The sequence below is a fragment of the Bos grunniens genome, chromosome 20 (genome assembly GCF_055505025.1).
Source record: "Bos grunniens cultivar Pamir isolate PY7600 chromosome 20, Bosgru_T2T1.0, whole genome shotgun sequence".
NCBI classification, from domain to species: domain Eukaryota; kingdom Metazoa; phylum Chordata; class Mammalia; order Artiodactyla; family Bovidae; genus Bos; species Bos grunniens.
In genome coordinates, this window is record NC_141184.1 from 47,152,530 (window position 1) to 47,277,921 (window position 125,392).

A 125,392-nucleotide genomic window follows, 5' to 3' on the forward strand; every position below is an offset into this window, starting at 1 on the left:
CATGTATAGGAAAGAGGATGACATTTAGTTTTGGATCTGCTGTATTCTGGAGAGTCTTACTTTTTCTAAGGGAGCTTACATTGTAGAAAGTGACGGAGATTCGAATATGCAAATCCAAAGTATTCCACTTTGGCATAGGGATTATTTTGAGGTACAGGCAATTGAGAAATGACAGGCACCGGATAAGCTCTACCTTCTCCCTTTCTGTCTGAACTTAGGGCATGGATTTCCCTTTGTGAAGTTGTTCTCCTTTCTCTCTTCTGTACCAGGAAGAAGAGATCCCTCATCACTGGAGACAGCATAGACAACTTGAATCTGCATATACAAACTTTACTGAAATAACCTTCATCTTCACTTAGTTCCCCCTATATAGATTGTCCAGATTTACAGCCCACAGAAGCCCAAACCCCTCTACTTTGTCTTGTCACATCTCTTTAATTTATTGCTCTTGGACATCATGGTATGTAAGCTCTCATGTCCAATAACTTTACTGGGTGTTTTCACTTCCTCTTTATAAAGCCTTCCCATGCTGCATACATATATTAATTAATATCAAACAAAATTTTTATGCTTTTTCTCCTGCTAATCCATCTTTTGTCAACTTTATTTGCTGGGCCCCACGTACTAAGCATAAGAGGATAGAGGAAAAAGTTTTTTCCCTTTCTCTCCAAAAGGAAAAGGACAGGGGAAAAAAAAAAAAAGTAGCTGCTTAGGCTAATATAGATGGGGAAACAGTGGAAACAGTGTCAGACTTTATTTTTGGGGGCTCCAAAATCACTGCAGATGGTGACTGCAGCCATCAAATTAAAAGACGCTTACTCCTTGGAAGAAAAGTTATGACCAACCTAGATAGCATATTCAAAAGCAGAGACATTACTTTGCCAACAAAGGTCCGTCTAGTCAAGGCTATGGTTTCTCCAGTGGTCATGTATGGATGTGAGAGTTGGACTATGAAGAAAGCTGAGTGCCGAAGAATTGATGCTTTTGAACTGTGGTGTTGGAGAAGACTCTTGAGAGTCCCTTGGACTGCAAGGAGATCCAACCAGTCCATTCTGAAGGAGATCAGCCCTGGGTGTTCTTTGGAAGGAATGATGCTAAAGCTGAAACTCCAGTACTTTGGCCACCTCATGCGAAGAGTTGACTCATTGGAAAAGACTCTGATGCTGGGAGGGATTGGGGGCAGGAGGAGAAGGGGACAACAGAGGATGAGATGGCTGGATGGCATCACTGACTCGATGGACATGAGTCTGAGTGAACTCCAGGAGTTGGTGATAGACAGGGAGGCCTGGCGTGCTGCGATTCATGGGGTCGCAAAGAGTCAGACATGACTGAGCAACTGAACTGAACTGAACTGAAATAGTTATCTGATCACTAATACTAAAGAACTCATTTAAGAAAAAGTACATATATTGTGAGACAGCTAAAAATATATTTACTTCAACTCTACATCTTATCAGAAACTTTGCTCCTATTAGGTAATAGGTAACCAATGCTAATTGTTAAATCTGAACTAAGTAACAAAGGTTTTGGAAAACAGGTTTGCTATAGACTGAAGCTTGTGTCCTTCCCTCATCCCACCAGTTTCATATATTAAATTCTAACAATCAATATGATGATGTTGGAGGTGGTATCTTTGGGAGGTGATTAAGTCATAAGGGTGGAACCTTCCTGCCCTTATAAAAGGTCCCAGAGATTTCCCTTCCCCATCTGTCATGTGAGGTTACAGCAAGAAGACAGCCATCTATAAACTAGGAAATGGGCTCATCAGGTACCAAATCTGCCGGTGTCTTGACCCTGGGCTTCCCAGACTCCAGACCTGTGAGAAGTAAATGCCTGTTGTTTTTAAGGCACTATAACTGTTTTGTTATAGCAGCCTGAGCAGACTAAAATATAGATGCATTGCAGTATCTTCAGATCCAGCTAAGGCTGTTAGAACTGTGAGGTCCTCATTCAAGCAGAGCTAAGGGGTGGATGTGGTCTGCTGTGGGCAGACCTCACAAAGATAACTGAGGCCCCAGATCCTAGAAAGTTTTACTGGCTCATCATCCTCTGTGTTGCCTGGTCTCAGCTTGGCTTCTCCATGGGAAGTAGACTTCTGGTTCTCTCTTCTGACTCTCTCTGTTCCCTCTTCTCTAGCCTAACCAAAAAGCCAGAACCAGGTTCATTCTATGGAGTTTAGAATATTTAGGAAGCTTTTGGTACCCCATATTCTCTCTACCCACTTCTTGATATCTACAACTCTTTTATAACAAGGAATACATTCTTTAAATTCAAAACTGGGGATGTCTGTAAAGATCTGGCTAAAACTTCTTACTCAGAGGCTGAAATTTCTTACTCAGCCAACGATTCTCAAAGTATGGTCTCCCGATCAGCAGTACCAGCATCGCTTGGGTACTTGTAAGTAATGCAGGCTTTTGCCATTCCTCCTCCTAGAACTCCTGAATTAGAAACTCTGGAGGCGAGGCCCAGCATGCTAAAATGTTAGCACAACTGAACAATCAAACGAATGACTAAGAACAGAGCTTCCCACACCTTCTGACTCCAACTTAACTGGTGGTGAAGCTGACAGACGAAACAGAAGAGCCTTGGAGCCTGGAAGAGGAGGTGTAAAAGGCACAGAACTTGAGTCCCATGGTGTTCAGGGGGAACCACAGGAAGCTTAAAGGTGCATCCTGTCCTCCGTGGCTGCCCCATGGAACAATGTAGAAGTCAGTACTGCCCCTTGGCAGTATGCTAAATACTTGTTGACTGATTGACTAAGCACTGATGACCTACTGTGTGCCAGGTTCAAGAGAAAACAATGAATAAGTGTGATCCCTGCCCACTCAGAGCTTAGAGTCTAGTGGAAAAGCAAATAAGTAAACAGTTACTCATGTTGTAATTTCTATGAAAGTGTGTTAAGTGCAATGGAAGCTGATGAAGTACTCTTACCGAGGACATGGGGTGTGAGGAAAGTTCTGGAGACCTAAAGCATGAATAGGAGTATGTCAGGGGAAAGCAGTGGTGCTTAGGTTTTAACATTCATTGAATTTTCCTTTTAATAAAGGAGCTGTGTTTCCAGATAACTTTTGAGCTCTATTGTTCCACTCAGAACATTAAAAAAAGCCCAATATGTTGCCTAACTTGTCAACAAGTGAAATATAATGTCCATAACAAAATATATCAGCTTCTGACTTATTCAGGACTTTTGAGGCCATCAGTTTGGCTAGATAACCTTTCATCAGGGAAATCACACTACAAATTTAGATCTGAAATTGTATAGGGAATATCACTCACCAAAGTTACAAAATGTGATGAAATACTACAGAATCTCTTTGCATACAAATTACAAATCACTGTTGCTTGTTTGATCAGTGTTTCAAGAAATAAATGATTGTATCTTTAATTTGTTAAAGGGGATTTTTGTTGAGTGACTTTTGGACATTTACTGAGCGTCTACTACTTGCCAAATGACGAAGGGAGTTGGTAGTTATATAAAAACAGTATTATCAGTAAGGATGAGGCCCAGTGTGTAGCTTAGACACTTAAGCTTCCTTTTAGTTCTCTTCCTATGGCTCTTTTCATGGTTCTTCCAAAGAGAGATTTTCCCCTCAGTGGACATCCTCAGTCAACAGAACACCTTGCTCTGAATCTTTGGGTCTTGTATCTATCAGATGCAACACCCATTTCTAAAGGCCTTTGCTGTACAATGTTGATGATCTCCAAATGAAACATTTATAACTACTTTGTTTGTATCCATCTTTTATATTTCCATTACTATATTACATATTTATTTTTAAATTGCATGTGGGGAGATTTTCTCTACACATTTCAGTATGTATAGTAGGGCTCAACTTCACTAGAAGACAAAAGGAAATCACCTGTCTGTCATTGAGTATTTTTGTAGAATCACTTTGAAAGTTACAGATACAAATGCAGATATCTGTGTTGTTTCACAAATCATGACCAACTTGATAAAACTCAAACAAAACAATGGATGACAGTTTCTCAGTTCACGTGGTAGTTACATTCTGGGAAATCTGAGTAAATATTAAAGCCACATACAAATGCCTTCTTTCTTTCTTTTTTTGAATGTAAAGGAAAACATAAGTCTTTCACCAAGATAATTATAAACGGGTTTTTCAGCAACAGAAACATTCTCAGGACATTTCAAGTTCCTCTGGGGTTAGTATCTGTTGCATGGGACTATCTCTTAACTACAGGCAGGCTAGCATCCTTGGGCCATGACCCACAATGAAAGACTCCCCAGAGTTTCCAAAATGCTTTCCAGGAGACAATGTAAGTCACCTTCCCCACACACCTTGAGAATTGTTGTTCTAAAATCTAGAATCTATTTGAATGTTATGCTCCCCTTTCTCAACCCAGGCTTGCAGCTAGCTGGGAAAATAGAAAACATCTGAAACTCATTTCACACAGATGTCTTTGACTGCCAACTTTACATCTAGCTTTCTTCCAGGGATAATTTACCTTCTGTTGGAATAAATGCCTGGTCCAAGAGAGAAAAATTGTGTTCTGAAATGGAGCAGCAATTTTTGTCATAGGAATTTTGCCAGCAGAACCTGCCAAGTGGCCTCTTACCATTTGGTCTACCTACTGGGCAGGACACGCAAGGGCCAGAAGGTGGGGTTTTGCACCCTTAAACCAAGACTAGGGGTGTAGGCCTGACCATCTGGGCAGCAGCAGGAGCCTCAGAAAGTTGCTGGCTTCTGGGAGGAAGACCTGAGCCCATGCAGGCTCCCAGAAAGCAAAGCTGTAAACTGTCCCTAAATCTGTGCTCACTATTGGGCCCAGCAGGGCCAGCACACTCAGGTCAGGATAGCTCAGGGAGGAATTAATATGGGGATTGTTTACAAAGGTGTGGACAGGGTGAGGGAACCCCTGGGGCCGGCGGGGAGAGCCCAGGACTCTAAGGACTATTAGTAACCCTCGGCCTGAAGGGGCAATGGAAGGAGGAGCTCCTGAAGCCTGGAAGGAAAAGGTTGCTTGGGGCAGCTGCTTTGAAGACTAGAGTCCTCTGTGGAAGTGTGCAGTCTGTCTAGATGAGCCTACATGGAGGGAGTTGGGGAAATCTCCTTCCTCCCTCTGGTCACATCCGAGGATGATGGACCCATTTGAAAGCCCAAGGGCAAGGGAGCCTGTTGTAGTTCATGGAGGTCCACCTCCTGAGCAGCGAGGGGGTGGAGGGTTGACTTGGAGAGCCAATAGCCAGAGATGTGTTGTGCTGGCCATTTGCTAACTTCTTTGATGGATCTGTTAGAATGTTGCTGCTGCTGCTAAGTCGGTTCAGTCGTGTCCGACTCTGTGTGACCCCATAGACGGCAGCCCACCAGGCTCCCCCGTCCCTGGGATTCTCCAGGCAAGAACACTGGAGTAGGTTGCCATTTCCTTAGAATGCTAGTATATTGTGAATTGATACTCTTAATCTTTCTGCTTAAAGGTGAATATATTTGTTGTTGTTTAGTAGCTAAGCTGTGTCTGACTCTTGCTATCTCACGGACTATAGCCCTCCAGGCTCCTCTGTCCATGGGATTTCTCAATTAAGAATATTGGAGTAGGTTGCCACTACTTTCTCCAGGGGATCTTCCCAACCCAGGAATCAAATCCACGTCTCTTGTGTCTTCTGCATCGGCAGGCAGATTCTTTACCACTGAAGGGCTTCCCTGGTGGCTCAGCTGGTAAAGAATCTGCCTGCAATGCGGGAGACCTGGGTTCTATCCCTGGGTTGGGAAGATCCCCTGGAGAAGGGAAAGGCTACCCACTCCAGTATTCAGGCCTGGAGAATTCTATGGACAGTCCATGGGGTCACAAAGAGTAGGACACAACTGAGCTTTCATCAGGGAAGCCCACTAAAGGTGGATGTGTTAATCCCCCTCTCAGATTCACAGACATGGCCACAGACTGAACTGCCTAGTGTACAATTACTTTCAGTAAAGAAAATGGAGAAAATTGTGCTTAAGATTACGGTCGAGAAGACAAGAAGCGGAGTTGGCTACACCCTGGTTCCCACCAATATTTGGCAACTTGGTGTAGAAGAAAGATCACAGACTTTGGAATCAGATCTGGACTGACAGTTGGCTCTGTGTGGCCAGCAGAAAGTAAACTTGGCCAAATGCTTCACTTCTGAAGTGTTTTCACTTAGTCTCTTTTTCTGTATAATGCAGATAAAGTGTTAATGAAATCTATCTTACATTGTTATGCAGATTAATAAACATGTGAATGAGAAATGGAATGCATATAAAGCACTTGCAGGTCGTGGGTACCTGAACAACCCTAGACCAGTGGTTCTCAAAGTCTGTATTCAGGTCAGTTGTACCAGCATCACCTGGGGACTTGTAAAGAAATGCAAATTGTTCGGGAGCAGAGCCCAGCAATCTGAAGGTGAGCATGAGAACTATTGTGCTAGACCTGCTCTGAGCTGATAAAGAAGAGGCAGGGCAGGTTTTGCTAGATGTGTTGCACAAGGGACTCCCGAAACTGTTGTCTGAGCCCCTGGGATTGAGCCCTGCAGAGAAACCTATGGTGAGTGTCTCCATTTTTTGCCCTCCAGTCCTTGGGGAAGATCGATGGTTGGAGGAACCCATCTGTCTTTCCTCCACTCTGTCTGCTTCCTTTTCCTCACTCTGATTGTGTGCTTTTTCGTACTCTTAGATTTCCAAAACCATGGAAAGTTGCTTCTGTTTGACTTTTTATGTGATAAGCTGATCTGGGAGAAAGGAAAAATGTCGTTTTCTTTCTGTGACTGGGTCAGTCTAATTCTGAGGTCTAGTGAAGCTCACTGTGGCCACATATCTAAGCCACCTCTGCTATTCCACTTCTAACCACAATAATGTTAATATCTTGATCTCTGCTTAACTTTTGCATGGCAAAAATTGGTTCTGGGAAGGAAGAAAATGAGTTTTTTAAAAAAATAATTATACCCTGTGATAGCCTCCAAAATCATAACATCAGGTATTCACACCCTCCCACGTAATTCCAACGTGTCAGATGTGATGATATGTAGCATCCAACATTAGTTTATAAGTAAGCCAGAAGGAAAAACACCAATACAGTATACTAACGCATATATATGGAATTTAGAAAGATGGTAACAATAACCCTGTGTACGAGACAGCAAAAGAGACACTAATGTATAGAACAGTCTTATGGACTCTGTGGGAGAGGGAGAGGGTGGGAAGATTTGGGAGAATGGCATTGAAACATGTAAAATATCATGTATGAAATGAGATGCCAGTCCAGGTTCGATGCACGATACTGGATGCTTGGGGCTAGTGCACTGGGACGACCCAGAGGGATGGTATGGGGAGGGAGGAGGGAGGAGGGTTCAGGATGGGGAACACATGTATACCTGTGGTGGATTCATTTTGATATTTGGCAAAACTAATACAATTATGTAAAGTTTAAAAATAAAATTAAATTAAAAAAATAAAAAAGACTCTCTCCTAGATCACTGACTTTGTGGGTAGACAGCTGTCATGTGGTGAGTAGTCCCAGGGAGAAGCCCATGTGACAAATAGCCACACGAGTGAGCCCCGAAGCAGGAACTTCAGCCCCACTTAAGCCTTCAGAAGACCATAGCCCTGGCTGACAATTTGACTGCAGCCTAATGAGAGACCCTGGGCCAGAATAATGCAGCTAAGCTGCTTCTGGATTCCTGGTCTTCAGAAATTTTGTAGAATAATAAACATTTGCTGCTTTCAGCTGTTAAATTTTGTGAGTATTTTGTTATACTGTAATAGATAACTACATAGATTTTAGTACCTGGAAGTGAAATGCTACTGTAACAAACACCTAAAATTTAGGCATGGCTTAGAATCTGGGCCTTGGACAGGAGCTGAAAGGAGTTTAAAGAATGTATTGGTGAAAGCCTAAAGAGCCTTGAACAGACTGTTAGCAGAATTTTGAGCAGACTCCTCGTTGGGGTTGAAAAGAAAGGGAGGAAAAGCTTGCTGAATTCTGGAGGGCAGTGGATCCTTATCACAGTGGCAGAAAATTTAGCAACTTCATTGTCTTTATCAATGTGGGAGGCAGAAAATGTATCTAATGAACAGGGAGCTGTAACTCAGGAGATATCTAGCCAGAATGTTGACAGTTCACCTGGTTTCTTTTAGCTTTTTATAATAAAATTTAAGAGGAGAGAGATAGGCTAACAGAAGAGCAATTAAGCAAAAAGAGCCAGGACTCACCAGTTGTAAAGATGCCAGCCTTTACGAGCAGCAAACAATGTTAAAATTAAGGAAGGTCTTCAGAGCAAAGGTCAAACCCAGGGCACCATCGTGATTTAAAGATGAAGCTGAAGGTGTGACTATAAAATCCTTTGTTATGATCTCAGAAAGATCGCAAGTGGCACCTCAGAACTGTAGGTTAGTCATGTAAAAGGCTTTCTGAAGTTTTTTAGGGCACGGCTCCCAGATCCTCTCAAATAATAGAGCATCAGGGAGTGGCTACTGCTGTAGTATTCTTGCCTGGAGAACTTCAGTATTCTTGCCTGGAGAACTCCATGGACAGAGGAGCCTGGGGGGCTACAGTCCATGGGGTCACAAAGGGTTGGATATGACTGAGCGACTAACAAATCCCCACACCCCCCCACACACATTGAGTAGCTTAACAGCATTGCTCCGCAGCAGAATCACAAGATGGAAAAAGGGATTATCTCATAGAGATCTCTGAGTATGGCTTTTGTCTAATGCATTGACCTGATAAAATTTCCAGGAGATGTACCATTTTTTAAAGAATTATATCAGCAGAAACATTGACAACTAGAACTAAAAGGAACAGAAAGAGCATAAAATGAAAAGAGGCTTTTCCCCCTCCACCCCCCATTCTACTGCAGGTTTGGAAAATTATTCAGCTGCATACATGTACCAACTTTCATGAAAAAGAATGGATGGTTTGGAAAGTATAAGGAAGAACCACAGAGAATCGTTCCTGGAGAGTCGGACATGACTTAGAGACTGAACAACAACAACAAAAGGAACAGGACTGAGTCCTAAAAAGCTTCCAGGATTTGCCTGGCTAGACGTCAGAGAAGGTGTGGGGACTCCTGCGTGCCTCCCATTTCCTTATGCTTCTAATAGTGATGCCTGTGGTGTTTATCCCATGCCTGTTCACCATTGTGTGTTGGCTGTGAGAAGGGCAAATGACTTATCTCTTTAATTCACAGGTTTTTAGATTAAGAGAAATGATACTCAAGGAACTGAACATTAAGAAATATACCTGAGGAGCCTCACGTGAAGCTGGATCTGATTTAGATGTCATGCTTCTGAACTTTGAGTTAATGCTTCAGTGGGATGAGAATGTTAGGAGTCATGGGATGGGATGAGTGTATTATATGTGTGAGGGAAGACATGAGTCTCTGGGACCCAGATGGCAGATGGTCAAGGTGGTCTCCTCCTGGTTTTCAAACCCTTATAGAGCATCCTCCCATACAGTGCCAGGATTCATCTGAGGGAAGCCAGCCACCATATAATGAATAGCCCTACAGAGAATCTCAGGGGATGAGGGACTGAAGCTTGCCAGCAACCACATGAATAAGGGACTTCCTGGCAGTGGTCCAGGGGCCAAGACTCCATGCTCCCAATACAGGGGGGCCCGGGGTTCAATCCCTGGTCAGGGAGCTAGATCGTGCATGCTACAACTAAAGATTTGGCATGTTGCAGCTAAGGCCCAGCACAGACAAATAATTAAATATTTTTTAAAAAACCAACCATATATAAGCTTGAGCATATTCTCTAGCTCTAGTCAAGCTCTTAGAGGTCTTCATCCCTGCACCACCCCACCACCAAAAAAAGTCTTCAGCCCCAGCTGACAGCTTGATTGTAATTTTATGAGTCACAACTAACTCCTGGGTGCCTGGCTCTATAAACTGTGTGAAGACAATACATGTTGTCTTCGGTTCCTAAATTTGGGGGTCATTTTTAATGTAGCAATAGATAATTGAGACACATCTCCAATGCATTCAGTGTGCTTAAACACCAATAAGATCTCACAAAACAGCAATTTTTACATTTGCTTGGATAATTAGTGTGTATATTTTCAGAACAAGTCCTTCATGTATGAAAGAACAGAAAGGGCTGTTTTTTTTCCTTCAGTAGAACCCCTCTGACAGAAGTAAAAACTTGAACCTGGCAGTATTCCTAGCAGATATTTGCACTCTTATTTTGTACAAATCTAAACAGACAAAATCAACTGGAACATTTTCTTTAATTTAGAAACAGTACCAGTTGAGGGTTTTATTATAATTATTTTGGCCACACCACACAGCTTGCAGGATTTTAGTTTCACTACCAGGGATTGAACCTGGGGCCTCAGCAGTGAGAGTCCTGAGTCCTAACCACTGGGCCACTAGGGAATTTCCCCAGTTGAGTTTTTCTTTTTCTTTGGAAGGTTTAATTATTATTATTATTATTTTTATTGAAATGAATCCACCACAGGTATACATGTGTTCCCCATCCTGAACCCTCCTCCCTCTTCCCTCCCATACCATCCCTCTGGGTCATCCCAGTTGAGTTTTTAATGAAGCACTTCAGTTGGGCTGGCTTTAATTTTAGCAATATGAATGTTCTTAGAATTTACCCAAAACTCTAAGCTATAAACTCAATTATCTTTTGTTTTTGTTCTTTTTTTTCTTTTGAAAGAAAAGCCTAGGAAGTTGGTGGAAATTTTATTCTGTTAGGGTTTAATTTTTGTGAAGTTATCTTTAAACACCCAAATGAGCTCTAGACGTTGAGGATAGAAAGTGTCACTCATAACTTCTATTTGCCCATGTTTTATCAATTGTGCTAAGCTCTTATGTGAATTTTGACACTGTATTTTGCCAGTTACTCTTATAGAGACTGGTGGAAAAACCAACGAATTTTTAAATGATCTGACTGTAGCAAAGAACCTGCCTGCCAATACTGGAGATATAAGAGGCATGGGTTCGATCCCTAGGTCTGGAAGATCCCCTGGAGGAGGGTATGACAACCCACTCCAGTATTCTTGCCTGGAGAATCCCATGGACAGAGGAACCTGGCGGTCTACAGTCCATAGGGTCTCAAAGAGTCGGATACAACTGAAGCATCTTAGCACGCACTCCATAAAGCATATGCACATTCATCATAATTCATCATCTGTCTTTCACATTCTCTTTTCTACCTAGAACTAATTTGTCTAATCAACTGGACATCTTTTGAAAAACAAGCCGTTTCTATGTTTTAAAGCCTTCTCTTCTAGAACGTGTAAGAGCTTGCTCTCAAACTTCTTGAAAACGAGACACCCTCTCTGAGGATAAAAGTCTGGAAGCACTTAATGAGAAACAATTGGAGAGCTGTCTATTCTGTTAGTGCATTCCATGGGAATGTTACACTGTCTGGAAAGAAAGCTCTGCGTGGGTAGCAGTCACTTCTACATGGACAACACCAACAACACCGAATGGCACTTCATTTATTAACACTAAATATCTAGATGATCAACTGCTTTGGAAAAATAAGGACAGTGAGATAGGTTGATATAAACCTAAATAACAAAGATCTTAGTTGGCCAAAAACTTTCCACTCTCATAATTCATATGTATTAATGTGAAACAAAAGCCCCTAAGGGCCAAACTTTCACAATAAAACTATGAATCCTTCCAGGATATAGTCCTGCAATTCAAATATACAATACAGGATTGTTAACTAGAGTTATATACCATACTGTACCTGGGTTCGATCCCTGGGTCGGGAAGATCCTCTGGAGAAGGAAATGGCAACCCACTCCAGTATTCTTGCCTGGAGAATCCCATGGACAGAGGAGCCTGGCGGGCTACAGTCCATGGGGTTGCAAGAGTTGGACACGACTTGGCATCTAAACCACCACCACGTTACACGCTCAGATTTATTTGCAACTGGAAGTTTATACCGTTTGACCATCTCCTCCCATTTCCCCCATCCTCTGTGGTTTCTTCCTGAATATTTTCAGGTATTTTTTATATTAAAAAATATGGTAATATGTGACATCCCTGGGCATGAATAAACACTTCGCTGTTTCTTAGAATTTAAGCCTCCTCCTGACTTTAAAATATATATATATATTTATTTATTTGGCTGCACTGGGTCTTAGCTGCGGCACATGGGATCTTTTAGCTGTGGTATGCACTCTAAACGGCATCATGTGGGATCTAGTTCCCTGACCAGGGATCAAACCCAGACCCCCTAAATGGGAGCATGGAGTCTTAGCCACTGGACCACCAGAGAAGTCCCTCTAGTTTTCTTTTCTTTCTTCGACTTTCTTCACTCATTTCTCTTTTTCTCTTCCTGGACTGCATCATCATCCCTCAGTGGGATCTGTATGGGATGCACTCTGGGTGATGCTGGGTCAGGAGGGACTAAGCAGGAAGGGAGACATCATTAAACAGGCTGGCCCTTCCCTAGGCTCATAGAAGGGAAGGACAGAGTATGAATCTGAGAAGTCTCCCTGGGTTCCCCTGAGTGGGAACCCAAGGGCTGAGCCCCTTGAGTCTTAGGAAAGCTGCCACGAGGAGAGACCAGAGCTCTGTTTTCAGTTTTGCACTGTGCTTTTAAACTTTCCTTGACTCTGACCAAGTGTATATGGATGGCCATATTGGATATTGACAAAGGGCTCTTAGGGTTTCTGATCAGGTTCCTTCTAGAGCATTTTCCTCTGGCAAAAGACTTTTTTGTGGAAAGGATTTCCTTTGGGAAAGCTTTTGCAGCCAGAAGCAATGAAGAGGGCACAAGGTGAGGAGATGGATACTGAGACCCTGGTCGCTGGACTCTGAAGTTACAGTTCCTCTGAGGAGCTACTTCAGGTCCTGGTTTATCACAGAGCAGCAATGGGGATGCTGGGGAAAGCCCCAGGACTGATTTTCAACATACCAGATACTAACTCAAATTACCATCGGGAGCAGCAGGAACTTGGGGCTCTCTGAACTTGGCTCAGCTTGTCTGTAACAGTCAGGACAATGGTGCAGGGTGTGGCTCCGTTTGGGGTTTAACCTGCAGACCAGAGGAAGGAACCATGAAAGGCTGCTTATGTTCCTGTGGTTTGGCAGAGCTGGCGGCTAGGCCATTGGATAAATCACTGGGTGTTTGTTTCGGAATCTCTGCAGTCTGGCTGGCCTGGTTACTTTTGAGCTGCCTGGACGAGAGGTGGTAGGTAGACAATCAAAGCTTGTACTTGGATAATAACAGCCACTATGTTTTCAGTGCCTGCCATGTGTTCAATGACACATTAGGTGCTTTACGCACACAACCTTTGTAACCTTATTGCTAATGGCATTCTCATTTGTGAAAATGAAAAGCCAGGCAGTCCAGAGAAATTTAGTGGTTTGTTCAACATCAGGTTTCTAATAGGGTCAACATTTTAACTTTGGTGTACAGGCATGCCTCAGCAACGCTGAAGGTTGGTTCCAGACCACTGCAATCAAGTGAATTTCATGATAAAGTGAGTCACCGTGAAATTTTGGTTTCTCAGTGCATATAAAAATTATGTTTACACTATACTACAATCTATTAAGTGTGTGATAACATTATTTCTATAAAACAATGTTCACATCTTAATTTTAAAATATTTAATTGATGAAAAATGCAAACCATCAGTTGACTCTTCAGAGGATTGTCATCTTTTTGTTTGGTGAAGGGTCTTGCCTCGATGTTGAAGGCTGCCGACTGAGCAGGGTGGATTTGCTGAAGGCTGGAGCGGCTGTGGCAATTTCTTACAATATTAATAATATGACAGTGACGTTTGCTGTACCAGTTGACTCTCGCACAAACAATTTCTCTGTGACCTGCAATAGTATTTGATGGGATTTTACCCTCAGAAGACCTTCTTTCAGTATCGGAGTCAATCTCTCAAGCCTTGTTGCTGGTTTATCCACTAAGTTTCTGTAATATTTGGAATCCTTTGTAGTTATTTCAACAATCTTCACAGCATCTGCACCAAGAATAGATTCCATCTCAAAAAATTCATTTTCTTTGCTCATTTATAAGAAGAAACTCCTCATCTGTTAAAGTTTGATCATGAGATTGCAGCACTTCAATCAAATCTTCGGGCTCTGCTTCTCTGCTATTTCCACCACGTTGGCAGGGGCTTCCTCCAATGAAGTCTTGAACCCCTCAAAGTCATTCATGAGTGTTAGAATCAACTTCTCCAAAATCCTGTTAATGTTAATATTTTGACACCTTCCCATGAATTACAAATGTTCTTAATGGCATATAGAATTGTGAATACTTTCCAGAAGGTTTTCAATTTACTTTGCTGAGACCCATCAGAGGCATCACTACATCTGTAAGCTAGAACCTTACAAAATGTATTTCTTACATACTAAGAGTTGAAAGTCCAAATGACTCCTTGATCCATGGGCTGCAGAATGGATGCTGTGTTATCAGGCATGAAAACACATTACTCGCATTGTACTTTTCCATCAGAGGTCTTGGGTGACAAGGTACATTGTCAGTGAGCAGTCACATTTTGAAAGGAATCTTTTTTTCTGAGCAGTGGGTCTCAGCAGAGGGCTTAAAATATTCAGTAAACCATATTATAAATAAATGAGTGTCATCCAGGCTTTGTCATTCCCTTCTATTCACAGAGCACAGAAATAATAGATTTAGCACAGTTCTTAAGGGCCGTAGGATTGTTAGAATGGTAAGTGAGCACTGCTGTGCTTCCCTGGTGGCTCAGTGGTAAAGAATCCACCTGCCAATGCAGGAGACGCAGGTTCAATCCCTGGGTCAGAAAGATCCCCTGGAGGACGGCATGGCAACCCACTCCAGTATTCCTGCCTGGAGAATCCCATGGACAGAGAAGCCTGGTGGATTACAGTCCATGGGGTCGCAAAAGAGTCGGACACAACTTAGTGTCTAAACAACAACAGCAATGAGTGAGCATTGGCTTCAGCTTAAAGCCACTGGCTGCATTAGCCCTGACTAAAGAGTCAGTCTATCCTCTCAAGGTTTGAAGCCAGATGTTGACTTCACTTTTCTGGCTATGGTATCTTCTTCCAATATAAGGTTGCTTTGTCTACACTGAAAATCTGTTGCTTATTATAGAACACCTTCATTAACGATCTTAGCTAGATCTTCTGGATAACTAGCTGTGGCTTCTGCATCAGCACTTGCTATTTCATCTTGCACTTCTGTTATGCCGATGGCTTCTTTCCTTCAGTTTCATGAACCAACCTTTGCTACCTTTAGACTTTTCTTCTGCAGCCTCCTCACCTCTCTCAGACTTCATAGAATTGAAGAGAGTTAGGGGCTTGCTCTGGATTAGGCTTTGGCTAAAGGGAATATTATGAATGGTTTGATCTTCTCTCCAAGCAACTAAAACTTTCTCCACATCAGCAATAGGGCTATTTTCCTTTCTTATCATTCATGTGTTCACTGGGCAGACTTTCAATTCCCTTCAAGAACTTTTCTTCTGCATTCACAGCTTTGCTAACTGTTTGGCATAAGAGGCCTAGTTTTTGACCCATCTTGGCTTTCAACATGCCTTCCTCAATAAGATTAACCATTTCTAACTTTTGATTTAAAGTGACTCTTCTTTTACTTGAACACTTAGAGGACACTGTAGAATTATTAATTGGCCTAATTTCAATATCATTGTGTCTCAGGGTATAGGGAGGCCCAAGTAGAGGGAGGGAGATGAGGGAATGGCTGGTTGGTGGAACAGACAGAACACACACAATGTTTATTGGTTAAATTTTATCTTAGATGGGTGGGACTCATGGTGCCCCAAACAATCCCAGTAGTAACATCAGAGATCACTGATGGAAGAACACCACAGTAAGCATAATAATAGTGAAAAAGTTTGAAATATTGTGATAATTACCAAAAAGTGACATTAAGTGAGCAAATGCTGTTGGAAAAAATGGCACCAACAGACTTGCTCAATGCAGGTTTACTGCAAACCTTCAGTTTATAAAAATCGCAATGTCTGTGAAGCACAATAAAGTAAGGTATGCCTGAACAGTTATTTTTGCTATAATGCATATGCATTCCTAAATAAACCTCACAGCTGTCAAAAGACCGAGCCAAAAATAGAGTTTAGGGAAAAAATGGAGTTGGTGCTAGAAAATTTTATAATTAGAAACTCAAAAACCCAATAGCTACACAAGCAGAAATGTGAGCATATCCAAATCTCAATGTTTGTACCTGATATCACAGACAGTCCTTTGAAGCCTTACATTTTGGAGCTCAGGCTTCTTCCTAGGGATGCATGACCTTGGGGCCCTCGCTGCCAGTAGAGAACACTTGCGTCAACATCAGTGATCTGTTTCAGGGTTTTAATATAGAGGAATGCATCCCTGGAGCATCTTCAGCTATACTCACTGCTTCATCAGATAGTTTAATATCATAGAAAACTTAGCAGTTTGAGAAACCACTAATTTATTGAAGGTCCTCACTGTATAGACATACAGGTTTTTACTAAAGTCTTTCTATATTTCTAAGACTTTCTCCCTAAATGTAAGAAAGCTTACCCTAATTGCCTCAATCTGTATATTGGCAAAAATCACATATTCACCAAAGTAACTTCTGCATCACATTCTTTACTCCTCAAATTGCCAGTCAATTAGGAGGTATGTTGCATCAAGGAAACAAATACTGTTTCAGGCTGAAAATTCCTGCTTCAAAGCCCCTGAGATTTCTTCCCTGTTCTAGAGAGGCCTCATCGGCCTTGAGGGACATTTACACTGGCTGAAGCATTTCTAACTAAGGACTACTTTTTTTTCTCCTCATACAATTTTCATATCTTGATCAGATCATACCTAACAAAATTAACAGTGGTTTATTCATTTCACTTAATACTCAGCCCATGTTAAAATTTTTTGATGGTCTCAAATGTTTATAGCTGGTTTGTCCAAATTAGAATCCGAAGTCCAAACACTGCACTTGGTTGTTTATTGACTATATTTTTAATTTTATACCTTCTACCCATTTTTAATATAATTCGTTGAAGAAACCCGTTCTCTTATTACAGCATAGCCCACATTTTGAATTTAGCTGATTGCTTTCTCCATATTTATCACTGGTAAACTGGTTGTTTCTCCCCAGGTGTCACAGTGGTAAAGAATCCACCTGCCAAAGCAGGAGATGCAAGAGACTCAGGTTTGATCCCTTGGTAGGGAAAATCCCCTGCAGGAGGACCTGGTAATCGCTCCAATATTCTTGCCTGGAAAATTCCATGGACAGGAGAGCCTGGTGGGCTATAGTTCATGGAGTCACAGAGAGTCGGACACGACTGAGCATGAAAACAGGCAAACAGGTTGTTAGACCCTGAGATTTGGTTTAGTTTCAGGTTCAGTTTTGCTGGTAAGAATGCAGCATAAACCGAACTTTATGGTTCCTATGGCCTCGTGTGTTGAAGCACAATGTTAGTGATGCCAAGGCTGATCAGTGTAATACGAGGTGTCATCTGGATCCCTCCATTATAAAGTCTCCAGCAACTTACAGCACTTCATGATTTATCAACCACTGATCACTCCCTAGATCCACTGTTTCACTGAGATTGAAAAATGGCAAATTTCTATCATTCCTTCTCTTTTTATTAGCTAGAATTCTTTTTGTGAAGAACTGGACCTCATCAACTCTTGGTGGTTTAGTCACTAAGTCCTGTCTGACTCTTCTGCAACTGAAGCCTGCCAGGCTCCTCCGTTCATGGGACTTCCCAGGCAAGAATGCTGGAGTGGGCTGTCCCAGGGGATCTTCCTGACCAAGGGATCCAACCTGTGTCTCCTGCACTGCAGGTGGATTCTTTACCAACTGAGCCACCAGGAAGCCCTCATCTCTTGGATGGGCTGAAACACAGGTCATTCAGGAAAAGTGAAGTCTTGATTCTATCCTTTTATCAATTTTGAGAGCAAAGAGCTGGTAACCCAGATGACTAGAACCAGTGAGTCTTTCTGTGAATGTCATTGTAAACTACTAAATTTTTATATAATGACTTTTTAATCACTGATGTTCTTTTTCGCTCAAATTGTCTCAACTTTGCAGCAGGAGCCTTTTCAGTTTAGTGTTTGTGTGCCTTTGATAAGGCCCCTTCAGAGTCGGAATGTTTCTTTGTTTTCTGGCACAAAATCATATCTGACCCATTTTGTAAATGTCCTGATGTGGACTTGAAATCCACTATTTTCTAAAGGAGCTTCTTTTAGTGGAGAATGGTATCTAAAGATCATATTCTGGTCATTAAAGGCGATATTACTCTTGAACAAGAGCTGGATGCAACTGGATAAATTTTCCAACTATACTGATAAAACTTTTGTAATTCCTTCAAGAGAAAATAGCTTTATTGCCAATCTAAACTCAGTAGTCTTGGCTCCATTTTCTGTATGAAACAAAATTTTTCCTGCTTCTTTGATAATACGAGTCTTAGGAATACAGCTAGGTTGAGCCAGACTGATAGGGAAGTGATAGGAAGTACTAGGAAACTACCTTAAGTTCCAAATGCTCAACTATGAAATTTTGGACTCAAGTTATGCTTCAAATTTTCTTTTTATTTTTGAATATTAACACATTTAAAGAGTAAACATTTGTTCCTTTCTTGGTTGGAACATTAATATATTTTCCATTTTATAGATTATTTTAGCTTCATAGATATTAACTATTTTGATTTTGTTCTTGGTTCAGAAATCTGTTCTTTTTATTTGTGGCAGTCATTTGCAATTCTTCAAATTAGCATGTGAAAAAAATCCAACTCCAACTTTATTAGTAACCAAATGATATGCAAATTAAAACAAGTGCATTTTTCTTACAACAAATTAGCAAAGCCTTAAAAAAATTATTCTTCATTCCAGGAAGATTTACAGTCTCACTTTTTAGACCTGTGCTATTCTTATGATCCCAGAATTTGGTTCTTTTCTTTGTAGGGTGTCTTCTACCTCCTTCTTTTCCAACGCATCACAGCTCCCCTCCCCCAAGCCCTCTCTTCTGACCTGACAGGCTTGAACTATAATCTAAATAGAATTCATGGTTCCACTAGTTCTTTCTGTAAAGGGCCAGATAGTAAATATTTTAGCCTTTGTGGGCTAAGCTGCAAAATAATTGAGACTTATGTAACCATTTAAAATGTAACCATTAAAGAAGTAAAAACCATTTGTATCTTGCAGGGCTGTATAAGAACAGGTGGCCGGCCAGACTTCGCCCTCAGGCTGCAGTTTGCCAACACTGGCTTAGATCCTCCTGTAAGAAAGGAGTAATGCCCAGTCCTGAGGAGTATTATCCAACAACCTTGAGCAGTTAGCTTCCACCTTTGTTGTTGTTGTTTAATTGCTGTGTCATGTCTGACTCTTTGCAACCCCATAGACTATAGCCTGCCAGGCTCCTCTGTCCATGGGATTCTCCAGGCAAGAAAACCAGAGTGGGTTGCTATTTCCTCCTCCAGGGGATCTTCCTGACCCAGGGATTGAACCTGAATCTCTTGCACTGACAGATGGATTCTTTATCACCTCAACTTGAGCCCTGATGACAGTATGTTTGGTGGCCTCCAGGCAGTAACTGAGCAAGGTGTAGCGTCTCACTGACAGCCAGCAAGGAAAAGGGACCTGAGTTCTCTAGCTGCAGGGAACTGAACTAGACCAGCAACCTGAATGAGCTCAGAAGTGGCTGCTTCCCCGGAGCCTGCAGGGAAGAGCCCAGCAGCCACGTGGTCTCACGAGATCTTGAGCAGCCAGCCAGTCGAACTCACCCAAGCTCTTAAATAAAGAAATAGGAGATAATTACCGGGTGTTATTTTCAACCACTAAGTTTGTGGTAATTTGTCATATAGCAATAGCAAATGAATACACTGGGAATTGGTGTTTGCAGGGGACAGTCTCTATAACCTAGAGCGGACTTGAGGGTGGGGTAGGGTGTGAAACCAAGAATGGAGCTGAGAGCAAAGAAGCCAATGACCCAACAGACCACACAGTTTTGTTCATACATCCTTAAAGGCTTTGGCATATATGGATCACTCTGTTTCCTCAGTGATGATGAAGAGCTCATCAACTAGCAAGAGAGGCTTCATTTATGATGACCATATGATGTTAGAAAATTCAGCTAATTTTTGTGAGTCTTACTGGAGAAGGATTTTAATAATTGATGAGGGTCATGTCAGCCTTTTCTTGATACTGGCTCTCTCCTTCTGTTTTGATGTTTGTGATTGAGGAACAGTTACTAAGAGGTGGGGGCTGCAGAAAAAAGCCCAGGACCATACAGACGAACAGCAGTGAGTATTCCTGACAGGAAGCTTGGTAACCAGCTGCTGCTACCTGCAGCAAGGACCTGTGGCAGCACAGGGAGTGATGGGAACAGCCAGAGGTCACTCAGATAACAAAAGACCAGCTCCCAAACGGTGGCTTATAAAAATCCAAACAGAACCTAGAAGTCTCACTGCCTAAGCTTTTAAAATTCCATTGTTTCATCCAGACAGAAGCACTTAGAGGAGCAAAATGGCTTATTTCAGTATACGTGTAGAGAAAGCAATGTCACAATAGAGCAAAGCTTTAAGATCCTGTGATCAAAGATTTGTGAAACTGATGGCTAACACAGAGGAGGATAATAGCCATTTAGAATGCATCTTGAGTGCTCCTATGAGAGGTGCAATCTAATTGTGGTGTAATTGCCAGCTACTGATATTGGTTTTTATTCCTACCGTTTGTGCTATATGAAGTCTCTGTCTGTTGGTGCTAGAACTGTATAGATGACCAGGGCTGGGGTAGGAAACTCTGAGGCAATCATTGAAAGCAAGAAGGCAGATGGAATTGAACATATTGTGTATCAGAAAGTTTAAGCATTTAGTTTCTCTGATAACCAGTTCAAGCCTAATTGTACAGAATTCTGAGACCTCGTTAATGAAATACAGTATAATGTTTATACTATTAGCAGTAATAGTATCATATTGATTATCTGATTTTAGAGTAAATAATTGAAGGGAAAACACTTAGGGTTTACTCTGCTTTATTGTAGCAACTGTTGTCAGGAAAAAGAAAAAGTCTTTTTTTCATTAATCTCTTATTTATGGAAGAATATTGCTATTGAATGTAGAAGTGATGATGGGAATAGAAAAGAATAAGTTTGCAGGATATAATGAAATAATTGATGCAGGCTAGAATCAATAATGAATGCTAAAACTATTAGCAGAAGGACTGAATTGATAGAGAGCTAGGTATTCACTTGGTACAAAAGGACCACCTTATAGATGATTTGCTAATAGCAATTGGGGTGGAGTGCTTTTTACAATAGACAAGTATGGCTATTATCACTTGGTAGTTGAACTTACTATCCAATTTTCCCACAATTAATGAGGTCTCAAGGCTCTGATAATGCCTTATAAATGATATGTTATCACCTGCATTCTAATTAACAGTGTTTAAATGGAAGTTGAATCTGAAGGCTTGATTAGATTCAAGTTAAAGGAATACACAGAGGAGAACAAATTAAGTGACACTACGAGGAAACAACTGGATACATTCAGAATGTGGGACGTGAAGAAAACTGGTCCACTCTCTTTTTAGAAAGTCAATGGCAAGAAAAAAGGAAGGAGCTGCTAGATTAAGAAAATAAAGAGGCATAACCAAGTTCAGTGCAAGATCTTTCATTGGATTTTGGTTTAAAATAATCTTTAAAAACACTTTAAACTAATGGTGACATTTGATTATGGATTATTCCAACGTCAAACAGGGTCCTTGCAGGAAACAAATCACAAACTCAAAGAACTTACTAATGAAGCACTTAATGACAAGACTATTGAGAGGTGTGGTCAGGGCTAAAGGAATCAAAAGGATGCCGAGCTACCCAGGGTTAACAGGGAAGCTATTGCCAGCTACTTTTAGACCTTAATAAGCAAGTGTGGGTGAGTTCCAAGAGCCCAGTCACAGGTGGAGCTAGGGCAGGGGATGATGCGTCACAGAAAATTCAGTAGTAGGTAGTCAATGCCAGACCAGCAACCTGGCAGTGTGGAGCAGAGAAAAGGTATCCCAGCTTATCTCTGCACCATCATCTTCTATTAGTGCTTCTGTTAGCCTCTGGTATCTGTGGGCAACTCCCATTGGCTGAACCCAGTTGGGAGCCTGGCTGTGAAAGTCTGTACAAGTCAGCTTCTTGGGGCTAAGAGCACAGACAGTGGATAATGTGCCTGTAGGTGAGGATCAAAGGGACAATAAGGCACAGCTGGGGAGTAGAGTAGAACATTCTTGTTAATTGTTAGATGATAATAATGCTGGGGTTATATATGAGAATGCCCTGAGTTTGGGGTGTTTTTTTTTGGTTTAGTTTAGTTTTTTGAAAAGTATTAAGGGAAGAAATGTGATGATGATATATTTACTTTGAACTGGTTCAACAAGATAGATAAATAGATACTTGAAGCAAATATGGAAACAAGCTCATAGGATTTTCTTCTTTATTGCTACCAGCTTTGTGCTCTCAAGCTCCAATTGTGTCAAGCCTGAAAAGAAACAGTCCTTTCTCTCTATTCCCATACCCGGTATCTGACATATGGTGGATGCCAAAAATTGAATTTCGACCCAGACGTCTCTTTCTCAATGATAATCATATTTCCTGGCTATCCTATATGTATTTCTATTATAAATGCACATATCACAATGATACATTTTGTCTTTCCTACAGTAGGGCAAGTTCCTTGATAGCAAGGGTTTTGTTTTATTCATCCTTGAGCACCTATTGTATGCCTTATGATCTCCTCTAAAATATGATATGATTTGGTCCTATCACTCACAGAAGAAATGCTGTAAGAGGGGACAAGGTTGAAAGAACAGAAAAAGTCGGAACAGAAGTTACATCAGGTGATAGAGCCTTGATATGGATTGAAAGTATGTTTCCCCACCAAATTCACACACTAAAGCCCTAATCTCCAACATGATGCTGTTTGGCTGCTGCGGCTGCTGCTAAATCGCTTCAGTTGTATCCGACTCTGTGTGACCCCATAGACGGCAGCCCACCAGACTCCCCCGTCCCTGGGATTCTCCAGGCAACAACACTGGAGTGGGTTGTCATTTCCTTCTCCAATGCATGAAAGTGAAAAGTGAAAGCGAAGTTGCTCAGTCGTGTCCGACTCTTAGAGACCCCATGGACTGCAGCCCACCAGGCTCCTCCGTCCATGGGATTTTCCAGGCACGAGTACTGGAGTGGGGTGCCATTGCCTTCTCCGGATGTGCAGGTGCCAGCCGGCAAAGTCGATCAGGTCCCGAGAACGTGCACGGCAGGGCTGAGAACGGAAACTAAAGCAAGAGACTACAACAAAAATGGGGTCGAGAGGTTCAGACACGTCTCCACGAAGGGACGCAGTCTGACACCAACTTTATTCAGCATCTTATATTTATACAGAGGAGCATGAGAAAGACAAGACAGTTGACATTTTTTCTTGGTTGACCTATACATCTTACAGTCACAAGAAATCTTGAGAGCATGGGAATGGCACCCTGTTATTATTTCTTACACCAGATAACATTTCCCTGTGCGTGAGAAGTTTGCACAGAACTCCAGGTGTCTGCAGTAAATAAGCGCCTAATCTCTGGGGTGGCGGGACAGAGAGCTATGTTTGCAAGCAAACCCTCAAGGACTGAGGCAGCTCCCAGAGCTTGTGTCCTTCGGACAAAGGACTCCGTTCTCACGGGCAGCTCCCCGCACGGATGCTGTTTGGAAGTGGAGGTAATTAGGTCATGGGGTGGAGCCCTCATGAAGGAATCAGGGCCCTGTGAGAAGAGACATGAGAGAGATGATCTTTCTTGACCATACAAGGACAGAGCAAGAAGGCGACAATGTGTGGACCAGAAAGAGGATTTTTACCAGATGTACAATCTACCAGCACTTGACCGTGGATCTCCCAGTCTCGAGAACAGTGAGAAATACATGTCTGCTGTCCGAGCCACCCAGTGTGCGATATTTTCTTATCGTGGCCTGAGCTGATTAGGACACACCTGACTTACTGTCAAACATGACTGCCACATATGATCAGTTAATCTACATCAAAGGAGGCAAGAATAGACAATGGAGAAAAAAAGTCTCTTCAATAAGTGGTGTTGAAAAACTGGACAACTACATGTAGCAGAATGAAATTAGAACATTCTCTAACACCATATACTTAAATAAACTCAAAGTAGATTAAAGACCTAAATGTAAAACTGGATACTATAAAAACTCCTATAGGAAAACATAGGCAGAACACTCTGACATATATTGCAGAAATATTTTTTTTTATCCATCTCCTAAAGTAAATGAATAAAAGCAAAAATAAACAAACGGGACCTATTTAAATTTTAAAACTCTGGCACAGCAAAAGAAACCATTGCAAAACAATTAGACAACCTACTGAATGGAAAGGTTATTTGCAAACGATATGAGTGATAAAGGATTACTATTCAGCATATACAAACAGCTCATACAACTCCACCCCAAAAAAGCAAACAACCCATTTAAAAATGAACAGAAGATCTGAATAGACATTTTCCCAAAGAAGAGATACAGATTTCATGGCCAACAGCACATGAAAAGATGTTCAGTGTTACTCATCGTCAGGGAAATGCAAACCTAAACTACAGTGAGCTATTGCCTCACACCTGTCAGAATGGCTATTAGAAAAAATGTCTGTAAGAACATGGAGAAAAAGGAACCCACATATACTGTTGGTAGGAATGTAAATTAGCACAGTCATTGTGGAAAGCAGTATGAAGCATTTTTTCCTCAAAAAAAAAAAAAAGGAAAATAGAACTATTACATGACCCAGCAATTCCACCCCTGGGTGTATATCTAAGAAAAACCACTAATTCAAAAAGATACATGCACCCCAAACTTCATAGAAATGTTATTTGCAATTGGCAAGATATGGAAGCAACCTAAGTGTCCACCAACAGATAAATGGATAAATAAGACATGGGGGGTGTGTGTGTGTGGAATACTACTCAGTCATAAAAAAGAACCTGGCCATTTGCAGCAGCATGAATGGACTTGGAGGGTGTTATGCTCCCAAGTGAAATGTCAGACAAAGACAAATACTGTACGATATCACTTATGTATTACACAGTATGATATATACATAAAATACAACAAGCTAGCAACTAGAACAAAAAAGAAGCAGACTCACAGATACAGAGCACAAACTAGCAGTTATCAGTGGAGAAAGGGAAGAGGGACAGGGCACTATGGGGGTGGTGGGGTAGAGTACAAACTATTCGATATAAAGTAAACTACAGGGATATACTGTATAATATGAGGAATACAGCTAATATTTTATAATAACTATAATTGGAGTATAATCTTTTAAAATTGTGAATCACTATATTTTACATTTATAATATGTAATATTGTACAGCAACTATAATTTTTTAAAAGTTTAAAACAATAACTTTCATAAAGGAGAGAGAAATCCAAAGGACAGAGCTTCAGAGGGAGAGAGGATGAAGGACAAAGCTTGATTAAATGGATGATTCTCAGTGAAGTTCAGTCTAGGGTTGTAGGCTGTGGGAAGGCAAATAACAGCAGGGCCTCCGCTGGAGCTAAAGCCTCCAGGAGATCTGGGATGTCCACTAGTAAGGATGAGCCAGGCAGTGCTCGGTCATCCAGAGCAGTTAGCTCATACGCAGAAGTGAGGCCCAGATGTGAACAGACTTTAGGGTCCAGGAGCCAAAACGAGCAGGTAGAAGAGGCAGAGTGCAGAATCCAGACAGAAAGGCTGACAATGAGATCTGAGATTCTGTACAGGCAGGTTTAAGAGAAAACCAACTATAGACTGATGGAGATTGTCATTTCTGGAAATTCTAGTTAGTGACTCACTCTGAACTCCAACAGCATGATATCACTTGAAAGGTACTTCTGTTATAATTACACACACATTTAATAAGGGCCTAGCTACCCTTTTACACATACTATATAAACTCATACTAATTCCATGAAGGTAGGTATATTATTATGCCTGTGTTTCAGATAAGAAAAATAAGAGGTAAGAATAATTTAGGTTAAGCTGATCCTCTACAGGCTGATCTTACAGAAGAAAGGTATTGGATTACTCCAGATTTCCATGGAAACTGGTCAGGACTGATTGCCTTCACCCATGGGCCATAGGTAAACACAAGTCTTATCCTTTACTCCTTCTTACCAGGAAGAGCTGGTGCCTACCCAACCATGAATGTTGAGGTAATGGATCCTGCCACTGGCTTGTACCCCAGTTCCCTGATCTTGCAGACAGAACAGCTGGTGCTACCCTAATCACCAATGCTGAGCTGGAAGGACAGAGCTGGAGGCAAGAATCTACTCTACCAGACTGCTGCTGTATTCCAGTCCCTGATGACCCAGAGAGGAACCTGGGCTTTCCTAACCATGCAGCTCGAAAGCTCCACAACCCAGGAATAAGCAGAGGGCCCCTCTCCTGAAATCTGAAATGTAGATCCGCCAGATTGCTGTGCGCTGTCCTAGAGGGAGTAACTAGAGACCCACACACGTAGTCGTTTCCCTGTCTTCTAGTGTTTCCCAGTGGATACTGCTTCAGAAGTTTGGCCATTTGTCCCCACCACCCCACCTCTTTTTTTTTTTTTTAAGACAAGCTAAAGCATGGAGAAGAATTTTCTAAAATTACACAGCCACTAGGTGGTAGAACTGAGAATTGAACTCAGGCCGTCCAGTCTACCATGTCTTGTGCATGACTTCCACTGGGTTAGGGATGCTTTTGTATTGTATGTCTCTGCATTTCCCCATGATATGTAGCACAAAGACTTGTGCATACTTTCTCATTAAATACTTGAATGACTGTAACAGCAATATGAAATAATAAAAGAGAGAGAGCACTGGTTTAATAAAAAAATCTCTTGTAAAACTAGGCCAGCAAAGTCTCTACACATAGGATACAAATTTTTTGCATTTAACCACTAACTTGTTTTGAAGTTGAATTCAAATTAATAAATGCTATTGCATCTATCAGTTAAATGAAAGACCCAATAAACAACCAACTCTACTTTCCAATAAAGAGGAAACAATCCTTTAAGGAATCAGAGGTCTTGAGAGAGTGTATGATCAATAGGCTTTTAGAGTCTTAAGAGATGATCAGGCAAGAGAGTAAGATAGAATTGGGATAGCTGGCATAAACTTTCTCACAAATGTGTCTCTCAGTGGATTTAGGAGGAATGATTTGGACAGAAGAAAAGAAGAGAAAATTTGCTTACAGGCATAATGAAAAAAAAAAGCACAAATGCAGAAACGAACGCAGAGGTATTGCAGGCCAGTGAGGCAGGATCATGATCTAGATTAGGGAAACATGTCTGCAAACAGTAAGAGAAATTAGAAAAAACATGATATGATATACTATATGGTTTCAAACATTATCAGTGGGTACTTGAGCTAGAAAGTAATATAATGCTCATAAGTATAATGAAAGAAAGCAATTCTTTGGAAAAATTAATCTGGTAGTGATATATACAGTAGAGGAGCTTGGCCAAGGTGACTGAGTAGGAAGACCTTGAGCTTATCCCTCTCATGTGCACACCAAAACTACAAACTTTTTAAAAGCAACTGGACAGGGAGGCCTGGCTTGCTGCAATTCATGGGGTTGCAAAGAGTCGGACACAACTGAGCGACTGAACTGAACTGATTGATGAGAAAAACAGAATCTACCAGAAAAGATGTTCTACAACTAAAGATATAAAAAAGCAACCACAATGAGATGAGTAGGAGAGGCAAATTCACATGGATCTAGACAAGATCCATGTCTGCAGAGGGAAACTCACAAAAGGGAGAATAATTACAACTGCAGATATTCTCCCAAGGAGCTAGGGGTCTGAGCTGTACATGGGGCCCCCCAGCCTGGGGGTCCTACGAGGGGAATGTGAGCCCTAGGACATTTGACTCTGAAGGCCAGCAGCAGGGCTTATTTTTGGGAGTTGCAGCGGGCTATGGAAAATAGAGGCCTCACTCTGAAAAGATGCGCACAACATCTCGTATGCTCCGGGACTGGGCAGAAACATTAATTTGAAAGGAGCCTGGGTCAGACCTAATTGCTGATCTTGGAGAGCCTTGCCCTGGGGACATAGACACTGGCACCAGCCACTCTGGGGAGCTCCTGCTACCACATGGACATGGGTGCAGGCAGGTGCCATTTGCAATCCTCTCTCTAGCTTACTAACCTCAGGATCCAGCCTTGCCATCACCCACCAACCTGTAGGCACCAGTACTTGGGTAAGTCAAGTAACTAGCCAAGGAGGGACACGGTCATGCCCACTAGCAGGCAGGTTGCCTTAAGTCTCCCTTAGCCCACAGCCATCCCTGGACTTGGCCATGTCCACCAGAGGCCCAGGACACGATCCATACATATACCACACTGGGAAATCCAGGGTGCAGGCAATAGAGCCAGGATCCCCAGGGCCCTGCGGTCAGAAACCCCAAGACCCAGCTCCACCCACCAGTGGGCAGGCACCAGCCCCAGGACCTGCTGGGCCCCAGACCTTCCCACCAGCATGTGGACACCAGCCCTAGGATGACTGCAATCCACAGCCTGCATTGGCAGGGTTCAGCCCACCCACCAGCAGACCAACACTAGCTCTGAGACACCAGGTGCCTGTCAGCCAGCCATCCTGGTACCCAGCCCCACTCGCCAGTGAGCTGACACAAGCTTTAGGACAGGAGAGAGAGTCCAGAAATAAATTCACACACTTAACAATTAATGTACAGAAAAGAAGGCAAAAGTATACAATGCAGAAAAGCCAGTCTCTTCAATAAGTGGAGCTGGGATGATTAGATAGCTATATGTAAAAGAATGAAATTAGGACAATTTCTCATACCATATAGAGAAATAAACTCAAAATGGATTATAAAGACCTAAATGTAAGACTGGATACTGTAAAACTCCTAGAGGAAAACATACACCGAGTACTCTTCAACATAAATCATAGTATATCTTTTTGGATCTGTCTCCTAAGGCAAAGGAAATAAAAGCAAAAATAAACAAATGGGACCTAATTAAACTTAAAATCTTTTTCACAACAAAGGAAATTATCAACAAAACAAATAGACAAACTACTGAATGGGAGGAAATGGGAGGAAGTCTTATCATTTGCAAATGATAAGACTGCTAAGGGGTTAACAAATGTATAAACAACACATACAACTCAATATCAAAAAAATCACAAACAACCTGATTAAACAATGGGCAGAAGAACTGAATAGACATTTTCCTAGAAAAGATATATGGATGGCCAATAAGCAAATAAAAAGATGCTCAATATTGCTAATTACCAGAGAAATGTACATCAAAACCGCAATGAGACATCATCTCACAGCTGTCAGAATGGTCATCATCTAAAACACAATTAAATTTGGTGAAGATGTGGAGAAAAGGGAGACCTTGTATACTGTTGGTGGTAATGTAAATTGGGGGAGCCACTGTGGGAAACACCAGGGAAATTCCTCGAAAAGCTAAAAATAGAACCACTGTGTGACCCAGCAACTCCACTCCTGGGTACCTATCTGAAAAACCCCACTAATTCAAAAAGATACCCACACCGAAACATTCATAGCAGCATTATTTACAGTAGCCAAGATGTGGAAACAACCCAAGCATCCATCAACAACCAATGGACAAAGATGTGGTATATATACAGAATGGAATACTACTCAGCCATAAAAAGAATATAATTTTGCCATTTGCAAAAACATGGATGGACCTGGAAGGTATTATGCTGAATGAAATAAGTCAGACAGAAAGACAAGTACGATATCACTGATCCATGGAATCTAAAAAATAAAATGAATGACTGTAGAAAATACAAGTAGATTTCTAGAGAACAAACTGGTGGTTACCAGTGGGGAGGGTGGGTGGGTGGAGGGGCAAGATACAGGTGAGGGATTACAGATACAGACTGCTGTGTATAACGTAAATAACTCACAAGGATATACTATACAACACCAGGAATACAGCCAATATTTTGTAAAAACTTTAAATGGAGTATAATCTGTAAAAATATAGAATCACTAAGCTGTACACCTTCAATTAATATTTATATTATAAATCAATTACACTTCAGTTAAACATTTTAATCTAATAAAAGGGTTAAAATGAATTGGAAGGAAGACCATTTAGAAGGGTTTTTGTAGACTTCAACTACATGATATTCTGAACTGACACAGATTTCCTCCCAGTACCAAAACTCAGAAGTAGGGGATCAGATAGTAATGGGTGGTGTGCAATGGTGGTAAAAAAGAACAATATGAGAGATGACATGAAGAACAGGATAAGGGAGGATCAGATTTAAGATGCTAAGGTCCTTAAATGTAGCATGTATAGTGGCCTGAAAATACAGTACTAAAAGAATAAAAAGAAAACACATTTTCTAGTCCAGTAGCAGGAATAAAGAAAAGAATACAAGTGGAGGTGAGGAATAGTGCCCTCTGGAACACAACAGGATATGAACCATACTTCCTTATAAGTAATAGAAGTATTAAATACAGGGTGGGATGGACACATCAGTTTCAGAATAGTAGTATATTCTGGAATTTTTTCATACAAGGAGGGAGAGAAGAAAATGGTATTAGGAGAGGGTTGAAAAAGGCTTCATTTCTACCTGTACTATTCTTGGTTTCTTGAAAACATCTGAAGCAAATACCTATATCTCCCTATTAAACCTTAAGAGGAGTACATAGATTCATTTATTAATTACGTGTTGTATAATAAATATTTGAAAAGCTATTGAAGTGAACTTGAATGAACCTGAGGTGAAGGGTCTAGTTTAGCATGGACCAGAGCAGCCTTCTAACCAAACTTACCTTTTGCCCTTCCACCTGTAGCAGAAATCCTCTACATAATATCCGTGAAGCTGAAGCAACAACGAGATAAAAGAGTGCACAAGTCTCAAAGAGATGTACTTTCTCACATTTGTTACTAATGGTTTAAGATTTTTTAAGACAAATAAAGTCATGCTCCGTATCATGAAAGACAGAGGTTTGTTCTGTAATCTGTTTATAGTGCCCTCTAGTGGCACCTCCGCACCTTCTCTAATGCAACAGCTTGCTTTACATGTTGCAAGTTTGTATACGTTTTCCAACATAGCCACAAAACACGCATTGGATTTTGTTTTCTTCTTTTAAATTATTATTAAGCAGATATATGAGTAATTACAGAGTTATTGGCTTTAATGTTATTGTTCATTAATAATGGATAATTATGAAAGAATCATGCTTCTTTTTTGTTGGTTAAATCTATTAAATTTGTATTGGTGAAATGTTAGCAATATAATACTTTAGAAATGTATTTCATGGGAAGTCCCTAGAGAAATGTCAATGCCCTCATTTTCAATAGTATATTTCAACCTTAAGAAAAATACTGAAATAATTTATATGAAATAGTTCTGATGAGGTTTTCTGTATTTATCCGAGTTGTGGTTGTTCTTTGGTGATATTAGTTGATAGCACTATAGGGTTATCAATCATGATTTCAATTATTATTTAAAACTTGGCTGCAACATTGCTTCTTTAATTTGAATCTAGCATCTTCTTGGCCAGTGTTTTTAAAATGCATATCAGACTTACCAAAGAAGTTTTATTAAAATATAGATGCTCAGGACTTACCCCAGACTTACTGTCTTTACTTAATTTTCTTGATATACTCTTCATAGAGTCTTAGAAAATGCTTGGTATGTCATTGGTATATTATGTCTTGGTACCTTGTGTCTCAAGATTATTATATGTAAAAATGAGGTTCATCCATTGTTACAAATCAGATGAAATACGTACTAACCTTGAAAATTGGCTAAATAATGTCCTAATAGACATTTTATCTAAAATGTTTTTTAATTACCTCATTATTTTTATTTTACATGCCACAAAACAACCAAATTTACTTATAAATTGCAATATTCTTATTATAAAACTCTCAAAAGACCTTTTACTTTAAAAATCACCAATAATACATTTACCACAGCTGTTGTAAGTCTTTATCATCTACAAATAGATTATTTTACTCTAATGCTTCTTGAAAGTTCTGTAATCAACTACTGATCAGAGTTTGTGTCTTCAAACAATGACTGTCTCAGAACCCCACAGAAAACGACTGTATCAGGTATGTTAATGATACTTCAAAGAATAGACTTTGGGGTGTAGACTTCTGTTGGCATTGCTCAGTCATGTTTTGGTCTATCACTGAGGACTGAGCTGAGATTTCCTGAACTCTTTAGCTAAGAACAGATGGCATCATAAAACTGCTAACTAGAGATACAACAGAAGACTAAATTACCTGGGATGAATGAACTCCTGAAGCATGATGGTGGTTATATGTTTGGAATATTGTTTTAATGCTATACTTTCTGGATATAAAAGGAAGCCCTTCCATCTTTATCTGTATCCCATAACAGTTTAATAGACTTTTCTTTTATAGAGTGAAATAAAACATTTTAAAATGGTATATTATTTCTTGCTGAACTCCCCTCCCCTCTATTACTTAAATTCAGAAGATATTGTTGAATATCCTTACTTTAAACAGCAATAGACTTATTTTCAAAGGTTCGATGAGAATCCAGCTTTCCAACCTAGATGTCCATCACCAGATGAATGGATAAAGAAATTGTGGTACATATATACAATGGAATATTACTCAGCCATAAAAAGGAACACATTTGAGTCCGTTCTAATGAGGCAGGTGAACCTAGAGCCTATTACAGTGAAGTAAGTCAGAAAGAGAAAGATAAATATCATATATTAACACATGTATACGGAATCTAAAAGATGGTACTGATCAACCTGTTTATAGGGAAGCAATGGAGACACATACATAGAGGCTTATGGACACGGGCAGAGGGTAGTAAGGAGACGGTGGGAGAATGGAGAGAGTAGCATGGAAACATATACACTACCCTATGTGAAAAAGATAACCAAGGGGAATTTGTTGTATGATTCAGGGAGCTCAAACCAGGGCTCTCTGACAACCTAGAGGAGTGGGAAAGTGTGGGAGGTAAGAGGAAGGTTAAAGAGGGAGGGGACGCATGTTTACCTATGGCTGACTCATGTTGTTGTATGACAGAGGCCAATACAATATTGTGAAGCAATTTTCCTTCAATAAAAAATAAGTAAGTTTGGGGGAAAAAAAAACAAACAAACAAAAAGAAAAGAATCTGGCTTCCTTTAACCAGCCCATAACTAGAAAAATTAATTATGCAATCAAAGTCTTGCCTGGAATGTCATATTTGGGAGAGATGCCACTTAATCAGATATGACTAAAGACTTTTGGGGAGCTAAAGTCATCTTCTCCCCAAAAACTGGTCTGTTACCTGGCTTAAAGGACTATCCTTCAGGAGAGTAGGAAAGGTCACTTCTGGGCAGGCCAGGAAGTTTGAGGAATTTGAGGGACCTGAAGAAGAGAGGAATTTGCTCACATTTATAAGTGTTGCCAGTGAAATTTGGAGGAGAGAGATTTTTCAGCTTGGCTAAGAGTCTAACCCAAAGGAAATCAATCTTGAATATTTATTGGAAGGACTGATGATGAAACTGAAAGTCCAATACTTCGGCCACCTGATGCAAAGAACTGACTCTGGAAAAGACCCTGATGCTGGGGAAGACTGAAGGTGGAAGGAGAAGGGGACGACAGAGGATGAGATGGCTGGATGGCATCTCTGACTCGATGGACGTGAGTCTGAGTGAACTCTGGGAGTTGGTGATGGACAGGGAGGCCTGGCGTGCTGCAGTTGATGGAGTCGCAAAGAGTCAGACACGACTGAGTGACTGAACTGAAGAGTCTGACCTCCAGGACATCCTTTTAAAAGCCCATCTAAGACTCTTTAAAGAGTCGGACACGACTGAGCGACTTCATACACACACACAAGACTCTTTATGATACTTTTAGGAAAGCAAACTTAGAAGGTCTGTGTGATAAATTAATATATTGGTTGCTCCTATGTACCAATAAATAATCAGGCAAACCTATATGGCTTTTCTTATTGGTCTAGATGCTATCTGTATTTTCTGCATGTTAATATTCTGATTAAATTTTATGGTTAAATATGCTATTACTAGCTCTAGTTATTTTTTTCTGGTCATGAACAGATTATTAAATTCGATCTAATTCTTTATAAATCACTTACTGGACAATTTCTTGGTTCACTATTTAATATGAACTGAGACAGAAAGAAGAATGCAATCTTTAAATCTTCACCGCTTAATTCATCGCTTCCTTTGGCAGGGGGGCAACGCATAATGCATAAGGGAAGATGGACGGTGGTTAGGGGGTTAATGGAGTCTAGGATATCCAAGAACAAAAGCAGAGAAGGTTCTATTTCAGAAATAGGATACCAGACTCTTGACAGCACGTCACTTTCCTTTTTCTCTTCTGCCACAATTGGAGAAAGGAATATTTCCAATTTTACACTTAATTCTGAGAAAACAGTATTGTTGCTCTGTAGGTATGATTTACCCCTAATAATAATGATTTGAGGTAAAATGATAGGTGGTATTATTGCTGCTACTATAATAGGTGGACATTTAATGATTGAATTGCTATTTAATAAGGTATCTGATTTTTATTAAAAAGTAATTATTGATACATAAAAATAATGATTTGAGGTAAATTTAGATTTTTACATATAAAATTATCTATTATTAATTTCATATTTCTATTACTATTTTCTGTCAAATTCCAAAAAGGAGAATTGGAGAAGAACCAGTGTAACTAAGTTTGACTCTGTTCCCTAGGCCTCACAGCATACTTTCGGCCCTGCCAGCCTTAAGTATTTTCACATGTTTTCTTGGTGGTTTTGCTCACTTAAAGCACAATTGGTTCCTTTTAATTGAAGTGTAGTTGACAGATTAGTTTCCGATGTACAACATGATTCAATATTTGTTTACATCAACACAACAGATTTTAATTACTCTTTAGTAGTTCATATTATGTACTAGACTCCAAGGTAAATATATTTTGTTCAGGACAAAACCAATGAAATGACATTTAAATATTTTGAGAACGGAAGCCATACGTTCTGGAGGCATCTGCCCTGGTGGGCTTTTCTTCTCCTGGGGCACGTGTTCTAGTTCAGGAACTGCAGCCAAGAGGCACGTGATAAGGGCCCTTCTGAAAGGTTGTGAACGAGCCCTTACTAGATTAGAATTGGTTTTGTGTGTGCATTTTAAACATATTCTCCCTTATTTATTTTCAAAACTTCTCAAGAATTTCTTCTATCATCACTGCACTTCCAGGCATAGTCCTGTAATCTCAGTGAGGTGGTTGGGTGTATAGAGAGCAGATGCCTCCTCTGTGTAGCTTGGACTCTAGGACTCCACCCTTCAGATCCCAGCTCCCTACCTGCATGGAAGTTATTTCAATTCTCTGTACCTCGGTTCTCTAATCTGGACAATGGGTTTAGTTATAGTACTTATAGGATTGCTATGAAGATTAAATAAGAGAGCTGCAAATGAAGAGCTTCGTATATGGCAAGCACAAATTGAAGCACTTAGAAATTTGCCAGTATTATTACTGCAAAATTATTTCTAGCCACTGAGAAGACTTCATTCTCTCACAGAGCTCCAAAAGAGGTATAATAGAAATGGAAAACCACACTAGACAAGATTAAAAAAAAACGGCATGGTGGTAAATGTTGGGTTTGGAGGTCAGTTATATTTTCTGTGTGCTTGTTAGAAACTGGCAACAAAGTTTTAGAAAAATTAACTTTTGTCTACAGCAATTACAGGGTAACAAGTGATCGGCATGCACTTTTCCCTCTTCAGTGTTAGTGGAGGCTCCGTGCCTGGAAGCTGGAGTGCCCTGTTCCTCCGTGGATTTGGTGTTGCACTCGGCACTCTCACACCCTCTCAGCTGGAGGGAAAACCCTTTTCAGACAGGACCCTGCTGCTGAGGGTCGTGTCACAGTAACTTTGGACCTGACATGGAGTTATCTGCAGCTCTTCCTGGGGTCTCACAGGGGCCCATTGCCAAGATAACACTTCTCTCTACCCCGATCCTGCTGCTGTGGCCATCCTTACCAGTTCATCCTCTCCCCACCAGACACCACTACTGTAGCAGCTAGGACCCCAAGGGGACACAGATGGTCTGTCAAATTAGGGTTATACAAAGAGAAGGCAATGGCACCTCACTCCAGTACCCTTGCCTGGAAAATTCCATGGACCGAGGAGCCTGGAAGGCTGCAGTCCATGGGGTTGCTAAGAGTCGGGCACGACAGAGCAACTTCACTTTCACTTTTCACTTTCATGCATTGGAGAAAGAAATGGCAACCCACTCCAGTGTTCTTACCTGGAGAATCCCAGGGATGGGGGAGCCTGGTGGGCTGCCGTCTATGGGGACGCACAGAGTCGGACACGACTGAAGCGACTTAGCAGCAAAGAGAGCAAAGGTGTGGCTCAGACAGTAAAGAATCTGCCTGCAATGCAGGAGACCCAGGTTTGATCCCTGGGTTGGGAAGATCCCCTGGAGAAGGGAATGGCTACTGACTCCAGTATTCTTGCCTGGGGAATTCCATGGACAGAGGATCCTGGTGGGCTACAGTCCATGGGATCGCAGAGTCAGACACAACTAAGAGACTAACTAATACTTTCACTTTCAAAGAGGTCTTGTTTTCAAAAGGACCAAATATATAGGAGTGGGGGATGCATGAGAACCATAGTCCCAGCAGGAAAACCCAGGACTGGCAGCAACAGGGGTTTCCTCCCAGGCCTGATCAGACAAGGGCAGAGGGGTGACTCAAACCGGGAAGGATGAGTCCTGTCCAGCAGGTCCCCTTCAGAGATACAGTGATGTTTGGTGAGGTGCATAGTCAGCCTGGGTGCCCTCTGGGTGACCTTACAGAGACAGCTGGGGAACCCACACCCCAGCCTTCCTCCCAGCTCCTCCCTCTGATCTACTGCCTGTTGGCTCCTATTGGTTGAACCCAGAGGGAAGCCCGGGAGCCTGGATGCCTGTTGATATAATCGCTACTGCTCAGCCCGATGGAGGGAGAAAGATGGAGGGACAATCGAAGACAACTTGGCACATTCGGGAAATAAATGAGGAAATAAAAAAGAACAGGTATTAATTTTAGCACCTTACTTAAAATTAAGCAGGTGGCTGTGTACTGGCCCCACCTGGTATTCTTCATGCTGATTTAGAAGATTTTAGCTTCTGAATCACCCGTGTTGTTGTTGTTCAGTTGCTAAGTCATGTCCGATTCTTGTGACCCCATAGACTGTAGCCTGCTGGGCTCCTGTGTCCATGGGATTCTCCAGGCAAGAATACTAGAGGGTGTTGCCATTTCCTCCTCCAGGAGATCTGCCTGACTCAGGGATTGAACCCATGTCTCTTGTGTATCCTGCTTTGGCAGGTAGATTCGTTACCCCTGGGATCCCTGGGAAGCCCTCTGAATCACCCAGGGCAGCATTTCTTTTCCCACATAGTAGTCTTCCTCTAAATGACAGTTAAAAAAAAATTATTTGGCCAGGACTACTGCACTCAGTCTTGAGGCTTTCTCCTTTCAGGACTGGATGATGGTCCTTCTAGACTTCTAAGCCCCTGGGCTCAGAGCCTACGTGGGAGCTTCTGGCTCCCTTGCAAGTGTAGCTCCGGCTCTGGCCACCCAGGTTCTGGGCTCTTTTCCAGATCTGCCCCATCTTGTCTCCAATGCCTTCAGATCCTGAGTGGATCGCCTGGCAGCTAGAGCTGATGTCCTTACGTTTGTCTTCACAGTTCTGGTGGCAAAACGCTGACCCCTAGGTCTTCCTCCCATGGCCTTCTGATTCCAGAGGAGCCTCCTCTATTGGTTGCACTGAACAGCAAGGATCTGCAGGCTGCCTTCTCAGGCAGAGTCAGATCCCACAGTGACTCTCAGTAGCTTATCCAGGGTGCTCCCACATGACCTGGTTTGTCTTATTTCTTTCTATTGCTCCCCCCTCTGCTGCTTTCTGCAACAGGTTTGCAAAAAGCAACCTTCTTTTTTGTTTTAATGTCTGCTGAATGTTTTTGTCCATATCTTCAAAAGATGTTAAGCAACTGCCCATAAACTACAAGACATTAGTTGAGCTGGATTCATCCTTCAGATCAGATCAGATCAGTCGCTCAGTCCTGTCCGACTCTTTGCTACCCCATGAATCGCAGCACACCAGGCCTCCCTGTCCATCACCAACTCCCGGAATTCACTGAGACTCATGTCCATCGAGTCAGTGATGCCATCCAGCCATCTCATCCTCTGTCGTCCCCTTCTCCTCCTGCCCCCAATCTCTCCCAGCATCAGAGTCTTTTCCAATGAGTCAACTCTTCGCATGAGGTGGCCAAAGTACTGGAGTTTCAGCTTTAGCATCATTCCTTCCAAAGAAATCCCAGGGCTGATCTCCTTCAGAATGGAATGGTTGGATCTCCTTGCAGTCCAAGGGACTCTCAAGCGTATTCTCCAACACCACAGTTCAAAAGCATCAATTCTTTGGCGCTCAGCTATCTTCGCAGTCCAACTCTCACATCTATACATGACCACAGGAAAAACCATAGCCTTGACTAGATGGACCTTTGTTGGCAAAGTAATGTCTCTGCTTTTGAATATGCTACCTAGGTTGGTCATAACTTTCCTTCCAAGGAGTAAGCGTCTTTTAATTTCATGGCTGCAGTCACCATCTGCAGTGATTTTGGAGCCCAGAAAAATAAAGTCTGACACTGTTTCCACTGTTTCCCCATCTATTTCCCATGAAGTGATGGGACCGGATGGCATGATCTTCGTTTTCTGAATGTTGAGTTTTAAGCCAACTTTTCACTCTCCACTTTCACTTTCATCAAGAGGCTTTTTAGTTCCTCTTCACTTTCTGCCATAAGGGTGGTGTCATCTGCATATATGAGGTTATTGATATTTCTCCCAGCAATCTTGATTCCAGCTTGTATTTCTTCCAGTCCAGCGTTTCTCATGATGTACTCTGCATATAAGTTAAATAAACAGGGTGACAATATACAGCCTTGACGAACTCCTTTTCCTATTTGGAACCAGTCTGTTGTTCCATGTCCAGTTCTAACTGTTGCTTCCTGACCTGCATACAAATTTCTCAAGAGGCAGATCAGGTGTTCTGGTATTCCCATCTCTTTCAGAATTTCCCACAGTTAGTTGTGATCCACACAGTCAAAGGCTTTGGCATAGTCAATAAAGCAGAAATAGATGTTTTTCTGGAACTCTCTTGCTTTTTCCATAATCCAGAGGATGTTGGCAATTTGATCTCTGGTTCCTCTGCCTTTTCTAAAACCAGCTTGAACATCAGGAAGTTCACGGTTCACATATTGCTGAAGGATTAGCAAAAGGCCTTTTCTCCTTCTGCCCTGGCCAGGCCCTCCAGGGTCTACTACCTAAGGGCATTTCTTTAAACCACCTCCCTCTCTTTGGAGAGAGGTCTTAGCATCTTTCCCCACTGCTGTCAACTGCAGGCCATTCTGAGCTAGCCAATCCACTACTTTTTCCTGGTCTGTGAAAGGATGTAAGAATTTTTCCAACTGCTGATAAATCTAATGCTGATTCTATTAATCAGCTGCAGGAGGTCTGTGGGACTACAATGTAAAACTTGTGAAATAAAATTCCAGATTTCTGTATATGCTTTCTGTCTTTGGGCTCCCATGAAAGCAGACCCTAAAATGAAGATTTGATAGAGGCTATTAATTTGAGAGGTGACCCCAGGAAAAATGGTGAGGGAGTGGGTAAGACAGAGGAGGGGAAAAAAAAAACTAATACATACATGCATTTATGAGCACATTACTGCTGTGGGTGGGGGCTTCCCAGGCGGCACTAACAGTAAAGAACCTGCTTGCCAATGCAGGAGAAGTAAGAGATATGGGTTTGATCCCTGGGTCTGGAAGATCCCCTGGAGGAGGGCATGGCAACCCACTCCAGTATTCTTGCCTGGAGAATCCCATGGACAGAGGAGCCTGGTGGGCTACAGTCCAGAGGGTTGCAAAAGTCAGACAGGACTGAAGCCACTGAGCACGCACAACTGCTGTGGGTATTGGGGTGTAATCCTCCTGGGGGCCTCTGAGAAACTACACAGAACATACCCCAGAACTGTCCTGCTGAGAGAAGACAAAGTTAGGGTATTTATCTACAAACTCCTGCCCCTCTTCTGTTGAACGTGGATCCCGGGGTGTTAATTTCCTTGCAGCCCTGCATACAGGTTCCCCCTGGTCCAGGGAACATCCTCAGGCCGAGAAGCAGAGTCTATCAGCACCAGGGGAACTGTTTGCAGGTGAGTTCTGGGCTGGGCACTGTCAGCATTGGTTATTGTCTTCTTTCCAAGAAGCACAAACAAGTGTTCTTTTCTAATGCCCAACTTAAAAATATGTAGCACGTTCATCATTTGAAGCTTTGAAAAATAAATATGTTTGCCCCACTTTTCCCACCAGCTGCCTCTCATGCAACCCCATGGACTGCAGCATGCCAGGCTCCTCTGTCCTTCATTATCTCCTGGAGGTTGCTCAAACTCAGGTCCACTGAGTCAGTGACGCCATCCAGCCATTGCATCCTCTGCTGCCCTCTTCTCCTTTTGTGTGTATATATATATACACATACACACATATATATGGAGAAGGAAATGGCAACCCACTCCAGTGTTTTTGCCTGGAGAATCCCAGGGACGGGGGAGCCTGGTGGGCTGCCGTCTGTGGGGTCGCACAGAGTCGGACACGACTGAAGTGACTTAGCAGCAGCAGTACACATATATATATCCTGACCACCTGTTCCCTTACTTTAGAGCAGTCCTCAGAGCTTTCTGAAAGACTGTCTCCCAGGTTATAATCCTCAGGTTGGTTCAAATAAAATTTTCCTTTTCTTTCTTTGATTATTGAGTAATTTTTTTGGCCCATGTTAGTATTTAGATGTTGCCAACATTAGTTAGATCATGGAGAAAGCAAAGGAGTTCCAGAAAAACATCTACTTCTGCTTCATTGACTATGCTAAATCCTTCGACTGTGTGGATCACACACTGTGGAAAATTCTTAAAGAGATGGGAATATCAGATCACCTTACCTGTACCCTGAGAAACCTGTATGCAAGTCAAGAAGCAACAGTTAGAACGGAATATGGAACAACTGACTGGTTCAAAATTGGGAAAGGAGTACGTCAAGGCTGCATATTGTCACTCTGCTTATTCAACTTATATGCAGAGTACATCATGAGAAATGCTGTTCTGGACGAATCACAAGCTGGAATCAAAACTGCTGAAAGAAATTTAACAACCTCAAATATGCAGATGATACCACTCAAATGGCAGAAGGTGAAGAAGAACTAAAGAGCCTCTTGATGAAGATAAAAGAGGAGAGTAAAAAAGCTGATTTGAAACTCTACAGTCAAAAAACTACCATCATGGCATCTGGTCCCATCACTTCGTGGCAACTGAAGGGGAAAATGTGGAAGAAGTGACAGATTTCATTTTCTTAGGCTCCAAAATCACTGTGTACAGTGACTGTAGACATGAAATTAAAAGACGCTTGCTCCTTGGAAGGAAAGCTATGACAAATCTAGACAGTGTATTAAAAAGCAGAGACATCACTTTGACTATACAGACCTTTGCTGGCAAAACTATGGTTTTTCCAGTATTCATGTTCAGATGTGAGTGCTTGTGCTTAGTTGCTTAGTCATGTCCGACTGCTTGCAACCCCGTGGACAAAGTAGCCTGCCAGGCTCCTCTGCCCATGGAATTCTCCAGGCAAGAATACTGGAGTGGGTTGCCATTCCCTTCTCCAGGGGATCTTCCCAATCCAGGTATCAAACCCAGGTCTCCTGCATTGTAGGCAGATTCTTTACCACCTGAGTCACCAGGGAAGCCCCAAATATGAATATGGGGGTACTGAGGATTGAACCCAGGGTCTCATGCATGCCAAGTATGTACTCTACCACTGAGCTATACCCTCAGGCAGACTTGACCATAAAGGAGGCTAAGCACCGAAGAATTGATGCTTTCGAATTATGGGGCTGGAGAAGACTCTTGAGAGTCCCTTAGACTGCAAGGAGATCAAACCAGTCAATTCTAAAGGAAATCAACTCTGAATATTCCGGACTGATTCAGGACAGAATATTTGGAAGGACTGATGCTGAAGCTGAAGCTCCAATACTTTGGCTACCTGAAGTGAAGAGCCACCTCACTGGAAAAGACCCTGATGCTGGGAAAGATTGAAGGTAAAGGGAGAAGGGGTCAGCAGAGGATGAGATGGTTAGATAGCATCACCAACTCAATGAACATGAATTTGAGCACACTCCAGGACATACTGGAGGACAGAGGAAGTTGGTGTGCTACAGTCCATGGGTTGCAAAGAGTAAAGACATGACTTAGCGACTGAACAACGAATATTTAGATAATAAATGAAAAAAAAAAAAAGGAAAAAAATGAATTGAAAAGCCAGATGTTGAAATGAAAAGGGACTAAAAGAAAGATTGCCATAGCTGACACAACTTTAGCCCAAGCAGTTTAACTGCAGAGGAAAAGAAGGACAATCAAAACAGGCAAAGTTCCCCTACACAGGAAATAGGGAGGTGATAGGAAAGAGACATAGGGTTAGGAAACCCTTCAGGGGTCCCATCAAGGGACAGAGTTAGCTTAAGACAGCTTAAATGCCATCTTAAAGGACTCAAAGGAGTCAAAGGACTCAAAGGAATGGATGGAAGGGACAGACAGCCTGCAAGCTGCCACTCATGGGCTTCAGACATTCATGTGTGCTTAAATCAAGCAAATAAAGCCCAGTAAAAATATCCACTGATGTTCCCACTCCCCAACCAAATGAGAGCAGACATCAAAAATCCATAGAATTAGATGGGAAAGCCATTGGGTTCCATGCCTCATTTCTTTGTGTTTAATACCCGCTAATTCCAACTCTTTATCCCTCCCTCAACTCTCTTCCCCGCTTAATAACCATAAGTTTGTTTTCTATATCTGTGACTCTAAGTTCATTTGCACCCTTTTTCTTTGTTGTTGTTCAGTCGCTCAGTCGTGTCCAACTCTTTGTGACTCCATGGAATGCAGCATGTCAGGCTTCCCTGTCCTTCACTATCTTCTGGAGTTTGCGCAAACTCATGTCCATTGAGTCGGTGATGCTAACTAACCATCTCATCTTCTGTTGCCCCCTTCTCCTTCTGCCCTCAGTCTTTCCCAGCATCAGGGTCTTTTAAGGTGAGTCAGCTCTTCAAATCAGGTGGCCAAAGTATTGGAGCTTCATCCTTAGCGTCAGTCCTTCTAATGAATATTCAGGGTTGATTCTAAGTTCATTTGTACCATTTCTCTGAATTCTGCATATAAGGGATGTTATATATTTGTCTCTCTTATAGACTTCACTCTAATGACAGTCTCCAGGTCCGTTCATGTCACTGTAAATGGTATTACTCGTCCTTTTTATTGCTGAGTAATATTTTGTTGTACAGATGTACTGCACCTCCTTTGTCCATTCCTCTGTCGATGGACATTCAGGTTGTCTCCATGTTCTGGTTATTGTAAATAGTGCTGCAAAGAGCACCAGGGCACATGCATCCTTTCAACTCACGTTTTTTTTTTTTTTCCCAGATATATGCCCAGGAGTGGGATTGCTGGATCATATGATAGCTCTATTTTTAGCTTTTAAGGAACCTCTATACTATTCTCCACAGTGGCTATACCAATTTATATTCCCACCAACAGTGTAGGAGGGTTGCTTTTTCTCAGTCTCTCTAGCATGTATTTTTTGATGATAGCCATTCTGACCACTGTGTGGTGGTACCTTATTGTAGTTTTGATTTGCATTCCTCTAATAATTAATAAAATTGAGCATCTTTTCATGTGTTTTTTTTTGGCCATCTGCATATCTTTGGAGAAATGTCTATTCAGATCTTCTGCCCATTTAAAAATTTTTTTTAATATTAAAATGTATGAGCTATGTGACATTTTGGAGATTAATCCTTTGTCAGGTGCTTCATTTGCAAATATTTTCTCCTATTTTGAGGGTTGTCTTTTCATTTTATTTTGGTTTCCTTTGCTGTGCAAAAGTCAGTTTAATTAAATCCCGTTTGTTTATTTTTGTTTTTATTTTCATTACTTTAGGAAGTGGAATGAAAAAAATCTTGCTGTCATTTATATCAAAGAGTGTTCTGCCTTTGGTTTCCTCTAAGAGTTTTATAGCATCCAGCCTTACATCTAGGTCTTTAATCCATTTTGAGTTTATTTTGGTGTATGGTATTAGGCAGTGTTTCAATTTCATTCTTTTACATGTAGCTGTCCAGTTTTCCCAGCACTATTTATTGTAGAAACTGTCTTTTCTCCATTGTATATTCCTGCTTCTTTTGTTACAGATTAGGTGGCCATAGATGCCTGGGTCCTAAGTTAATTTTTTAAATCAAGTTTTCAACTGGTTTGTATCAGAGATACTCACCTCTCTCTCAAATCTACACCTTTTCCTACAGAGAATCTTGTTTGTAGCCCAGGAAGAAAGACAAGTTAGGATGTTAAAGTCCACAGAAGTATGAACTGAAATGTGGGGGGCTAGGAAGGCTTGGGATCGGGGATCTACTTCCCAAGGCTGATTACTGTAGAAACAGGTAACCAGCATTCCAGGGATGACAGAAAGAAGAATATCACAGGGACCCATTTTTCCAAGATGGACAAACTAAAGGATATAAGAAGAAGTGAGGAGAAATGCCTGTTTCATATTATTAACTAAAAGTATACATATATATTTCATTTAAATACACAGATAACTCACATGTGAAATCTAAAAAATACAACAAACTAGTGAATGTAACTGGAGAAGGCAATGGCACCCCACTCCAGTACTCCTGCCTGGAAAATCCCATGGACGGAGGAGCCTGGAAGACTGCAGTCCAGGGGGTTGCTGAGGGTCGGACACGACTGAGCGACTTCCCTTTCACTTTTCACTTTCATGCATTGGAGAAGGAAATGGCAACCCACTCCAGTGTTCTTGCCTGGAGAATCCCAGGGATGGGGGAGCCTGGTGGGTCTATGGGGTCGTCTATGGGGTCGCACAGAGTCGGACACGACTGAAGTGACTTAGCAGCAGCAGCAGCAGCAGCAGTGAATGTAACAAAAAAGAAGCAGACTCACAGATAAAACGAACAAACCAGCGGTTACCAGTGGGGAGAGGGAATGGGAGGGCAAGATAGGGGCAGGGGAGTAAGAAGTACAAACCATTATATAAAAAATAAGCTACGAGGATCTATTGCACAGCACAGGGAATAAAGTCAGTATTTAGTAATAATGATAAACATAGTATAGGCTAAAAAATTGTGAAATCATTTATATATTTGTATATCAATATATTGTATATCTATATTGTACATCTGTAATTTATATAATGCTGTACATCAACTATAGTTCAATAATTTGTTTATACTTATTCATACTTCAATAATAAATAAATACATAAATACACACAGATAAGAGACTGAGGAATTTCCATTGCCAAAAAATTTAAACATGCAGAAACACCAAAACTTGCTGTAACTTGGCCCCCATTTTCAGATCTTCAAAATACTCTTGCGTTTTATACATCTATGGTTACAGAGTTAACTATCTATTGAAAGTGTGGAGCTTTTCACATCTTAAATAAATGGTGTCATTCTGCACCTATTTTGCAACATATATTTTCATCTAATATTTCTGGAACATTGTTCCATGACTTTCACAATAAAACCCAAACCAAAGTAAACCAGAAAATTCAGCATGGTATTCCACAGTATGAATGTGCCATGACAAATGTCTTCAGTTTCCTATTGATAGGCACTTAGACGATTTCCAAGACTTCACTTATCAGTACTGTGGTGAACGTAACTGCATGTGCCTCTTTGTACAAGTGGAACAAGTATTTCCGCAGGGCAGAGTGTTTTCTATCACATACGATTTCTAGCACAGACAAGCCTGTCTGTAAGGATCTAATTTCTACTCTGTCCCAGTCCAGCTGTGTGTTGACAGTTTACTTAACCCCTCTGGGCCCTCGTTTCCTTATTTCCTCAAATTAGGGTAAAGATAAAATGTCTTCACAGGATTCAAGTGAAGATTAAACTAGCTGATATAACATCCCAAGAACAGTGCCAGAGACATCTTGAGGGCCATAAAGCATTCAGTTCAGTTCAGGTCAGTCGCTCAGTCATGTCTGACTCTTTGCAACCCCATGGACTACAGCACGCCAGGCCTCCCTGTCCATCACCAACTCCTGGAGCTTACTCAAACTCATGGCCATTCAGTCCGTGATGCCATCCAACCATCTCATCCTCTGTCGTCCCCTTCTCTTTCCGCCTTCAATTATTCCTAGCATCAGGAATCATTCAATCATTCCTAGCATCAGCACCCTTTCAAATGAGTCAGTTCTTCGAATCCAGGTGGCCAAGGTATAGGAGTTTTAGTTTTAACATCAGGATGAATATTCAGGACTGATGAATATTCAGGACTTCTGATGAATATTCAGGACTGATTTCCTTTAGGATGGACTGGTTGGATGTCCTTGCATTCCAAGGGACTCTCAAGAGTCTTCTCCAACACCACAGTTTGAAAGCATCAGTTCTTCAGCACTCAGTCTTCTTTATAGTCCAACTCTCACATTCATACATGATCTCTGGAAAAACCATAGCATTGACTAGACGGACCTTTGTTGGCAAAGTAATGTCTCTGCTTTTAATATGCTATCTAGGTTGTTCATAGCTTTTCTTCCAAGGAGCAAGCATCTTTTAATTTCATGGCTCCAGTCACCACCTGTAGTGATTTTGGAGCCCAAGAAAATTCTCATAGTTTCCATTGTTTCCCCATCTATTTGCCATGAAGTGATGGGACCAGATGCCATGATCTTAGTTTTCTGAATGTTGAGTTTTAAGCCACCTTTTTCACTCTCCTTTTTCACTTTCATCAAGAGGCTCTTTAGTTCTTCTTCACTTTCTGCCATAAGGGTGGTGTCATCTGCATATCTGAGGTTATTGATATTTCTCCCGGCAATCTTGACTCCAGCTTGTGTTTCATCCAGCCCAGCATTTCTCATGATGTACTCTGCATATAAGTTAAATAAGCAGGGTGACAATATACAGCCTTGACGTACTCCTTTCCCGATTTGGAACCAGTCTGTTGTTCCATGTCCAGTTCTAACTGTTGTTTCTTGACCTGTATACAGATTTTTCAGGAGGCAGGTAAGGTGGTCTGGTATTCCCATCTCTTTCAGAATTTTCCAGTTTATTGTGATCCACATAATCAAAGGCTTTGGTGTAGTCAATAAAACAGAAGTAGGTGCTTTTCTGGAACTCTCTTGCTTTTTCGATGATCCAGTGGATGTTGGCAATTTGATCTCTGGTTCCTCTGCCTTTTCTAAATCCAGTTTGAACATCTGGAAGTTCATGGTTCATGTATTGTTAAGCCTGGCTTAGAGAATTTTGAGCATTACTTTGCTAGCGTGTGAGATGAGTGCAATTGTGCAGTAGTTTGAACATTCTTTGGCACTGCCTTTCTTTGGGACTAGAATGCAAATTGACCTTTTCCTGTCCTGTGGCCACTGCTGGATTTTCCAAATTTGCTGGCATATTGAGTGTAGCACTTTCACAGCATCATCTTTTAGGATTTGAAATAGCTCAAATGGAATTCCATCACCTCCACTAGCTTTGTTCATAGTCATACTTCCTAAGACCCACTTGACTTCGCCTTCCAGGATGTCTGGCTCTAGGTGAGTGATCACACCATCGTGATTATCCAGGTCATGAAGATCTTTTTTCTATAGAACATTAGGTCTTGTTGTCACTGAGATAAATTTACAATTTAAGTAGATGATTCTGCAGAGGTAGTCAGAGACTGGCCATGCAGGCTCTCGTTGTTCAGCACTCTCAGAAGAACAAAAAATTCCTTCCCCTGACACAAGATGTGAAAGGAGAGGTGGCTACATTTATTTTAACAATATTAATCTGATCTTATTTGCTCTGCAGCCAATATATGCCAGGCCCTTTGTTATCAGACATCTCAATGAATTCTCAAAACAACCCCCAGGATATGCTATCTTATGCCCATTTTACAGATGAGATAAACAAGACCCAGAGTATTGGGAACACTATTTTTCTTCTTTAAACTTACTTTCTCTATGCATTTACACATACCCATACATATATACACACAGAGATATACATGTGTGTACATGTATGTTGATCTGTGTATGTGAATCAGATCAGATCAGTCGCTCAGTCATGTCCGACTCTTTGCTACCCCATGAATTGCAGCACACCAGGCCTCCCTGTCCATCACCAGCTCCCAGAGTTCACTCAGATTCACGTCCATCAAGTCAGTGATGCCATCCAGCCATCTCATCCTCTGTCGTCCCCTTCTCCTCTTGCCCCCAATCCCTCCCAGCATCAGAGTCTTTTCCAATGAGTCAACTCTTCACATGAGGTGGCCAAAGTACTGGAGTTTCAGCTTTAGCATCATTCCTTCCAAAGAAATCCCAGGGCTGATCTCCTTCAGAATGGAATGGTTGGATCTCCTTGCAGTCCAAGGGACTCTCAAGAGTATTCTCCAACACCACAGTTCAAAAGCATCAATTCTTCAGCGCTCAGCTTTCTTCACAGTCCAACTCTCACATCCATACATGACCACAGGAAAAACCATAGCCTTGACTAGACGAACCTTTGTTGGCAAAGTAATGTCTCTGCTTTTGAATATGCTATCTAGGTTGGTCATAACTTTCCTTCCAAGGAGTAAGCGTCTTTTAATTTCATGGCTGCAGTCACCATCTGCAGTGATTTTGGAGCCCAGAAAAATAAAGTCTGACACTGTTTCCACTGTTTCCCCATCTATTTCCCATGAAGTGATGGGACCGGATGCCATGATCTTTGTTTTCCGAATGTTGAGCTTTAAGCCAACTTTTTCACTCTCCACTTTCACCTAAGTGCAATTATAATATGTTACCTGGTAGGTCAGAATTTTTGCGAAAAAAACTCTATTATTTCAGTGTTTCACCCCCACCCCCACAAAGGGAACAGGGATTCTCTGACCTATGTATTTGAGTAAAGAAATACTCACTGGAAAATAGTGAGAACAGAGTGAAGATATCCTTCTACAAGGTCTAACATGACCTAGAACTCTAGCCTTGAGATGGATGGGCTCAATGTGGGGTCTTAGAATTCCTGACTTACCCCTTTGCAGTGCTGTGGGCTGTAAAGCTCTAGTTAAAGCTCAGAGAGGCCAGGACTGAGGTATTAAAGGAGCTCAGGGTTTGCTAGGTTACTGATTTTGTTGTTGTTGTTCAGTTGATAAGCTGTGTCTGACTCTTTGTGACCCCATGGACTGCAGCATACCAGGCTTCCTTGTCCTTCATTATCTCCCAGAGTTTGCTTAGATTCATGTCAATTGAGTCGGTAATGGTATCTAACCATCTCATCCTCTGCTGACCCCTTCTCCTTTTGCCTTCAATCTTTCCCAGCATCAGAGTCTTTTCCAATGAGTCAGCTGTTCATATCAGGTGGCCAGAGTATTGGAGCTTCAGCTTCAGGATCATAGCTAAAAGATATGCTGGGCCTTGAGGCCTCAGAAACAAGCATAGGTTTTCCTGATTTGAAATCCTTGATTCAGACTATCATGAGGATAAGAGGATGAGGCTAGAATTGAGCAATCATGCCTGGAGTCCTCTGTACAGAGGAGCCTGGTGGGCTACAGTCCATGGAGTCACAAAGAGTTGGACATGACTGAGCACACATGTCCTAGAGAAATTCAAGGCTAGGTTGCCAGAAGGGACAGACGTCTGTGCAAGGTTGGGTTAATGTTGTAGAACCATGGAGAGGTGGAAGCAGAATTTGCAAGTCTGGGTAGAACACAGTCACCTTCCTTTGGCTTTGCCCCAGAGTGTGGCAGTCACTTGAATCTTCTGCTTCTGTATCCTTTATTTAATCTGCCGGTTCTTAAAGCAAATCTGCTTTTTGAGGGCAGTTGCTTTTGGGCAGTGTAACCTAGAAACCTGACTTAAACAGAATCTCATTTTGTCTGCCGATTGGCCTTCACTGAGGTTCCCTGTTAATTTCTGCTTCCACAGGCCACTGGGATGAAAGTCATTGGGCTCCGGCTGTCATTCCTCTTTGATCACTTAAGAATCCCTCTGTAGAGCTGCTGTTTACCTACTGTGGCTCTTTAATCTTCCAGAGGCAAACATGAATAGAATGATACTTTGTGTGATCTCAGAAATGAGTAGATCTTTCCAATATTGTATGAAGAATGATTTCTTTGTTGGCAAAGTAATGTCTCTGCTTTTTAATATATTGTCTAGGTTGAAAAGGCAAAAAGATATGATGGTAGTAAAGCTGGAGAGAATTGATTTGGAGAGGTTCATGGAGGGCTCAGGTTCCGGGCTGTCCTCACCAGTGGCACACTTCCCAGGAGGACTTCAGAGCAGGTTTGGAGCTGGGGCTCTTAGGAGACACAGTTCAGGGTAATGTCCTGCTGACATTCATGCCAGATCTTTTTCATTTCTCTTTTTAATTCTTTTTCACTTATTTTATATATTTCTTTATTTTCACCTGTGCTGGGTGTTTGCTGCTGTGCAGGCTTTTCTCTGTTTGCAGTGAGTGCGGGCTACTCTCTAGCTGCAATGCATGCGCTTCATTGCAGTGGCTTTTCTTGCTGCGGAGCATCGGTTCTAGGGCACATGGAGCCTAGTTGTGGCTCCTAGGCACTAGAGCACAGGCGCAATAGTTGTGCTGCATGGGTTTAGTTGCTCCACAGCATGTGGGATGTTCCCAGATCAGGGATCGAACCTGTGTTTCCTGCATTGTCAGGCAGATTCTTTACTACTGAGCCACCAAGGGGGAAGCCCTCATTCTTCACTTGATAGATCTCCACAGTTACATTTAGCATAGAATTTCTCTTCCTCATTTCAAAACATGCCTAATTTTCAAAGAATTCCCATTCATCTTGGAAAAATGGTATTTTTTCTTTTTGCTCCAGTGCATCAGTAGCTGGTCCCTGGCTACTGCCTTTCTTTACTAAAAACTGGTACAACCCAAGTCAAGGAAATTTTATTCTGAGTGTTTATCACTAGTCTTCTTTTTCATCATTTGTCTCCTGTGCTTATCTGAGATTTTAAGAAATGAGTCTTTTATCTTCACATAGCCAATGCTTTTCCTGGACCTGGCACATAGTAGGTATTCAATCAGTGTTATGTCACTAAGATACATTGGAATGTTAGAGGCCCCCAAACATGGAAATATATTCTATAGTTTATTTTCTCTGCTGCTCACAGAGCCAATTAAAAAAAGTTTATTTTTAACTGCTTCAATTAAAATTAATTCAATTAAAAAATTCAATTACACCTTTACATTTTTTTTCCTCTTCTGGTTAACTTAGCAGGAATTCACATTTCCTCCATAGAATAAGAGGATTATTTCAATTAATGTTGATCATCTCTTGCCCTGGCTTCCCTCTTCCACCTTGTCTTGGGGGAATTTTCTTGGTGTTTTTTTATCCCTTTCAGACTTACTGTTGTGGATGGTGGGGGGTTGGGGGTGAGCACTGGTAGAGCTATGTAAGGGGAATAGTTAGCATAGAGATTTTATGGCTCTGACTCTTCCCTCTTTTTGAAGAGGATGTCAAAAAAATCTATTAATTAATTATCCTTGTGACAAAAGAGTAAAAGCCTAGGTTAACTCAAGAAGAGACAAGAAATTTATTAATAGGGTCCAAAGGAAGTCATGGATGTAAAAGAAGTCAGATCTCTGGAAGGAAGTGGAAACAGGTAAAGGGAAAGCAACAATACCAGCCCATCCTCCTGCCCTCTCCTCTAGTCTCTGTATAGACTGGCTTCCTCTTCTCTTCAATCCCCATACATGGCCAAGTATGGCCACTGAGTTAGTTGGGTTCTCTGGGAAGTAGACATTGAGATAGAGTTAGAAGCATAAAAGGCTGGCTGGGATGAAATGCCTGTGAAGAAGAGGAGGAGGAAGGGAGATGGACAGGGAGAGCTTTCACAGCCTGGTGGAGATCTGATACCTATCACAGGAGAGTGAGGGAACAAACAGGATGGAGAGCCTCAGACTGTGATGCAGACATGATGGGCGCTCCAGAGCGAAGATGATCTGTAAGAGATGTTCCATGTGGACAGAAGCATCCAGGCTCTAGACACCCCATAGTCCTTAGTCTTGGGGGACAGGGGAGGAAGGAGGGGGTTGTCTGGAACAAGTGGGGCCTCAGCTCAAAAGCCGAATACTCTCACAATTCTCACTCCTGGAAGCCGTCAGCTAGCCCCACGCTTGCATTTCCCAAGTCTACTCCTTTCTTCACTGGGGAACTGAATGGTACGCTTCTGTGGCTGCCACAGCTAACAAAAATCCCAAAGTTTCCTTGTCACTGTAAATCAAAACTGAGAATATTTCTGAAGGTTGTAATAATTTTCTGCTCTTGGTAGCCCTGGGGCCATTGCATCACACTAGGCTTTTCCTCAATCCTCAGCTCTGTAGTAGTCTATTTTTTGAATTCTCCTGAAATCATTTCCTAAGGGGAACATGACTGACACACGTAAGGCAGCGACTTGGGACAGTGTTTTGGAAATCTGGGGAAAAGTTTCAGTGGGTAAATGTCAAGGGGTGTGTGTGTGTTTGAAGGAAGGGTAGGAAGAAGGAGATGCAGGCAGTGAAGTTGTAGATAGGTTCCTTGGAGGTTATAGTCCTGGAGGCAGTAGATTATTGAAGTCTACACTTTTCAGGGGGTGGGAAAAGCAGTGTACAGTGTTGTGAGAAATGAAACAAATACATTCTATAAAAGCACATGCTGTAACTACCAAGATGTTATCACAAGGAGGTACTTAAGAGATGGCCAGATTGTTGCAACGAGATGTGGTGACCCAGTAAAGTTAATGTTTTGTAGAAGTAAAGGAAAGCAATGAACCCTTGAGTATGTGCCACTCAAGGAGACAAGCCTGTTGACTTTGCTTCCATCAAGCTTTGAAGCCCATGAACTGGCCATGAGATAGTGCATCTTGCTCTGGGGCTTAGAAAAGACATCTTCAGAACAGCGTCCACTGTGAGCATTCCTGCGGACACACAGAGAGGTAAAGAAACCACTGGGGTTTGTCCTGCCCTTTGACTATTGCTGACCAATTGCTGTGGGTGGTGAGTTGCTATGAATTTTAATTAATACCAACTGGGTCTTACTATCAAAGCACTAAGCATGCCTTCCCCACATGTAGACAACCTACACACCCAGTTTCTCAGCTGTCTCTCTAGTTCCACCTGTGACCAACAAGCTAAGCACTTTATGTGCATACAGGCCACCTTTTATTTTTATGTAAAAGTATTTACAACTGTGTCTGCTACCTACTGGATGCTCCATATATGAACTCATTTGGTGTTAAAAGAACCCAATGAGTTGGATACTAAGCTATTAATAGATGTTTAGGTCCTGAGTGGAGTCAGCATTTGAACTCAGGCAACTAATTCTGTAGCTTATGCTCTTGACCATCATGCAACACTGCCTGTCATGAGGTTTGAATGGATGCACCACATGAGCACTCGAGCAGATTGCATCAGTTGGGTAAACCTACATTCTTCCTCCAAAAGGGCCTCCAAAGAGGACTTTCTGAGTCTAGGCCATAAAAATAACACCTTGAGTTTTTTTCAACTACAAGATCTTAGATCTTAGCATATTAAAAGCAGAGACATCACTTTGCCTACAAAGGTCTGTACAGTCAAAGCTGTGGTTTTTCCGATAGTCATGTAAGGATACGAGAGTTGGACCATAAAGAAGACTGAGCACCAAAGAATTGATGCTTTTGAATTATAGTGCTGGTGAAGACTCTTGAGAATCCTTGGACAGCAAGGAAATCAAACCAGTCAATCCTAAAGGAAATTAACCCCGAATATTCATTGGAAGGACTGATGCTGAAGCTGAAGCTCTAACACTTTGGCCAGCTGACGCAAAGAGCTGACTCATTAGAAAGGTTCCTGATGCTAGGAAAGGGCAGGAGAAGGGGGTGACAGGATGAGATGGTAGGATGGCATCACCAACTCAATGGACATGAGTTTGAGCAAATTATGGGAGACAGTGAAGGACAGGGAAGCCTGGCATGCTGCAGTCCATGGGGTCGCAAAGAGTCAGACACAACTTAGTGACTGAACAACTGTTCTTAGTTGTTTGCTTTGTAAGCAATATAGAAAGTCTGATCAAGTATATTCCTCTAGAATTCCCATTAGAGCCAGGAAAATAGCATAGGAAGCTACTATGGATTTGAGGAAACCTAAGAAGATTCTTCTGCCCTCAAATATATCTCTAATAGCTTGGATTGTGTCTGAAATGCCCCTTCTTGGAGTCAGTCCAGGACTAACTAATCAGGGATTTACTGGGGTCTTGAGCACCAGAATAAATTCCTCAAAGCTCCTTTACCCATATGTGTTTGCTTTTTAAAGATTAACAGGAACCTACTAACACTAGCTCTAGAAATAAAGTGAATTTTATCCAAATGATACAAAGTGTTGTTTAACAAAGTATTAACACAAGGGCAAGAAGTGACTTGGGAATCGGTTCTTAGCAATTTTTTGGTTTCTAGGGAAGTCCTAATTCCAAGACAACTATTCTTTCTGAGGCTGCACGAGCACTCTTCTCTGCAGTTACCCACACAGAAAGGAGAGCAAGTCAGACACAAGGACCGGCCCTCTCTGCCTTGGACCTGTCATGGCAGGAAATGCCCGTTCAATGCCATGCACACCTCGGCCCAAGGGCCGACAAGGGCCTGATGTCTCAGAATCTCAATGCCACGCCCCCTATAGAATCTGACTGGCTCACCTCTTGTCAGGGGTCTACTCTTGGAACACTCACCTGGCCTGGGAATGGGGCCACATGTAGCTGCTAGGCATGAGTGTGAAATGGACAGAAAGGCAGTTGCTAGGGCTGGGAAACAGAGGCACAAAAAAGAAAATGCTTAATGTTTTGGAGAACACTTTGGCAAGCTGAGTAGAAACAGCATCGTACCTAAGTGTGTCTTCTTTTTTCCATCTTTTTTTCTTTTTAACTTGAAAAAGACCTTATAAATTTAGTTAAGTCCTTTTTTCTGTTTTTCCACCTGAGAACTGAGGTCCATGGATGTGATGATGACCTACCTGGGGCTACAAGGCTGGTTAGGACTCCTGGCTTCTGTCTCTGCCACTGACTGCTAATTCTTCACTCTACCCTTTGCTTACGGTCTCCAATCCTACATTTTCTTTAACCTGACATCCTTATCTGACCTTTAAGTTAAACTACATTGTGGAAGAAATAATACCTCCCTTCCCCTGCCAAGAACCATTTGGCAAGCGGTATTTCCTTGCGATTTTCCTCAGGTTAAAAAAGCAGACTTGAGTTTCTCAAGCTTGGTAGTTCAACAACTAAAAAGTAATGTTAATAGTAACAAAGGGCTTAAGAGCAAATTGTGGAAAAAGAATAAAAATCATTTGATCATAGCTGATAAAGACACTCTGGAATGATAGGAAAGCCCTAGTATATTTCTCCCAGGGTCTGGCTTGATCTGAACCTTATCTGTACAGAATTAGTGGCTTGTATAGTTATCTAATAACATCTCACCCTTGCCAAGGCCTTGATTAATATTTAAAGAAACATGGGCTTTTAAAATAGCCACTACTGAGTTGAAATGGATCAGTTTCTTTCTCCAAAGAATTCTAATCCTATTGTATATTACAAATAATAATATCTAATATTTATTGAACACTTTCTATGTGCTAGGTTCTAGTCTAAATGTTTTGTATCTCTTTGCTAATCCTCACAACAACCCTAAGAGAGATATGTATTTTTCCCATTTTCCTGGCAAAGAAGAAATGAAGCCTTAGAGAGGTTGTGACTTGCCCTAGATCAAACAGATAGTGTGAAGGGCAGAGTGAGGATTCAAATTTAGGTCTTTATTTTCCCTAAAAACTGTTCCTTTAATCACACTCTTTAGGTACATTTATATAGAATCACTGGAGAAGGCAATGGCACCCCACTCCAGTACTCTTGCCTGGAAAATCCCATGGATGGAGGAGTCTGGTAGGCTGCAGTCCATGGGGTCACTAAGAGTTGGACACGACTGAGTGACTTCACTTTCACTTTTCACTTTCATGCATTGGAGAAGGAAATGGCAACCCACTCCAGTGTTCTTGCCTGGAGAATCCCAGGGACGGGGGAGCCTGGTGGGCTGCCATCTATGGGGTCGCACAGAGTCGGACACGACTGAAGTGACTAGCAACAGCAGCATATAGAATCAGCATAGTTTATGCTTGACAGTTTTCAATCAGAAAGCAAGGCTTCAAAATTTATTCTTCAAAAATGTCCCAATCCTTATCCCACCTCCCAACCCAATACAAATGATCTAAAAGCTGCAAGGGTTAGGAAGGATAGTGAAATGGGCTCAGTGATAGTGAAATGAGCACCTTTATTTGGAACACAGAGTCAAAAGACAAGAGGAATGAGTTGCTCATTCAGGATTTCAGTTATTAGTATGTCTTATGAGTGTAACTCTAATCTCTGCCACCAGAGGGCAGTTATCTCACAAAAATATGAAACCACTTCTGGCTTCATTTTCAGACTTTCACGTCACAACCACGTCTGGATTTAGTTTTACAGCTCAGTAGAAATTCCGGGATCTCTGCTTCTTTCCAGTCTGAAACTAATATGTCATGTCTTGCTTTTTTGGCCCAGCAACTAAAGGAGCTTAGTATATCTTAGAAACCGCCTCTTCAAATGGGAATGTTAACATGAGCCAAAGACAGCTGCTTGGTTGGTCCTATTTTGGAGGTAGAAACTTTACACCACTCAGTGACAGTCAAAAGCACCCTCTGTGTCCAAGATTTTAGAATATATTCCATTTAAAATATCATCTGGGCTTCAGTAACATGTATTGGCCTAGAAAATTAGATTTATATAGTTTTTCATGAGGATTCTAAAGAGTGGCTGAGAAAAAGGATTAAAGTGTTTGACTGACAACAAATAACTTCAAGTGTCCAGTCTGTTTATGATTTAGAGAGATCACCAGGAACACTTCCTTTATTGATCACTTAGCACAATGCCTTATAGTGAAAATGCTTTATGGCCAGAATCAGATTCAATCTTACCAATGTCCCTGGGAGGTACATTCTGTTGCTTTTGCAGGTTTTAGAGATGAAGAAATTGAAACATACTCAGGTGAAGCTATGTGCCAAAGAATACATGCTTAGTCTGTTTTATTAACCACCATGAAGTAGTGGATCTATTGGAGATGAGATGGGCCCAAGTACAGAGCCTTGGCTCCAGGTTCAGGAGTGAGGTCCACTGGTGCTCAGAAAATCCACGTCAGGAAAAGGAGGATGAGGCAAAGGAGGCATGAAGCTACCTGGCTGCTCTCTCTGGCTGCACCACAGGCTCCACCACTAAGTCAAAAGGCACAGCTGCTTGAGCAATGGTTACAGATCATCATTCTATGGCTGGCAAGGATCCCAGGTGCTGTTTTAAGCCAGAACTCAGACAGCTTGGTAGCAACCTATCTAGAAGGTAGAAGACATAGGAACTAGGATCTATGTCTACAGAAAGAACGGGTAGGCTCCACCTGAGTCTCCTGGACCCAGGCACCAGCTAAGATTCAGAACAACATCCAGGCCTTAAGAGGGCCTGTGGAACCTGGCAGGAAAAAAAGCCTCAAAAGGAGAAACTCGTGGCCAACATTCAGCCTTATGAATTGGGCCAACTCCAAGGGGGGTTGATGCCAACTCTAATTTGGAATCTGGCTGGAGACTCAGAAGGACGGGCAGACTCCCGGTTGTTGGCTATGCCACAGGCTCTGAGAAGGCCAGATTGATGTGAGTCCCTGTGGTAGCGAGCTGAGGCTGTTGATGAGTTGTTGGTTATAATGGGCCTGGGAGCAGAAGCAGGGTCAAGCCTCAAAGTGGGTGCCTTGGTAAACCCAATAGGAGGGACTCAGGGAAGGCAGAGTGAACACAGTAGGGACTCACTCCTGGTCCATCCTCTCAAACCCTCTTAAATGGCTTCTATCTCAAATTGTAAATTCCTTCATGGCCATAAGGCCAACATTCCAGAGCTGACTCCAGCCTCCAAGATGCAGCAAGGTCGAATCAAATTATCATTCAATTATTTTTAGGGTTCCTTCAGGCATGTGTCTATGTTCTAACTCGGTTGTCACTTTTATCTCTTTGCAGACTGCTGATATCATCCACTTCTGTCTCACTACTGCTTCCTTGGATAGCAGAGGCCCTCTGCACTTGTTTCCCCAAAGCCTGGTACAATCTCTGCCTTAATTCTCTCAAAGCCTATTTGACACCAGGCTGAAACACTGAACAAAAACCTTACTCATGATTTGAGGATGGCATAAGAAAATCACTTTGTTTAAAAGGAATATTTAGGATATTGGCCCTTCAGGTCTCAAACTCCATCAACCATGGCCCATCAGGGCCCCTTGCTAACCAGTTCTCTCCTTTCCATCAGACTAATGGTCACTTTTCTTAAGAAAACATTATTAAAACAAAACAAGCCTTCCAGACCTTATGTCAGCCTCTAGTGAATGTGTTCCATCTCCTCCCAACCCAATTCCTTGAAATTGCAACATGCACTCCCCCAATTGCAATTCAACCTTTGCCCGATTTTGCCTCTGACTCTCCCTCATTAAATCAGACACCCTCACTGCTAAGTCTGTGCTTCCATCCTTATTGTTCTTAACCTTTCAGCACTTGACACAAGCCATGCTGTCTTGTCTTGGTACATCTCTTGTTCCTTACCTACTCAACATCTCTCTGCAGCCACAGAAGAAAAACCAGTGGAGACCATCATAGTCTCCTACAGAGGGATAACTCACCCTACAAGGATGATGAACTACCTTGCTTAATAATATAAAAAGTTAAGTAAGTGCTTTCCAAACTGGCTGTAAAATCAATTTAGTGAGTTGCAAGTCTCACTGTTAAGCTAAATGGAATCAAACAGAGACCATCAGAGTGCATTACATGTAGTAAAGCTAAATGTTTTGTACCCAGTATGGGTATATGTGGGCTTTCCAGGTAGCTCAGTGGTAAAGAATCTGCCTGCTAATGCAGGAGCTTTAGGAGATGTGGGTTTGATCCCGGGGTCAGGAAGATATCCCCTGGAGGAGGAAATGGCAACCCATTCAAGTGTTCTTGCCTGGAGAATCCCATGGACAGAGGAGCCTGGAGAGCTACAGTCCATGAGGTCACAAAGAGTTGGACATGACTGAGCATGCACACACATGTGTGTATGTGTGTTCACTGGTGATGATATGCTTCTTATTGTGGGTATAGTCAGAAAAGAGAAAAGGGCACTGATTCGGGTCTTTGTGAAGTTAACTCCTATATTTCAGAATAGAATCTAAATCTTAATTTGGAAAAAAAATCCTCAGTGGGCCTTTTGACTACAAAGAGAAAGATTAGTGTTTACTCTAAAACAAGAATTCTGGTATCACTCTTAAAGCAACTGGTAGATATTTGAAAACAAAAATGACATACAAATCTCTTCTGATCTGGTCCCTGCTCCCCACCTCTCCAGCCTCATTTCTCCCACTTCCTACTCTGTGGCCTGCGTTGTGGTCACACTGTGTCCTTTGTCCTCCAATCACAGAATTTTCCTCTGGCTCCAGGCCCTGGAACATGTCATTCTGTTGCCAGGAACACTTGAATTCCCAAAGCTCCATTTATCCCCCTCTATCATCTTCTTGTCCAGGCCATGAGATTACTCTTTCTAGGGAACATTCTCAGACTCTAAGCCTTGTTGGTACTGAAATCCCCTCAAAGAGCCCCTGACACCACTGGGGTCTGGATGAGCAATTCATGAAGCCAACTAGGACTGTATCCTCAATTTTTTCTTTATTATTGCTCCAGCCTTCTACCCCCAAAAGTCTTTAAGACATTTTCCACTTGATTTCTCCTCCCTCTCCCCCATGAAATTTTAATTCCACAGATATTCTTTATGACTGTTTATGTACCTGGGCCTTTTGGAAGACCATAATCCATTCCCTAGAGCTAAGATTTGGTATAATCTTAGATAACATGAATTTTTTGTTTGATTGATTTGCTCCATAAGAACCAATTTTTGCCCCCTTGAGGGTGACATCACCTCCATTGAGAATGCATGGAATAGGATAAGAGAAAACTCTATGTGTCCTCTTGACAAGGCTAGACAAAAATAGTTCACATTCTTTTCTGATGAGAGGCTTATGTCAAATGCTCAAGAGGTTAAGGAAGATAAGGTTAAAGTATAGATTTGGCAATAAGGCTGACTTTGACATCAATCCAGGGCAGAGTTATTTTGCAATAGCACAGAGAGTGATCATTGAACACAGGCTACAAATTCAAGGAGCTGGGCTGGGAAGGGAATAATTAGCTAGGGGGTGACATAAGGCTAGTAGGTGTTGTTTTGGTTTAAAAAGATGGGGTACAACTGACTTTATGCTGATGGAGAGGGGCCTGTGGACAGTGAGGGACTAGAGAACATCAAGAAAGGGGTAAGTGGTTGAACAGAAGCCTAGAGGAGGATAGAAGTGCAGGATTAGGGTCAAAGGGCAGCGGGGGAAACAGCAGAAGTAGAAGCCTTGGGTGTTTGCTCCAGAAATGTGACTACTCCCTTTAAACCTCAGCAACTCAGTCATACAAGCAACATGGAAACATCACTCATATCTAGTCCTCCTCACCTATTTTAGAGATTCTTAAAGGCAAGAAACCATAATTGGATATGTTTTTCTCTGTCCACCCTACCAGCATCTTTCTAGTATTTTTTTTTTAGAGAAGTTTTAGCTTTTTAAATAGACTTTTCTTTTTGGCCTTCCCTGGTGGCCCGTGGTTGGGAACCAATGTAGGGGACATGGGTTTGATTGCGGTCCAGGAAGATTACACAAGCCATGGGGCGATGAGCCCATGTGCCACAACTCCTGAGCCTGCACTCTAGAGACCATGCTCCACAAAAGAGAAGCCACCTCTGGGAGAAGCCCAAGCACTGCAATGAAGAGCAGCCCTCACTCACCACAGCTAGAGAAAGCTGGAGTGCAGCAATGAAGACCCAGCACAGCAAATCCACAGGCTTACTTTTTACAGCAGTTTTTCAGGACAAAGGTTGGGAGGAGGGGAGGTGAATAGATGGAGCACAAACTATTTTTAGGGCAGTGAAACAACTCTGTATATTACTATTTTGGTGGATACACATGATTATACCTTTGGGCAAATTCATAGAATGTGCAACACAAAGAGTGAAATCTAATGTAAATTATGTATTAATGTAGGTTCACTGATTGTAACAAATGTACCCTCTGGTGGGGATGCTGACAATGGGAGATGCTATGTATGTGTGGGGGCAGGGGATATATAGAAAATCTATATACTTTCTTCTCAATTTTGCTATGACTTTTTCCAGCAATTTAAAGCCAAATCCTTAGTACCTTATACATTTCCTGCCACTGGTAGTGAGTTCTGTTTTTGACTTACCACTCACAGCAGCATCAGTGAAAACATCTCTCAATATTTTGTGAGCCAGAGGACATTAAGATTTCAAAGAATACATTTTTCCATTGAGGGTCATCAACCTGTAAAATGCAAGTCAAAAAAGCTGTGTGTGAACAACATAATTAAGGCATATTTTAAACTATATGCCAAAATATCCACTCAGAGTTTTAGGGTATTATAAAAGAGCTAAAGGAAATTGTTCCCTTCTGTTTTCTAATTTTTAATTTTTTAAAATTTTGTTTTTTAATTTTTTAGACTTTCCTAAGTAAAAGTGTTAGTCACTCAGTCATGTCTGACTTTTTGTGATCCCATGAACGATAGCCCACCAGGCTCCTCTGTCCATGGGATTCTCCAGCCAAGAATATTGGAGTAGGTTGCCATTCCCTTCTCCAGAGGATCCTCTCAACCCAGGGATCAAACCTGAGTCTCTGGCATTGCAGGCAGATTCTTTACCATAAAAAACTAAAACTAAAAACTAGTTAGGTTTATTTTTAATTCTAAGAAAATGGACATGTGTTTTAAGGAAAGGTCTTCTGGAGTCTACCTATTCTAGAGAATACCAACCTCCATGGAGAGGAAGTTTTCTATATTTTAAACCCTCTTGTGTGTATGTTCATTACAAACACACTATAGAAGTTAAAAGCACAAACGTGTTTATAGTGATAAACAAGTCTCCCTCTAGCCCCTGCCTTCTGATCACTCTGCTACCATCCCAGGAGGCAACTTCTGTTCCCCATGACATAACTTTCAGATTATATTTCACGAGCAAATGCCTATTTAAAAAAAAAAGACAAATACAGCACATTATATGCTGTTCTGGACTTTCCTTTTGTACTTAACATGTCTTGGAGATCTTGCCATAGCAGTGGATAAAGAGTTACCTCATTCTTTTTCAATCTAAGTTTAATGTTAAGGGGGTTACAGTTAGGAAGTATGTTATTTATTTTTGCCATTTCAACAGCAGAGCTGCAACTAGATTAATCCTTAGTTTTATGGGCTTTAGTGTCAAATAGTTAAAAAGCATTAAGCTTTTTCTCTGCCCTGGAGCTCTATTTTCCTTGCTAAGATTCTCTGTTCTATGCCTTTCAACCCCTTCTGAGGTTGGACATCACTGTCTGGCTCAGTCATTTGATCTAATTTTTCATGAGTCAAATTTAATAAACCCAGATGGCCTGGCTCAGATGTCACTTAAGGATAGAAGATTAAAGGATGAAATGAAAATAAATGTATAGGATAGAGGGCTGAGGGCTTGTTGAATGTTTGAGATTTTAATGTGCCTGTGTGTGTGTAATTGATTCCTAATCAATTTAAAGCTCAAGTCACCTCCCCCTGATTTTGTGCCTGGAGACTAGGATTAGAGCAGACTTAGTTCATACAAATAAGTGCTCATCTGTTGTTCTGATCCCTCAGTTCGCTGTAGTTCACAAAGACAGAGCACTCAAATATTTCTCAAATATTGTTTCTGACTCTCTCTTTCTCTCTGGGTAAGCGAGGCCGACACACTTGCCAAGGATAACTGAGAACGTAAGGGCAATCCTTGACTCGGCAGCTCGAGCAGGCTGTGTGCTAAAAGCAACTTCGAAACACATCCTATAAATAGCCGTTCATTGTCAGCAGGAGCGAAAAGACAAGAGGGAGCGTGCGGCACTGTGATTCAGGTCTAATTAAAGGGTTGCTCTCGCGGGGTTATAAGCGAAGAGCAGCTCTCCTCTGATAATCTAGTTGGAAGGCAGCGGCGAAGCTCCACGCGGACATTGGACGGGGAGGACGCTGCTGGATGCCGGCTTTGCCTCCACTATGGCAAAAATCATCCTGAGGCACCTCATCGAGACTCCAGTGCGATACGAGCAGGAATTCGAAGCTCGAGGTCTGGAAGACTGCAGGCTGGATCACGCTTTATATGCACTGCCGGGGCCAACCACGGTGGACCTGGGGAAGGCCAGGGCGGCCCAGGCTCCTCCAGTGGACGCCGCTGAGATGCCGCCCCAGAGAGGCGAATCCCGCTTCCAAGTCCTGCTGGACGTGGTCCAATTCCTCCCCGAAGATATCATCATTCAGACCTTCGAGGGCTGGCTGCTGATAAAAGCTCAACACGGAACCAGAATGGATGAGCACGGCTTCATCTCCAGAAGCTTCACCCGACAGTATAAACTGCCCGACGGCATTGAAACCAAAGATTTGTCGGCGATCCTCTGTCACGATGGAATTCTGGTGGTGGAAGTAAAGGATTCGGCTGGGACCAAGTGACATGGTGTCGAGAGGAAGATTCTAGTTTAGCCCATGGTATCACGGGAATGTGTGTATTATCCACGTTTGAAATGATTTTTATGAAGATTAAAAACACAGACATAATTCCTGGTATGTTGAGGTTGTCTTTGTTATTTTATTACGAAAGGAAAGTTGTTAAATATGTTCCTACAGCTCAGGTTGATGCTATTCTTAACACCTGAAACATTGACAGTTTAGGAGACTGTAGTCTGATAGTAGAAACGATTCAGAATTATTTCTTCCTTACTTCAACAATGCCAGAGAAGCTTGCATTTGTAACAGTTGATGGCAAAAGAGCCACACCAATTTAAGAAATTCTTATCCATTTTATGAAAGTGTTTTATAGTGCTAAAAAGAGCTGTGATCTCCTTCACTTAATGAGCTTTTCTTTTCAGTGTATTTTATTATAGCATAGCTTTGTAAATATAGAATATGAAGGTTAAAAAATAGTACTGGAAAATTGGATCTGAAATATATTTATGAGTCACTACATTTGTTACTGTTTTAAACTTACATTGGAATTTTCAGATATAAATATGATTTTTAAAAGTTCCAAATATGTACCTCATTAAAAAAAAAAAGCTAAGGTGAATCTTAGCTGCAGCATTTTTTAAAGCATAGTGTATGTTCTGTGGATATTTATGAAATATTAAGATGCAATGTCATACTTAAATTAATATGAAGTTTAGGAAACCACTTTTAAAAGTACAATGACTGAATTCAAGAAAATTTAAACTATGCTCTTTAAATGTTACTTAAAATGTTAGATTTCAGAAGATGGCAAAATGCACTGCATCTGTTCTCACTGCATAAGCCTTAGCTTTAAATAGCTTGGCAGGCAATGAAAGTTCTGAGGCCCGAGCTTACATGGGTGTCTGAGTTTATACAGAACATTGGCTGCTTCTATTTCCCCCAACTGCTGCTTTGGCCCAAAGGAGCGGCTGAGACATTGGTGGTTAGGAACAATTGCCTTCAACAGCTGGTCTGTGACATTCCAAGGATTTGCTATCTCATTCTCTACATGTGAAGTACTTCTTTGGGGGAAAGTAGCTGCCTTTACCCCGGACCCCATGTGAGGCTGAGGACAAGGCTATGAATAGCAGAGGAATCTGGGTATGGAAAACATCAGCGTAGCTGCTGACTGCTGATAACCCCCGAGCTCCTCTCTGGTGCTTTGTTTGTAGTTTACATGCAGATGCGAGAGGTATGAAACAGTAGAAAAATAAATCAGAAGCTATACAAGTCGTTTTGAAAACAGAGATGTTGGTTTATAGTTTAAATTGAAAGCATTTTGAAGTTAGGTGTTTATATGAAGTTGGTAATTGTGCATTCAACTCTAGGATCACAAATTTTGTTCTTTGACAAAGTGAATGTCATAGACCAACTCTGCTACATAACAAAGTTAATAGTAATTAATGTATTACATCTACTAATATGACTAGGACTGGGATGCCCTTTGTCCCACATTAGATTATTCTTTTCTATCATTGGGCAGGATAGTGTGAAAACAAGCTAGTATTTTGAGAAACAAACACAAACATCCTCTCGTTGGCCTTGATCTCACTCTAGGTAAGGTCTTCTGAGAAATTTCAGAAAGTGAAGTTCTTAGCATGAGGAGCCACTGATAGGAAATGTTTCCTTTAAAAGTTAAGATTAAACACTTCATTCAATTAGCATTTATTTTTCCTAAGATAAATTTTAAAGTAATACTTTTTTTTTTTTTTTAATTTGGGAGATATACCAAGCACTATAAAAAATAAAAACCATTATTCTTCTACTACGATGAGATAGCTACTTTAAAGTTATAGTTCAGAATTCTCTTATACACAAATACATGTATCACTTTTCTCAAAATTAGGATTATATTTGCAAAGGGTTTGATATCCTGATCGTATTGGTTATTGTCTGTTGCCCTTCCCACCTCCCACCAACCCAGACCATCCTCTGCCCTACTCAGCCCCACTCTGAGCCCAAGCAGGCCCACCCTGATGGGCGTGTCATTCTAGTTTCCAACTGGGTTCAGCCAATAGGAGGCACTGACTGCAGATCAGAGACTGGAGAGAGGAAGTTGGTGGGCAGGAGGGGCGGAAGAGGAGGGCATTTCATTCTCCACTGCCAGCTTGCTGCAGATGAGGCTCCGGCAGGACCTACGTTCCCCAGGACTGGAGGTCTGGAGGGACAGCTTCTTTTCCGAGACGTGGACTTGTATCAGACACCAGAATACCAACGCTGTTTCTTCCTGATGTCTTCTGCCATTTCCTGTTCCTGGTACTTCACAATTCCCTATTGGTTCCCTTTACTCTGCTTGCTCTCCCATAAATGATTCCTTCATTAAAGACCCTTTCAGGTGATAAAAGAAAATTTCACATATTGAGGTATGAGGAAGTCATTCTGGCTAATACGTGAGTTGACTTGAATTTTAACTGCTAACTAAAACAGCCTGTTTTACACCTGCTTTAATTATTAAAGAAAAGGGCACATTGACCAGAAGTAAAGAATGTCTATATTAAAAATAAAGAGCAAATGAATCCCTTCCTGGGACGCCAGTGCTGCTCCTCCTTCCATGGTAAGACTCCCTTCCTTGGTGCAAAGGCCATACTGACTCACTATGTGAATGCTGACTTGTTTGTCTGAAACCTTGGAGTATGCATGCATGCTAAGTTGCTTCAGTCGTGTCTGACTCTCCACAAACGTATGGCCTGTAGCCTGCCAGGCTCCTCTGTCCATTGAATTCTCCAGGCAAAAATATTGGAGTGGGTTGCCATGCCCTTTTCCAGGGGATCTTCCCAACCCAGGGATTGAACCTGAGTCCCCTGCATTACAGGCAGATTCTTTACTGTCTGAGCCACTAAAGAAGTTAATGCCTGACTTATTTAATGTTCTTGGTTCTGACAAGATATAAAACTATGTTGACAATCATGTGTCTCTGGAGCAGTTCCTCAGAGCTGAGAGGCTGTCTTCCAGGCGATAGTCCTCAGTTTGGCTCAAATAAAGCTCTTTTTATTTTTTAAAAAATCATTTCTATTCCTGTTATAGATTACTTATTGATTATTTTCATCCACACAGGAGATGGAATTCTGACTGGTCTTGTTTGTTTTTGCCAGAACCCTGATTGTTTGACTTCTTAAGTGATTAGAAAAAAAAAATAGTGCATTACTTTTTTTTGCTAGAGAACATTAAGTGATTTGTAATGGTTACACACAATTCCAACACAGATAAACAATAATATTATTTAACCACTCCTTCTCATTACTCATCCCAACAGGAAGCAGATGGCACTGTCAAATTGGAATAATTCAGATTAGAATAATTTATTTATAAAGAGATAAATTACAGAGGAGTGGGCAGGTTGGCCGTGAGCCACAGGCAGCACCCTACCCTGAGGGTAGCAGTGTGGAGCTCTTAGGTTCCCTAGGTCCAAAGGAGTGAGAGGAGGAAGCAGGTCTCAGAAATCAAAAAGAAGTTCAGATAGAGAACTCCAGCTCTGACTTTCATCTTGAGGGACACAGTCAGCCAAGGTGACCTCATATGCACCAGGAAAATAAATACCTTCTCCCTCCAATCTCCTACTGGGGCATCCTATTGGCTGGACGTATCTGGTAGCCAGAGGGCATGGGTGTCCTGTAGATACAGTTCAGCAACCTCCCAGGGCAGAGAGCAAGGTGGAGAAAAGTGGAGGATGACTCCTAGGGACCAGGGGAAAACGCCAGCTCTCCACTAAAGTGAGAACTCTTCTATAGCTTTTAGGAAATCTTTTCTACAAAAAGACTGAGATACTATTTGGGTGCCTTCAAGTTGCAATACAATTTGGCATGTGTAAGCCCAGAATGGTAAAGGTGAGGAAATAGGGAGAAAAAGGCAAGAAAATATGAGAAACAAAGTAATGTGATGTGCTGCCATGCTGGCCACTGTTTCACAATGACCTATAAAGAGACTGCAGCCTCTGGGCAGGGGTGTTGGCTAGGCACCTGGAACTTCTCTAGAAGACCTTCAGGAGGAAATCGAATCTTAGAGCACTCCACAGGGAATAAAGGAGAGGGAAACTGCCCTGTTCCCTACTATTTCCCATATCTCATAAGTCAAGTTCCAACTCACAGGGAGTAGACTCTCCTGAACTCTGAGTTGTATCATCCAGCCCCTTAGTGACTGCTCAGAAAATCAGACCCATGCCACACAGTGTGACATTTCATCCATTCTGGGAACAGAAGGATGACTCAACCTGGGTAGGGCTCAGTCAGGGAGAAAAGAGCAGATTCAGGGCTTCCGCCTGAACAGCAGCCACCTAATGAAGTTTAGCAAAGGCTCTGGCAAAGGTGGCAGCAGCATGGCTTGGGAGGCAGGCGACAAGCTTCAGAAAAAAGAAGGCAGAAGGTACACAGGGTTTGTATTCAGAACAGTCTCAGACCCAGAACTGCAGGAAGAGGGTGTCAGGCAAATCACAGTCTTAGAGCATCTACACTGACTTCAAATTATACACTCTAACATCACCTTACATATAATATTATGTATTATATATAATATTATATAATATATATGTTATTATATTATTATGTATTATATATAATATTATAACATTACCATATATAATATATATGTGCTGATGTTATATATATTATATATGTATAATATATATGGTGATATTTTATATATATTATATGTATAATACATAAATTATATAATCATAATATAAAATATAATTACATAATATATAAATTAATTAAAAAGACATATATCTCCATGTATATGATATATGTGATAATTATATATAATTTATATATATTATATTTGTTATATATATATTTGTTTTGGGGTTTGTTTGTCTGTATCTTTTGACCATACTAATCGGCATGCAGGGTCTTAGTTCTCTGACCAAGGATAGAACCCATCCCCCCTGTAGTGGAGGCATAATATCTTAATCACTGGATCACCTCATATTTTGATCTAATTTTTAATCTGCAGTGTAAGTCCCCTTAAACTTCTCCAGGATTTTTCTTTTTCTGAAGATGGTGAACCAGTCCTGAAAGTCCAAAAGTCATTGGAGGTTTTTATCCCACTGACTGCCCTTAGCTTATTTCTCACCTACTTGTGATTATCTGGAAATTGCTATTAATGGTCTTAGCACACCTGACGAGGGATTTTTAAAAAACACAACGACTTCAGGTAAAAAAAAGATCCAGAATACCTAAGAATCATTTACACAAGCTTAACAAAAATATGAGCTTCCCTGGTGGTTAAGCAGTAAAGAATCCGGCTGTCAATGCAAGAGACACAGGTTTGATCACTGGGTCAGGAAGAGCCGCAGGAGAAGGAAATGGCAACCCACTCTGGTTTTCTTGCCTGGGAAATCCCATGGGCAGAGGAGCCTGGTGGGCTATAGCCCATGGAGTCACACTAAACTACAGCTAAACAAAAACATGCTTTTCAATAATAGCCACTGTTCTCTTCAAAGGCTCTCAAATAATTAGTTGGAAACAAGAATTAAAATGTTGATTCAATATGCTGATTTATAGCTTAGACATAATTTGAAAATAACTCTGTTCTGGCAATTGAGTTGGCTAGATGTTCTCCGCAAAATAACAGAACAGTATTTAAATTTGAAAAATGAAGAATTCCAAGTAACTAAATAAATAATTCTAAGTAACTATTTTCTTTTCTGTTTCCTCAGCATTGTTTACTATATAAGAGCACGTATATTTGCATGTATATATTTACAAAATCCTGTTTATTAGTGTTTTCTAACTTCAAGGACAAATACAAAAAATATACTGAGGTAATATAAAATGGCTTCTAGAATACCATTCTTTGTAATTTGTTGAGACTTTCTCTATGACCTGGTATGTAGTAATTTTTCTTAAATGCACTATGTATACTTGGAAATAATATCTGTGTATATTTTCTATTTGAGAATATATATGAATAATCTCCTAAGGCAAAGGAAACAAAAGCAAAAAGAAACAAATGGGACCTAATTAAATGTAGAAGCTTTTGCACAGCAAAGGAAATCATCAACAAAATGAAGAGACAATCTATTGAACGGGAGAAAATATCTGCAGATGATACAACTATTAAGGGGTTAATATCCAAAATGTGTAAACAGCTCATGCAACTCAATATAAAAAAACAAAACCCAAACAACCCAGTTAAAAATGGGCAGAAGACCTGAATAGATATTTTTCCAAAGAAGACATACAGATGACCAACAGGCGCATGAAAAGATAATTAACATTGCTAATATCACGGAAATGCAAATCAAAACAATGAGATGTCACCTCCCACTTGTCAGAGACTCTCATCAAAAAGACCACAAATAACAGATGTTGGCGAGGATGTGTCCACTGTTGGTGGGAATGTCAACTGGTGCAGCTGTTGTAGAAAAACAGATGTTCCTCAAAAAAGCTAAAAAGAGAATTACCATATGATACAGCAGTTCCACTCCTGGGTATATATTTGACCAAAACAAAACACTAATTTGAAAAGATGCATGCACCCTAATGTTCATAGCAGCATTATTTACGACAGCAAAAATATAGAAGTAACTTAAGTGTCAATCAACAAATGAGAAGATAAAGAAGATGCGGTATATATACACAATGAAATACCAATCAGCCATTAAAAAAAAGAATGAAATTTTGCAATATGCAATATGGGTGGACATGGTGAATATTGTACTTAGTGAAAGAAGTAAGAGAAGGAAAAATACTGTATATTATCATGTGTATGTGGGATCTAAAAAATATGCCAAAATAATGAATATAATGAAACAGAAACACTTCCTTCTATTATCGAGTAATATCTAGTGAGATTGCATAGTAGAGAATGAAAACTTGCACGTATCACATAGCAGTATCCATTTCAAAACATAGCTGAGTAATTAAGGTTTTTATATTTGACATTTCCCCTTGGTTTTCAAAGCTACTTTTTCCAAATAATTTTCATCAGAACTTAAGAACACTTGGGAGCTGCTCTACCTAGTGTTAAAACATACTGTCATGCTACAATAATTAAAATACTGTTACTGCACAAGAATAAATGAATCAGTGGAACAGAGTAGGAAACACTGAAAAGAACCCCACTGTAAAAATTTAGTTTGATAATGGCAGTTGATAAAATGAATAGGAATATGATACACGTATGTACCTAAGATAACTATATAGGTATCTAGAAAAATTAAATAAAAAGCTTATTCCTATGATACAGTACAATCAAAAGAAAAATTACAAATGCATTTTAGAAGTACTGAATATAAAAATAAAATGGAAGTACTAAATGGAAAAAACAAAAACATGCCATAAGTATCCACTGTGTTGGTTATTCTATTGTTCTCTTGTCTTTCTCTGCCCTGTTCTGTGGCCTCAGGGCACTGCTCTCTGATTTCAAGTTCAGTTTACCCAGCTGAAGGCGCCAACAGACAGCAGCCGGCGGAAAGACAGGCAGATTGAAGTATTTTCTTCCCTGCCTCTTGCTGTTTTGATTCCAGGTTGTGGCTGGGATTGCCTCCCTCTGTCAGCAGCTCTGATCAGACTGCCTTTTCTCCTCTGGCTCCAGCCCGTATAGATACTTCTGTTTTCTTTCCCCTGTTCCTTTAGGATCAAGGGAGTAATGACTTCCCATTGTTACTGGTCTCTCAGTTCAGTTCAGTCGCTCAGTCATGTCTGACTCTTTGCAACCCCATGAATCGCAGCACGCAAGGCCTCCCTGTCCATCACCAACTCCCGGAGTTCACTCAGACTCACGTGCATCGAGTCAGTGATGCCATCCAGCCATCTCATCCTCTGTCGTCCCCTTCTCCTCCTGCCCCCAATCCCTCCCAGCATCAGGGTCTTTTCCAATGAGTCAACTCTTCGCATGAGGTGGCCAAAGTACTGGAGTTTCAGCTTTAGCATCGTTCCTTCCAAGAAAATCCCAGGGCTGATCTCCTTCAGAATGGACTGGTTGGATCTCCTTGCAGTCCAAGGGACTCTCAAGAGTTTTCCCCAACACCACAGTTCAAAAGCATCAATTCTTCGGCACTCAGCCTTCTTCACAGTCTAACTCTCACATCCATACATGACCACAGGAAAAACCATAGCCTTGACTAGACGGACCTTTGTTGGCAAAGTAATGTCTCTGCTTTTGAACATGCTATCCAGGTTGGACATAACTTTCCTTCCAAGGAGTAAGTGTCTTTTAATTTCATGGCTGCAGTCACCATCTGAAGTGATTTTGGAGCCCAGAAAAATAAAGTCTGACACTGTTTCCACTCTTTCCCCATCTATTTCCAATGAAGTGATGGGACCAGATGCCATGATCTTCGTTTTCTGAATGGTGAGCTTTAAGCCAACATTTTCACTCTCCACTTCCACTTTCATCAAGAGGCTTTTTAGTTCCTCTTCACTTTCTGCCATAAGGGTGGTGTCATCTGCATATCTGAGGTTATTGAGATTTCTCCTGGCAATCTTGATTCCAGCTTTTGTTTCTTCCAGCCCAACATTTCTCATGATGTACTCTGCATATAAGTTAAATAAGCAGGGTGACAATATACAGCCTTGACGTACTCCTTTGCCTATTTGGAACCAGTCGGTTGTTCCATGTCCAGTTCTAACTGTTGCTTCCTGACCTGCATACAGATTTCTCAAGAGGCAGGTCAGGTGTTCTGGTATTCCCATCTCTTGAGGTATTTTCCACAGTTTATTGTGATCCACATAGTCAAAGGCTTTGGCATAGTCAATAAAGCAGAAATAGATGTTTTTCTGGAACTCTCTTGCTTTTTCCATGATCCAGTGGATGTTGGCCATTTGATCTCTTGTTCCTCTGCCTTTTCTAAAACCAGCTTGAACATCAGGAAGTTCATGGTTCATGTATTGCTGAAGCCTGGCTTGGAGAATTTTGAGCATTACTTTACTAGCATGTGAGATAAGTGCAATTGTGTGGTAGTTTGAGCATTCTTTGGCATTGCCTTTCTTTGGGATTGGATTGAAAACTGACCTTTTCCAGTCCTGTGGCCACTGCTGAGTTTTCCAAATTTGCTGGCATATTGAGTACAGCACTTTACAGCATCATCTTTCAGGATTTGAGATAGCTCAACTGGAATTCCATCACCTCCACTAGCTTTGTTCGTAGTGATGCTTTCTAAGGCCCACTTGACTTCACATTCCAGGATGTCTGGCTCTAGGTCAGTGATCACACCATCGTGATTACCTGGGTCATGAAGATATTTTTTGTACAGTTCTTCTGTGTATTCTTGCCACCTCTTCTTGATATCTTCTGCTTCTCTTAGGTCCATACCATTTGTGTCCTTTATCGAGCCCATCTTTGCATGAAATGTTCCCTTGGTATCTCTAATTTTCTTGAAGAGATCTCTAGTCTTTCCCATTCTGTTGTTTTCCTCTACTTCTTTGCATTGATCGCTGAGGAAGTCTTTCTTATCTCTTCTTGCTGTTCTTTGGAACTCTGCATTCAGATGCTTATACCTTTCCTTTTCTCCTTTGCTTTTCGCTTCGCTTCTTTTCACAGCTATTTGTAAGGCCTCCCCAGACAGCCATTTTGCTTTTTTGCATTTCTTTTCCATGGGGATGGTCTTGATTCCTGTCTCCTGTACAATGTCATGAACCTCATATAGTTCATCAGGCACTCTATCTATCAGATGTAGTCCCTTAAATCTATTTCTCACTTCCACTGTATAATCATAAGGGATTTGATTTAGGTCATACCTGAATGGTCTAGTGTTTTTCCCTACTTTCTTCAATTTCAGTCTGAATCTGGTAATAAGGAGTTCATGATCTGAGCCACAGTCAGCTCCTGGTCTTGTTTTTGTTGACTGTATAGTGTTTCTCCATCTTTGGCTGCAAAGAATATAATCAATCTGATTTCGGTGTTGACCATCTGGTGATGTCCATGTATAGAGTCTTCTCTTGTGTTGTTGGAAGAGGGTGTTTGCTATGACCAGTGCATTTTCTGGGCAAAATCTTTGCCCTGCTTCATTCCATATTCCAAGGCCAAATTTGTCTGTTACTCCAGGTGTTTCTTGACTTCCTACTTTTGCATTCCAGTCCCCTATAATGAAAAGGACATCTTTTTTGGGCGTTAGTTCTAAAAGGTCTTGTAGGTCTTCATAGAATCGTTCAACTTCAGCTTCTTCAGCATTACTGGTTGGGGCATAGACTTGGATTACTGTGACATTGAATGGTTTGCCTTGGAAACGAACAGAGATCATTCTGTCGTTTTTGAGATTGCATCCAAGTACTGCATTTCAGACTCTTTTGTTGACCATGATGTCTACTCCATTTCTTCTGAGGGATTCCTGCCCAGAGTAGTAGATATAGTGGTCATCTGAGTTAAATTCACCCATTCCAGTCCATTTTAGTTCGCTGATTCCTAGAATGTCTACATTCACTCTTGCCATCTCCTGTTTGACCACTTCCAATTTGCCTTGATTCATAGACCTAACATTCTAGGTTCCTATGCAATATTGCTCTTTACAGCATCGGACCTTGCTTCTATCACCAGTCACATCCACAGCTGGGTATTGTTTTTGCTTTTGCTCCATCCCTTCATTCTTTCTGGAGTTATTTCTCCACTGATCTCCAGTAGCATATTGGGCACCTACTGACCTGGGGAGTTCCTCTTTCCGTATCCTATCATTTTGCCTTTTCATACTGTTCATGGCGTTCTCAAGGCAAGAATACTATCCTTAGGTTACCTAGGGGTTTTCCAAAGGTCACTCTTAACATAACAAAAAATGTCTTTTGTCTCTCTCTTTACTTCGGAAACTCCAATGGATCCCAGGATGGAATATATGTTTCTTACTAGAAATCTCAATATCACAGTGCCTCATTTTTGTCGGTCCCTCAGCCCTGCCCACATCCATGTAAATACTCATTTTATTATATATTTTTTAAAAATCCAAGCTAAGTATGCTTTTTGTGTCCTTTCACAACTCTGAATGGCGTATCCACCTATATATTCTTCCTCGGGCACAAGAAAGGCCTCTTGTGCCCAAGGAACTAAAAAACAACAAAAAATAGGAAAACATAAGAGGAAATTGCAAGGAGATCCAACCAGTCCATCTTAAAGGAAATCAGTCCTGAATATTCATTGGAAGTACTGAAGCTGAAACTCCAATACTTTGGCCACCTAATGCGAAGAACCAAGTCTTTGGAAAAGACCCTGATGCTGGGAAAGATTGAAGGCAGGAGGAGAAGGGGATGACAGAGGATGAGATGGTTGGATGGCATCACCAACGTGATGGATATGAGTTTGAGTTAGGCTCTGGGAGTTGGTGATGGACAGGGAAGCCTGGTGTGCTGCAGTCCATGGAGTTGCAAAGAGTTAGACATGACTGAGTGACTGGACTGAACTGAACTGAAGAAATATTTGCATTTTGGGGGGATTTTGTCTAGTCAATAAGACTAAAAATTATGATGATATTCAGTGTTGCTCAGTATGGTAAACAATACTTTTTGTTGCTGATTTGTAGCATAAATTAGAACAATCTTTCTGCCAGAGAGTATGTTAAGGCTTTTAATATAATTTTAGAAGTAGAAGAGCAAGAATTAAAGAATTTACTCTGTTACAATAAAATTATACAAAATTTGTGAGGCATTCTGTAATTTGAAATGTTGAAAATGTAAGAAATTTGTTAAGCAAACTAAAGTCTATTCAAGTTATAAAATACTATCCTGCTAATAAAAATTATTTTCCAGAAAAATACTAACTGAAGTGGGAAAATACTCACTAAATTTAAGGAGGAAAAGCAAGTTACAAAAGGTATACATGGGGGGAGGGGAGAGAGGCTCAGAAGGGAGGGGCTATGAGTATAATTACGGCTGATTCACACTGTTGTACTACAGAGACCAACACATCATTATAAAGCAATCTTCCTCCAATTAAAAAATAAATTTAAGAAAAGGTATATAAATTTTTCACCTTTTTTTTGTGGGGATATCTCTATGTCAAAAAGCTTTTGTTTAGGATGTGATTTTAATGGAAGTATTGTACGTCATAATAAGGATATGCCAAAGCTTATTGTATGCAGAGAAGAATCAAAGTTTAAGTTTCAAAATGCCAAAAGTGGAGAGGGGTCAAGATGGCGGAGTAAGTAGACATGGAGCTCACCTCCTACCATAAACATATCAAAAATATATCTATATGTGGAACAATTCTCACAGAAAACTAACTGAAAACTTGCAGAAAGCTGGAAGAAAACAACCGAGGCTGCAAGAAAGATTCCTCCCCACACACATGGCCATCCCCAGGTCCAGCTGAGTAAATGCTCCAGTCCTGCCCATTCCATGCCATAGCTTTACGCTGGATGTAGGACAGCCAGGTCCTGAGAAAAGACTTAATCTAGAGATGCAGAGGTGACCTGGGAGGTGATTCAGGTGGGGGGGCCGTGGCAGCCATTCTGGCACTCACTCAAACAGCACCACAGAAGTAGCCCAGCCTTCTGACAATGGCACAGCTGCTTCAATTCCTGCAACTGCAATGCTGCAATCTCCAGTCGTGGTAGAGCAAACAAACACTCAGGCCTGCTCACTTCATGCCACAACCTTGTACTAGATCTGGGACAACCACAACAAGGGAGAAGACATGACTTTGGGCTGTGTGTGAGTGGAGGTGCAGACACATATACAGAAAGCACACTGGACCTCTGCAAGCACACAAGCCCCACAGGCTTCAACACCCACTTCCTCGGGGGTAAAGGGCAAGGCCCCAGTGTGGGGAGAAGGAAAAACACACTTAAAAGGAACAAAACCTGCTCAACCTTCAAGGCTACCACTCCAGCAACTTGGGAGCAGACCCTACTTCTGGTAAGATGGTGAAGCCACTAAACAGAGAGGAAATCCTATCTCACACCTTGTGCAGGTTTTAGCTCCTTCAACACAAGCCACACCCCCTATCAAGGTGATAGTGACCAGCACACCTGAGGAAGGATGTGGCTGGCATTCACATAAAATTTCTTGCACCAAAGACACTGGACACATGCAGTCTACAGAGAAATGTTCCCACATAAAAACACCACAATAGATGACTGTTTCACCTATATTTATAGAGACAGAGAAAGTTAAGAAATAATATTCTCAACTGAAAGAGCAAGAGAAAAGCCCCTGAAAAAATAAAAAAAGATAATCAGTCTACCAGACAATGAATTTTAAAAGTTCTTAACAAAATACTTATGAATTAAGAAAGAGAATTTTTATAAGCCCAGATCATTTTAATAAGGAACTAGAAACTATATAGAAGACCCAATCAAAAATAGATAATTCAATTTCTGAGATAAAAAGCACTCTAAGAGCAATGTATAGCAGGCTAAACGACACAGAAGAATGCATAAGTGATCTGGAAGATACAATAATGAAAATCACCCAATCAGAATGGCAAACAGAGAGACAAATGAAAAGAAAGCAATGTAAGAGGGCTATGCTGCTGCTGCTGCTAAGTCGCTTCAGTCGTGTCCGACTCTGTGCGACCCCATAGACGGCAGCCCACCAGGCTCCACCGTCCCTGGGATTCTCCAGGCAAGAACACTGGAGTGGGTTGCCATTTCCTTCTCCAATGCATGAAAGTGGAAAAGTGAAAGTGAAGTCGCTCAGTCGTGTCCGACTCTTAGTGAACCCATGGACTGCAGCCTACCAGGCTCCTCTGTCCATGGGATTTTCCAGGCAGGAGTACTGGAGTGGGGTGCCATTTGATATAAAATGTGCCAACATTCACATTATAGGGGTTCCATAGGAGAAAAGAGAGAGAAGGGGGTCAAAAATGTATCTGAAGAAATTATGACTAAAAACTTCCCAAATCTAAAGAAGGAAACAGACACCAGGCACAGGAAGCACAGAGTCCCAGATAGGATGAACCCAAATGATGGCACACCACTACATATCATAATTAAAATGGCTTAAATTAAAGAGAGGATTCTAAAGGCAGCAGTAGAAAAATGAAGAGTCATATACAAGGGAATCCCCATAAGGCTACCAGTTGATTTCTCTGCAGAAACTTTGCAGGCCAGAATGGAGTAGCATGACATATTCAAAGTCCTGAAAGGCAAAAACTTGCAACTTAGGATACTCTACCCAGCACAATTATCATTTAGAATAGGAGAGATAAAGAATTTCTCAGACGAGCAAAAACTAAAAGAATTCAGCAATACTAAACCTATCCTAAAAGAAATGTGGAAGTAAGAATCTATTCAGTTCAGTTCAGTCGCGTCCAACTCTGCGACCCCATGAATCGCAGCACACCAGGCCTCCCTGTCCATCACCAACTCCTGGAGTTCACTCAGACTCATGTCCATCGAGTCAGCGATGCCATCCAGCCATCTCCATCCTCTGTCGTCCCCTTCACCTCCTGCCCCCAACCCATCCCAGGATCAGGGTCTTTTCCAATGAGTCAACTCTTCACATGAGGTGGCCAAAGTATTGGAGTTTCAGCTTCAGCATCAGTCCTACCAATGAATACCCAGGACTGATCTCCTTTAGGATGGACTGGTTGGCTCTCCTTGCAGTCCAAGGGATTCTCAAGAGTCTTCTCCAACACCACAGTTCAAAAGCATCAATTCTTTGGCGCTCAGCCTTCTTCACAGTCCAACTCTCACATCCATACACGACCACAGGAAAAACCATAGCCTTGACTAGATGGACCTTTGTTGGCAAGGTAATATCTCTGCTTTTCAATATACTATCTAGGTTGGTCATAACTTTCCTTCCAAGGAGTAAGCGTCTTTTAATTTCATGGCTGCAGTCACCATCTGCAGTGATTTTGGAGCCCCAAAAAAATAAAGTCTGACACTGTTTCCACTGTTTCACTGCCTATTTCCCATGAAGTGATGGGACCAGATGCCATGATCTTAGTTTTCTGAATGGTGAGCTTTAAGCCAACTTTTTCACTCTCCACTTTCACTTTCATCAAGAGGCTTTTTAGTTCCTCTTCACTTTCTGCCATAAGGGTGGTGTCATCCACATACCTGAGGTTATTGATATTTCTCCCGGCAATCTTGATTCCAGCTTGTGCTTCTTCCAGCCCAGCATTTCTCATGATGTACTCTGCATGTAAGTTAAATAAGCAGGGTGACAATATACAGCCTTGACGTACTCCTTTTCCTATTTGGAACCAGTCTGTTGTTCCATGTCCAGTTCTAACTATTGCTTCCTGACCTGCATATAGGTTTCTCAAGAGGCAAGTCAGGTGTTCTGGTATTCCCATCTCTTTCAGGATTTTCCACAGTTTATTGTGATCCACAGAAAATCTCCCAAATATAGGCAAATATAAAGTAAGGACTGAAGATTACTTAAGCCAATATGTATATTAAAAGACAAAAAATTATAAAAGCAACCATAACTACAATAAGGGCTTCCCTGGTGGTTCAGTGGTAAAGAATCTGTCTGCCAATGCAGGAGACCCAGGTTCAATCCTGGGTCCGGAAGATCCTCTAGAGGAGGAAATGGCAACCCATTCCAGTATTGTTGCCTGGGAAATCCCATGAACAGAGGCACCTGGTGGGCTACAGTCCATGCGGTTGCAAACAAATCCAACATGACTTAGTGACTAAACAACAACAGTAACTATAATCAAGAGTAAAAGGATAATAAGCATTAAGATGTAAAATATAACACTCCAAACACAAGATGTAGGGGAGGGGAGTAAGGAATGTAGATCCTTTAGAATGTGTCATGGCAAATAGATGGGGAAACAGTGGCTGACTTTATTTTTCTGGGCTGTAAAATCACTGCAGATGGTGATTGCAGCCTTGAAATTAAAAGACGCTTACTCCTTGGAAGGAAGGTTATGACCAACCTAGATAGCATATTAAAAAGCAGAGACATTACTTTGTCAACAAAGGTCCATCTAGTCAAGGCTATGGTTTTTCTAGTAGTCACGTATGGATGTGAGAGTTGGATTATAAAGAAAGCTGAGTGCCGAAGAATTGATGCTTTTGAACTGTGGTGTTGGAGAAGACTCTTGAGAGTCCCTTGGACTACAAGGAGATCCAACCAGTCCATTCTAAAGGAGATCAGTCCTGGGTGTTCATTTGTAGGACTGATGTTGAAGCTGAAACTCCAATACTTTGGCCACCTGATGTGAAGAGCTGACTCATTTGAAAAGACCCTGATGCTGGGAAAGATTGAGGGCAGGACAAGAAGGGGACGACAGAGGATGAGATGGCTGAATGGCATCACCGACTCAATGGACATGGGTTAGGGTGGACTCCAGGAGTTGGTGATGGACAGGGAGGCCTGGTGTGCTGTGGTTCATGGGGTCACAAAGAGTCAGACAGGACTGAGTGACTGAACTGAACTGAACTTAAATGATAATCCATTTAAAACAAGTAGATACAATTTTGGGTCAATATATATGAACTCCATGGTAACCACAAATCAGAAACCTACAATAGATACATAAAACCAAAAAAAAAAGGAACTCAAGCATACTACAAAAGAAAACTGTTAAACCACAATGAGAGAAACAAAGAATTACAAAAACAACAGGAAAACAAGAAATAAAATGGTAATAAGTATATACTTATCAATAATTAGTTTAAATGTCAATAAACTAAATATTCTGATCAATAGACTTAGGATGACTGGATTAAAAAACAAGATACCCCAATCTGCTATCTATAGGAGACTCACTTCAGGGTGAAAGACACATGCAGACAAAAGTGAGGGAGTGGGAAAAGATATTTAATGCAAACAGAAACAGCAAGAAAACAGGAAGAGCAATACTCATATCAGACAAAACAGACTTTAAAAGGAAGGCTATAACAAAAGATAAAGGAGGCATTATATAATATAAAGTGATCAATACAAGAAGAGGATATTATATTCATTAATATACACGCATCCAACATAGGAGCAAAACAAATACAGACAATAAATGGAAAAATTGACAGGAATACAATTATAGTAGGAGACTTTAATACTTCTCTGAAAATGGACAGCTTTTTCAGACATAAAATCAGTAAGATGATAAAGATCCTAAATGATGCAATAGAATAGTTGGACTGAATTGATATCTATGTGAGGCTACATCCAAAAACATAAAAGAATACACAGTCTTTTAAAGTGTGTATAGAATATTTTCTAGGATTGACCACATACTGGTACACCAAACAAGCCTCAACAAATTTAAGACCACAGTAATTTTTGGATCACAGCGATACAAAACTAGAAATCAACCACAGAAAGATAAATGGAAAAACTTGCAATGATCAGACTTGCAAATGATCACAAGGAGACTAAACAACATGCTACTAAAAAATCAGTGAGTCAAAGAGGAAATCAGAAAATGCCTTGAGACAAGCAACAATGAAAACACAACTTCCAAAAATCTGCGGGATGCAGCGTAAGTCGTTCTAAAAGGAAAGTTCACAGTGATACAGGCCTTACTCAAAAAAAAAAAAAAAAAGGAAAGAAAAATCTCAAAACAACCTAATCTACCACCTAAAAGAATTAGAAAAAGAAGAACAAAGCCAAAAGCCAGCAGAAGGAAAAAAATAATTAAAGGAGGAAATAAATAAAACAGAGATTAAAAAAACAAAAACATTAATGAAACCAAGAGCTAGTTTTTTGAAAAAATAAAATTGATAAAGCACTAATAGGATTCATCAAGAAAGTCAAAATCAGTAAAATCAGAAATGAAAAAGGAGAATCTAGAACCAACACCACAGGAATACAAAGGATCGTAAGAGATTACTATGAACAACTATTTGCCAATAAAATGAACAACCTAGAAGAAATACATGGCCTATCAAGAAGGAGTCAAGAAGAAACAGACAATTTGAACAGATTGATCTTTAGAAGCTAAATCAAATATGTAATAAGACAATATTCCAGGAAACAAAAGTTTAGGAACAGACAGCTTCACAGGGCAATTCTACCAAATACATAAAGAAGAACTTACACCTTCCTTCTCACACTATTCAAAAAAATTGCAGAGGAAGGAATACTTCCAAATTCACTTTACAAGGCCATTACTCTGATACTCAAACCAAATACACTACCAAAAAAGAAAATTACAGGCCAATATCTTTAATGTGTTTAGACATAAACATCCTCAACAAAATATTAGCAAATCAAATCCAACAGTACATAAAAAGGATTATATACCACAATCAAGATATATTTATTCTCGGGTCACAAGAGTGATTCAATACACGCAAAACTGTTTTATTAATTCAATGAATATGTCCCATCTTTATTCTGTCGAGGTATTCTGAAGAAATCAGAATTTTCAGAACCAACAATCTCAGCAGGATATGATCTATAAGATGCAATAAGCACAAATTTTTAAAAGTCTAGTTTTCAGTGAATTTGAAAACTATTTTCCAATTTGAACTGGAGATGCAAGCCCAGAACTTCATTTAAGCTCAGGGTTTATTACTAGGGGAAATCAAATAAGCCATTTTGGTTGAATGGCAGGCTAGAAAACATATCCCTTTCTTCAATTCCCCTTGTGGATGTGACTGGATAGGGCAACCACCATCTCATCCTCTTTGAAATGCTACAATGGGGTGGCCATACTCTTCAGAGAAGCTGCCAGGCACATACCATTCTCCCCAAACACTACTTTTCAAAAGGGTGGGATTTCCCTGTGCTCTTGTCTCATCTCCCCAAGCCCAGTATTCTCAAATTCTCCAAGCAACATACAAAGGCTTGGAAAACTCAGTGTGGCTTTAATTTTCTGTTGCTATCGAATGGGATACAATTTCTCATGGAACTGTTTTTGTTGTTTTTTTTTGATTTGCTAGGAAATTTTAAATAGGCTCCTTTGATGCTAAGTTTATAGAAAAACTTTATTCCTGGGACAAGGAAGAAATAATGAAATCTGTAAGGACTGTAACTTCTTGGCAAAAAATAGCTAGGAAAGTAGACCATTTGTTTGGAAGCAAACAAATGGAAACAGATGGGGGTTTGAGTACCAACTCTGCAACTTTCTAGACCAGTCATTTTGGTCAGTTTGCTTAACCCCTCTATGCTTCAGTTTCCTCACCTGTAAAATGGGGGTAATTATAGTACCAATCACATGTGGTTGTTTTGAAGATTAAATCAGATGAAGATGTAGGGTAACAAATAGGCACGGTCCACCCAGACCTAAGTGGTTTCTTGGTAAGACTTTCAGTGCTAAAGCTGAGACATTCCAGGCAGACTAGTATGGTTGGACACACTATAAAAGGTCAGGTACTTAATACAATGCCTAGTATCCATAAATGATAGCCATTATTTTATGTATTACAAATATCTTTGAGAATTTTCTCATGGGCATGTTATATAAATTAATTAGACACATCTCACTTTATGCTTTATAACAAAAGAAGACTCTTTAGAGTCCTTTGGACAACAAGGAGCTTAAACCAGTCAATCCTAAATGAAATCAACCGTGAATGCTCACTGGAAGGACTGATGCTGAAGGTGAAGCTCCAATACTTTGGCCACCTGATGCAAAGAGCCTATTCATTGGAAAAGACCCTGATGCTGGGAAAGACTAAAGGCAGAAGAAGAGGGCAACAGAGAATGAGATGGTGGGATGGCATCACCAATTCAATGGACACGAACCTGGGCAGACTCTGGGAGATGGTGAGGGACAGGGAAGTCTGGCATGCTATAGTCCATGGGGTTGTGAACAATGGGACAGGATTTGGCAACTGAACAACAACCAAAGAAATCAGCCCTGAATATTCATTGGAAGGACTGATGCTGAAGCTGAAGCTCCAATACTTTGGCCACCTGATGTGAAGAGCCAACTCACTGGAAAAGACCCTGATGCTGGGAAAGATTGAGGGCAGGAGGAGAAGCAGGCTACAGACAAGGAGATGGTTGGATGCTATCACCAACTCAATGGACAGGAGTTTGAGCAAACTCTGGGAGACAGTGAAGGACAGGGAAACCTGGCGTGCTGCAGTCCATGGGTTGTAAGAGTCGGACATGACTTAGAGACTGAACAACAACAACAATATGACCCCCAAAAATGCTTCATTAGTGGATCATAATTACTGTTCTTTTTAAAGGTCTACTTGGTAAAAAAAAAAAAAAAATAAACGTCTACTTGGTTATTTCTAAAGTTCTACATTTTTTTTTTTTTGCTTACTGAAGCCAAGTCTTAAGAAAATCTTCACATTGCTCTGTGAAGTAGTATGTAAGTACATATTTCTTCAAAAGTGCATTTGTGGCAAGGTAAGAAGCTTTGTCATGATAAGACTTGTAGAATAACCTTTGTAGTACAATAAATAAAATGTCATTCATTGCGGGGACATCAAGCATTCGGAGACAATATTCCCATCCAAAACATTTCTATTTAAGACAACCTGCTGAGCATACTTCTTTGTCAATTCTCTCCTACCTGTCAATCTAATTTAGTGACATAAACTTCTCTTTTGTCCTTAATTGCTGGTATTGTAGAGACTAGGCAGGAACTTATCAGGTGACATCAGACTGCAGCAAACTTCTGACTGACCAAAAGCACTTGGGATCACATTGGCATATCAGGGGAAAGGAATACAGTCATTGTTTTCTAAGTTTGTCTGGTTTTGAGTCCCCTGGGAGGGACTCCTATTGAATGTCCAGATTTCTGGTTTCCTCCAATAGAGATACTGATTCAGATGTGAGGTGGAGAGCCCTTGAGCCTGTAATTGATTGGTCCCCTGAGATATTTATGATGGGACAAGTTTGAAAATGGTTCTCAACCAGGGATTGTTACTATGCCTGGGGGCCTCCAAACACTTAATGCCCTGGAACCGAGGATGCCAAGCATCCCACAGTGATTGAGCCAACACAGAACACAAAACAAACCCTGGAGAAGAACGACTGTACAGAATTTTAAATGGAACTCAACACTTCATTTAGGTACTTCATTAATGTCTGTCAAGTTAACAAAATGATTGCTACCCCAAGAAGTTAGATTAAATATAGGCTGACCTAGTAATTTTCCAGCAGATGATAACCTCCCTCTCTTTGAGGGATAAGGGAAAATTACTTTCATACAAGCAATTATTTTTAAACTGATTTATTTCTGTTCCCAGGGTTTCCCTGGTGGCTTAGTTGATAAAGAATCTGCCTGCAATTTGGGAGACCTGGGTTTGATCCCTGGATTGGAAAGATCCCCTGGAGAAGTAAATGGCAACCCACTCCAGTGTTCTTGCCTGGAGAATCCCATGGACAGAGGAGCCTGGTGGGCTACAGTCCATGGGATCACAAAGAGTTGGACACAACTGAGCAATTAACATTTCATTTTCATTTCATTCTTGTTCTTATTTTCTTCAAACATTATACAATGCTATGTTTTACATATAACACCAGGAAAGACTGTACTATTCTTTTCAGAAGGAACATTTTGAAAAAAAAAAGAAATAACCACATGTAGAAAGGTATGCTTTCGCAAGTCTTATTCTTCATTCCCTTCCTATTCGACATGGCATACATAGCACTTGCCCTTCTATTTACCTGTTTATTCTTTCTGCAGTGGTTCCCAGGTATAGTTCTCTACACCTGGAAGGTTTCATTTTCCCAGGGTTCTGTCTTCTCCTATTAATATTTTGATTATTCTTGATTTTTTTCTTCCACAAATGCTTTCAGTCCCTCTGCCTTCTTTCTACTTGATAGTACAAGTAGAAATATATGTACTTGTACTCCATCTACTCTTTCATCTTCTCTCTAGCGTTTACACCCTCCTGCCTTCTGACCTAGAGTCTCGCGCCTGTATCATTCCTTTGACGTTACCAGCCAGCCACCTGGTGTAGGATGACCAACTGTCCCAGCTTGCCCAGTACTAAAATCCTTAGGTCCCAGGCCAACCAGGATGGCTGATCACTGTGCTTAACCAGTAACCTGGGGAAATAATACATTGACAGGGACGGAGGGAAGAGTAACTGTTTTTGGTAGTACCGTGCTGGCTTACTGTATTTTAAAATTAGTGATTGTTGGAAGAGAATGCAAATACAAATAAAACAAATAGGGGTCAGAAGCAATTTTAATTAGCAAGTCAGATGACTTGAAGGACCAGAGAAACCACGTATGTGAGTAAAAGAGACTGAAGATCAGTGTGAGACTGAGTTGGTCTTTAGAGCCAAAGGTTGTGAAGCTCATGTGCAGCCTGCCCCTGGAGAAAAGAGGACAGTTTTGGCACTGAGATGCTTGAGATGAGTAAAAATTTATGATGTAGTCTATTCCAGAATAACTGACAAATTAGGAGGACCCACTGACAAAGCAGCAACATGGCTCTTCCTTCTCCTGGGAAGCATTGTGGAGGCTGAGTCTCACAGTTTGAATTGCAGGATCAAGGAATTCCCACTGGGGAGCTGATTGAGAGCTCTCTTAGGGGCTCAGCAGACATCCTTGTGTGGCTTTCTCTAGTGCTCTTGCTCAGAGCTAATTAGAGAAGTTAGGGGTTGTAATTCCTGACCAAAATCAAGCTTTACCACCCATAATTCTACCATTAAAAGGACCATTCCTCTTTTTACCTTCAGACTGCCTTTGAATGTGCCAGTATCCTTAGTCAAAGGCCATGCTATGACTCATCTCTATTGCAGTGCTAATTGATGCCCCAGGGTTTGTTTTACTTTTAGGAGTCATAGAAAGATCTGTCAGCCCTATACTTCCCCTATGAGAGAGGATTCCCTCTACTCGGTGCACACAATGTGTATGACAAATCGGACAATTCTGAATACATAACTTGTTCTTCCATAATTAATCCATTCTAGTGCAAGGCACATAACTGTGAGATTCTTAACAGATGAAGGGAGTGAAATCCACAGCTCTAAATACTTCTGGGGAAAGACTCAACCATTGTATCTTGCCTTCATTCAGCAAACTGCTTACTGAGCATTTAGTATGGATTGAGTACTCTGCTTGATGTTGAAGATAAAACAATGAAAATGGTATAATTCTTGACCTCAAGGCACTGATGCTATGGTTTTTAGAAAGTCACATACATATGAATAATAAAGATGACAGGTGCGAGAGTCAAAGCATATTCAGGTTACGAGGATGGTACAAGGAAGGGCATGGTTCATTCTGCCTGGACTGGGGGACGGTGACTGTAGTCATTGTACTGGTTGAGCCTACTAGCTCTGGTGGAGAAGGTCTGTGACTGAGATTGATTTATTCATCATTGATTTCTACTCAAGTAGTACAGCCTAAGGGTCCAGGCCCTGAATGATCCGGCCCCTGACTCCCGCTCCAGCTGTATCTCCCATGCTCTGCTCCCCTTCTGTCATGCTGAGTTAAGGCTTTATCCTGAAAGCAATGGGGACCCAGAGGGGAGGTTTAAGCAGGGCTGTGACATGGTCAGCTTTGTGTTTTAGAAAGAAAGAAAACTCTGGCTGCAGCGTGAAGGATGGATTAGAGGGGGGAACCTGGAGCTGGGACGATCGCTCAGATTAGCAGTCATTCAGGTGAGAGAAGGCACACGAGAATCACCTGGTAACTGTTCAGGATCCACCCCAGATCATCTGAATCAGAATCTCTGGAGATGGGATCCAGACATTAGTAGTTTTAAACTGCCCCAGGTAGTTCTGGTGAGAAATGAAGTTGAGAATCAGTAGCATACGATGGCTGCAGAATGGAAAGAGGGCATAGATACACAGGCTTTAAAGGCAGAGGAACAAGATCACTAAGTAACAGTGCAGAGGTCATGAAGACAGGGAGGAATTGAACTACTCACAGCTTCCGCTTGGAGTCATTGAAATGAGAGGTAGGGTGACTGACCTTTCCAACTTCCCAGGAGTACGTTGATTTCAGTATGGATGCTTCTTCATCTTAGGGCAGTGATCACCCTACAGGAAGGTAAAAGTTAGTGATAACTTTTACCAAAATAGGTAACAGAGATCAGAGTGTGATTGGGAGAAAGATGGTTAACTTTCAACATGGGTGACAGCTGCTAAGTACTGGTGACTAAGGCTGTCCTAAAGCTCACAGCTGAGGATCAAATGAGCTAAATACCCCACATTCTAAATGACTAGAATCACAGCTGTTGGGGCCATCCCCTCCTTAACAGGGCTTGCTAGGAACCAGGAAGTAGAACCAGCACCAACACCTCACACCCTAATATAAGATGAGGTTGAATGGGAGAAGGCTGTTGCCTTTTGTAGAAATACACTACTCATGCAGAACTACTTATCCCCCAGAACAAGGTCAGGGTGGGTCTGGGCTGCTTCTCATCCTCAAAGCTGAGTGAGGGAGCTGACAGGAGGACTGCTCACAGGTGTGAGTCTCTGCGGTTGCTGGCCCCTGTCTGGACAGTTACAGGCTCTCTGTCCAGCCCCTGTGCTACCAGGATCAAGGAAAAGTACATTGGGAAGAGATGCTATGGTGGGGGACTGCTGGGTGAAGCGGGGTCGAGACTGTCCCCCTTCAAAGACCGAGAAGTTTGGAAGATGAATCCTATGATACGCCTGAAGGCACAGGAGTTGGCTGTGGTGAGTAGATCATGTCTGGAGTGTTGGTCTTACCTGGGAAAGCCCAGCACTGGGCGAGGAGGGATGGGATATGTGGCTGTCAGCTCAGGGGCTGGGCCTGAAGTCAAGAATGGAGCCCTCTCACGAGGCACCCCTAACAGCTAGAGTTGCTGCCCAGGAGCAAATCCTTTGTCAGGCAACTTTGTCAGCCTTCATCTGCCCACGCTAACCACAAGGACAATACAAGGCACTCTCCCTTCTTCAATCCTGTACCCTGACTTTTACCAGCGAGCATCTGATGGATTCATTGCAGAATCCACCTGCAAAGCAGGAGACCCCAGTTTGATTTCTAGGTTGGGAAGATCCGCTGGAGAAGGGATAGGCTACCTACTCCAGTATTCTTGGGCTTCCCTTGTGGCTCAGCTGGTATAGAATCCACCTGTAATGTGGGAGACCTGGGTTCAATCCCTGGGTTGGGAAGATCCTCTGGAGAAGGGAAAGACTACCCACTTGAGTATTCCAGCCTGGAGAATTCCATGGACTGTATAGTCCCTGGGGTCGCAAAGAGTTGGACATGACTGAGCGACTTCACTTTTCATCTGATGGAAAAACATGGGCAGGTGTGTGTGGACCAGACCACAGTCACAGCCCTATCTGCTGCAGGAGAGGAGGTGGAAGAGAAGAGAGACAGTGATTCGATGTGAAACTAGAGCTTTGAAATTAAAATCACTGAGTCTTGGGGAGAGAAGTCATTTTAACAGCTGGAAGTAACTGAGGGAACTAGAAAGTTAGAGCATTGGGCTAAAGTCATTAATTCCATGGAAAATGGAATTTTGACAGCAGTTACTGCCACGCCATGAGCAACTGTGGAGAAGTCAGATAGGGAGAAACTGAAGCCTGCCAACAGCGAAGTGGGCCCTTCAGGTGACCTCAGCCCCACGGGCAACTTGAATGACCTCTTGGGATATTCTGAGACAGAACATAAGGCACTCCTGAATTCCCGATCTCCAGGAATGTGAGATAATAAATGTTGTCTTAAGTTGCCAGTTTTGAGATTATGTGGCCATAGATAAGGAATAAGAGTTGCCCTGAGTTGGGCTGAGGAGGCCAGGGCTGACTTGCTGACAAGTCAGGTACAGACGGCGCCTCAAAGCAGGATCTCTTTGGACAAAGCTGTTTTCTTGCCTGAAGAGGTCAGACAGCTGAAGGTGGTTTTCCAACAGTATTCTCACCAGCTGGGTGATTTAAGGCCTTTGGAGGGTTCTGGGCCACTCATCACAGCATTCACCATAAAGTGTTCAGTTTGGGGCTTCTATGGGCCTCCAGAAAGAAGCTTCTGGAACACAAAAAAGGTGTTGCAAGCTAGGAATCAGAATGAGAGTCTGGGAGTCTACCATGTATCTTTGTTACCACTGTTCTTTCAAATGCTGGGATTTCCTGGGGTTTCATTCTCGACTTCCTCTACATCAAAGCTCTGAGTAGAAAAACCAAGGAGACCAGTGTCTACAAAGCAAGGAGGAGGAGAGACAGAGGAAGAATGTGGTGATTGCTGAACTTAACAGTTGGAGTCTCGGGGATAGAAACAGACGGCAGACTCCAGGGGAGAGACAGAAAATACTTCATGAAGTGTTGTGGCCTGGGATGAGGGGGCGCCCACCGCCAGACCCGCAGCAGGGACAGCAGGGAGGACATGCCATGCTTGGAGAGGGGAGCTCCGTGGAGAAAGCTGTCTGTCAGGAGCTGTGGTCCCAAGAGGGACACAGTGAGCCGAGGATGCTAGACAAGGCCAAGGGAATACACACTGGCTTTACTGTCCTCCTGCCCTCTGGGTTTTCACTAAACCTACCTGGGAGCCAGATGGTCCAAGGAGCCCATTGGTGCAGCTCAGCCAAGTCCGCTGCCTGCTGGCTGCCCCTACCTTGGGCACAAGGAAGGGCGGAAGGGGGTGGAGGGTGGCTGTGCAAGGGCAGAAATAAAGGTGTTGAGCAGATGAGAATTTGATGCACTCAACGTCATCTCCCTCTCCCAAGTGATTTAAAATAATTGCAAATGCTCAAGTGCACTGGAGTTTTAAGGATGATATCTGAAAGAAATTACTACTCTCTTCTCCCATAGTATCCTTGATACACTGACAGATCCTCCATAAGAAGGTATCATTCCTAGGGTATTACTTTCCTAGCAAATTATTTTTAGCTTTATTTCTTGACTGTGAGTCAAGACTGTCCTAGAGTCCAGCAAGACCACTGCAGGTAAACAGGAAAAGGGTACAGGAGAACTTTTTTACAACTGCATGTAAATCTGCAATCATTTCAAAACAAAAGATGCAATTAAAATCACGTTTCTTTATTTATATTCAGCTCATTCCACTTATGATAATTGAACTTAAAGCTTTAAAAGTGATGCAGAATTCCCCAGGAGTTGCTGAGCTAGTTTGTATTCTAATTTCGTTGGAAAGAAAATTTTGAGTCACCTGATCCCTATAATTGGAACGTGCTTCTCTCAAACACATTGTTGCCGCCTTGAGTAAGAAAGAAGAGAGGGGCCTGAGGCCTCAGAATGCCAGTGATCAAAATAGACCGTAATTGAGTCTGCCTCACATGCACACTTGGGCCTAGTTCTTGCACCGATATAGTGACAGAAAATGGCACAGCAGGCTGTGCTCCTACAGATGAATCTTAAAGTCCTTAGGTGCTGTATCTGTGAATCTCGTTTTGTTTTGGTTTTTAGATTGCCAGAGTGAAGGCCATTAACAGGGAAAAATCTCCAGTTATAAATAAGCCACAAGAATATAAATATACAACATAAGAAATACGGTTAATAATATTGTAATAACTTTATATGGGGACAGAGGTTTATCAGACATTATGGCAAACATTTTGTAATATATACAAATGTCAAATCACTATAAGTACACCTGAAGCTAACAATATTGTGCATGAACTCTATTTCCATAATAAAATCTTTAGATGCTATTGGTCTTTCAGAGGTTTTTGGTTAGTGGAATTAACTAGCTTATTTATCATTAGAATAATGTAATAATTAAAAAACCAAATCTATGTCAACAAGCTTATTTGGGGAACAACAGTGGCTCCAAGATTTCAGAGAAGAGGAAATTAAAAACCTGATCCCAGCCGAAGACATTTCTAGACTGAAAGTGCCTGATGTCTAACTCAACTGAAATGAGTGTTTGCGGTATGTGTAGAATAAAGTTTCCTTGTACTTTTCTTTCTTCAGGTTTTTTAGCGCTATGACGTTACATTCACAGACTTAATATGAAATGGCTTGGTAGCCTAAGTTTACAGAACAAAAAGACTAACTCTTGGTCCTGTTTTTATAACAACTGTCACTGACAGTGCGTATTCTTTATTCCTTTCCTTGAAGATTAAGGTTTAAGTGGTTTTATCTCCAGGTAGGATGGGTTTCATACAGGATAACTCTGGATACCTTTTTCTATATATAATTGTTTCTGTCAGGACTGAAAATTTATTTTCCATCTCCTCATAGAAAATAAGATAAGCTCCTTATTAATAGCACCTAGGCCAGGAAATGCAAGGGCATTATAATAATTCTAACTTCATTATGGTCTTAGTGAACAGGTGTAGGTTCAGGCCAAAACTGGAAATGAGGGATTATAAAGTGCATACCTCAATCAATTTCCATGAAGTCATTACTTAGTGTGAGATAAATTTAATGCACATCACTGCCAAATGGAGCCGTGTTTGTGGAACAATGGAAAGTCATTACAGCACCACTTCATAGCAGAAATTGTACTATCAAGGCCCACAGATATCACCACTAAAAATGGTTCCTAGACATTTACACTTGATCACCCAAGAAAGAGTAGTTGACGAAGGCTAGCAGAAGGTCAGGTCTAAGGCAAAAACATGGTTCCTTTATGAAAGAAACTGCTTTGTTTTATCTGTCCCCTTAAATGGTCCTATTAATTGCACCCTTCGAGCAAGTAGGATGGAGACAAATTTGATTTTGTGGAATTGAAAACAAAGGGTCTAGTACATCCAGATGGCTGTTTTGTCAGACTCTGTTAGCTATAAACACATTTAGAGTTGCTGCTATCATTTATCTTCAACTCCTTGTAACTTCTCATTATCAAAGTGAACTGCGGGGCGGGGGTGGGGTGGGGGGTGGGTGGGGGGCGGATGAAACTTCCTGGGCCTCTTCTCAGTTCAGGAAATCAGTCGGTGGCATCATGGAAATTTTCCTTTTTAATTCAATCCTGATTTAGGTTCAGAGCCTAAATTGAGTCGTTGTTCTGTACTTGTGTGTCCTTGGGGAAGTTACATGACTTTCCTGAATTTCTATTTCCTCATCCATAGAAGGAAGGTTGTGGGATTCAGAGCTAATGTATCTAAAGCACAGAGAACTTCAGTGCGGCACCATCCTCCTTTAAATGATTTTCCGATAATAAATCTGAGACAGATTGTTAAAACAGCTTCTTCTGGCCTCCTTCCACGTTTGAGACACATGCCGGAAACAAAGCCGAACACTTAATTAGGGCTTGTTTTTTCAGAGATAAAAGACTAGATAGTGCCCTCTAGTGGCAAATAGGCAAAACGCCTGAAGGACATCTATTTTTCACTTGGATTCAGACGGAAAAGACGGAAACACAAAGAATGCAGAACTATGGGGTCAAATATAATCAATATTTGGACAGGATTTTAACTATCACACCATCCTATAAAACAATGGAATAAAGGATAGCCTTATCTATTATAAAACAAATGGCAGTTTAATCATCTGAGCAACAAAACAGAGTCAGAAACTATCTTCTTTCTCAGTCATATGTGACCACTTTAATACACTTTTGCATTCCTGACTAGTATTACATAAAGAAATGGTTTCAGTTGTTCAGCGGGATGAATGAACAGACTTCTTTCCGAGTTCATATAGTCATACAGAACTGAACATTTCACAGGATTTCTGGTAGTGTCTGACAGTTTACAGAAAAGGACATGTGCTATAGAATCCTCTCCAATTCTTAGAATTCGCTCTCAGCGCTAGGCATTACAGAACTTCCCTTAGCTGGACATTAATGAAGTTGTTCCCATCTAGCTCCTGAATTCTCGCAATCTCCACATCTACCAACGCTAGTGCCTTTGCAATTCAATCAGGGCAGTGTCAGCAAGTGGTTAAAAGCATGACCTCTGAAGCCAGACAGGGCTTCCCTAACGGCTAGAGCGGTGAAGAATCTGCCTTCAATGCAGGAGACACAGGAGATGCAGGTTCAATCCCTGGGATGGGAAGATCCCCTGGCAGAGGAAATGGCAACCCACCCCAGTATTCTTGCCTGGAAAATCACAAGGACAGAGGAGCTTGGTGGGCTGCAGTCCAAAGAGTTGTACAGGACTGAGCACCCATGCGCATACATACTGCAGTCAGCGTGGGTTCAGCTCTATGCCTCAGCTTTCTGAGGAAAACAGGGGTGTTAATACCAGCTGCTTCACAGCATTGTGGCAAGGATTGATTAAGCTCATATGCGGGAAGAAATTAGAACAGATCCTGGAATTATTCTTATTGCCCAGTTCTTAAGTACCCCATCCTTCTCAATATTACAGAAAATGTATCAGAACATCCAGGCCTGGCCCTTGAAGAGTTTATGGTTTACACGGGGGGAAGGCTGTGCTAGAGGGGTGGGCCTTTCCCCACTTCTTGGTTGGCAAGGGGAGGGCTTTTCCTGAAACATATCCAGGGTCACTCATGCCCTTCTCTCCACGAGAAGTGGAGTGACTCAGCTGGAGTGGGGTAACCTTGGGGGCAACCCCATGAGCAAGAGACACATTTTTCTAATGCAGGTACATTAGAGAGTCACTGGACTCTCACTCTACAGCACATCCTCCAACTTAGCTTGGTCAACAATACGGGTGTTGACCGGATTCTGCCAGCCAACCAGTTGGTGTAGCTCTCCATTTGTTCAGAATTCAGTCTGAGAACTGGAGAGCTAGTTTTTAAAAATATTTGTTTATTTATCTATTTGTGGCTGAACTGGGTCTTTGTTGCAAGTGGGGGCTACTCTCTAGTTGCATGGGCTTTTTACTGTGATGGCTTCTCCTGTTGCAGAGAACGGCTCTAGGGCATGCCGGCTTCAGTAGTTGTGGCACGCGGGCTTAGCATGCCACATGCTACACCGCATGTGGAATCTTCCCAGACTAGGGGTTGAACCGTGTCCCTTGCACTGGCAGGTGATTTTTAACCACTGGACCACCAGGGAAGTTCTGGAGACCTATTTATTAAGGCGACCCCCTTGGAGACCCCAACAGAACATACTGACCCATAAAAACAATTTAATGCTAACCACTATGGTCTGGACATACAAACCTGTCCAGAAATGAGAGTCTGGTATAGTCTGAAGCAACAGAAAGAGGTTCATGGAAATGGGACTTACGTTGGCTCTTAAAGAATGGGATAGAATTTGGGTGGGAGGAGGGAGGAAAAAAGAGTCCTTCTGCTAGCAGAGCAAATTTTTCCTAAAACTTGCAGCAATTTGCACTTCTGTGCCATCGGAATAAAATATAAAATAGTGGTTAAAATTAGAAAGTCATTTCCTGTTTGATGACTACATGGTGCTACAGCCAACCTAGGGCAGAGAAACAGGTGATGTAGTTCCTCAATGCCTGATTTTCCAATCACATGTCACCCAAGTGCCAGGAAAGTTCTAAGGACTTTATACAAACCAATCACTTACTCCATACAGCAACCCTGAGATCCAGATATTATGTTTTCCCCATTTGGTGGCTGAGGATATCCAAGCATATACAATGTCTTGCTGCACAAGACATTACTGCAAACTAGTGGCTTTAAAACAACACATGTTTACTACCCCACAGTGGGTCAGAAATCAGAAGATGGCTCAGCTGGGTCCTCTGTAAGGTGCCATCAAGGTATCAACCAGGGCTCAGTCTTCATCTGGAAGCTTGACTAACCACAATAACACATTTAGTGAAGTTACTCAGTCATATCCGACTCTTTGTGACCCCATGGACCGTAGCCTACTAGGATCCTCCGTCCATTGAATTTTCCATGCAAGAGTACTGGAGTGGGTTGCCATTTCCTTCTCCAGGGGATCTTCCCGACCCAGGTATCGAATCCAGGTCTCCCACATTGCAGGCAGATGCTTTATCATCTGAACCACCAGGGAAGCATAGTAATTTGTTCAGCATCAGTAAGAAATAGAACCAGGACTTGAACCCATGCGGTCTGACCCTAGACACCACTCTCTCACATCTCTCTGCTTTGTGATTTCTCAGTCGGAGAGAGGGGCATGGGCTGAGCCATCCTTATGAAGGTGATCAGTAAAGAACCAGCCTGATCAGGGTGAAGGTTTAGACCTTAGAGGCTGCAACAGGAGGCTAAGAGATAGGTGGGGCTGGTCAATCAGTTTAGTTCAGTCCCTCAGTTGGGTCTGACTCTTTGCAACCCCATGGACTTTAGCACGCCAGGCCTCCCTACCATCACCAACTCCCAGAGTTTCCTCAAACACATATCCATTGAATTGGTGATGCCATCCAACAATCTCATCCTCTGTTGTCTCCTTCTCCTCCCGCCTTCAATCTTTCCCAGTATCAGGGTCTTTTCCAATGAGTCAGTTCTTCTCATCAGGTGGCCAAAGTATTGGAATTTCAGCTTCAGCATCAGTCCTTCCAATGAATATTCAGGCCTGATTTTCTTTAGGATGGCCTGATTGGATTTCCTTGCAGTCCAAGGGACTCTCTTTCCTTGCAGTCCAAGAGTCTTCTCTAAACACCACAGTTCAAAAGCATCAATTCTTCAGCGCTTAGCTTTCTTTATAGTCCAACTCTCACATCCACACATGATCTCTGGAGAAACCATAGCTTTGACTAGATGGACCTTTGTTGGCAAAGTAATATCTCTGCTTCTTAATATGCTATCTAGGTTGGTCATAACTTTTCTTCCAAGGAGCAAGCGTATTTTAATATCATGGCTGCAGTCACCATCTGCAGTGATTTTGGAGCCCCCACAAATAGTCTGTCACTGTTTTCACTGTTTCCCCATCTATTTGCCATGAAGTGAAGGGACCAAATGCCATGGCCTTAGTTTTCTAAATGTTGAGTTTTAAGCCAGCTTTTTTACTCTCCTTTTTCCCTTTCATCAAGAGGCTCTTTAGTTCTTCTTCACTTTCTGCCATAAGTGTGGTGTCTTCTGCATATCTGAGGTTACTGATATTTCTCCAAGCAATCTTGGTTTCATCTTGTGCTTCCTCCAGCCCAGCATTTCTCATGATGTACTCTGCATATAAGTTAAATAAGTAGGGTGACAATATACAGCCTTGACAAACTCCTTTTCCTATTTGGAACCAGTCTGTTTTTCCATGTCCAGTTCTAACTGTTGCTTCCTGACCTGCATACAGATTTCTCAAGAGGCAGGTCAGGTGGTTTGGTATTCCCATCTCTTGAGGAATTTTCCACAGTTGGATGTGATCCGCACAGTCAAAGGCTTTGGCATAGTCAATAAAGCAGAAATAGATGTTTTTCTGGAATTCTCTTGCTTTTTAGATGAGCCAGTGGATGTTGGCAATTTGATCTCTGGTTCCTCTGCCTTTTCTAAATCCAGCTTGAACATCTGGAAGTTCACAGTTCACGTACTGTTGAAGCCTGGCTTGGAGAATTTTGAGCATTACTTTACGTGTGTGAGATGAGTGCAATTGTGCGGTAGTTTGAGCATTCTTTGACATTGCCTATCTTTGGGATTGGAATGAAAACTGACATTTTCTAGTCTTGTGGCCACTGCTGAGTTTTCCAAATTTGCTGGCATATTGAACATAGCACTTTCACAGCATCATCTTTCAGGATTTGAAATAGGTCATCTGGAAGTCCATCACCTGCACTAGCTTTGTTTGCAGTGATGCCCACTTGACTAAGGCCCACTTGACTTCACATTCCAGGATGTCTGGCTCTAGGTGAGTGATCACACCATCATGATTATCTGGGTCATGAAGATCTTTTTTGTATAGTTCTTCTGTGTATTCTTGCCACCTCTTCTTAATATCTTCTGCTTCTGTTAGGTCCATACCATTTCTGTCCTTTATTTTGCCCATCTTTGCATGAAATATTCCTTTGGTATCTCTAATTTTCTTGAAGAGATCACTAGTTTTTCCATTCTATTGTTTTCCTCTATTTCTTTGCATTGATCACTGAGGAAGGCTTTATTATCGCTCCTTGTTATTCTTTGGAACTCTGCATTCAAATGGGTTTATATTTCCTTTTCTCCTTTGCCTTTCGCTTCTCTTCTTTTCACAGCTATTTGTAAGGCCTCCTCAGGCAACCATTTTGCCTTTTTACATTTCTTTTTCTTGGGTCTCTTATACTTCTCCATCAGTGGCAGACAGACTGAAAACCACAATCACAGAAAACTAACCAGTCTGATCACATGGACACAGCCTTGTCTAACTCAATGAAACTATGAGCCATGCTGTGTAGGGCCACCCAAGATGGACACATCATGGTGGAGAGTTCTGACAAAACGTGGTCCATTGGAGAAGGGAATGGCAAACCACTTCAGTATTCTTGCCTTGAGAACCCCATGAACAGTATGAAAAGGCAAAAAGGTAGGACACTGAAAGATATACTCCCCAGGTCGGTAGGTGCCCAATATGCTCCTGGAGATACTGGAGAAATAACTCCAGAAAGAATGAAGAGACAAAACCAAAGCAAAAACAACAGCCAGTTGTGGATATGACTGGTGATAGAAGTAAAGTCCGATGCTGTAAAGACGAATATTGCATAGGAACCTGGAATGTTAGGTCCATGAATCAAGGCAAATTGGAAGCAGTCAAACAGGAGATGGCAAGAGTGAACATTGACATTTTAGGAATCAGCGAACTAAAATGGACTGGAATGGGTGAATTTAACTCAGATGACCATTATATCTACTACTGTGGGCAAGACTCCCTTAGAAGAAATGGAGTAGCCATCATAGTCAACAAAAGAGTCCAAAATGCAGTACTTGGATGCAATGTCAAAAGCAACAGAATGATGTCTGTTCGTTTCCAAGGCAAACCATTCAATATCACAGCAATCCAAACTGTGCCCCGACTAGTAACGCTGAAGAAGCTGAAGTTGAACAGTTCTATGAAGACCTACAAGACCTTCTAAAACTAACACCCAAAAAAGATGTCCTTTTCATTATAGGGGACTGGAATGCAAAAGTAGTAAGTTAAGAAATACCTGGAGTAACAGGCAAATTTGGTTTTAAAGTACAGAATGAAGCAGGGCAAAGGCTAATAGGTTTTGCTAAGAGAACGCACTGGTCATAGCAAACACCCTCTTCCAATAACACAAGAGAAGACTCTATACATGGACATCACCAGATGGTCAATACTGAAATCAGATTGATTATACTCTTTGCAGCCAAAGATGGAGAAGCTCTATACAGTCAGCAAAAACAAGACCAGGAGCTGACTGTGGCTCAGATCATGAACTCCTTATTGCCAAATTCAGACTTAAATTGAAGAAAGTAGGGAAACCACTAGACCATTCAGGTATGACCTACGTCAATCCCTTATGATTATACAGTAGAAGTGAGAAATAAATTCAAGGGATTAGATCTGATGGACAGAGTGCCTGAAGAACTATGGACGGGGGTGCGTGACATTGTACAGGAGGCAGGGCTGGTCAATGGAAGGGTTGAAAAGCCAGGTACCGGAGTTTAGATTCAGAGATAAAAAGAAAAAGGGAGATTAATCCCATGATGTTCTTGCTCAAAAACAATTCTATATTGCTCATCATATTAACTCCAAAGAAGGCTTCAAGGGTTTCAGTTTGGCAAAATGGACATTATGTATTTATGAGGGTACGACAGAAGAAAACTGAAGTGAAAGTGAAAGTCACTCAGTCATGTCTGACTCTTCGTGACCCCATGGACTATACAGTCCATGGAATTCTCCAGGCCAGAATACTGGAGGGGGTAGCCTTTCCCTTCTCCAGGGGATCTTCCCAACCCAAAGATCAAACCGAGGTCTCCTACATTGCAGATGGGTTCTTTACCAGGTGAGCCACCAGGAAAGCCCGAGAATACTGGAGTGGGTAGCCTATCCCTTCTCCAGCAGATTTTCCTGACCCAGGAATAAAACAAAGGTCTCCTGCATTGCAGGCAGATTCTTTCCCAACTGAGCTATGAGGGAAGCCCTGACGGAACAAAACTAGACCCTGATCCTCTGCATCAGCTGGGCCACCGATGGGTAGGGCTTGTGAAACATGACCTCATTCAGCCTTGCCTTCCAAGCATCTGCCTAGAAGACAAGCAAGGCTGGGAGTATGAGTTTGAGATTTAATATGTTGATATATTTAAGAACTGAAACCATGACATGTGAAGCTCCCTGAAAAATAGATTGTAGAGGAAGCAGAAGAGAAATACTGGTAGAAGAAGGAACATGGGCAGCCCAGGGCTGTGGAAGTCAGTTGACCTGTGCAATGTAAGACTTTCCTGGTCAGCTACTTCAAAGTAGTGGTAGAAGATTAGGACAGGTACAAGGCCAGGAAACTGAATAATGAGTTGAAAATCATAAAGGAGAGGAGATGAAGCTTGGCTTCTTCCCGTACATCATTAGTGCATCAGGTAAGGAAACGGACAGCTGGTTTGTGTGATGCTCCATACTGTTCACTATTCCTCTGGGGCACTGTTCTTGCTGCTGTTTAGTTGCTAAATCATGTCCCACTCTTTGTGACCTTACAGACTATAGCCCGCCAGGCTCCTCTGTCCATGGGTTTTCCAAGGCAAGCATACTGGAGTGGGTTGCCATTTCCTTCTCCAGGGGATCTTCCTGACCTAGGGATGGAACCTGCATCTCCTGCTTGGCTGGCTGAAGGTGAATTCTTTACCATTGAGCCACCTGGGTTTTAAACTAGCTCTGATGATGCTGGTGATGGTGGTGAACAGGCACTTTTGAGAAGTTTGGCAATAAAAAGAAATCAGGAAAGAGTAGCAGATTTTGTCAAAGATCTTTTAAGATAAAAGGATTTAACAGAATGCCCAACTCATGGTATCATATATGTTTAATTCTTCCTATATAAATGCCATGATTATGTTATCAAGATCTTAGTTTAAGTCCAGACCCCACCAGAAAAGCAGAAACCATCATGACTACTTGAAACTGGGGGATTTAATACATGTAACTTATGTAGGTGATAGAAAAAGTTGAAAAGCCAAATAGAGGACAGTGGGACAACTTAGAAATTAGCAACAGCAGGAAGCCACTTCTTTGCCAAGTCTGTGATTTGCAGGGTCAAAGAGAAGAGGCTGCTTTACTGGACTTCAGAGACCAATTTGACCTGCAGAAACTGGTAGAGGTGGGCCTGTGGGAAAGTTTGACAAAGAATAGATGCAACTGTTGCCACAGCATCCTCAGAATGGGGGCAGGAGGAGCCTCTAGCGTTTCAGTTCTCCCATTCCAGTCTCCCTCTAGCTCCTCCCATGACCGAGTCCAGTGGGACATTCACTGACAGGGAGCCTGGGAAATTCATCCAGGAGGGGTCAGGCCCCAGGACACAGAACGAAGCAGGGGACTGGCCAGGGGGAGGGGGCAGCTGAGGGCAAGCACATCCCAGTCCTGACCTGTGCTCATGTAACATCTGGCCCATCGTGGGGATGGTCTCTTCCTTACCAAGGAGCCGAGGCTCATCTGAGGGTGACGTCATTTCTTTGAGAAACAATTAGACTCATTCTTCAGCCTCAATTCCAGAAGAATCAAGGCGCCTATTGGTGCCTCTCAGGTGGGCACATGGTTTCTCCCAGATGGAGGGAGGCCAGCTGAGAGGTAGAGAGTGAAGGGTCAGGGAGAGGATCCCCCTTTAGAAGCTGTGAGAAACACTGTAGTGGGGAGCAGAGAGGGGCAAAGCTGGGTGTGCTGGAGCTGAGTTGTGATAGGAATAGAGACCTCTACCTTGTAAGCCAGAAGGTTTATATACTTCCTCTTTTATTTTTTTATATACTTTATATACTTTTTATATTTTATATACTTCCTCTTTTATTTTCTTTCTGTGTTTCGATAAATTAAGAAAGACATCTGAAACCCCTACATGTGACGGTGGTATTGAGGAGATGGGTGGGGTGGGTGGAGTTTTGTTCAAGCTTGTGCCACAGCTTTAGAGGGCGGTGGATTCCTGGGGCTGGTGGTCATGGGAGCTGAAGCCCAGGGGGAAGTGAAATCCAGAACAGAAGCTCCAGGCAGAGGGAGGCAGTTGGCTGTGTGCCTGACTATATAACCCTGTGAGACGGTTGGAGAGTATCACCAACTCAATGGACAGGAATTTAAGCAAACTCCAGGAGATAGTGAAGGACAGGGAAGCCTAGCGTGTTGCTGTCCATGGGGTCACAAAGAGGTGGACAGGACTTAGCAAATGAACAACAACAAAGCTTAGTGATTTGGAGTTTTCTTGTTTCATTTTTTTTTTTTTGGCCACACCTCCAACTTCCCCAAACAAGGATAGAACCTGTGCTCTATGCAGTGGAAGTGTAGAGTCTTAACCATTGGACTGTCAGAGAAGTTCTATTTGGAGTTTTTTTTTTAATAGCTAAGAGTTACTGAGCACTAACTCTATGCCCTTTTATATATACTGCCTGTATCAATTAATTTAACCCTAATAACAACCTTATGAGGCAGATTACAGATGGGGAAATCAAGGCTTAAAGGTTAAGTAACTTGCCCTGGGTAAATTGTTGAGCCAGGACTGAATTTTAGGCAGGCTGTTTCCAGAGTCTGCATGTTTAACCACTTTGAGAAAATCTGAGAACATTGAAAAACAAGAGAAGATGTCTCTGGGAAAAGAGGGAAGATTCCGGAAAAGATAAGATGCGGGAGGGAGCTCTTAGAAGAAGATGGGAAGGGCTGGAGAGGAGAGGACAAGTGAGCGGTTCTATGAGAAAGTCTACACTGCCCTGAGATTACATCAGCCAGGCTGGAACATTGTTGTACAGTCTGTGTCTGACGATTCTAATAGCTGGATTCCCTGTGGATCTGTGGTCTGTTGTGTCTGCTGGTTCTTATTCAGGGCCTTGTCTCCTCATGTTTCTGGCACTCATTGAAAGGTGGAGTTGTACTTTAAAAAATAATTTATGGAAATATTTTTAAGTCTAGGCTTGTGTTAATTATCCTCAAAAAAAGACTTTTGTTTATTTCTGGGAAATGCTGGCAATCTGGGATCAGCTTACTTCAAGTTCAAGGCCTGAGGTTTTTCTGAACCACCAGGTAACGATAAACCATGCCTGGTATGAGCTGGTTTATTTCTGATTTACTCTTTCTCTGGTGGTTGTGGGAGAGGTCTGTTGGGTCCTAGGCCATAGCAAAGGATTACTTACCATGGAAGAAGTGTTATTAAAAACAATGAGAAAGCAGTGAATGGATTGCTGTACATTTATCACCAGTTGGTTCTGCATTTCCTCTCAGACCTCTGCTTTCTCTTTCGTATCAGCTCTTGTTGATTGTTGATTCTGGGCTGTGGACTGAGGCAGGTGACGAGGGGAAAGGTCAGGGTGGGGTCACAGTCAGTAGACTCGACAGAGAACTATAGAAATGGTTGAGTGTAAATTCAATGCTGAACTTTTAGAAATACCCCGAACAATCTAAACCCACTCTCTGATTCAGAGAGTCAACATGAGTCCTGAGGGTGCCGTGGGCTGTGACAACTCCCACATCATGAGGAGATAATGAGGTGGGGAGAGGAGGTTAGGTGGTCCTTGCTGAAGCACAAAAGGGCCCAGGTCAGTGGGCTCCCTGACCTTGCTTTTCCAACCAGACCTTCTCTTGGCTGCAAAGGGAGCTTGCCCAGGAGCTGAGGAGGGCAGACTAAGTGCTGTGACTCAAAATTGGAAGGGGTGGGGATGGTCAGGGTCTGGGATTTGATTTTATCCTGTTTTTAAGCTAATAACTTTGCTTTAAAAAGCTAATTTGGGTAAAGAAAATATGGGGTGTATACACACACACACACACACATATACACACACAATGGAATATTACTCAGCTGTAAAAATGAAAAAATGCCATTTGTAGCAATATGAATGGACCTAGACATTATCAAACTAAATGAAGTAAGTCAGAAAAAGAAAGACAAATACCATACAATTTCACTTATATGTGGGATCTAAAAAAATCATACAAATGAACTTATTTACAAAACAGAAACAGATTCACAGACATAGAAAACAAACTTGTGATTACCAAAGGGAGAAGGTGGGGAGCTGGGGATTGACACACACATACGCACTACCATATATAAAACAGAGAATCAACAAGGACCTACTCTATAGTACAGGGGACTCTACTCAGTATTCCATCATAACCTATATGGGAAAAGAATCGGAAAAAAGAATCAACGCATGTGTATATATCAGTGAATCACTTTGCTGTACACCTGAACTAATGTAACATTGTAAATCAACTATACTTCAATGTGAAATAAAAACTGGCAGAGGGGAGATGGTCATGATCAGGGATTTGATTTTATCCTATTTTAAGCTAACAAATTAGCCTAAGTATTTCATGAATGCTGGTGGAAGACATTGACTTGTGTTTCACAGAGATGGGACTTTACTACCCATGGCATAACATGGCCACTACCATATTGGCATGGACTCTTCTTGCCACTGGCAAGTCCCTTGGGGGTAACAGAGGGGCCTGGCATGGCCATCTGCAAGGGCAGTGAATGGTGCAACAGAAGATAACCCTGAGCTTGGGAAACCTGCTGTTTAAGAACCAGCAGTGAACAGTCTCCCCTTTGCCCCAGGGGGACACTTGATCTCATTCCTCAAGGTTCCCCTTAGCAAACAACCCTGAGAAATGAACTGGAAAAATCGTGGCCCTGCTTCCACCACATGCCAGCAAAAATGCCCAAGGGCCTTTCAGGTTTCATGGTAAATTCCTTTTCAGACAGAGGTGCTATGGGGGATAACTTAAAACATGTATAACCTTAAAAAATTCTTGCTTTCCATTTGCAGTCTCTAAACTTGGGGGTGAAAGCCCCAATTGTTCGGGTTCTGCTACTTGTGGGATCCCATCTATCCAGTTAGCACAGCCTCCTCTACTGTTCTCTCCTGAAGTTTGCTGCCTCATTTCAACGCTGTGCATGTTTTCAATCATGTTCTTTGCATGCTCTGCTGATTTTGAAAGCAGTGTGCACAGTGGCATGTTTGCTGATCTTGGCATTAAGAAAGCTGGGTTTGGGTCCAAGCTCTACCATTTGCCAAACAGGGGACCAACATGGCCGTCAGGCAATTCAAAGCTGGGTAACATAATACCTTGCCTTTGTTTAGTGAAGGACACGCCAAGATGTTCATTTTGAAAGTCTAACTTCTCCCAAAACAAGTTCCGCTGCATTCTTTATCTCACTTAGGGACACCATCTATCTGTCCAGATTCTTATCTTCCATGCCTCTGCCTCAGGCTTGCAAGCTTTACCTTTTAAGTAGTAGTGTTCTTTTCATCCTCTACTCTCTCTTCTCACTGACACTGTTCATCTTGATCATGTTTCACCTGGAATCATTCAATAGTTCCCTCAGGAGCTTCTGGCCTCAGGTTCACTATCCTTCAATAGAACCATCTTACTACTCACTGCCTGGTCTTTTCATTTCGCTCATTTCAAATACCTCTCATCCTTGTCCAGTCAAATCCCCTTACAGCATGCTTTTTCCTTAAGTCCTTCTGTCCCTTACCTTGTATTATTGTTACTTACTTCTTGTATTTCTTAGCTCCCAGCATGGTGTTTTAAATCATTGAGTCTTTGACGTTCTTCCTACCTGGAATGACAATCCTCTCTATCTAAGCCCCATTCCTTTAAAAACTCAGGTCTTCTAATAGCCAATGACATGATACAAGGAAAGGAAATAAGGAGTATAAAATTGGAACTGATATTATAACCCAGGAAAACTCAAAACGATCAACAGGAAAATTACGATAAGCAATAAGAGAATTCAGTAAGGTAGCTTGATCAAAATAGTACCCAGAAACATCCATCAAATGGGAGATGGAATGTTTCAATGTATTATGGTACATCCATATGGTGTGATGTGATGGTGCAGTCAAAGACGACAAGGGCATTTCCTATATCCCGACATGGAAATATTTCTAAGATATGTTGTTTAAAAAAGTTGCTTTACAATGTATATAATATGTCACCTCTGTAAAGAAGGAGGAGGGATAAATATATTTGTGCAAGGAAACTCTGTATGCAGGTCAAGAAGCAACAGTTAGAACTGGACAGATCCACTCACAGTCTGGAACAGACTGGTTCTAAATTGGGAGAGGAGTACATCAAGGCTATATATTGTCACCCTGCTTATTTAACTTATATGCAGAGTACATCATGCAAAATGCCAGGCTGGATGAAGTACAAGCTGGAATCAAGATTGCCAGGAGAAATATCAATAGCCTCAGATATGCAGATGACACCACCCTTATGGCAGAAAGCGAAGAAGAACTAAAGAGCCTCTTAATGAAAGTGAAAGAGGAGAGTGAAAAAACTGGCTTAAAATTCAACATTCAGAAAACTAAAATCATGGCATCTGATCCCATAACTTCATGCCAAAGAGATGGGGAAACAATGGAAACAGTGAGAGCCTTTATTTTTTGGTATCCAAAATCACTGCAGATGGTAACTGCAGCCATGAAATCAAGACACTTGCTCCTTGGAAGAAAAGCTATGACAAACCTAGACAGCATATTATAAAGCAGAGACATTACTTTGCCAACAAAGGTCCATCTAGCCAAAGCTATGGTGTTTGCATGTATGGGTGTGAGAGCCGGACCATAAAGAAAGCTGAGCACTGAAGAATTGATGCTTTTGAACTGTGGTATTGGAGAAGACTTGAGAGTCCCTTGGACTGCAAGGAGATCAAACCAGTCAATCCTAAAGGAAATCAGTCTTGAATATTCATTGGAAGGACTGATGCTGAAGCTGAAACTCCCAATACTTTGGCCACCTGATGTGAAGAACTAACTCGTTGGAAAAGACCCTGATGGTGGGAAAGATTGAAGGCAGGAGGAGAAGGGGACGACAGAGGATGAGATGGTTGGATGGCATCACTGACTCAATGGACATGAGTCTAAGTAGACTCTGGGAGTTGGTGATGAACAGGGAAGCCTGGTGTGCCACAGTCCATGGGGTTGCAAAGAGTTGGATGCGACTGAGCAACTGAACTCCAAAATCACTACAGATGGTGACTGCAGCCATGAAATTAAAAGATGCTTACTTCTTGGAAGAAAAGTTATGACCAACCTAGATAGCATGTTCAAAAGCAGAGACATTACTTTGCCAACAAAGGTTCGTCTAGTCAAGGCTATGGTTTTTCCTGTGGTCATGTATGGATGTGAGAGTTGGACTGTGAAGAAGGCTGAGTGCCAAAGAATTGATGCTTTTGAACTGTGGTGTTGAAGAAGACTCTTGAGAGTCCCTTGGACTGCAAGGAGATCCAACCAGTCCATTCTGAAGGAGATCAGCCCTGGGATTTCTTTGGAAGGACTGATGCTAAAGCTGAAACTCCAGTACTTAGGCCACCTCATGGGAAGAGTTGACTCATTGGAAAAGACTCTGATGCTGGGAGGGATTGGGGGCAGAAGGAGAAGGGGATGACAGGGTGAGATGGCTGGATGGCATCACCGACTCGATGGACGTGAGTCTGAGTGAACTCCGGGAGTTGGTGATGGACAGGGAGGCCTGGCGTGCTGCGATTCATGGGGTCGCAAAGAGTCGGATACAACTGAGCAACTGATCTGATCTGATCTGATCTGAGCAACTGAACTGAACTGAACTGAAGGAAACTCTTGAATGATAATAAGAAAGTATAAAAGTTCTTGCTTTGGGGGACTTCCCTGGTGGTCCATTGGTTAAGAATCCGCATTGCAATGCAGAGGACAGGAGTTCAATTCCCAGTCAGGGAAATAAGATCGCACATACTGCATAGCAACTAAGCCCTCGGGCCACAACTACTGAGCCCGTGTGCTCGGGAGCCCATGTGCCACAACTAGAGAGAGTCTGTGTGCCACGACAAAGGATCTCACATGATGCAAGGGAGATCCAGCATGCTGCAACTGGGGCCCAATGCGGCCATATTAATTAATTAACTAAAAGTTTTTGCTTTTGAACAGGGATAGTGGAGAGGGTTGGAAGGAGACAGGACAGTACAGGGGCAAGACTTCCCACCACACACTTTATATTGTTGAGTTTTGAATTAGATGAGCTTATTCAAAAGACTCAAAACAAAAACAAAAAACAAAACCTCAAGCAGTATCCCTGCTCCTTTATGTCTCCTTCACATGAGAGGAAGTCCAGTGCAGTGGCCAGGAGCAGAGGCTTGGTGTCCAACATGTCTGGATCTAATCCCATGCCTCCACTTAAAACAACTTTTTGACTGAGGAAAGTCATGTGTTCTTTGAGTCTCAATTTTCTCCTTATAATTTGGGAATAACAGTCCTCAAAGTAACACTTCTAGATGCATATTGCGATGATGTTTGCAATGTAGTTAACATGGTACTTTAAATAAAATCAGCACTTGGCATTTTATACATACATATTGACATATATCTACATAATATACACCCATATATACACACACAGTTAATCCTTGAATAACATGGGGGTGAGGGGTACTGAAACCTCACGCACTCAAAAACCCAAGTACTGCTATCTCTGTTTGAAAAACAAAGGAATTGGTAAATGGCTCATCTAAAGTTCTAACAGTTTAGATAGAATCAGGACTCAAATCCTAGATCTGCTGATTCCAGATACGGTGACCACTAATTGAAAACAAACTTTCCCCCACATTTAAAGATATGTAAAATGGCCAAAAAAACCACACACCAAATTTATCGTTACCAAAGGGGGTGGTGGAAGGGTAAATTAGGAGTTTAAGATTAGCCATCTGCTATATATAAAATAGATAAACAACAAGTTCCTACCATATAGCACAGTTCAGTTCAGTTCAGTCACTCAGTTGTGTCTGACTCTTTGTGACCCCATGGACTGCAGCATGCCAGGCTTCCCTGTCCATCACCAACTCCCTGAGCTTGTCCATGGAGTCAGTGATGCCATCCAACCATCTCATCCTCTGTCATCCCCTTCTCCTCTTGCCTTCAATCTTTCCCAGCATCAGGGTCTTTTTCAATGAGTCAGTTCTTCACATCAAGTGGCCAAAGTATTGGAGTTTCAGCTTCAGTCTTCCCAAGGAATATTCAAGACTGATTTCCTTTAGGATTGACTGGTTTGATCTCCTTGAAGTCCAAAGGACTCTCAAGAGTCTTCTCCAACACCACAGTTCAAAAGCATCAATTCTTTGGTACTCAGCTTTCTTTATGGTTCAACTCTCACACTCATATATGACCTCTGGAGAAACCATAGCTTTGACTAGATGGATCTTTGTTGGCAAAGTGATGTCTCTGCTTTTTAATATGCTGTCTAGGTTTGTCATAGCTTTTCTTCTAAGGAGCAAGTGTCTTTTAATTTCATGGGTGCAGTCACCATCTGCAGGTATTTTGGAGCCCAAGAAAATAAAGTCTGTCATTGTTTCCATTGTTTCCCCATCTATTTGGTATGAAGTGATGGGATTGGATGCCATGATCTTAGTTTTCTGAATGTTGAGTTTTAAGCCAGCTCTTTCACTTTCACCAAAAGGCTAAAGTAGTTCCTCTTAGCTTTCTGTCATAAGCGTGGTATCATCTGTATATTTGAGGTTATTGACATTTCTTCTGTAAATCTTGATTCCAGGAACAATATTCAGTGTCCTGTAATAAACCATAATGTAAAAGAATATGAAAAAAATATATTTATATAACTGAGTTATCTTGCTGTACATTAGAAACACAACATTGTAAATCAACTTGCATAAAAAATTAAAAAAATAAGGATGTATAAAATGAAAATATAGATACTATATTTTGGGGAGAAAAAATTCAGATATATAAATGGACCCTTGCAGTTCAAATCCATGCTTTTTGAGTCAACTGTACACACACGTGTGCATGCGTGCACACACACACACCTATACATATAAAATACATACATGTATGTTTCAGGAGAAGCATAGTTCATGCTACACAGCTTCTCTTCAACAGGGCACAGACGTTCTCTCTCCAGCCAGGATTTAGGCAGGTAAGAAGTAACTTGGGCTTCAAAACACGTGGCTGCAAACCGGAAGGCAATAGAGCACATGTTGCCCTTAGAAACACGTTACTAGATTCACATGTCTTCAAAATAGGGACATTTTACATCCAAACCAAGATTTCTGGCTTTTTAGAAAAATTAAGGCATATGGAAATACGAGGCCTGTATTACAGCAGACATGTTTCCAAGAGGCAGTGCTGAGTGTCAGCATCCCCTTTAGAAGAAGTGAGCTCCCCTCATTTCACCATAGGGCCCCAACTTCTAGCACTCACCACCCCAGCCCGGACCAGTCCCATTTACGCTACTTCTCTGTCTCATGCAGGTATTTAAATCAATGATTTCTCACCTAAAATGTAATTTATCTCTCATACTTCAGTATCTATGTTTCACATTTAAACCATAGGTCTGCTCTGTACCCACCTCAGGTAAATTAGATTAGTGGATTGGCACATAGTTTTACCCTTGTATTATAAAAAATGGCAACACCCTCCTAGACTGCTGTGCTGTTTAAGTTCTCAGGGAGATAAATGTTCTATTTCAAACATATTCATTTCCCTTCCAACTTACTTCCTCATCTTAGAGACATTTGTAGTGTGTTTTGATAGGTATCTTGGAGGAGTTAAGATATTGTGAAAACTGATCCCGAATAAATTTTCACTTAGGTTTTGTTTGGCTGTGTATCCTTTAAGTTTGCTTATTGGTTTATTTCTCTGAATTTTAGATTTTCCTGCAATTTCTGACGTCCAGGCAAAGGTGGATGAATGTAGTTCTGAAATGACCATGAGATACCTAGACAATCAGAATTAATTGGCGAGAGAGACGGACATGGCTGCTCCAGGGAGAGCCACCATGGTTTGAGGAATGCAAAGGCTTCTCTCTACAGGATGACTTTTTTCTTTCCTGAGCTAAAGGATGAAAATGGAAAACTCTTCCTACTTCTATTCAGGAACTGAAACTCACCATATTTCTCCCAAACATCTCCTTTGATTCTCCTACCTAAGTTGGCTAATGGTCTCTTTGTATTACGCTTATATTTCCTATGTTGTTGTTCAGTTGCTAACTCGTGTCCGATTCTCTGAGACCCCATGAACTGCAGCACACCAGGCTTCCCTGTCCTTCACTATCTCCCAGAGTTTGCTCAAACTCATGTCTATTGAGTTAGTGATGCCATCAAACTATCTCATCCTCTGTTTCCCCTTCTACTCTCACCCTCAACCTTTCCCAGCATCAGGGTCTTTTCCAATGAGTTGGCTCTTCCCATCAGGTGGCTAAAGTATTGGAGCTTCAACTTCAGCATCAGTCCTTCCAATGAATATTCAGGGTTGATTTCCTTTAGGATTTACTGGTTGGATCTCCTTGTGGTCTAAGGGACTCTCAACAGTCTTCTCCAGCACCACAGTTTGAAGCATCAGTTCTTCAGCACTCAGTCTTCTTTATGGTCCACCTCACACAGCCATACATGACTACTGGAAAACCATAGCTTTGACTCTAGAACTATATATTTTCTGTTTGTTGTAGAGTCACTCAATCATGTCTCTTTGTAACCCCATGGACTTCAGCACACCAGGCTTCCCTATCCATCACTAATTTCCGGAGTTTACTCAATCACATGTCCATTGAGTCGGTGATGCCATCCAACCATCCCATCTTCTGTCGTCCCCTTCTCCTCCTGCCTTCAATCTTTCCCAGCATCAGGGTCTTTTCAAATGAGTCAGCTCTTCGCATCAGGTGGCCAGAGTATTGGAGTTTCAGCTTCAACATCAGTCCTTCCAATGAATATTCAGGACTGATTTCTTTTAGGATGGACTGGTTGGATCTCCTTGCAGTCCAAGAGACCCTCAAGAGTCTTCTCCAACACCACAGTTCAAAAGCATCAATTCTTCAGTGTTTGGCTTTCTTTATAGTCCAACTCTCACATCCATACACGACCACTGGAAAAACCATAGCCATGACTAGACGGACCTTTGTTGGCAAAGTAATGTTTCTGCTTTTGAATATGCTGTCTAGGTTGGTCATAATCTTCCTTCCAAGGAGTAAGCGTCTTTTAATTTCATGACTGCAATCACCATCTGCAGTGATTTTGGCGCCCCCCTCCCCACCCCCGCAAAAAAAAATAAAGTCTGTCACTGTTTCCATTGCTTTCCCATCTATTTGCCATGAAGTGATGGGACCAGATGCCATGAACTTAGTTTTTTGAATGTTGAGTTTTAAGCCAACTTTTTCACTCTCCTCTTTCACTTTCATCACGAGACTCTTTAGTCCTTCTTTGCTTTCTGCCATAAGGGTGGTGTCATCTGCATATCTGAGGTTACTGATTTTTCTCCCAGCAATCTTGATTCCAGCTTGTGCTTCTTCCAGCCCAGTATTTCTCATGATGTACTCTGCATATAAGTTAAATAAGCAGGGTAACAATATACAGCCTTGACGTACTCCTTTCCTGATTTAGATCCAGTCTGTTGTTCCGTGCCCAGTTCTAACTGTTGCTTCCTGACCTGCATACAGATTTCTCAAGAGGCAGGTCAGGTGGTCTGGTATTCCCACCTCTTTCAGAATTTTCCACAGTTTATTGTGATCCACACAGTCAAAGGCTTTAGCATAGTCAATAAAGCAGAAATAGATGTTTTTCTGGAACTCTCTTACTTTTTTGAGGATCCAGCGGATGTTGGCAATTTGATTTCTAGTTCCTCTGTCTTTTCTAAATCCAGCTTGAACATCTGGAAGTTTACAGTTCACATATTATTGAAGCCTGACTTGGAGAATTTTGAGCATTACTTTACTAGTGTGTGAGGTGGGTGCAATTGTGCAGTAGTTTGAGCATTCTTTGGCATTGCCTTTCTTTGGGATTGAAATGAAAACTGACCTTTTCCAGTCCTGTGGCCACTGCTGAGTTTTCCAAATTTGCTGACATATTGAGTGCAGCACTTTCACAGCATCATCTTTCAGGATTTGGAATAGCTCAACTGGAATTCTATCACCTCCACTAGCTTTGTTCGTAGTGATGCATTCTAAGGCCCACTTGACTTCACATTCCAGGATGTCTGGCTCTAGGTCGGTAATCACACCATTGTGATTATCTTGGTCGTGAAGATCTTTTTTGTACAGTTCTTCTGTGTATTCTTGCCACCTCTTCTTAATATCTTCTGCTTCCCTTAGGTCCATACCATTTCTGTCCTTTATCGAGCCCATCTTTGCATGAAATGTTCCTTTGGTATCTCTGATTTTCCTGAAGAGATCTCTAGTCTTTCCCATTCTGTTGTTTTCCTCTATTTCTTTGCATTGATCGCTGAAGAAGGCTTTCTTATCTCTTCTTGCTATTCTTTGGAACTCTGCAGTCAGATGTTTATATCTTTCCTGTTCTCCTTTGCTTTTCACTTCTCTTCTTTTCACAGCTATTTGTAAGGCCTCCCCAGACAGCCATTTTGCTTTTTTGCATTTCTGTTCCATGGGGATGGTCTTGATCCCTGTTTCCTGTACAATGTCACGAACCTCATCCCATAGTTCATCAGGCACTCTATCTATCAGATCTAGGCCCTTAAATCTATTTCTCACTTCCACTGTATAATCATAAGGGATTTGATTTAGGTCATACCTGAATGGTCTAGTGGTTTTCCCTACTTTCTTCTATAGGCGCCTCAAACTCAATGTCCAAAACTGCACTCTCATCTTCGAAAGCCAAACCTGCTCCCACGTTCGTCTCATCTCAGCAGATGACTCCTCCATCCACTTGGTTGCCCAGGCTCCTCGCAATTCTAAGTTTCACAGGACCGTGTCAGTCTTGGTCACCACTAGCACAGTGAGTGGCCCACACATAGCAGATGTGTATAGGTACAACAAAGGAAGGAGGCAGATTGGGTCCTTAGGTTTCTGACTCCTGTCAATCCTCTTGGAATAAAAGCCATTCTCTACCCTCCTCCTATCCCATTTTGGTCTGAATTGATCAAACCAAGCACTGTTTGCTTTAGAAATACTTCCCTAACTATCATCCCACCTCCCTCCATGATCTGCTAAATGCTATAATTTTCTGCATATGCTCTAGTCATAGTTCATAGCAGATGGCTTCCACGACGAGTTCATCCACCAACTCCCCAAAGGATGAAGTAGGTATCTTCTTTATATCCTACTGCCTATTTGCTTGATGGAAGGAAGCAAAGAAGGAAGGACAAACTGATAGGAATTCTACGTTTAAAAATGAGTATGGGGCTTGGAAGAAGTCTATGGCAGAGACAGATGTGAATTATCCATGGTGATGCCACTGGGGTGATTGCTTCTGCTCTGGAGGATGTGTGAGGGACACATTCTTCCATGTCTGTAGGAGTTGAGATGGAAGGTGGTCTCCAGTAATGAGTAACAAGGACTGGCAAGAATGTCCCTATCTAAAAAACAATTGCTTTGAAGAAGTGCTACTCCAGGGTAGCCAGATCTTCTGATCTCCCTCTCTCTTTTTTTTTTTTCCCAAAATAAATCAGAAATAAATATATTTCTGAATGAGAAATCTCCTACATTTTAAATGCTGGTCAAACTAAAGACAGAGAAGGCAAAGGCAACCCACTCCAGTACTCTTGCCTGGAAAATCCCATGGATGGAGGACCCTGGTAGGCTGCAGTCCATGGGGTCGCTAAGAGTTGGACACGACTGAGCGACTTCACTTTCACTTTCATGCATTGGAGAAGGAAACGGCAACCCACTCCAGTGTTCTTGCCTGGAGAATCCCAGGGTTGGGGGAGCCTGGTGGGCTGCCGTCTATGGGGTAGCACGGAGTCGGACATGACTGAAGTGACTTAGCAGCAGCAGCAAACTAAAGAATGTGAAAGTTGCTCAGTTGTGTCCGACTTTTTGCGACCCCACAGACTATACAGTTCATGGAATTCTCCAGACCAGAATACTGGAGTAGGTAGCCTATCCCTTCTTCAGGGGATCTTCCCAACCCAGGGATTGAACCCAGGTCTCCTGCATTGCAGGTGACTCTTTACCATCTGAGCCACCAGGGAAGCCCAAGAATACTGGGGTGGGATTGAACCAGGGTCTCCTGCACTGCAGGTGGTTTCTTTACCTGGTCAAGGTAAAGAAAAGGTGGTTTCTTTACCTGACCAGGAAAGCTGGTCAAACTAAACATTAGGCCAGATTCAGGCTTTAGCTTGACAAATTGTAATTTCTAGTACAACATTGAAGAATGTTGACTTTTAAACCATCAGATTGTGGGGAATTCCCTGGTGGTCCAGTGGTTAGGAAGCCATTCTTCCACTGCAGGAGGCATGGGTTCGACCCCTGGTCAGGGAATTAAGATTCTGCATGCCACGTGGCCAAAACCAAAATGAAACACTATCAATTTTTGTATATATTGAAAATGAGACAGAGGCCACATTTGAAAGGGAAAAATAAAAAAGCAAATGGGGAAATCTATCTATAAGAACACCCTCATCAGTTGATAGCTGAGTTAACTTAGGAAACACATGTTCGAAGAAAATGGAAAATTTATAAAAGGTGTCGTTGAATTGAATACTGAATCAGGTTCTTGATTTGATTTTGGAGTAGGAATGAGCTGTGTATGAAAGAGGTCCAGTACTGAAAAACGAGGGATTTGTTCAATAGTTTTTTAGGTCCTTGTGTTATATTCAATAACACTGCAGAAGAAGCAAATACCACAGAATCCAAATACGAAAGTGTATCTAAGTCACTGAGCTCTCTGCTTACCTCAGGAATGAATTGCACAATTTGGAAAACTGATTTTAATAAAGAATTGGACTGTGTTTACTGCTGCTAAGCTGCTAAGTCGCTTCAGTCGTGTCTGACTCTGTGCGACCCCATAGATGGCAGCCCACCAGGCTCCCCTGTCCCTGGGATTCTCCAGGCAAGAACACTGGAGTGGGTTGCCATTTCCTTCTCCAATGCATGAAAGTGAAAAGTCAAAGTGAAGTCGTTCAGTTGTGTCCGACTCTTCGCGACCCCATGGACTGCAGCCCACCAGGCTCCTCCATCCATGGGATTTTCCAGGCAAGAGTACTGGACTGGGGTGCCATCGCCTTCTCCATTTTTAAAATTATATTAAAATTACTTTTATGCTTTGAATATTATAAAATACCACACGAACTAAGTACTTCATTAAATCCTATTGCAAACCTATGAATTGGGTTGTTTTTATTCTCATTCTTTCACACTAAGAAACAATTGATCAGAAAGGTTTGTTCATTCATTCATTCATGTGACAAATATTTATTTGATTTAATATACTGGGCATACAACGATGAACAAAGCAGACAAAAAAATCCCTGCCTTCATGGAACTTATTCTCCTGGTGAAATCAAGTAGTCACAGAGACATAATAATTAGCCTTCCTTTCAGACACAGAGCTGTCCTTGAATCCAGGCCTCCTGTTAAATCTTTTACAAAACATCTAGCAAGTGGTCAGTACTCTTTAGCAGTAGCAATTTTGAGGAGCCAGCAGGGGGCGGACATACGACAATGGAAGTTCTCAGGGCAGCTAAGTAGCCTCTGGCCCTCTCCCCAGCTTCACGACCTCAGCAGAGAGCCCTCCATGCCATCTGTGACAGTGAGATTACATCTGCTCTGTTTATGGAAGAGCTTCTGTGAAAATACATCAGCAAATAAGATTTTAAAGGATGCGAGTGCTTGTAAAATCCTATGTATGTATTTGTGTAATGCTTGATACAGTAAATGAAGAGCTTCTAGGTAAATTGTAAATACAGTGTTTTATATAATATTATACAAGTAACCGGATACAAACATAGATTAGCCAGCTGTGAAATTTTCAGCAATCTCAGAAAATGTGGAGTGGTGTTCTAGGTGGTTGTTAGCTTTAACGATGTTGCTTTAAAGAGGTGTCATTTGGGACTTCCCTCAGGGTTCAGTGGTTAAAACTCTGCACTCCCACTGCAGGGGGCTTGGCTTTGATCCCTGGTCAGGGAACCAGATTCCACACGCTGCAACTAAGGGTTTGCATGCCGCAGCTAAAGATCCCACATGCTGCAAGGAAGATGGACGATCCCATGTGCCACAACTAAGACCTGCAGCCAAATAAATAAATAAAAATTATATATATATATATCACATCATCTAGTTGCTCAGTAGTGTCCGACTCTTTGTGACCCCATGGTCTGCCAGGCTCTCTGTCCACGGGATTCTCCAGGCAAGAATACTGCAGTGGGTTGCCAGTTCCTTCTCCAGGGAATCTTCCTGACCCAGGAATCAAACCTGGGTCTCCCACATTGCAGGCAGATTTTTTTTTCACCATCTGAGCCACCATAAACATATACATACATGGGTTCCCCAGGTGGCATTAGTGGTAAAGAACCTGCCTGCCAATGCAGGAGAACTAAGAGACGCTTGTTCCATCCCTGGGTTGGGAAGAATTCCTGGAAGAGGTCAAGCAAGCCACTCCAGTATTCTTGCCTGGAAAACACCATGGACAAAGGAGGCTGGTGAGCTACAGTCCATAGGGTTGCAAAGAGTTGGACACAACTGAAGCAACTTAGCACATGCACGTATTTATGTGTGTGAGTGTGTGTGTTCAGTTGCTTCAGCTGTGCTTGCATCTTTGTGATCCCACGGATCGTAGCCCACCTACTCCTTTGTCCATGGGATTTTCCCAGCAAGAACACTGGAGTGCATTCCATGCCCACCTCCAGGGGATCTTCCTAACCCAGGGATCAAACGTGCATCTTTTGCACTGCAGGCAGATTCTTTACCACTGAGCCACTGAGGAAGCCCATAAATACATTTAGCTGTCCTTAGAAACATTTAGTTTCTGCCAGCAGTTGAGAGGCACAGGCAAATAGAGCCAGACACAGGAAGAGCTACTGAGAAGAGCTGACTTCCAGGGAGATAAGAAGTGGACATCCCCTCATTTGTACACTGAACAAATATTTGTGGGTTTCCTACCATGTCTGTTTTGTTCATTGCTGTATTCTTAGTACCTCCAAACAAACTTGCTGCCGTGACTATATTAATGTGTTTATATTAGGTAGTAAGTGCTATGATGAGAAATAGCACAGGATGAAAGAAGGAGATGGGGAAAGGGGAGGTGATATTTATCAGAGTAACTGAAGACAGCTGCCTCAATAAACAAACCCATGCAATGTCACTAGCTTACCCAACTAAGGTTTTTTTTCCTCTCACAAAATCCAATTGCAGTTGGTGACTCAGGGGACCAAGCTCCCTGCCTCTTACTTACAGGTTCTCCAAGGCAGGAAAAGAAAGGAGCGATGGAAGATTCACGTTGATTTGGAATGAAGTGAAGGTGCAGTATGGTGGCCCTTTGGGGAAAGAGGAACCCAGACAGAGAAAACAGCAAAGGGAGTAAAGCTGAGCAAAGTGGGAAATCAACCACCCTTCTTAGATCTGTAAGAAAAGTGGGGTCACAGGGCAAACTCCCCAAATTGGAGAGACCCACGGGAGAATATAGAGAATCACAACTTCCTAGAGTAGAAACCTCTGCAGGAACCAGGGCTGGATAGGAAAACCTGAACTGTAATTCAGGAATTGCTGAAGGCTTAGTGTGGACAACTCTGAGAGTCACAAACCCCAGGGAGACCCAGTCATCAGGGCATCCCACACATCTGTGAGTTTTACCTCTTGGATCTCTACCACGTGCTCACAGTGAATGTCAAAGAGTTGTTCTGGCAGGGAAAAAGGAACCACTTTGAAATATTCCAGAGCATTCTGTTCTTCTTCACAAGAACTTCCCTCAGGAGAAACTTTTACCAGAGCCTAAGCTGCTTGGGCTTTAATGGAGCCCAGCTAATCTGGGGGCAGGGAAGTGCCCAATTCCAGCACCCTCTAGCCATCTAGCCTCACCTAAGAGAAGCACATGTGAAGTTCACAATCCAGAGACACAACCTCACCAAAAGCTTGGGACCTAATCATAGACTAAAAGGTTTCCCAGCCCCCTACATCTTACTATATATCACTAAAGGCCAATACATCATGCCTGGCAAGCAAGAAAATATTACAAGGCATACTAAAAGGCAAAAATATAGTTGGAATAGAGAAAGATCAAGCATTAGAACCAGATTCGTATATGGCCAGGATGTTGGCATGATCAGATTGGGAAATTAAAACAACTATGATTAAAAAGCTAAGGGCTCTGATGAATAAAGGAGACAGTATACAAGTACTGATGGGCAGTGCAAGCAGAGAAATGGAAATTCGAGGAACTAAAAGAAATGCTAGAGCTCAAAAACACTGTAAAGAAATGAAGAACGCCTTTGATGGACTTATAGTAGATTGCACTTGACTGAAGAAAGGAAAGGGTGCATGGGTACAGCTTGTAGGAGATGAAGCTCTTCATGCCCTTGAACTTGTCTGCTAGGTGGGGCTATTGATGATGCACTGGAAGGGGTAGGGGTTCTTCCTGCCACTTGGGGCCAAGGGGCCGAGCACCATGCACAACTTGTCCCCATCTTTCCTCTTCCCATGCTTTCCAACATCATACTGGAAGTCCTAGCTAAGGCAATGAAGAATAGGAAAAGTTATACAGTTTGGGAAGGAAGAAATAAAACTGTTTGCAGAGGATATGATTATTTATGCATAAAAATCCAGTAGAATCACAACAAATTCCACCCCACCATGAAATCCATAATACATTATAGCAAGGTTGCAGGATGCAAGGATAATATACAAAAGCCAACTGTTTTCCTATACACACTAGCAATGAACAAGTGGAGCTAAAATTAAAAGCACAATGCCACTTATACTAGTACCCCCTCAAAGTGAACTACTTAGGCATACATATAACAAAACATGTACAAGATGTACATGGAGAAACTATAAAAACTGAGGAAAGAAATGAAAGAACAATTACACAAATTGAGAGATATTCCATGTTCATGAATAGGAATACTGAATATTGCCAAGCTGTCAATTCTTCCCAACTTGATCTATAGATCCAATGCAATTCCAATCAAAATCCCAGCAAGTTATTTTGTAGATATCCACTAACTGATTCTCAAGTTTATACAGAGAGGTATAAAACCTGGCATAGCCAACACAAAGTTGAAGGAGAAGAACAAAAGTTAAGACTGCTGAAACTACTCAACTTCAAACCTTACTCTAAAGCTGCAATAATCAGTACAGTGTAGTATTGGTGAAAGACAAAACAGACAAATCAGTGAAACAGAGAGCCCAGTAACAGACTCATAAATAGAGTCAACTGACCTTTGACAAAAGAGCAAAGATAGGTTTTTCAATAAATAGTTCTGGAACAACTGGACAGCCACATGCAAAAAAAAAAAAAAAAAGAATCTAGACATAAATCCTATACCCGTCACAAAAATTAACTCAAATGGATCAGAAACCTAAATGTACAAAATGCAAAATGATAAAAATCCTAGAAAATAACATAGGAGAAAACCTAGGTGACCTTGGGTATGACAATGACTTTTCAGATATAACTTTAAAGGTGCTATCCATGAAAAAAAATAATCGATAAGTTCGACTTCATTAAAATTAAAACTTCTGCTCTGTGAAAGATTATATCAAGAAAATGAGAAGACAAGCCACAGATTGGGAGAAATAGTTGCAAAAGACACAGTTGATAAAGGACTGTTATCCAAAATATTCAAGATTCTTCAAAATAAAAAATAAAAAGTAACCCAATTTAAAAATGGGCCAATGTATAGAACAGTCTTTGGACACTGTGGGAGAGGGAGATGGTGGGATGATTTGGGAGAATGGCATTGAAGCATGTATAATATCATATATGAAACTAGTCACCAGTCCTGGTTTGATGCACGATACTGGATGCTTGGGGCTGGTGCACTGGGACGACCCAGAAGGATGGTATGGGGAGGGAGGAGGGAGGAGGGTTCGGGATGGGGAACACATGTATACCTGTGGCGGATTCATTTTGATATATGGCAAAACCAATATAATATTGTAAAGTTAAAAAATAAAATAAAATAAAAATAATAAGGAAACTGGCAAGCTGTTAAAAAAAAATTTTAATGGGCCGAAGACCTTAAGAGACACCTCACTGAAGAAGATATACAGATGGCAAATAAGAGCATGCAAAGACGCTCCATATCATATGTTATCAGGGAAGTGCAAATTAAAACAACAATGGCATACCACTACAAGCTTATTCAGTTCAGTTCAGTCGCTCAGTCGTGTCCTACTCTTTGCGACCCCATGAACTGCAGCACGCCAGGCCTCCCTATCCATCACCAACTTCCGGAGTTCACCCAAACTCATGTCCATTGAGTTGGTGATGCTATCCAGCCATCTCATCCTCTGTCATCCCCTTTTCCTCCTGCCCCCAATCCCTCCCAGCATCAGAGTCTTTTCCAATGAGTCAACTTTTTGCATGAGGTGGCCAAAGTATTGGAGTTTCAGCTTTAGCATCATTCCTTCCAAAGAAATCCCAGGGCTGATCTCCTTCAGAATGGACTGGTTGGATCTCCTTGCAGTCCAAGGGACTCTCAAGAGTCTTCTTCAACACCACAGTTCAAAAGCATCAATTCTTCGGTGCTCAGCTATCTTCGCAGTCCAACTCTCACATCTATACATGACCACAGGAAAAACCATAGCCTTGACTAGATGGACCTTTGTTGGCAAAGTAATGTCTCTGCTTTTCAATATGCTATCTAGGTTGGTCATAACTTTCCTTCCAAGGAGTAAGCGTCTTTTAATTTCATGGCTGCAGTCACCACCTGAAGTGATTTTGGAGCCCAGAAAAATAAAGTCTGACACTGTTTCCACTGTTTCCCCATCTATTTCCCATGAAGTGATGGGATCAGATGCCATAATCTTCATTTTCTGAATGTTGAGCTTTAATCCAACGTTTTCACTCTTCTCTTTCACTTTCATCAAGAGGCTTTTTAGTTCCTCTTCACTTTCTGTCATAAGGGTGGTGTCATCTGCATATCTGAGGTTATTGAGATTTCTCCTGGTAATCTTGCTTCCAGCTTGTGCTTCTTCCAGCCCAGTGTTTCTCATGATGTACTCTGCATATAAGTTAAATAAGCAGGGTGACAATATACAGCCTTGACAAACTCCTTTTCCTATTTGGAACCAGTCTGTTGTTCCATGTCCAGTTCTAACTGTTGCTTCCTGACCTGCATACAAATTTCTCAAGAGGCAGATCAGGTGGTCTGGTATTCCCATCTCTTTCAGAATTTTCCACAGTTGATTGTGATCCACACAGTCAAAGGCTTTGGCATAGTCAATAAAGCAGAAATAGATGTTTTTCTGGAACTCTCTTGCTTTTTCCACGATCCAGCGGATGTTGGCAATTTGATCTCTGGTTTCTCTGCCTTTTCTAAAACCAACTTGAACATCAGGAAGTTCACAGTTCACGTATTGCTGAAGCCTGGCTTGGAGAATTTTGAGCATTACTTTACTAGCATGTGAGATGAGTGCAATTGTGCGGTAGTTTGAGCATTCTTTGGCATTGCCTTTCTTTGGGACTGGAATGAAAACTGACCTTTTCCAGTCCTGTGGCCACTGCTGAGTTTTCCAAATTTGCTGGCATATTGAGTGCAGCACTTTCACAGCATCATCTCTCAGGACTTGAAATAGCTCAACTGGAATTCCATCACCTCCACTAGCTTTGTTTGTAGTGATGTTTTCTAAGGCCCACTTGACTTCACATTCCAGGATGTCTGGCTCTAGGTGAGTGATCACACCATCGTGATTATCTGGGTCGTGAAGATCTTTTTTGTAGAGTTCTTCTGTGTATTCTTGCCACCTCTTCTTAATATCTTCTGCTTCCCTTAGGTCCATACCATTTGTGTCCTTTATGGAGACCATCTTTGCATTAAATATTCCCTTGGTAGCTCTAATTTTCTTTAAGAGATCTCTAGTCTTTCCCATTCTGTTGTTTTCCTCTATGTCTTTGCATTGATTGCTGACGAAGGCTTTCTTATCTCTTCATGCTATTGTTTGGAACTCTGCATTCAGATGCTTATACCTTTCCTTTTCTCCTTTGCTTTTCACTTCTCTTCTTTTCACAGCTATTTGTAAGGCTTCCCCAGACAGCCATTTTGCTTTTTTGCATTTCTTTTCCGTGGGGATGGTCTTGATCCCTGTCTGCTGTACAATGTCATGAACCTCATTCCACAGTTCATCAGGCACTCTATCTATCAGATGTAGTCCCTTAAATCTATTTCTCACTTTCACTGTATAATCATAAGGGATTTGATTTACATCATACCTGAATGGTCTAGTCGTTTTCCCTACTTTCTTCAATTTAAGTCTGAATTTGGCAATAAGGAGTTCATGATCTGAGCCACAGTCAGCTCCTGGTCTTGTTTTTGTTGACTGTATAGAGTTTCTCCATCTTTGGCTGCAAAGAATATAATCAATCTGATTTCGGTGTTGACCATCTGGTGATGTCCATGTATAGAGTCTTCTCTTGTGTTGTTGGAAATGGGTGTTTGCTATGACCAGTGCATTCTCTTGGCAAAACTCTATTAGCCTTTGCCCTGCATCCTTCCGTATTCCAAGGCCAAATTTGCCTGTTACTCCAGCTGTTTCTTGACTTCCTACTTTTGCATTCCAGTCTCCTATAATGAAAAGGATATCTTTTTTGGGTGTTAGTTCTAAAAGGTCTTGTAGGTCTTCATAGAACCGTTCAACTTCAGCTTCTTCAGCATTACTGGTTGGGGCATAGACTTGGATTACTGTGATATTGAATGGTTTGCCTTGGAAACAAACAGAGATCATTCTGTCGTTTTTGAGATTGCATCCAAGTAGTGCCTTTCGGACTCTTTTGTTGACTATGATGGCCACTCCATTTCTTCTGAGGGATTCCTGCCCGCAGTAGTAGATATAATGGTCATCTGAGTTAAATTCACCCATTCCAGTCCATTTTAGTTCGCTGATTCCTAGAATGTCGACATTCACTCTTGCCATCTTCTGTTTGACCACTTCCAATTTGCCTTGATTCATGGACCTAACATTCCAGGTTCCTATGCAATATTGCTCTTAACAGCATCGGACCTTGCTTCTATCACCAGTCACATCCACAGCTGGTATTGATTTTGCTTATTAGAAGGGCCCAAACCAGAACACTGATAACACCAAATGAGAGTGAGGATTTGCAGTAACAGGGACTCTCATTAATTGCTGGTGGAAATGCAAAGTTGTACAGTCACTGCAGAAGACCATTGGCATTTTCTTACAAAATTGAACATACTTCAGTAATCACATTACTTGATATTCACCCAAAGGAGTTGCTAACTTACAGCCACACAAAAACCTGCACAGAGATATTTACAGCAGCTTTATTCATAATTGGCAAAACTTGGAAGCAGCCAAGATGCCCTTCAGTAGGTAAGCGGATAAACTGTGGAATACCCGGGCAATGAAATATTATTCAGTGCTAAAAAGAAATGAGCTACCAAGCTATGAAAAGACACAGAGGAATCTTAAATGCATATTACTGAATGAAAGAAGCCAATCTGAAAAGGCTCCATAACATGTTTCCCACTATATGACACACTAGAACAGGCAAAACTCTGTTGGAGCAGAAGAGATATTAGTGTTTACCAAGGATTAGGAGGGAGGGAAGAGGGAAGGGATTAGCAGGCAGAACACAGAGGAGTCTTGGGGCAGTGGAAGTATTCTATATGATAACGTAATGGTGGATACATGTCATTATACATTTGTCCAAACCCATAGAATGTACAACACCGAGTGAATCCTAACAGAAGCTCTGGGCTTTGGGTGATGGATGTGTCCATGGGGAGGCTGTGTATGGGGGTGGTAGTAGTGTGGCAGGCTGTATATGGAAAAATCTCTTTACTTTCTGCTCAGTTTTGCTATGAACCTACTACTGCTCTAAAAAAACAAAGTCTACTGAAAAAAAAAAAAAAAAGCAAGCATGCTTGTCTTGTTCCAGAAATAGCAAAGAAACCACTGTGGTTTCTCTCCAGTGGAAGAGAGGGGTAGAAAGAGGGGCAGGAGCCCAGCCACCTAGGAAAGAAGTGTGAAAATGTCCTTGTTTGGAGCCATTTAGTATTCCCTAGTGACTTGTTTTTCGAAAAGCATAATGAGATGGAAATAGTTGATGGTTATAATGATGATTCTGTAAATTTAGTTATGAATAATATGCTTCATTTTCTAGAGAAATCTCTTTACAATGTACTACTGTATCTACTTCCTTGAGTGAACATTTATAAGTTTTTAATACTTGAGTATATTTTCTAGCTATCCACAGCCTTTAAGGGGTGGTGTCTTTCCTGCTATTAGGGTGCCATGGAGCTAGGAACCATGTCCCTGTCATTCATGACCCCTAAACATTTGCTCCTGCACTGGTTCCGCAAACAACCTCTGGAATCCAGCAATTCCCCAGCCATGACTCTACAGAGAAGCCCAACCTGTCTATAAATGCCATCCCCTCAAATTTCAGCAACATTCACACCTGAAACAGATTTTCAGTCTTCCTCCCTATTTGAAATCCCAAAGCATTGCAAGTTTCATGCTACTTTAATAACTCTTTAATCTAAAAGGTTAACTACCAGATGAATAGTAAAGGTGAAACAGAATATATTTAATGTAAGTATTTTGGATTAGCTTCTCAGGAGCTAATCAGTAAAATAAATTGTATTCTCGATGTTTCATACAGGTTGACGTCATGATTCTGACCACATCAATTGCTGACATCAAAATTCAGTGACCTCTGTTGCTTGCTGTGAGAACCATCCTAACCCAGAATTTTCAGCTACAAGTGGTGTAATTCAGAAGTTGCTTACTGAACTGAATTAAGGGTTTGTATTAGGGATAAATACTGTGGGAGTAACTCTGGTATACTGGGTTGGTGGTTTTGTGCAGGAAGCTTAGAATTCCACAGCTCTTATAATGATTGTATACTCTTCTGGCTTGTTTCCCAGATTTTCTTGAAAAGGGTCAGAAGACAGGATGAAATTAATGACATATGAATGCTAACATCCAATTAGAGGTATCTTCAAAGGAATAATTAGGCTAGACTTAATAAGAGGGGATTCTGAGAAGAAAAAGCTTTAGGCAAATTATACTCTGAAAGAAAAGAAGATGTGAAATAAGGCAACTCTAGGAGATTGGAGTTGATTAAAACTTCAGGAAGTGATTTTATCTACTTACCTTAAAAGTAATATAAACATAGTGAGACAAATGAATGGAGAGGGTGGTCACTGAGTCCAGACTAGGAGCAGGGGTCTGAGCACTGGTACCCTTCCTCCAGCACATATCCGGGGACTGTAATTTTAGGACCCCTATTCTCTTTATGATGGAGAAGGAAACGTCAACCCACTCCAGTATTCTTGCCTGGAGAATCCCATGGACAGAGGAGGCTAGTGGGCTACAGTCCATAGGGTCGCTAAGAGTGGGACGACTGAAGCAATTTAGC

At 41.7% G+C, this 125,392-nt stretch overlaps 1 protein-coding gene and 1 long non-coding RNA gene across 7 annotated transcripts; one reads left to right on the plus strand and one right to left on the minus strand.

Annotated features, from left to right (window-relative positions):
- Positions 1-18,539: 18,539 nt before the first annotated feature.
- Positions 18,540-90,132, minus strand: LOC147350345 (uncharacterized). 6 transcript variants are annotated; one of them, XR_015148755.1, is made up of 4 exons: positions 89,782-90,131; positions 87,247-87,314; positions 61,289-61,386; positions 18,540-19,663 (listed from the first exon to the last, which is right to left on the minus strand). It is a non-coding gene; the product is annotated as an uncharacterized LOC147350345 (long non-coding RNA). The 6 variants fall into 6 exon arrangements; XR_015148753.1 differs by lacking the exon at positions 89,782-90,131 and adding an exon at positions 87,990-88,336 and having other exon boundaries at positions 18,541-19,663; XR_015148756.1 differs by lacking the exons at positions 18,540-19,663; positions 89,782-90,131 and adding exons at positions 23,198-23,659; positions 87,990-88,336.
- On the plus strand, positions 63,022-63,667 carry HSPB3 (heat shock protein family B (small) member 3). Its single transcript, XM_086361691.1, has one exon. The coding sequence runs from the start codon at positions 63,104-63,106 to the stop codon at positions 63,551-63,553; it is 450 nt and encodes a 149-aa protein (XP_086217817.1). The 5' UTR covers positions 63,022-63,103; the 3' UTR covers positions 63,554-63,667.
- Positions 90,133-125,392: the final 35,260 nt, after the last annotated feature.

Excerpts from the sequence above, each read along its gene's own strand:
- HSPB3 (XM_086361691.1), top strand. The coding sequence starts at position 63,104 with ATGGCAAAAATCATCCTGAGGCACCTCATCGAGACTCCAGTGCGATAC.